The 144,179-nt window shown below is 43.7% G+C and overlaps 1 protein-coding gene across 1 annotated transcript; it reads left to right on the forward strand.

Moving 5' to 3' along the window:
* The first annotated feature begins 14,452 nt into the window (after positions 1-14,452).
* LOC132901259 (tripartite motif-containing protein 16-like) lies at positions 14,453-117,629 on the forward strand. Its single transcript, XM_060943579.1, has 6 exons — positions 14,453-14,943; positions 43,440-43,535; positions 59,179-59,412; positions 59,601-59,760; positions 73,988-74,047; positions 117,082-117,629. Exons 1-6 carry the CDS (start codon positions 14,755-14,757, stop codon positions 117,627-117,629), a joined length of 1,287 nt encoding a protein of 428 aa, XP_060799562.1. The 5' UTR covers positions 14,453-14,754.
* The last annotated feature ends 26,550 nt before the right edge of the window (positions 117,630-144,179 follow it).

Raw genomic sequence — 144,179 nt, forward strand, 5'->3', positions numbered from 1 at the left:
TGTAAACAATATGTCAACAGGAAAATGTTCCCTCCATATATCTATTAAGTCAAACCTTTGCATGAGAGATTTTAATACTGCACTGGAGTTGCTTTGGGAACCTGGTGGCCATCTGTCAACTGCGTTATCCAAAGTAATATTAAAGTCACCACCTATAAGCAGATGGAGCATTAGGAAATTTAGACAGCCAATGCAGGATTCTACTCTCCACATCAGTGAGAAGATTATTGTTATCATTTACTGTGTTGTAACCATATATGCAAGGCGTTGCGAGTTGATCCAAGAGCAGAGAATTGACCCTTCCGGGAGCTCCGCCCCCCCATAGCAACTGTTGCTATGTCAGTCAAGCCAGCTGTCTGCACTTGTCGTGTATGTAGCCAGTCAAATGAGGTCACCCCTTCGCAGTAAACGTCATTCATACGTAAGAGGAAATTGCGCGCGCAGCCTGGACTCAAAAAAGACTCAGCGACGGTCAGACTGACTTTTGGCGACGGTAGAGACGAGAAGAAAGATTTGGAAGAAATGCCTAGTTGTTGTGTTGTCGGGTGTCAGAATCGTAGCAGTGATGGGGTTAAAATGTACAGAATTCCAGCAGGATCTCACCCATTCCAAAAAAATCGCCGACGTCTATGACTACAAGCCATCAAACGTGTAGACTGGGATGAAAGCACCATCAAAAATGCGCGGGTTTGCAGCGCCCACTTCATCACAGGTAAGATCAGGCTATTTATTAAATCTTTCTTTTTTATTCTTTCTACTCTTCGTTTATTGATGTAGCAAAATACTTTGGTAACGTTTGTCTGATTAGCTGGTCATAGTTACACAATGTAATGAATATTGTTAGCAACTTAGGTCTCGCTTGACTCAAGCAGTCCAGATTTTGTGCCATCGTTATTTGTGTATGCCGAAAATCACAATTTTAAAGCAAGGATGGAAAGGTAAAATTGTGCGCCCTCACTCTAAATGCCAACTTACGTTGACTGAGCTCCCGCCCCGTTCAGTTTCATTTCTGCTCTCTGCCTCTCGCTTTTTACGCAGCTCTGATTTCTCTTAGCTGCACTCTTTACACTATCATTCCTTTCATGCCATCACCTCCTGCAAATTGCTGTTTAGTGTTGGTATTTGCTGTTGTAGCTAAAGCCATATTGCCATCACATCACTGGCATAATTTGATTAAAACAAAATGAATATGAATGGCCCATTGTTAATCAAGTTGTAGTCTCGCTGTAACCAGAATGCTGATGGCAGGCTACTTTTGTAAATAGTTTTTTTTTTTTGAGTTTGACATTTTTTGTAAATAGTATGACTGCCTTCAGGTATCAGAGGAAAACTTACTGACATCGTCCGTCCACTCTTTAATTAAATGCGGATCCGGTAGGCGATGTCCACTTGTTAGAGTTAACTTATTTATGTAGCATTCTCGATCTTGTAACGACAATTCTCATTCTCATCTCATTATCTCTAGCCGCTTTATCCTTCTACAGGGTCGCAGGCAAGCTGGATCCTATCCCAGCTGACTACGGGCGAAAGGCGGGGTACACCCTGGACAAGTCGCCAGGTCATCACAGGGCTGACACATAGACACAGACAACCATTCACACCTACGCTCAATTTAGAGTCACCAGTTAACCTAACCTGCATGTCTTTGGACTGTGGGGGAAACCGGAGCACCCGGAGGAAACCCACGCGGACACGGGGAGAACATGCAAACTCCGCACAGAAAGGCCCTCGCCGGCCCCAGGGCTCGAACCCAGGACCTTCTTGCTGTGAGGCGACAGCGCTAACCACTACACCACCGTGCCGCCCTGTAACTACAATTGTTTTGCATAATCTGACAGCTCATAATGCCGGTCTATGGGCAGCGCCATTGTTTCTGAGTCCAGGCTGCGTGCGCATCCAGCAACGGTCGGTTTGTTTACAAACATGCGAAGGGGTCTCTTGTTGCTAAGCAACAGTGCTTATTCAGTCATGACAGACCACGCGGCATTATCTAGCATTCAATCAAGCTTGCGAAATCATGAAACGAAAACAAACGACACTATTTCAGTGTTTTCAGAAGTGTCCTCAGCCATCACTCTGCAGCACAACCAAGGAGGCAATGCAGACCTCAAATGCCAGAACATAAAAACACCTGGAAAGTCCTGTAGACCTTTTTTGCAGGGCTTGTGGACTAACACACTGAAGGGCATTGCATATTTGTTAATTAAATTAATTTTTTCTTCTTTGAAGCAAACATTTATTTTAGCACATCTAGGATGTTTTCTTGTTCATTTAAGCTGATGTGCTGAATAGATAAGAAATAAGAAATGCATTTAATATGTTAAAAATATATTATTGTGTGATATGTGTTTAATTTACGTCAATATGTCAAATTTTCTTGATACATGAAAAATAAAAAAAAAACAATGATGGAAAAGCCCACTTATCTTAAGTTGAACGGTGAATCAAAATTTTATAAATTTTGTACATTTAAACCACATTTGACCACGATGAGAACGTTCGATTTCAATCTTAAGTGGGTCGAGCTTGAGTTTGTCCTTGAGGATTTCTCTGACTTTCTGTTCACGTTGGTTCCAGTTCTCGTTTGTTGTCAGGGACGCCATCGATCAGAATGTTATTACGACGAGACTGGTTCTCCGAGTAATCGGATTTATGAAGGATCGTGTTGATGTAAGCTCCTAGACGATCTATTTTCGTCTCAGCTTCCTTGATATTGTGGCTCTGGTCATGTTGTTTTGCTTTACCGTCTTGGATTTCCACCTGGGAGAATGGTAGACTGTCCTTTATTTCCTGCACCTCGCGCATGAGACTGTCCATTCTTTTGTTGTTTGTATCCATTACTGTTGCGATGAAAGACTGAAAGGTGGATTGTTGTCTCATCAACCGGTCCTCATATTTTGCCCTTTGTTGATCTAACATTTCTTTCAGGGTACCAAGAGTGACTACGTCCTCATCAGTTTGTTGTTTTTGTCCTCGAGTAGGCATGGTTCTGAAGAAGGTCTGGGTTCGAACCCAGCGGCCGGCGAGGGCCTTTCTGTGTGGAGTTTGTATGTTCTCCCCATGTCTGCGTGGGTTTCCTCCGGGTGCTCCGGTTTTCCCCACAGTCCAAAGACATGCAGGTTAGGTTAATATGGGACGGCCTTGGGCTGAGGTGCCCCTGAGCGAGGCACCGAACTCCCAACTGCTCCCCGGCTGCTGTTAGCATGGCTGCCCACTGCTCTGAGTATGTGTGTGCGCACGCATGTGTGTGTTCACTGCTTCAGATGGGTTAAATGCAGAGAGGAAATTTCACAAGTGTGTGATGAATAAAGTTGTGCTTTCTTTGCCAAATGCTTCTGTAAATTTGATTTGCATATAAAATAAGTACATCATGAATTAAAGCCCCTCCTTCACAGATGAGTGAAAATATTGAATAAATTTCCTCTTTGATTGCTTGGGTTAAAAATGCCAAGTTATGATGACGGAATTGATTATTCACTTAAATATGAATGATACATTTTGGGTATTTGATATGGCGAAATAGGACACAATGGAAAAATCAAGAACACACCGGAAAGATGAGGGTAACGGCGGTGGTAAAAGAACAGCGACTGTACCGGCTGAAGGTCGCGCGGGTCTCTGCTGCGGCACGCGAGCAACGGGACATCACTACCGCACCGGACAGAGCGCGAGGCGGGGGCGGGGCAAAATGACTGGCCGTAGATTCTATCAAAAGTCCGATCTAAATTGACCATGGTTGCAAAATGTTGGCCAAAAATACGCAAACACTACAAAATACAGTACCAGTTAAAAGTTTGGAAACACCTTCAAATTCGATTTTTTAATTTTTTTCCTACATTGTAAATTAATACTGAAGTCATCCAGACTATGCAGCAACATGTAAGGAATCATTTGGTAAACTTTAAAATGTTAATCAAACCAAAATATGTTTTAGATTTTAGATTCTTCAAAGTAGGCACCTTTTGCTTTGATTACAGCTTTGCACACTCTTGACATTCTCTCAATCGGCTTCATGAGGTAATCACTCGGAATGGTTTTCCAACAGTCTTGAAGGAGTTCCCAGAGGTGCTGAGCACTCGTTGGCTGCTTTGCCTTCACTCTGCGGTCCAACTCATCCCAAACTTTTTCAGACTGACTGACCTTCATTTCTTAAAGTAATGATGGACTGTTTTTTCTTTACTTAGTTGAGTAGTTCTTGGCATAATATGGATTAGAACAGTACTCAAATAGGGCCATTCACTGGATACCAACTCTACCTCTTCACAACACAACTGATGGTCTCAAACACATTAAGAGGTCAAGAAATTAACTCGTGACAAGGCACAGCTGTAAACTGAAAGCCATTTCAGGTGACTACCTCGTAAAGCTGAATGAGAAAATGCCAAGATGTGCAAACTAAGCTGTCATCTAAGCAAAAGGTGCCTACTTTGAAGAATCTAAAATATAAAACATATTCTGGTTTGAGTAACACTTTTTTGTTTACCAAATAATTCCATATATATTTCTTCATAATGTCAGTCATCGACTTTATTATTAATCTACAATTCAGAAAATTTTAAAATAAGGAAAAACCACTGAATTAGAGGTGTTTCCAAACTTTTGACTGGTATTGTATGAAAGTAAGATGAAAAAGAAACCATTCTATTGCCTTATTCTGCAAGACTAAAACAAAATAAAACTATCAAAACTCACCTTTTCAGTGATAACATCCAAACAGATCACCTGTGTAACAGAAAGACCGCAAAAGGAAGCATGATCAACTTCTAACTGTTGGAGTGGAAAATCCCATTCTACACATGCAAAATGTGTCCTTCACCGCACACAAATAACACGCTACGGTAAAAAATAGACCACAACTCACTTTATAGCTCAGAAATTCATACAAGACCAGCTACCATCGTAACATATTCTGTAAGAAACATATTCTATACCTAACTTTCAGCTTTCACTTTAAAAAATAAAATCACAGATTTATAACTAAATTTTTATATGGCGCAGTGATTTTAAGTTATTACTTTTGCTGAGGTCGTGACCTTGACCCTGAGGCTTTCCAGTTAGATCAAATACACATGATCATATTCGTTTTGAGTATGCGGAAAATGGAGTTACAACGGTGATGAAATATTTTGCATGATGTTTTATTACAGTTATGATTATTCTGTGAGCGCACCAATCCTTATGTGGATAAAGTTACAACTTAAAATACAATTAGTGATGACTGTAGACTTTGCAGTGGACGACAACCTTTTTAAGGGAATGCGATGTAGTCAACCATTTATCATGTCCCAGATCAAGCTGCCATTTTTCCACAAATTTGCAGAATTTTTGCCAAATTCTGAATATTCACATCCAAGATTTAATTTTATCTGTATTATTTCTTTCATCATTTTATTTCAAATTAAAACCAACATCACCATTCAAAACCGGATAGTTTATTGAGTGTGAGTATATTTAGTGGGGTACCCCCACAGTACCCAGTTTCTGAGACGGACCCAAATATCAATGGGGATACCAAGGTGGAATTTCAAAGAAGTCAACTGGGACAAATTTCAAATATTAAATAAGATGTGAAGAACTGGTTAGGGAGGATATTACTAGGGCCGTGCTCACAGCTCGCGATACTCGATCATGCACGATTTTCGGGGGTACGATATGATATCATTTACTCACTTGAAAATCGAAAATCCCATATGACATATTTCATGCATATCTCCTGGTTCTGTAGCAGGTTGTCATCAATTTTCACTTGATTTAAAGCATGTTTCATGCCAGAAATCGACGGAAATTCATGCTTGCAACCTGTTCCAACCAAAAACATTTTTATTTACAAATGGCGCTTCCAGTTACTCAGGGCATGCGCACTAGAAATTAGGCCAGGCCTGGATGCATTCCTAGTCGGTTCGTTTCACAGTATCATGATTTTGTATTTTAGTAGAATGCTTTTAAAGCATCCCAGTGTGTCCTTGACCCTTCTCTGGAATCTGGAATTGTATTTGGCATCTTTTAACATTCAAATAGTTAAAATAAATAGATTATAAATAGATTGGCTGGTGTATTATAAGCCAGCCAATCAGAATCAGTGTCTTAAGGCAGCAGCATGCTGTAATGGCTGTTTGTTGTCTAATTAGTATCCGATATCTGTCATTTGTGCCTTTTATTGTTCGACTTTTGTTATTGAAACAAAACAAATGATGAAGTAGATAACATCTTTAGACATTTTGGTGACCCAAATCTGAAGTTTGCTTGGACAATATCAACTGGAAGTGGCTCAATCGGTATGTTGTTATCAGTAGGTTGTTAAGTTTCAATGCGCTCTGCTACAGACATTGCAAGCCGCTAATTACATCCCCCATGTCTCCATGGCCTCGTCTCGAGACTCGTTGATTGAATTTGGTGCCAAACATATTCGCGCCCTCTGCTTACAATACATTAAAGACATCGTTTAACTCGATATATTGCGATATATATGGTACGATATCGTGAGCAACTGATGGCAAACGAGCACAGCCGTAGATATTACTGGTGTAGATGAGTTTAATAATAAGTTGGTGACAGCAATCATACAAACAGCAGAGGAAACAATTCCAAAGGCATTAGGAGGCAGAGAGAATGGGATGAAAATTGTAGAAAAGCTGTCAAAAGAAGAAATGGAGCTTTGACAATGAAAGAAACTTCATTAGAAACATTAATTCAGTATAAAAGGGCACAAGCAATAGTTCAAAGAACTATTAGAATAACAAAACGTACATATTGGAGACGCAGTAGCATAGGCAGGGAAACACAGCTGTCAGATGTCTGGGGAACAATCAGACAAATGAGTGGTATAAGAAGGAGGTATGAAATACAAATGTTAAACCAAAATAATAAAATAGCAGTTACAAACAGACAAAGCAGAGCTATTGGCACAAACATTTGTTAAAATTCATAGCTTAGAGAATCTGTCAAATACAGCTAGACAATCTAGGGATAATACACTGGCATTAAATCCAGGTGTTGAGGTGAGGAAAACTACATTAGGACGATGATGGTCTAGATTTACCCTTCAGTCTATTTGAGTTAAATAGAGCAATCATGAAGGTAAAGCAAACTTCCCCAGGGAAAGATGGTATTAGCTATAGCATGCTGGAACATCTGGATGATAATTCACGTGATGTAGTTTTGAGACTATTTAACATGGTTTGGGAAACAGGAATAATTCCAACACCCTGGAAGCAGTCTACTGTATCATTTAGTGATGTCATGCGCAAAAGCATCGGAGTGAATCAGAAGAGCCAACTCCCATCAAGTGAGAGCCGGCTCCCCACTTTTTTTTTTTTTTCCTTTCGCTGCCCAGCTCTCACTCTCAGTGGCTCAGCTCTGCTCACGGCAGAACTTTGTTTTGATTGGCAGCATGGCGGCCTTGTGGCCAATCACATGTGAGGATATAGGATCATACCATTATGTGAAAACAGAGAGGGGGACAGACGTGACAGTCAGGTGGAACGTCTGTCTGTCCCCATCAGTGAGTGAGACAGTAGACAGCAGTGAGGAGGACAGCGCGAGTGCGTCACAAAAACACGTAAATATAACTGACACCCGTAAACGAAGCAGCATCTGGCTGCAGTTTAAAGATATTGGGAATAGCAGAGCAGAGTGCCTTCACTGTAAAATGAAAATAACAGTAAGAGCAGGTTCCACCACAAACATGCACAGACACATCAGAACTGTCCATCCCACAGTGCAGTTGGAGAAGAGAGGACAAGCTGGCTCAACGTCTACTGACCCTGGTGTGTCTGGTCCCAAACCAACAACTGCTGCAGCAGCTACTAGTAGTGCAAGTATAATAATCCCTCCTACTGCAACTCAAAGCAAAATAAGTCAGTTTATACCAAAGCAGATGACCCCAGCCAAACAGCACAGTATTGATGAGGAGTTGGCTAAAATGATTGCCACTGATTTCCAGCCCTTTTCCATTGTGGAGAACAAAGGTTTGAAACGTTTTGTCAAAGCCTTAAATCCCATGTACACTCTACCCAGTAGAAAAACACTGTCCCTAACAATGATCCCAAAACTATGACACAGAACGTGCATTATGGCAAGACAGGGTGAAAAAAGCTCCATCAGTTTGCCTGACAACTGACTGCTGGACCTCTAGAACCACCTGCTCTTTCATGTCCGTCACTTGCCACTTATTGAAAATTACAAGATGACATCTTGCCTGCTGGACTGCTTTGAGTTCACTGACTGACACACACTGCAGAAAACTTGGTAGAGGAGCTATTAAGAGTGGTAAATGAGTGGCAAGTACAGGACAAAGTGGTGTGCTGTGTGAGTGATAATGTTGCAAACATCACCAAAGCCATAAAAAATCTGAAGTGGACCCACCACCCATGTCTGGCGCATACATTAAACCTGATGATAAGAGATTCCCTGAAGGTGGTGAAAACAACCGTGGGCAAGGTAAAGGCTATTGTGGAGTTTTTCCACAGAAGCACAGGAGCTGCAGAGAGGCTGAAGTCCACACAGCGCCAGATGGAGTTGCCCGATCTGAGGCCCAAACAAGAGTGTGCTACCAGGTGGAACTCAACATTTTATATGTTGAAACGCATTCTTGAAACAAAAGATGCCATCATCTCCAGATGCCAGGTTTTCTTCTGAGTTAGATGTCGGTCCTGGGATCAAGATGCTGACCTCTTCTGCTCCTTGGACCTGCCTGATCCATCCTGGTGCCCTGTGTCTGGTTGGAGTCTCATCGCATTGCTCCTGTGGAGGGCGGCCCCATGTGGACAGTTGGGGGTCGCGCCTGGAGGACGCTCTGGACTCTTGCAGTGGTGCTTTTGTGGCTGGGGACTGCAGTTGACTTGCTGACTTTGGGACTGCGGTTGTCGTGAACGGTTTTGCGCTCGGGTTTCCGTTGATGGGGGGGGTTTATAGCATCAACAAAGCTGACTTTATGGTAGGACTGTTAACATTATAGTCATGTTGTCTGTTGTTGCCCAAATGAGGATGGGTTCCCTTTTGAGTCTGGTTCCTCTCGAGGTTTCTTCATGTCATCTGAGGGAGTTTTTCCTTGCCACCGCAGCCACAAGCATGCTCATTGGGGATAGATTAGGGATAAAATTAGCTCATATTTTAAGTTGTTCAAATTCTGTAAAGCTGCTTTGTGGCAATGTTTATTGTTAAAAGTGCTATACAAATAAACTTGACTTGATCTCCACCCTTTTTTTGGAGATCACTCCAAAGATCACTTTCATTGGGCGCATGCGCACGCTGCGACCGGCAGGGAAAGTTTGGCTGAAAGCTTTGTGATGTTTTTTATCGTGTTTTATTGTTTGTCTGTGTCGGGATAACAACAGCCTAAGTGATAGTAACTGTTTTAGCGCTCCCCACTCAAGCGATATGGATCTTTTACGCGTCACGTCGCTTATTTTGTTATCCCTCCTGTTATACCTGGAGTTCAACTCTGCCTTCCCGGCCAGGTGGCAATACAGCAGGTGTGAGCTGCTGCAACTGAACTTGGTGAGACCAGCTGGCGTGTTGGACATCACGCTCCAGATCCCTGATCTCATACGAAGAACTCCAGAAAATGTTTATGAAAAATCAAGGGGGAACGGGAGAAGAAAAAGGGGGAAGCGCGGTGGAGTTCGGCTGCGCCTGAGGAAGGTGCAGTCCAATCGGCTCCCTCTACCCTCAATCATCATGGGGAACGTCCAATCTATAAGGAATAAACTGGATGAACTACAGGGAAATGCTCGCTTCCTAAAGGATTATAAAGATTGCTGCGTTCTGGCGTTTACGGAGACGTGGTTAACCGAGCGTGACCAGGACGCGGACTTGATGATTACCGGATTTGGAGCACCGCATCGCTTAGATAGGAACAGTGCGGTGACAAACAAAACTCAAGGTGGAGGGGTGTGTCTCTACTTCAACCAAAGGTACTGTACAGCTGTAACCGTGAGAGAGCGGATTTGCTTACCCGACGTGGAACTTTTATCAGTGTCATTGCGCCCGTTTTATCTGCCCCGTGAATTCACCCAGATTTTTATTACTGTTTTGTATATTCACCCTGCAGCACACGCCCCCTCCGCTTGTAAAACTGTGTATGACGTTGTTCAAAGGCTTCAATCAATATCCCCCGAATCCCCGTCCTTTATATTGGGCGATTTTAACCATGTCTCTCTTAAGAAGACTATTCCGAACTTTCATCAATATGTAACCTGTCCCACCAGAAGGGAAAAGACTCTTGACCAATGCTACGGGTCAGTGAAGGAGGCATACAAGTCCGTCCCACTTGCCTCTCTGGGTCGCGGAGACCACAAGCTTGTGTATCTCATGCCGACGTATAGAACTGTCCTTAAGAGGGAAAAGGTCCACACAAAGGAAATTAAAGACTGGAATGAACAGTCGGTGCAGCGCCTAAAAGCGTGCTATGACTGTACTGATTGGGATATGTTTATTGAAGCATGTGAAGATCTGGATGAACTTGCGGATGTAACGTGCTCTTATATATCTTTTTGCAGAGACATGATTATTCCCTGTAAAAAAGTGAAAATATATTCAAATAATAAGCCATGGGTGACAAAATCAGTGAAAGCCCGTATACAGGCTAAAAAATATGCTTTCAAATATGGGACTGCTTTGGAACTGCACACAGCCACCAAGGACTTGAAAATTGAAATCTTGAGAGCTAAAAGCAATTACAAAACAATGGTGGAAAATAAAATGGTTGCTAACAATTTGGGTTCAGCCTGGTCAAGCATGAAATCCATTGCAGGTATTAGCAACCCAAAGAATGTAAACACTGTTATTCTAGAAGATTTTGACTCTGAAGCTGATCTTGCCAATGGCCTTAATACATTTTTTTGTCGTTTTGATACTTATGATTTTAGTAAAGAACAACAGGAACTTTTCCATAATTTATCGGATCAGGATCATCATTATGAAATAAATAAGGGCTCAGTTGAAAAGGCCCTACGTTTTACCAACCCAAACAAAAGCTGTGGTCCTGACAATATCTGTGGTAGGGTGCTTAGGCTATGTTCTAACGAATTGTGTACAGTTTTTAATTACATTTTTAATAAGTCCTTAAAAAATCGACATGTCCCTAAATGTTGGAAAGATGCAATAATTGTTCCTGTTCCCAAGATTAGGTGTCCCAAAGCCCAAAACGATTTTAGGCCAATTGCTTTGACCTCACTGGTAATGAAAGCGTTTGAAAAATTGGTAAGAAATGTTATTTTAATGAATATCCAGTCTGATCTTGACCCATTTCAGTTTGCATATAGGCCCTACAGAGGCGTTGAGGATGCAACTGTATCCCTGATGAATTTGATTTTAAAGCATTTAGAAGGCAAGGGAGCACACGCCCAACTATTATTTATTGATTTCTCCTCTGCCTTCAATACTATTCAGCCCCATGTTTTAATCGAAAGACTTCTGGAGCAATTCCAACTGAGCAGGAACCTTTTGGGCTGGGTGCTGCACTTTTTAATTAACAGGACACAAAGAGTGCGGGTCAATGGAGTGCTATCTGACCAGATTTCTACCTCCACGGGCTCGCCTCAAGGCTGTGTTCTGTCCCCCCTATTGTTTATCCTGTACACTAATATGTGTCGCAGTAGTCGGGAGGACCGATATATTCTGAAATATGCAGACGACTCAGTTATTGTCAGTCTGTTAAAGGACAAGGACACGGGTCATGGTCCAATTGTTCAGGAGTTTGTAGATTGGTGCGATCAGTCTTTTCTACAACTGAACATCTCTAAAACAAAAAACATGTATGTGGACTTTAGGAGACACACCACTGATAAAGAACCAATTACCATAAAAGGTCAGGTAGTGGAATGTGTAGACAATTATAAATATCTTGGGACCACAATTGATAGTAAATTCACCTTTGTGGCACATTGTGAATCTGGTTATAAAAAGGCGAACCAGCGCCTACATTGCCTAAGAAAGTTGTCATCCTTTAACATAGATAAAAAGCTGCTATCCATGTTTTACAGATGTTTTATTGAGTCAATTCTGTCTTTTAGCCTTGTGTCATGGTTCAGTAACCTACCCCTCAAAAACAGAAATTCCCTGAATCAGATTGTGAAGTGGGCTGGTAAGTTAATTGGAGAACCACAGCTCAACATGGAGTCTCTCTACAGTAGGCAGTTGCAGAGACTAGCGGGGTCTATCTTAAACGATACATCCCACCCACTATATGGTGAATTTCAGCCTCTCCCCTCAGGTCGTAGGTTCCTAATGCCAGCCTGCAAAACTAAGAGGTATAGATGCAGTTTTATCCCCTCTGCTATTAACACATTGAATAGCACATGAGTCCAATATTTTAAGGTTTTCCCCCTGTGATTTTTATACATATTTATATATTTATTGTTTATTTGTCCTTCTTCATATCTTTGCTTGGAGCACTTGTCTGTTTGTCACGTTTGTGCTTTTGTTGTTCTTGTTTTGTTTTGTTATTGTCCGCTGTCACTGTCCAGTACTGGGCTGTTGGTATAAGTTTGCTGTGGGTCAGTATTTTGTTGTCTGTGTAAGCTTTTGCTACTTTTGCCTGCAACCAAATCTACCTTTGAGTACAAATAAAGTTACCTTACCTTACCCTGGCCCTCATCAACGCACCTGTTGATACGTTCAGTGAAGAGGAATGGGAGCTGGTGAAAGAGGTCTGCACCGTCCTGCAACCATTTGAGGAGGTGACTGTGGAGATAAGTGCAGACAGGTACCTTGGACAATTGTTTTTTCTCTACTACTATTCAGTCACTATTATACATTGCAGAAATAACGCATACGGTATGATTGACAAAACTAAACTGGAAAAAGCAATATGCCGCATAATTTTTCTCATCTCATTATCTCTAGCCGCTTTATCCTTCTACAGGGTCGCAGGCAAGCTGGAGCCTATCCCAGCTGACTACGGGCGAAAGGCGGGGTACACCCTGGACAAGTCGCCAGGTCATCACAGGGCTGACACATAGACACAGACAACCATTCACACTCACACCTACGGTCAATTTAGAGTCACCAGTTAACCTAACCTGCATGTCTTTGGACTGTGGGGGAAACCGGAGCACCCAGAGGAAACCCACGCGGACATGGGGAGAACATGCAAACTCCACACAGAAAGGACCTCGCCAGCCACGGGGCTCGAACCCGGACCTTCTTGCTGTGAGGCGACAGCGCTAACCACTACACCACCGTGCCACCCCGCATAATTTTTAAAAAGCCTAATTTTAAAAGTTGCTGTTTTCTCTCCTTCAGCTATGTCACAGCCTCCAAAATGCTCCTGCTTTGCAAAGGTCTTCAGCGGGTGACAGCCCAACACCAACTGACAGTAACCGTGCAGAAAGTAAAGGAATTGGTTGCAGCTCTTTGTTCAGCCATGGACCGAAAATTTCTGCGTATGGAGTTCAACACTGTCCTCTCAGAAACCACATTACTGGATCCTAGGTTTAAAAAGCTTGCATTCAGTGACAACAGAGCTGTTGACGAGGCACTTCAGAGAATAACTGCCGCAGCAGCAAAATGCACCCCCAGCAGCCAGCCAGCTCCACCATTAGAGGGTCAAGTGGAGGAGGAGCCACAAACTTCTGCTGTGTGGAAGCTCTTTGATGAAAGAGGTACAGGACATGCTGCAAGGAGAAATACTACAGCTGATGTTATAATGGAGATGTGCTGTTATCTTGAGGATGTTATCTTAAGTTAGGAAATGAGATGAGAGGAGAAATTTTTATTTTTTAATTTTGATCAAAAACACTTCCACTGTTGAGGTATTTATAGATTTATTTTTAGAATGTACTTACACACACACACACACACACACACTTTTCCCCTTCTGTTTTTTCAGTTTATCCTTGGGCATTTTTTTTAAAAAGATATTTTTGGGGCTTTTTTCACCTTGATTGGATAGGACAGTGTAGAGACAGGAAATGAGCGAGAGAGACGGGGCGGGATCAGGAAATGACCTCAGGTCGGAATTGAACCCAGGTCCCCAGATTTATAGCATGGCGCCTTAGCCACCTGAGCCACAACCCCCCCCATCCTTGGGCATTTTTTGACCATTTTATTTTTACTGCTTGCCCATTTTGTAGTTTATTAGATTATTATGGTTTCAGAATGGGATCAGAAATTTAAACATAATGTAAGTAAACTATGTGCAAATATTACAACAAATTCAATATAAAATATTTTTTAATTACAATTACAGAGAATGGATGGATGGATGGATGGATGGTCAGATCAATTAATCACTTCATAATCCTGTTCATGAGAGAGAGAGAAAGGTGTGTTCATTGTTCATTTAAACTATCACTGGTAAGATTGTTCAAGTCTATACGCCCTGTAGGAAATACACGCACAGTTTCAAATCTCTTCACACTGAATAGCAATTTGCTAACATAGCCAGGCCCCTACTGACACATTACAAAAAAGTAAAGTCACGCCCACTCTCTTTGCCTCACAGAACACACACAGAACCAGGAAGTTCATTTCAGAGAAAACGAAACTCAGCAGAAAGTTCAGAGTCTTTCTCTCTCTCAATACAGGAAAACGGCAGAGGCTGGTATTTCAGTCGATCATTTTTCTGTGGATCAGTTCAGCTGTCCAGTGTGTCTGGATCTCCTGAAGGATCCTGTAGCTATTCCCTGTGGACACAGTTTCTGTAAGGTGTGTATTAATGGCTGCTGGGATCAGGAGGCTGTGAAAGGCGTCTACAGCTGCCTCTAGTGCAGAGAGACTTTGACTCCAAGGCCTGTTCTATGCAGGAACAACATGCTGGCTGAAGTGGTGGAGAAACTTGAAGCCTGTGCAGAGCTCCAAGAGAAGATCTGCTCTGAACATGACAAACTGATTGAGATCTTCTGTCGTACTGATCAAAGCTTCATCTGTTATTTGTGTACGACGGATGAACATAAAGGTCATGATACAGTTTCAACTAAAACAGAAAGAAATGAAAAACAGGTGAGAACTGGACATCATTCTTCTTTTCCAAGTCATTTTATACAAATTCTATTTCTAATCTAATTTCTATTCAGTGGATTTAATTGGTTCTCTGACTGTCATTCTCTGTGAAGTAAATTATTTCCAAACAGTAATTTGTAAAGAAATGTTAAAGAGCTCAGACCATAGTTTGTTTTTATGTGTTTTTATGGTAAAAACAAGCCAAGCCAAGAAAAAACATGCTCACTCATTGAGAACAATTTTCCCCAAGGGGACAATAAAGCTTCTATTCAAATCTATTCAAACCAGTCAGTCTGCTTTAAACAGCCAACACCCAACAACCTTCTTCCAGCATTTTACAGCTAAAGTGCTCACGTGACTGTGTTAAAGCTCTGTAACTGGAGATCATATTTCATAACATTTAATGATCTGCAGGTAAAAAAAAATCTTTATCTTTCTGAATGTGAGTGGATTTGTGGTCCATTTCTGAAAACTTCTTTGGGATGAATGATCCCAATTCTGGAAAGTTCAAATCTCTGCAGAGATTTTGGTCAAAACTCAGCGTTAATGTCAACATTGACTAGATTGATGAAGTTCAATCCCGATGTTCACTGATGGTTCCTTTAATCCGGTGGAATTGGGTGTGGTTTTGAATGTACACACAGCACCTTAAAGAAGTAAACCTGACTATGACTCTGGATTTTAGTGCTGATCAAATAAAAAATTCCCATGAATCCAGATGTGCACTGTGCATGTCTCCCACCTCTAAACTCACTGAGAAATAAAAGAGAACAGTGATGACGTGCACTGCTCTCAGATCAGTCTTCTTCTTCTGTCAGGTTTTATGGCAGTTTACAAGCAAAGTGTATTACTGCCATCTACTGGACTGAGGTGCAATCAAATGGATGTCATTTCAAAGAAAAATTGAATAAAAAGGAAAAACAACACAAAACAACAAACTAAATCCTATTTGCTAATTTTGTTTCTTTGATAAATGTTATCATAGCACAAGTGATGTTTTCTGATCTTGGCTCACCTAATAAGGTGTCTAAAGAAAAGGCTTTCTTGACTGCATTCACTTCCCTCTTCAGTTTTTCTCTTTATCTGTAGAATTTTAAGCACCTTAAAAGAACATGATCTACATCCTCTCTCACTCCATAAAGTTCACATTTTCCAGATGGATGTTTGTTTACAACGTATAAGCTGTTATTTAATCCAGTATGGCCTATTCTCAGTCTTGTAAACCAAACCTCCTCCTGTCTGTTTCGGTAACTCGGTTTGCTACTTGAGAGATCTTTTTGTATATTATACAAGTGTCTACCTTTCTTCTCCTTATCCCATTCAGCTTGCCATATGTTAACTTTATGTTTAATGAGTACCTTAAAGTGCATATAACAGGTAAATTCAGGAGCAAGATCAATGTAATTCTCCTATTTTAAATTAAACTTTGGTCAAATATCTGTAACATTTCTGGAATTTTTTTTTTTTAACTTGCGCAATACCAGAAAAATTCATTTGAAATCAAGCCATTTGAGGTGAATTGGTCCGCCTCTGAAAAAACTTGGCATTTGAATTTCCCGGCAAACATTGATTTTCGTGACGTCATCTGTGGGACACCTCCCTCTGAATCCTACATCAGCGCTGGTTTGTTTATGAGCAAACGACCTGGTGGTTTTCTGCAAATTTCTTCAACGTTATCGCGTAATTATTAAAATGGTTAACAGATGTATCGTAGGAGGGTGTATCAACACCAATCATGATGGGATTAGTACTCATCATTTTCCAAAAGACCGGACAATGAGAGAGAAATGGGAACGCTTGGTCTACACAGGCTGTGCACTGAAACCGCACAAGCCCTCGCAGCCTGCCGGCGCTTCTGCAGGTGACGTCACAATTCTGGCTCCAGACTCCCTTGGGATTTTTCCAGACGTGTTTTGTTATTTTATTTTTTTCTGCTGTAGACAGATGGCCTTGTGCAAAATTACGCTTCTGGATGAGTGTGTAAAGGGACATACTTTCATATAAAAAAAAAAAACGAAATTGGTCCAGAATATGCACTTTAACTTCTGATCTACTGAGTGGAATACTTAACTGAACCTCCTCTTCTTTGGTTGCCTCTCTTGCCAGCTTGTCTGCTTCCTCATTGCCACTGACTCCTTTATGGGCTGGAACCCATACAAACTGGATTGATATTCCCTGTTGACTAATTGCAAATAAGATATTATTAATTTCATTCAATAAGTCCTGTCGGCATGACGATTCTCCAATTTGAACGGATGTGAGAGATGACCTAGAATCAGAGCAAATAACTGCTTTAGGGGACCTAGTTTCTTCTATCCACTGTAATGCAATAATAATGGCTATTATTTCAGCTGCAAATATAGACAGATGATCTGATGTTCTCTTTTTAATAGAGATTTTGTAATCAGGGATTTAAACTGCAATACCTGTTTTACCCTCTGAATCTTTAGATGCATTTATATAAACCTGTGTTGTATTATAGTACCTACTTCTTAAATATTGCTCTACGTTCTGATCCACTCCTCCAGATTTAGCTATCTCTTTGGTTTCCATGATCACCGTAGGGGAGCAAAACAACCAAGGTGGAGTTGTTACCAGGGGCACAGTCTTACTACAAATGATATCATCTATTCCCAACTGATTTGCTAATTTGTTACCATCCCATCCAAAGCTACAAATCTGGGATCTACCATACTCCCAACACTCATTGAGAACTTTTTTAGTAGGGTGTGATGCCTCATGTCCATTTAAATCAATCCAGTAAGCCATACTCAACTTAAGATGTCTGAGGCTTAAGGGCATTTCTCCTGATTCTACTTGCAACGCTGGTATGGAAGAAGTTCTAAATGCACCACAACATGTCCTGAGACTTTTAGCCTGCATTCTATTGAGTTCATTAAGCAATGTCTTAGATGCTGAAAGATACACAATCCAGCCATAATCTAAAACTGATCTTATCAATGCAATATAAATTCTTTTAAGGGACATCCCTGAGGCTCCCCAGATAACTTGCAACGCTGGTATAAAATGCCCTTTTTGCATTTCTCAATTATTTTCTGAATATGTTCCTTCAATGTTAACTCAACATCAAACCAAACTCCCAAGTACCTAACAATATTAACTTGCTCAAAGGACTGGTTACACAACTTTAGCTCTAGTGTGGGACTTACTCTTTTCTTTGAAAAACAAATAAATTGAGTCTTTTCTACAGACAAATGAAAACCCCACTCACATGCCCATTTTTCTACCTTGTTGATAGCTAATTGCATTTTAGTTCTAATATCAATATTTCGTCCTTTTATCCACAAAGCTTCATCATCAGCATATAATGCTCTATTGATTCTAATGTCATCTATTTTATTAAAAACATCATTAATCATAATGTTGAACAGTACTGGACTGCATACACTACCTTGAGATGTTCCATTTTCTATTGAATCGATGTTAGAGAAGTTAACCCCAACTCTTACTTCTATTGTTCTGTCCTTTAGGAAGTCTCTAATCCAGTTAAACATCTTACCACCAATAGCCATCCTATTCAGCTTAATTAACAACCCCTCCTTCCATAGCATATCATGCGCTTTCTCTCTATCAAAGAATGTTGCTAAAACTGATTCATTCTTGACTTGTGCTTTCCTTATTTCATTTTCTAAACATACAATAGGGTCCATTGTAGTACGTCCACTACGGAAGCCGCTCTGGTGTGGGGAGACAAGACCTCTTTTTTTTTTTTCAATTTCATATACTGGCCTTCTAATGATCATTCTTTCCATAATCTTACATAAATTAGATGTTAATGCTATTGGCCTATAACTTTTTAACTTCAGTTTTATCCTTCCCTGGTTTTACAATCAGAACCACTACAGAATGTTTCCAACACAGACAATCTACCTTGCTCCCAAATCTTATTAAAAAGACTTAAAATTACAGATTTAGCCACGTCATTGACTTCATTAATCATTTTATAACATATCTTTCCCTGGTGAAGTGTTCCTAACCCCATTTAACGCTCTCCTAAGCTCAAATAATGTAAAAACCTTATCAAGTACACTCTCACTTATTACCTGCTTTACCAGTAATCCTCTATTCTCATCTATTACTTTAACTCTGTTTTTTAGTTCTGTGAGCTATGAACCTTAACAAAACTTTTCGCAAGCATCTCTGCTTTCTCTTGATTATTACTGCCTCCACATAATTGTTTTTAATCACAGGTAAGGAAAACTCCCTTCTAATGCCTCCCATCTTTTTAATCACGCCCCAAATATCATCCACTTTGACTTCTGCCCTATTTTAGAACAGAAATCACGCCAATATTTCCTTTTAGCTTCTCTTATAATTCTTTTAACCTTTGAATGTGATTTTTTTTTTTTTTGTATTCCATTAAATTGGTATAGGAATGGTTTGATTGAACAATTTTGAAAGCTTTATTTCTAGCTTTAATTGCTTCCTTACAATCATCTGACCACCAAGGTACCATTCTCTTTTTCCTCATCCCAGAAGATTTGCCAAGAACCTCTTCTGCTGACTCACATAATATATTTGTAATAATTGAGTTAAACTCATCAACATCATTACTCATATCTGACATTATTCCCATCAGCCTACCGCTTGCCTTCATGCTATATAACCCCCAATTTGCTTCTCTCATTTTCCATCTCGGAAACCAGTTCTCTTCAAGGCACACATTTTGATTTCTAATACTTAACCAAATAATATAGCGATCACTACCAAGAGAATTTTCATTAACCTCCCACTCACTTACCCCTACTATCTGATCAGATACTATTGTAAGATCTATTGCTGATTCTGTTCCATGAGATGCATCAAAGCTAGTGTTCCTTCCATCATTTAAACAAACCAACTTGTAATCATCCATAAACTCCTCAATAGTGCTCCCATTTTCATCCACCTTAGTACCTCCCCACAGAGTGTTATATGCATTAAAATCTCCACACAATACTAACTTTCCATTTATCCCCTCACACATACCATCTAACATCTCTCTCAAGATTCTTTTACCAGGGTTATAAATGTTGATAATTAGGGCCCGAGCACCACTCGGTGTGAGACCCTGTTGTTTCTCGAAGGATTTTTTATTATTATTATTATTCTGCCGTGTTTCGCCTTATTTGAGGCATTTCCCATGCACGAAAACTCATGAAATTTGATACACACATCAGTCATTGTCCTCGCTCCTCAGCCACAGACTTTTGGCCCCGGGCATGGCCCAGGGACTTCATAGCGCCCCTTTTTCCATTTCCCATTGAAATGAATGGGTAGAACTTTGGAATGATGATGTAATCATCAAATACACATTGTTTTGTGTATATGCTTTTATCTGTGTTGTACTATGAAAGCTAAGTGGAACCGGAGTCAAATTCCTCGTGTGTGTTCACATACCTGGCAATAAAAGTGTTTCTGATTCTGATAAGGCCATTTGGAGTGAAATTACACATGGTCATTTCTAACGTACTCCTCCTAGACGGTTCATCAAATTCATGTCAAACTTGGCAAACATGATGACAATATATTGCTGAAGTTGAATTGCTAAGGGATTTTTGATATGTTGTAATATGTTGAAATATTATAACATATGCCAAGATATTGCTGAATGTTGAACTTGATATCTTGTGATTCTGATACTCTTTAGCCTTTATGGGCCTGTCTGGTATAGCGCCACCAACTGGCCAAGGAAAGAATAGGGTTTTGAATATGTGTGTTTTGACACATGATGAATTTTAACATGCTCCTCCGAGACGGTTCATGAGATTCATGTGAAATTTGTTATTCGTGATGCCAAGATGTCGCTTATATTAAATAGTGAGGGGATTTTTGATATCTTGTAATATGTTGAAATGGCCTTATGATTTTAATATCTTGCCACATAAACAGGAAACATGTCAGAAAGCCACAGTGCATTGACTGTATGGTCGGACACTTCTTACTTCAATAGCTATTATGATAACCTGACGCCCAATGGGCTTGCCTGTTATAGCGCCACCACCTGGCCAAGCAGGAAATGTGCCAGAAATTGGCAATGCCTTCACTGATTGATCTGACACTTTACAAAATCTTGTGTATTATGATTGTGATGATATTCACATGTGTAATTCAGATGTATAGCACAGTGCCACCATCTGGCCAAGCAGGAAATGGGGAAAAAATGTTCAATTCTGGATTGATCTGAAACTTTACAAAATTTTGGATATCATGAGTCTGATGATATAACATGTACAATTCTGTGCACATTCATATGCATACACTCATACACTCACAATTATGCACTCACATGCACACAACATCTATGAGCACACTCTCTCACACACACTCTCTCTCTCTCTCTCTCTCTCTCTCTCTCTCTCCCCCTCTGACACACACACACACACACACACACACACACACACACACACACACAATAATAGTGGAGCTCAAGCGGAGCACCATACCAAAGAAAAGATGGTAAACCCATCAAGTCGATTTTTTGTGGTTTGTACGTGTACCACCAGTCATACACACCGCCTAGTGGTCAGTGTTAGTAATTACCAGTCATACACACCACCTAGTGGCCAGTGTTAGTAATTACCAGTCATACACACCGCCTTGTGGCCAGTGCTAGCCAGTAAAGAAATAAAACAAAAGAGACTGGCTAGGATATAAGAAAATTCTTCAACCCAGAAACAGATGGGAGCCCAGCTTTTAGGCAGTACCTAAATCTATATATTAGTGACCTGCCATCATTGTGCATTTTGTTGCGGACATATGGAATCTCTGCATGTACACACACACACACACTGCAGACACAGGAAAGCTAAGATGACTTAAGATTACAGTGTGAGACAGAGATAAGGAGGCGACACATGTATAGTTTTGTACATTTAAATGTACATTTTCACACCACAGAAACACACACACACACACACACACACACACACACACACACACACAATTTATTTATTTATATATATAATATATATACACACACTTACAGTCTTTGTGTGACTATCTCTCATCCGTCAAGCAGTCATGGCATTTGCAAGATGCACATCACCTTTGAACATTTGATGAATATATGACATGTGACTGTTTTGTTGGGTGGCGGGATGTCCTGGGTTGTGGAAACACACGTGCAAGGGCCCTTCAAGGCCGCTAGCAGCTTTAATTTTAACCTTAGTTTTACTGACCCAAATCTCAACCAGAACTGCTTCAACCTCTTTATCTATTGTGGCAGCAGGGGTGTGGTCAAGCGCCGGTCTGTGACCGGAGGGTGGAGTCAGGGAAGGTACGTGGCAGAATCACTGCACCTGATGTCAATTAACCTGTGTTTGTGTGTCTTCCCCAGTGACTGCACCCTATATAAGGAGAGAGCAGAGGAAGGGAGCTCTCTCCCCAACCAGACAAATGATGTGCGTGTCTGTGGTACTGGGAGATTGTGAAGGCTGAAAAGCTGAAAATAGAGTTTTGAAAACTCAGTTCTGGCCTGCTGTACTTCTGTACTCCACCCACCCACTCAAAGTCTTACAAAGTAGTGGTGCTGAAACCTGGGACTGGAGCACAGAGGAGAACAGCCCCATGGAGTCCTCCCCCTTCGCAGACCTGATCCACGCCCTCGCCACAGCCCAACAGAGCCAGCACCAGGTGCTGGTCACCCTCCGAAAGGAGCAATCGCAAAGGTTTGAGGCCCTGATGCTGGCGTAACAAGAAGGTCGTCAGGCATTCCGGCACCTCCTCGCATCGGCGAGGTCCACCACCTCCACCGCCGCGGGCCCTCCCCACCTCACTCTAATGAAGATGGGCCCACACAACAACCCCGAGGCCTTCCTAGTGCTCTTCAAGCAAGCAGCAGAGGCCTGGGGCTGGTCGGTGGAACAGCGCATTGCACGCCTCCTCCCCCTGCTAACGGGCGAGGCGCAGCTGGCCGCGCTACAGCTCCCTGCTGACAGCAGGCTGGTCTATGCGGGCCTGCGCTGGGCCATCCTCCAGCATGTGGATAAGACACTAGCCTGAATAATGGCCTGGTTCTGTTGGCCAGGGATTCGTGGCGATGTCCGTAGGTGGTGTACGGCGTGCCGTGAATGCCAGTTAGTAAATCCAGTGGCCATTCCAAAAGCGCCTTTGCGCCCTCTACCATTAATCGAGACCCTGTTCGAAAGAATTGGGATGGATCTCGTTGGGCCATTAGATCGGTCAACACGAGGGTATCGCTTTATTTTAGTTCTGGTGGACTATGCAACACGATACCCGGAAGCAGTGCCTCTTTGCAATATCTCAGCACATAGTATTGCGGAAGCACTCTTCCACGTCATCTCCCGCGTCGGAATCCCCAAAGAGATTCTGACTGATCAAGGCACTTCATTTATGTCACGCACACTGCGCGAACTGTATGGGTTATTGGGAATTAAGCCGATCCGCACCAGCGTTTATCACCCACAAACGGACAGTTTAGTCGAACGATTCAATCGCACCCTAAAGAATATAATTAAAAAGTTTGTACGCGAGGAGGCACGCAATTGGGATAAATGGCTCGAACCCCTGTTATTTGCAGTGCGAGAGGTCCCACAAGCCTCCACAGGGTTCTCCCCATTTGAATTATTATATGGGTGTAAGCCATGCGGCATCCTAGATGTACTGTGGGAAAATTGGGAGGAGGGACCTTCACCGAGCAAAAATGAAATCCAATACGTAATTGACCTGCACGCAAAACTCCACATACACACCTAACCCAGGAGAATTTACGGCAGGCCCAAGAACGGCAAATCCGCCTGTATGACGGGTACGTGCCTTAGGGAGTTCACACCGGGAGATAAAGTACTCATACTGTTGCCCACGTCAAACTCCAAATTGATCGGCAAGTGGCAAGGACCCTTTGAGGTCACACGGCGAGTTGGGGACGTTGACTATGAGGTGAGGCAAATGGACAACGGTGGGGCGCTACAGATTTACCACCTCAATCTGCTCAAACTCTGGAACGAGGAGGTCCCCGTGGCGTTGGTGTCGTTGGTTCTGGGGGAGGCGGAGCTGGGGCCGGAGGTTCAAAAGGGAACATTGACATCACTTACCTCTCCGGTCCCCTGTGGAGACCACCTCTCCCTGACCCAACTCATGGAGGTTGCCCAGTTGCAGATCGAATTTTCGGATGTGTTCTCGCCCCTGCCCGGCCGCACCCGCCTCATAGAACACCACATTGAGACGCCCCTGGGGGTGGTAGTGCGCAGCCGCCCTTACAGGCTACCTGAACACAAGAAGAAGGTGGTTCGGGAAGAACTCAAGGCCATGCTCGAAATGGGCATCGTCGAGGAGTCCCACAGTGACTGGAGCAGCCCGGTGGCCTTGATTCCCAAGGCCGATGGGTCGGTCCGGTTCTGTATGGACTATAGGAAAGTCAACGCGGTGTCTAAATTCGATGCGTACCCAATGCCTTGTATTGACGAGTTGCTGGATCAACTAGGCACGGCTCGCTTTCATTCGACACTGGATTTGACAAAGGGTTATTGGCAGATCCCCTTGACTCCACTATCCCGAGAAAAAATGGCCTTTTCCACACCGTTTGGCTTACACCAATTTGTCACCCTTCCTTTTGGGCTGTTTGGGGCGCCCGCTATGTTCCAGCGGCTTATGGACAGGGTCCTCCACCCCCACGCCACCTATGCGGCTGCATACTTAGACGATATCATAATCTATAGTAATGACTGGCCGCAGCATCTGCAACACCTGATGGCCGTCCTTGGGTTGCTGAGGTGAGTGGGTCTCACAGCCAACCCGAAGAAGTGTGCGATTGGGCGGGTGGAAGTACGGTATCTGGGCTTCCACTTGGGCAATGGGCAGGTGTGTCCCCAAATTAATAAGACGGCAGCGATTGCTGCCTGCCTGAGGCCCAAGACCAAAAAGGGGTGAGACAGTTCCTGGGGCTGGCTGGCTACTATCGTAGGTTTATACCTAATTATTCGGACATCACCAGCCCGCTGACTGATCTCACTAAAAAGGGGGCACCAGATCCGGTCTAGTGGACGGAGCAATGCCAGCAGGCTTTCTCTGAGGTGAAGGCTGCACTGTGTGGGGGGCCACTGTTACACTCCCCTGACTTTTCTCTCCCCTTTGTTGCAGACGGATGTGTCGGGCTGGGGGCTGTTCTGTCCCAGGAGGTGGATGGGGAGGATCGCCCAGTGCTGTACATCAGCAGGAAGCTGTCGGTGAGTGAGGGGTGCGACAGCACGATAGAGAAGGAGTGCCTAGCCATCAAGTGGGCGGTCCTCGCCCTCTGCTACTACCTGCTGGGACACCCTTTCACCCTCTGTTCGGACCACGCGCCCCTTCATTGGCTCCACCACATGAAGGATGCCAATGCGCGGATCACCTGTTGGTATCTGGCACTCCAGCCCTTTAACTTCAAGGTGATCCACAGGCCAGGGGCGCAGATGGTCGTGGCGGACTTCCTCTCCCGTCAAAGGGGGGGGGGGGGAGTCGGCTGCAGGCCGAACAGCTCCCCTGCTTGAGCCGGGCGGTGGGGGTATGTGGCAGCGGGGGCGTGGTCAAGCGGCGGTCTGTGACCGGAGGGTGGAGTCAGGGAAGGTAAGTTGCAGAATCACTGCACCTTATGTCAATTAACCTGTGTTTGTGTGTCTTCCCCAGTGACCGCGCCCTACATAAGGAGAGAGAGAGCAGAGGAAGGGAGCTCTCTCCCCAACCAGACAAATGATGTGCGTGCGTGTCTGTGGTACTGGGAGATTGTGAAGGCTGAAAAGCTGAAAATAGAGTTTTGAAAACTCAGTTCTGGCCTGCTGTACTTCTGTGCTCCACCCACCCACTCAAAGTCTTCCATCTATATTTAAAGCTCTGTAATTAATCCCCTGCTGAATAAATGTGGCCACTCCACCTCCTGCAGTATCCCTGTCTTTACACACTGCTATTTATCCATATATTATTAAATCAAGTGATGGTTTTAACCAGGTTTCCTGGATACAGATAATGTTTGGTTTAACAACTTGTTCCTCAATAAAGTGTTTTAGTTCCTGACCATTAGCAATTAAGCTCCTGGCATTCCACTGTAGAATAAATAGTCATTATTAACTGCCACATGGTGCTTGACTATCAGATACCCCTAATATCATATTGTGAATGGAATCAACTGACAATTCATGAATCTCTGGATACTTTTCCGCTGCTTTTTAAATTATTTTAATTCTATCAATTCTACTTGCTACTTGGGCTGAGCAATTAACCACTTCCACCATAAAAGCAATTAAATTTTTCTTCTCCACAATTAAAGTCTCTTCAGTTACTTTACAGCATTTCAGAGTCGTTTGAGTTTGACTCAGCGGTAAAACTACAGGAGTCATACTTCCTTTAACCCTTGATTTTGCTTGGTTTTCTTGTCAACCTTTTTAATAGCTTCGGCATAAGTAACGCTCTCTTTCACCTTAACACTTTACACTTGAATTGCTCTTTTATACATCTCGCACCCTTTATAGGCCGCACTGTGTTCACCTCCACAGTTACAGCACTTGATTTTTGTTCCTTCCTCACATTTACCATATTCATGTTCGCCTCCACATCTAGCACACCTAGGTTTTGACTTGCACACAGAAGAAATGTGTCCATATCGCTGACATTTAAAGCATCTAATTGGTGGGGGGATGTAAGGCCTTGTCATATAACTTAAATATCCAATCATGATCCGCTCAGGCATCTTAACCTCATCCAACACTAACAAGACAAACTTGGTCCTTTAGTTCCATTCCTAATTACTGGCAAACGCTTGACTTTGTTGATTTTAACTCCTTTTAACATTGCTTTTAATATCGTCCTCTAACAAGTCAGTCGATACACCTGATATCACCGCCATTACTTTACCTCTTTCTTCCCAGTCTTGGGCTTTAACGTGTTTCCCCAGTAAAGTTTTAAGCTTCATTAATCCCATTCTCTGATCTCTATCTTGACAAACAACTAACAGGTTACCATCTCTTAACGTTGTGACGGAGTGAACTTCACCTACTTGCCTATAAATGGCTTCACTGACTTTCAAAGGGTTTAGTATACAAGGGGTTTGAAATCGGATCACAACTTTAACATCAGTCCTCGATCTTTTTGCTTCATCTTGTTTAGCTTTCACCTTTCTTTTCTTCGATGCTCTTTGAACCAAATTCCATTTACCTGACTTATCTTCACCTTCACTTTTATAGTACTCTCACTGTCATTCTCTTCTGAAAACTCCTCCAAATCATTAGTTTCACACTCATCTAGAACTCCTTTCAATTCATGATCACACCCCAGTCCACCAAACACCAGTTGCAATAAATCTGGCGGCTCTTTCACATTCCCGGAAGCACTCATCACTTTTTTCTCAGATCAGTCTGTCTGTGAATCCCATTGAAAGTTACAGCTGCCTTTTGAACAGTTTCACTCCAGAGAATTTTGCTGAACTACCTTGATATTTCTGTCACACAAATAACATTGAAATAACAATCAGTTGACATTTTCACAGAAAACTAAACTTATATCATAAGTGGTGCAAACATATGAAGATAGAAGTTACTTCATTTTGGGTGTAGGTGCAATTAGTTTTAAGTGATCAATCTAATTAAATCAGTCCCATTAATACTCTCATCAAATCAGTCTCATTAATTAATACCATCAAATCAGTCTCATTAATTAATACCATTAATTTTGGTGCTTAATAATAAATTACCAAACAGCTAAATTATGGTATATTCCAAATTATTATGATCACTTACCGTATTACATAACTCGTATGCACCTTGGAATTCTTTTGAGATTGGGCGACTTCAAAGAATATTAGGCACAACAAATAAGCACACAGGTTGATAGAATAATTGAATTTATTATAACAAAGATAAAAATGAATAATAGCAGTTGAAATCCTCAGCAAACAATGAGGTATATATGTGTGTGTGTGAGAGTGTTGTGGTGAGGACAACAGATTAGCTTTGTGTTGCTAGCTAAGACAAAGGAATGCTAGCTAAGATGTGTTTGTGTGTGTGAGGCCTTGTGACCACATGTTTCTAAGTAAAACAGGAGAGTTAGCTTTGGTTGCTAATTGAGATGTGTTTGTGTGTGTGAGGCCTTGTGACCACGTTTTTCTAAGTAAAACAAGAGAGTTAGCTTTGGTTGCTAATTAAGACAAAAGAATTAGCCGTGTGTGGCTAATTAAGGCCTAAGAATCCTACCTCGTGGGGTTAAGCACAAAAGAGGTGTGTGAGTGTGGAGGAGGGGCCGCCATGTGTTCCCTTGAGACAATACAACTAGCCCTGGATGCTAATGAGACAAAAAATTTAGCCGTAGGCTAATTTCACTAGCTTATAACATTATTAAATCCACTGAAATCTTGATGAGGTCAAGATATGTGTAATAATGAAATTAAAGTGTTAGACAGGAATAGGAGAAGCATGCAAAGCCTATCTATTAAACACAACTGAGAGATCAAACAAAATAGAACAATCATCAATTCAACACCCTAAGTGTTTACAGTGTACACAATTAAACCGTTCCTGAGTTTAAATTCACACTACTTCAAAAACTAATTCCCAAGACTAGTCTTTATGCCCAAAATGCCAAATCTGCTCCAGTACCTTGCCTCTGTGTAGGAATACAGAGGAGCTACGAAGATGCTGAATTTTACAGGAGCTCGTGAAGACTTCTGTAGAAGGCAGAGAATCCTTGATCCGATGCTTTGTAGTTTGTGGAAAGAAAGTCTCTAATCCAATAATGTGCACAGTGCTTTAATTAGAAGGAAAGCCGGTCGCTTCTAATTTCAAATTAACTGCTTTAGCTGCAGTCGTACGTACTTATAAGGAACAAATGAAACCGGTTATATCTCAGTCTGAGTCAAAATCGCGCGATTCTAGAGTTTACCGGGGCCCAAGGTAAGTAAAAGAAAAGTGCTAAATTCTGATTCGTGCCAGAAAGACGTCTCTATCTGGGTTTGCTCAGCGGAGCGGATCCCTTTTGTGTCTGCAGATGGCTGGTCCAGACGGAAAAGAGGAAGAGCGGAAGCGTGTTCAGTTACTTATGGCTTCCTAGAGGATGTGACGTAGGTGATCCTGCCCAGGCGTGACATAGTCAACGCAGAAGCTGGTGATGGGAGTTGTAGTCCTGAAAGACAAGACAGACGGTACCTACATTTCCCCCTTTTGGTCTCAGGGTTATGATGGAGCCGTAGCACTGAGAGCACAGTACCATACAGTTCAAGTGTCCATAGTCCTTGAGGTACCCTTGCTCTGTACAGTCCATGATGTCCTGTGAAAACTGTGTAAACTCATGAGTTCCAGTAAGACAGTTGGAGGCAGAGGCATTTTGGGCATATAATCAGGCTATAGGCATTTTGGGCATATAATCATACTATCTAACTAGGTCAAAACCACATCTATAAAGAAACATCAAACACTACACTACATATATACTTCATTTCTTATGCCAAAAAAAAGAAAAGAGAAGGAATGAGGGAAAGGAAAGAAGTATTAGTGCTTGGGTTAGTAAGCTTAATCTTCTGGAGAAGTAATAGCAGTGGGTGGTCTGGCCAGAAAGCGTGCGCTACTGCGGCTAAAGCTGTCAGGGACGCAGACTATCTTATCCAGCTTGGCGTGTAGTGTTGTTATGTATTTGTATAGCATGTATACGATGCCAGCGGTTAAGACCCAGCCACTGAGAAGAAGTCCCAAAGCAATCAGACTTATGGTAGATCCTAGATCAGATGACTCTCTGATCCGGTATCGGGAGACCATAGTCGAAATTCCAGTCTGATCTAAACTAAATTTTACCGTTTTGGTCCCTTCAACCAGCAGTTGCTGTTGGAGGGTGTTATTGATCTCAAGATCATAACCTTGAAATCAGGGACGTGCACAGAATTATAGAGAGGCAGGGGCTCAAAGTCAGAAAAAGGGCAGCAAGTGCATTATTTTTTTCCCGGTCCTTTCCAAAATATGGAAATGTAGAATTAAAATTAATGTACTAATAGGAAGGTATGTACTTAGCTATGTGCCCTGTGTTGGTGAAAGTGATATGCAATTGCCATTTCTTTTGTGTCAGCAAAATTGTCACTCACATTATCCTACATTACTTGTAGCTCCTTCGACTTCACTCTCATCTATGGCCTCATCAGTAGCAGTGTCATCTGCTTCCCTTCCTGTGGACTCTTCCTCCCCCCCACCCTCCTCCTCTCTGTTATTGCTTCTAAGGTCTCTTCCCCTCGTTCAGATGTAACACTGTCTGAAGCCTGTGTCCTCTCATGACTTCTGGTGCCAACACTTGGTTTTAGCCATACATTAAGAGGTCTGCTACCCTTTGCTGCTTCCTGGCGCTCCTTCTCTTTCCTTTTCTGTATCCTTTCTTTTTTCGGCATTGCGCTGCAGGCCTTTTATTCACAGAGAAAGCTGAAATTACTATGTAGTAGTAGTAATAATAATAATAATAATAATAATAACGTCATGTTGTTGTTGTTATTATTATTATTATTATTATTATAAGCATGCACAGTAGTAGCAGAGACAATAAACTTTAGATCTGTATCTCGGACTTGTAGCCTAAATCAGACCTGTAGTGAGGTAAATATGATCTGCCATGAACAAGGTGAATTTTATTTTGAAATTTAACGTGGCATTTTATTTTGTATTTTATACTCGATTTCCTGTACCATGAAAACTTCTCTGTGCTGCTTGATGCGCCGTACTCCGACGTCCAGCAAAAATAGAAACTGACACATAACATTGTTTTTTTTCTGAAACATAACCCACATTTGATTTGAGCACATTGTGGAAGAGGTCGACGACTAGTTATATATACAAGAGGAGAATGTAAGCTTCCCGACGATACTTGCATGTCCACCGAAGCACGGCCGATGCAATCGATTGTGAACAGTAACAGGTCAGGTCACGTCAGTTTACAAGCAGATTATTAAACTACAGAGACTTAAATTACTCGCACAAATGTCAGTAGCCCTACAAACGCCCAAATGTCATGTCCATACAGTTTGAAAGGGCTAACTGTTAGACCATAACTCACATGTTCAAGCTGCCTTACTGTCGCGTCTCCTCTGTTATCACTGTGGCAGCACGCGCAGCGGCTTCTTCCCTCTCACTCCCATCCGCGCGCCACCTCTCTCAGTCCTCGCGCCCCCTCTCTCTGGCCGCACCCCCTCTCTCTGGCTGCGCACGCCCTCTCTCTGGCCGCACTCAAGCGGAGCAGCAATGGGCAGAGAAGCGGCAGCTCAGCGCACACAATGACCCCGTATTACAAGAAAATTGGTAGATTGCCGTGGAGTTTTTGTACCGCTGTTGTTTTAAACTTCTAACAGGACTGTATTATTATTATTATTATTATTATTATTATTATTATTATTTTAAAAGGGCAACATTTAATTCGAGGCAAAAAGGGCAGGGGCTGAAGCACCCCTAAAGCCCTATGTGTGCACGTGCCTGCTTGAAATGCATCTATCATCTCAATCTCGGAATCGTACCTGTCGGTACTAAGATGGTGTAGGGTGATATCACCTACGTGAATGGTGGCTCCCTGTGGTACACTAAGGAACACTGTTTGGTTTGGGATTTTCATTCTGGTGGCTGTGTCGTGCTGGTCGTATGACATCAAGACTTCAGTTTTTGAAGTGTTAACAAACCACCGATTACCAGCTCTCTCTACTCTAGTTTCCATGTTCTCGTCCTTTACGGACATTTGACCTACACACTTTTGTTCAGGCGCTTGTGCCCTCACACCACACAGGCGATCTGTAGTGTCTCTAATGAATGGGTTGCTTGGGCAGACCCAGTGGATGTCTTTAGTGGCGGTGCACATCTCTAGGTTGGGAACAAAGTAGACAGAGGGGTTGTCGTCATGGAATGCTACCATGTGTGGTGTATGTATGTGTATACGGACATTGTTTTTCCAGAAACCCACGTTGAGGACAGACTTGAGTCTATATATGTTGTTTTTCTCTATGATGGGTAGATTTAGCATGAAACCTATCTCTAAGTATTGCGGACTCACAAAAATGGGGATAGCACTGCCAAGACTATAGGCCAGGTGTATTTGCGATGAATACACGTTAGTAGTACAACCCCGATTCCAAAAAAGTTGGGACAAAGTACAAATTGTAAATAAAAATGGAATTCAATGATGTGGAAGTTTCAAAATTCCATATTTTATTCAGAATAGAACATAGATGACATATCAAATGTTTAAACTGAGAAAATGTATCATTTAGAGAGAAAAATTAGGTGATTTTAAATTTCATGAAAACAACACATCTCAAAAAAGTTGGGACAAAGCCATGTTTACCATTGTGAGACATCCCCTTTTCTCTTTACAACAGTCTGTAAACGTCTGGGGACTGAGGAGACAAGTTGCTCAAGTTTAGGGATAAGAAAGTTAACCCATTCTTGTCTAATGTAGGATTCTAGTTGCTCAACTGTCTTAGGTCTTTTTTGTCGTATCTTCTGTTTTATGATGCGCCAAATGTTTTCTATGGGTGAAAGATCTAGACTGCAGGCTGGCCAGTTCAGTACCCGGACCCTTCTTCTACGCAGCCATGATGCTGTAATTGATGGAGTATGTGGTTTGGCATTGTCATGTTGGAAAATGCAAGGTCTTCCCTGAAAGAGACGTCGTCTGGATGGGAGCATATGTTGCTCTAGAACCTGGATATACCTTTCAGCATTGATGGTGTCTTTCCAGATGTGTAAGCTGCCCATGCCACACGCACTAATGCAACCCCATACCATCAGAGATGCAGGCTTTTGAACTGAGCACTGATAACAACTTGGGTCGTCCTTCTCCTCTTTAGTCCAAATGACACGGTGTCCCTGATTTCCATAAAGAACTTCAAATTTTGATTCATCTGACCACAGAACAGTTTTCCACTTTGCCACAGTCCATTTTAAATGAGCCTTGGCCCAGAGAAGACGTCTGCACTTCTGGATCATGTTTAGATACGGCTTCTTCTTTGAACTATAAAGTTTTAGCTGGCAACGGCGGATGGCATGGTGAATTGTGTTCACAGATAATGTTCTCTGGAAATATTCCTGAGCCCATTTAGTGATTTCCAATACAGAAGCATGCCTGTATGTGATGCAGTGCCGTCTAAGGGCCCAAAAATCACGGGCACCCAGTAGAGTTTTCCGGCCTTGACCCTTACGCACAGAGATTCTTCCAGATTCTCTGAATCTTTTGATGATATTTTGCACTGTACATGATATATTCAAACTCTTTGCAGTTTTACACTGTCGAACTCCTTTCTGATATTGCTCCACTATTTGTCAGCGCAGAATTAGGGGGATTGGTGATCCTCTTCCCATCTTTACTTCTGAGAGCCGCTGCCACTCCAAGATGCTCTTTTTATAACCAGTCATGTTAATGACCTATTGCCAATTGACCTAATGTGTTGCAATTTGGTCCTCCAGCTGTTCCATTTTTGTACCTTTAACTTTTCCAGCCTCTTATTGCCCCGTCCCAACTTTTTTGAGATGTGTTGCTGTCATGAAATTTCAAATGAGCCAATATTTGGCATGAAATTTCAAAATGTCTCACTTTCGACATTTGATATATTGTCTATGTTCTATTGTGAATACAATATATCAGTTTTTGAGATTTGTAAATTATTGCATTCCATTTTTATTTACAATTTGTACTTTGTCCCAACTTTTTTGGAATCGGGGTTGGAGTAGCGGATTTTAGTATTTTATCTACCATGTTAAGGGGTATCAGATATGGTGGGATCTTACCACTACTCAGGGTACTGATTGAGTTGCTAATTTCTCTAAGCAGGTCTTGCATTAAATCCCTTACTATTTGGCATATTTGATCTCGCTCTTGATTATTTCGGCCAATTTGTCTACGGCATGCACAGTGTTATGGATTAGAGCAGAATGCATGTTAACGGTTAGTATAATTCCCTGCAGGGTTTTGCCTAAGCCCTGCAGCTCCTCTTGTTGAGAAAGCAGTTTCTCTCGGATCTCTGGCATTTCCTCTTTCAGAATGCTAACTTCTCTTTTCACCGTACTCAGACTGACTGAGTTGGCTGCAGAGAGACCAACAGAGAACAAGGACCCAATGACAGATGCAGCAGTAAGTAAACCCCCGAGGAACCTTTTCTGATGTGTTTTGCCGCTCAGCTCTTCCTCGGTGACTAAGAATTTTTGTAACTGCTCTAGCATGTGGATAGTGGTGCGTTTAGCGTGTTCAACTGTACTCCAGATCTTGCCATTTGGTCCGTTATCATCGATCGATTGTGGTAGTGACTTGAGGTGTTTACGGTATACGTCCCATGGGTCTAATCGGGCGTATACTCTTTGAGTGTGAATGCAACAGTTCGTAAGAAGGAGCCCAGGAGTCTCCTGCAGGATGATGCCAGCTGGGGGGCCAGGCTCCACCACCTCACTTGACTGACTCAGTTGTAGGGTGAGGAGGATGCACAGGATCCCGGGTGAGTCCATTCTGTAACATACAGAAGGGTTTTTATTTTATTGGTTGGTAAATGTGACTGGGAGTGTTAGTGTACGCTTATGGGTGAGTGAGGCGTACAAGCTGGGTGGACCGGATGGGCCTAACTATCGTCCACTCCCTTTTGGAGGTAGGACTGTTCAAAAGGTTTGATTTGGTTGCTATGGACCCATCGATAGGAGGGCGTTTGATTAGGCCTGGATGTCCTAATGTGATACACGATGGGGGACAGTTTTCCCACGATCTCGAAAGGTCCTGACCAGTGTGGTAGGAACGTCTTTGGTGAAGGAACTACCGGCTTGGCAAAGTTGAAGTAGAGGACTTTGTCGCCTATTTGATATTCGTGATAGGAAGCTTTTCGGTCGTAGTAGGCCTTTTGTCCCTTCATGCTCATTTCAAGATTCTTTTGGGCCCATGCAAAGGTTGATTGTAGGTGGCGTTGTAGGTCAGCGACATATTGATGTGCGGTGTACGCAGTTGCGAGGCTCATGTCCTCTGGTCTGTACAGGAGATGCAGTGGGAGGACCATTTCCCGCCCAGTCATCATCTCAAAGGGTGTGACTCCAGTGGTGCGATGAGGGGTGGACCTAACGGCCATTAACACCAAGGGAAGTTTCACATCCCAATCTTTACCATGGTGGGTGACATACTTTCGCAGCATGCTCACAATGGTTTGATTGGCTCGTTCAACCTGACCAGAGGATTGAGGGTGGTACGCGATATGGAATTTCGCCTCAATGCCTAACATGTTCCACAGCGCAGCCATTACACCAGCAGTGAAATGGGTGCCTTTGTCTGAGTCGATGGATAGAGGAAGGCCCCAGCGGCTGAACACATGGTTCATGAGAAGGAGAGCAGTAGTCTCTGCAGTTTCATTAGGGGCTGGTAGACATTCTATCCATTTTGTGAAAGTGCATGTGATGGTAAGGAGGTATTTGTTACCCCGGGAAGATTTTGGGACCGGACCGATCCAGTCCATTTGGAGGTTGGACCAGGGAAAGGTAATTCTGCGACTTTGCAGGGGAGCTCTATTTAGTGGTTTGGATGGGCTAAATTGACAACAGGCCAGGCATCCCTTGACATACTCAGTTATGTCTTTGATCATAAAAGGCCAATAAACTATTGGCTGAAGGGTCTTGTAGGTGGCCCTAGCGCTTCTATGGCCTCCACATGGGCTGTCATGAGCATATTGCAAGACAACCCCCCTGTGGTCCATAGGAACGATGCAGCGGGGTGGTCCTTGGCCACGAGGCACGTACACCAGGAGCCCTTTCTCGAGCTTCAGGCAGTACTGGAGGTTATAGAGGTGTTTTAGGTCTTTTAACTGTTGTAGCGCCACTTCTGATATGGGGAATGCCCTTGGGTCTGTAACAAAGTTGCGAATCTGGCTGATAGTTGGGTCCTTATCCTGCATAGTTACCAGATCTGCGTTGCCTGGTTGTCTACCTAAATGGACGGTCAACGACTGGGGTTGAGGGTCTTCGCACCTTTCTCTAGCCTGTTGGCGAGTAATGGCATTCACGACGTGACATGGTCTCTCAGGGAGCCATCCCTCCTGGAACTCCCGGGGGGGGGCCGTCCACAGCTCCTGCTTTGGTGAGGCGATCGGCCTCATCGTTACCAATTTTATCAGGTCCAGGGACTTGAGAGTGCCCTTTCACCTTTTTCCAGTACACGGTCATTCCCTGGCCTGCCACCAGTTTGTCACATGCCAGGAAAAGTTCAGAGTGTTTCACTACTTTTCCTCTAGCATTTTTCATGTCATTCATTTTCTAAGTGGGGAAGTGAGAAATGAAGCTGTGACGGGCATAGTTGGAGTCAGAGCAGATAACTAGTTGCTCAATGCCCACTCCGCTAGCTTGTTGCAAAGCAATGAGCACTGCTGCTATCTCTGCATATTGGCTTGTCCTGGCTCCGATTTGGTACTGGTATTGTCCTTTCAGAGGGCCTACTGTCCAAACAATACCAATGCCGGCTTGCAGTTCATTCTCTTGGCGAGCGGAACAACCATCTATATAGACCATGGGAAGGTCTTTACACGAGTTATCGTCATAGTAGTGGTGGTCTGATGGAAGGGAAGGTGTAGTTACGAGGACAGGATTCTCTCCTGCCTCTTGCTCGCAATCACAGTGCTGCCAGTCGACTAAGCCTTGGCCCAATGCCATTTTATGGTTCTGGGCATACTTCACCTCAATGTCGTAGCCCTGTAAGGCCATCATCCATGCCGCGATGCGGCTATTGGACACCCTTCTGTCTCTTAGCCTCTGACTGTTTAAGAAAGAGACAGGTTGGTGAGATGTCTCCATCACCACCTTCTGACCACCAATGTAGCTGCGAAAATGTTCAACGGTCCAAACAGTAGTTAACAGGGCTTTCTCGCAGTTTGAGAATTTAAGCTCCACACTACTAAGTGAACGGCTAGCGTATGCAATGACTCGCCTGTCCTTATCATACTGCTGTGATAAGGCGGCACTTAAGCAGTGAGTGGAGAAACTGGCTTCAAGGTAAAATGCTTTGTCCTTGTCTGGATAAGCGAGGCAGGGGGCGGAGCACAATTTCTGCTTCATTTCTCTGAAAGCATGTTCTTGAGGACTGCCCCACTGAAATTCCTTATCCTTTCGGAGAAGTTCTGTGAGTGGTCTCACAATTTCTGCGTAGTCCTCAATAAACTGCCTGGAGTAATTGCAGATACCTAGGAAGCTCCTAAGTTCTGACACATTAGTGGGGGCTTTAATGTCTTGGATGGCTTGGATTCTCCCTGACTGGGGTTCGATACCATCAGGCCCCACGAGCAGGCCAACGTATTCAACTTTTGTGCGACACCACTGGCCCTTAGTGATGGAGAGCTTGGCTCCAGCGTTAGCAAGCTGAGTAAGGACATGTCAAATTTTGATTAAATGAGCTTCGAACGTTTGCGATCTGATCAGGATGTCGTTAACGTAAATCAAGTTTCCACGAGCAGCAGCATCACTCATGGCCTTGTGTAGGAATATGTTGAATTCCGCCGGTGAGTTGGAGTACCCAAAAGGGCACCGGTTCCAGGTGAACTGCCGATTTGCGAAGGAGAACGCCAGTTTATACTGGTCTTTAGGATCGACTTTCATTATCCAGAATCCACTGGCCACGTCGGCGGTGGAGAAAAACTTGGCGCCTCTCACCTTGGTGAGTTCCTGGTCGAGATGGATCATTGACCACCTTGACAAGGGGACTTGCTTATTCAACTGCCTATAGTCAATGGTGAGGCGCCATTTGCCGTTAGGCTTCAGCACGGGCCACAAGGGAGAATTGTATGTGGAATTACATTCTCAAATGATCTGCTTCTCTAGCAAAGTGTTTATGATCCCTTGGATAGAGTCATAAGCTGCTAAAGGGATTTTGTACTGGCGCACAAACGTTGGTTGTGCATCCGGGTCAGTGGGGATTCGTACGGTGTGGAGGTCGGTGACTCCGCAGTCATTAGAGTCCTGTGACCAAATGTCTTTGAAGTCATAAAACAACTGGTGGAGTTGTTGTTTCTGAGCGTCCAAGGTTAGGCTATCAGCCGTAGTAAGCTGTTGTTGGACCTCCAGGTCGAACCCTGGGTATGGCTCACCTAATGAGGAATCTATAGCGTCTGACGCAGGGGTGCTTTCACCCAGCTGAGAGGAGAGGGCATATACCATCATGCCCCCTGCTGTGTCAATTTTGGCCATGAAAACCCTGTCATCGCACAGCATGTCGTGTGGCTCGATATGAATCATGTTATTGGGGACGGTAAAGAAAGTGTTTGTACTGTCTTCTAGTCCGACCAAAGAAAGAGGCAGTTCACCTATGACTGGAATTGTTAGTTCAAAGTCGTGGAATGATCTGTCTATCAGCAGACCTAGGGGGCGGCGAGCAGGCACGGTGAGGGGGGTGTTTGTCAAGTTTTGCACCAGGAGGTAAGACGAACGATGGTTCAGTTCAAGCAGAGGAGTGCCACAAACTGTTAGGTTATGTTCCAAAAATAGGGGCAGAGGTTGGAAGAAAGCCTCTGAAGTTGGAAGCTCTTGACCTCTCGGGATGACCAACTTAAGGGAAAAACTGGCCGTCCTAGCAGGAATAACAATGTCAAACTCACTAGCTACCTGGCATGCCTGAGGGATGGTCTGTCCCGAGTGCATGCGCTCAAGGTCAGTGAGGAGTGGGTGGTTGTTGATGTTGGCTTGAGTCAAGATTACCTGGTTTACCATGTCTATCTGGGCTCCTAGCCTAACCAGAATGTCTGCTCCAATGAAAAGTGGATTGGGGAGTTGAGGGACCACGCTCAAGAAATGGAGGAACTCTCTTGTTCCGATTGTCATGGTTACAGCACAGACGCCAACAGCCTTAAGAGTGGTTTGGGGTTGTTCAGCAGAGAGAAGTCGGTGGCTCTTCTGCCCGAATACGGGGCAAGAATGGCTTTGACACAGCGTGTCAAACAAAGTCTGGCTGATGGCTGATTTCTCAGACCAAAGCGTCATAGCTGCGTTGAGGACTGTGGTCCCATTGACTCGCACTTCACCTGATAGGGTAGGGCAGTACATAGCTGAGGTTGAGTTACTCAAGGAGCAAAGGAAAGCGGCGTGGTTTTCCAAAGAATTGTGGCCACTAGGGGGGATTCACAATGTCGGGTGTTTCAACACTAGACTCGGTGTACAAAAACATGAACTGAAGTTCATCGGAAATTTGGTCCCCCATGGCGCTTGGTTGGTCGGGGTCTGCACTAATCTCATCGCAGCTGGCTTGTGCCTGTTTTGGGGGATCCAACGATGGTGGGGTCGTGATTTGGGCCCATAATTGACTGCGACGACAATCAATGAGTGGCGCCAACCTGTCGAGTAGGTCTTGGCCAATCAGTAGTTCTTCCATACCCACAGAGCTGATATATATGGGATGTATGATTGACATGCCTTGGAATGTGAGTTTCAACCATGCCATTCGTGTTACTGGGGTTTTGTTCTGTGTGAAGCTAACTAAGTTTATGTTGCAGGGCTTGGTTGGGATTGGGTCACCTTGTGAGAGCCGTGTCCGAGAGATGGTGGCAAAGACTTTAGTGCACATGAGCGTGATCTCCGATCCAGTATCCAAGAGGGCGTGGAAGGTGATCATACCCTCGACCACCACGGTGGTGTAAATGCTTTTAGCATTGCCCCTTCTAACTAGATCGCCTAAGAACTGCATAAGAGGTGCGTTTTGTGGGTTTGCCTTCACCACTGGGGGGGCTCTACATCCTGACCATTGCCTGCGGTGTCACAGAGATCTCCTCCCCATTTCACGAGATATACCCACGGTTCCTGGCCTAGTCATGCCAGCGGGTGGTCTTCGTCACCCTTCTTGGGCTCTTTTGTATTATCTGTTGAGAGGTTTGACCTCTTCTGTAACAGTCCTTTAACCTCAGCCAACTCCAGCTCTGAGCGGAACTCATTCAGGTTGGTCTGAGTCGCTGTGTCGGTCACTTCTACCCCTACGTTTGGAGTTACGATCGGAGCGCTCCTGCCATTTCTGACCAGAGCGGGGATGGTGATCTTGCTGCCAACCGCCTTGTTCCTTATGAGCCTTTTCATATGAGGGGCGGTTGCCATGGTCACTATGGCCTTGCCCTCGGTCCCTCCTGGCCTTACCTTGCCGATTCTTCTGCTTACCCTGGTGATGGCCCGGCAAGGGGCGGTTCGGACCGGGATTTCTCCGGGTGGGTCCCCCTTTTGGAGCTTCACCTCCTAGGGTTAGCAGGGGCCCATCTGCACCCTGGAGACTAAGGACTCTGGGGTCATCATTGTTTCTGTCTGTGGGTTTGACGATGGTCTCCCAGGTCATTTGGGCTAGTTGCCTAATTTCCTTCATGGAGTAGCAACCTTGTCGACACATCAGTGTGACTTGAGTCTGCACACATGGATGGAGGTTGTGTAAGAAGAGGGATTTGAAGCCTCTATCTTCTTCCAGGCCTGGTGCGTTACTACCCTGGAAATAGGCAGTATGTAGCTGTCTATAATACTCACGAGGTGCCTCAGACTGTTTTTGTCTGATTTGTATGGCACACAATGTCGCGGAGGTTTCATCCGTGTATGGCACATATTCTTCCCTCATGTAATTACGAAGTTTTGAATAACTATCACAAACGTTTGGGGGTAGCATCTCTAGAAAGGCACGAACGCTGCTACTGGAGGTCTTCCAGATCAGTTTAAGTTTCTCCCGCGTTGTGGCCTTCGGCAGGTCCATCAGACATCGGTCTATTTCTCGTAAATAATCATTTACGTTGGTTCTTTTATTGTCAAGGTTGAATCGCTCAATATCTTTGGCAAGTAGGTCAATTTGCCGTATGCGGAGGGCTTGGTGCACGTCCTTGTGCGGCCTCCTTCGTTCTCCTGAGTACTCACTATCTGAGCTACTCTGGAATTGTTCCCGTTCCGCAGGAGAGTCGTATTCTGATTCATCCAAAGACGGATCAGGGATACTGTAGTGCACCGACCTGGGTGTGCTATGGTTCTGGGCACAGTATGGCTCCACCCTGGCTAAACAATGAAGGAGTCGTGTAGCAAGTTGATGGAGTTTGGCGGGATGTCTGGTTCTTGACCAGGTAATCCACGGTGTCTGGTTCGGACGCCTCTTCCCGCTCTGAGCTTTGGCATGTTGCTGGGGGTCTTTCACGCCCCTCGCACCCTTCTTGGGGGGTCTGCTCCTTGGCAGCCCTTTTAGCAGCCTTTTCGGCTTTATCTAGCCTTTCGGCGCAATCATCAAGGGAGTTTTTCAAAAGCTCACACTCCCTGTATAAATCATTGACATCGGCTGCCAGCTCAGCGTTGCTGGTGGTCAGCCTTTTAACCTCTCCGTGGAGGCGTCTGATCTCTTGATCAGTATCCTGGAAGTGCAACAGGAATAGCTTACCTCTTGCCTCTTGGACACTAATAGTTGTTTTCTTTGGATCTCTCATATGTTTTATGGAGCTATCTATGTTAATCTGGCATTCACCCTGGCTCATGCTCCTAATGTTTGCTTTTTCGGAGGCAGAGCAGTGAATGAGGTCTGCGATGACGTCAAAGAGAGACACGTCTTGAACGTTGTCTTCAGCTTCTGAGACACGAGGGGATGCCATTTTACTTAGGTTGGATATCACGTAACTAATTAATCAGTGAGTCAATTTATTAATTAATTCTTATTAATTAATATTAACTATGTAATTAATCAGTTGATGAAGTTTGTTTTGTTTGAAAATGCTCTCTTATCCTAAGTTATGAATAGGTAATTAGTATTTGTGATATGGTTATCACGCTACTGTTAACCGTTTAACACACCTGGGGATATACCTTGACAACTGCTAAATCAAACTGATAGTTTATCTGTTGTTGCAACAATATTCAAGAAGTCAATAAACCAATCTCCTCACACGGGGCACCAATTTATGTAGGTGCAATTAGTTTTAAGTGATCAATCTAATTAAATCAGTCATTAATACTCTCATCAAATCAGTCTCATTAATTAATACCATTAATTTTGGTGCTTAATAATAAATTACCAAACAGCTAAATTATGGTATATTCCAAATTATTATGATCACTTACCGTATTGCATAACTCACATGCACCTTGGAATTCTTTTGAGATTGGGCGACTTCAAAGAATATTAGGCACAACAAATAAGCACACAGGTTGATAGAATAATTGAATTTATTATAACAAAGATAAAAATGAATAATAGCAGTTGAAATCTTCAGCAAACAATGAGGTATATGTGCGTGTGTGTGTGTGTGAGTGTGTTGTGGTGAGGACAACAGATTAGCTTTGTGTTGCTAGCTAAGACAAAGGAATGCTAGCTAAGATGTGTTTGTGTGTGTGAGGCCTTGTGACCACATGTTTCTAAGTAAAACAGGAGAGTTAGCTTTGGTTGCTAATTAAGACAAAAGAATTAGCCGTGTGTGGCTAACTAAGGCCTAAGGATCCTACCTCGTGGGGTTAAGCACAAAAGAGGTGTGTGTGTGTGAGTGTGGAGGAGGGGCCACCACATGTTCCCTTGAGACAATACAACTAGCCCTGGATGCTAATGAGACAAAAAAAATTAGCCGTAGGCTAATTTCACTAGCTTATAACATTACTAAATCCACTGAAATCTTGATGAGGTCAAAATATGTGTAATAATGAAATTAAAGTGTTAGACAGGAATAGGAGAAGCATGCAAAGCCTATCTATTAAACACAACTGAGAGATCAAACAAAATAGAACAATCATCAATTCAACACCCTAAGTGTTTACAGTGTACACAATTAAACCGTTCCTGAGTTTAAATTCACACTACTTCAAAAACTAATTCCTAAGACTAGTCTTTATGCCCCAAATGCCAAATCTGCTCCAGTACTTTGCTTCTGTGTAGGAATACAGAGGAGCTACGAAGATGCTGAATTTTACAGGAGCTCGTGAAGACTTCTGTAGAAGGCAGAGAATCCTTGATCCGACGCTTTGTAGTTCGTGGAAAGAAAGTCTCTGATCCAATAATGTGCACAGCGCTTTAATTAGAAGGAAAGCCGGTTGCTTCTAATTTCAAATTAACTGCTTTAGCTGCAGTCATACGTACTTATAAGGAACAAATGAAACCGGTTATATCTCAGTCTGAGTCAAAATCGCGCGATTCTAGAGTTTACCGGGGCCCAAGGTAAGTAAAAGAAAAGCGCTAAATTCTGATTCGTGCCAGAAAGACGTCTCTATCTGGGTTTGCTCGGCGGAGCGGATCCCTTTTGTGTTTGCAGACGGCTGGTCCAGACAGAAAAGAGGAAGAGCGGAAGCGTTTTCAGTTACTTATGGTTTCCTAGAGGATGTGACGTAGGTGATCCCGCCTAGGCATGACATAGTCAACGCGGAAGCTGGTGATGGGAGTTGTAGTTCTGAAAGACGAGACAGGCGGTACCTACATGGGTGTCTTTTAATTTTAGTTAGTTCTAGAGGCGATATTTCTAGTTTTCATTGAAATGTTTTTATTGACTTTTTTTAGTTTAGTTTTTTTTCTTTTTTGCTATAATTGTGTAGAAGATGATGAAATGTATTTAAATGTATTTTATTTGTTCTCAGAATGAGTTAAAGGAGGAGCAGATGAAATCCCAGCAGAGGATCCAGGAGAAGCAGAAGGAGGTGCAGGAGCTGAAACAGACTGTGGACACTATTAAGGTGAGGAGTGAAGAGTAGCTGTGTTTCAATTAACCTGCTTGAAGGAGATACGCAGAACCATGGCCTCATTTTTTGTTTATAAATGCCTTGAGACCAGTGGCGGCTGGCCCATAGGGGGCATTCGGGTGCCGCCCTCTCAGATGTGGAGGGGGGAAAATATATACAGTATACAGTGGGTATGGAAAGTATTCAGACCCCTTTAAATTTTTCACTCTTTGTTTCATTGCAGCCATTTGCTAAAATCAAAAAAGTTCATTTTATTTCTCATTAAAGGTCCCATGGCATGGTGGTTTGTTGATGCTTTAAACGGGCTCGTGGAGGCTTCCGGATGTTATATCCGCAGCCTTTCTCGAAATGAACCCTCGGCACGTAAATATAGCCTCCTGGGAGAAAGCCCCATTTCAGCGCTTTTCCCATTGCGTCGTTTTGCTAATGAGAAGCAGGAGGCGGGGAAGGGTAGAGGGTGGGCCATGGGGGGAGGGGGAGGGGCTTGACCAAGCTGCGCACACACATACTCGCTGCTATCAGCGCCTGTAGCCACGCTGCTAAGACAAAACCCCGTTCTCCCTCGGACTCCTTTCATAAACTCAACGTGAGACAGAGAACAGAGATTGAGAGTGTTCGGAGTGGTAGTTTACGAACGTATAATACCCAAGGCTTGAACACGCACTCCATAACCAAAGAGGATAGAAGCAGTAACTACAGCAACATATCGCTTATCCAACAGAAGACATGCATTGCGGAGCAATAGTCAAACATTAGCTCATAAGTTACAGTCAATTTCCAGACTAAACTCAGTTTAACAGAGCATGCTGCATGCTCTTTAGTTTTGTAGCGCAGATTACCTGGCTAACTGCAGGAAGCGGTTAGCTGCACAGCTAATGTAGCCATTGCTAGGCTAATGCACCGATTTTAAAACACGGCAAAACGACCAGTTATACACTTACTTGTTCAGTGTTTGTTGCTGATGCGGCAGGGATGCTTGGTACGGACCCAGGCTTCAGTGACAGTTGATGTGCAAAACCTGCCCTGTACTGTCCCAAGTTGTGGAAACATTCCTCAGGAAAATGCTTCAGACAAACATGCACCGTCTTAGGTAGACTCGACGGCGTATTATTGAAGTAAATAAAATTAAGCCACTGCGTCTTCAGGGGCTCTCCCGTCAGCAGTAAAAACACTCTTTTCTGTGTTGTCACATCCATGTACAGCGCAATTTCCATGTTTCGCTCGCTTAGGTGATGCCATGTTGTTGTGTCCTCTATGGTCTCCTCACTACAACTGGGCGGGGCAATCCATACAGTGGGTGGGAATCCAGAGGGGGGGCATGGGGATCATCTCCCTTGCTGACGTAGTAAAGGGAAGAGCTTATCAACGCGCCGTTTTGACGCGCCATTCTCAAATGTTGCGCATAGTTTGGTTTACACATTATGAAATTTCTAGCCACTGGGGTGACTTAAGAAGGTCAGAGGAACTCATTTTAACGTTAAAAAACCTCAGAAAGTGAAAATTTCATGCCATGGGACCTTTAATGTACACTCAGCACCCTATCTTGACAGAAAAAAACAGAAATGTAGAAATTTTTGCAAATTTATTAAAAAAGATTAATAAACTTAAATATCACATGGTCATAAGTATTCAGACCCTTTGCTGTGACACTCATATTTAACTCACATGCTGTCCATTTCTTCTGATCCTCCTTGAGATGGTTCTACTCCTTCATTGGAGTCCAGCTGTGTTTAATTAAACTGATTGGACTTGATTAGGAAAGGCACACACCTGTCTATATAAGACCTTACAGCTCACAGTGCATGTCAGAGCAAATGAGAATCATAAGGTCGAAGGAACTGCCCAAGGAGCTCAGAGACAGAATTGTGGCAAGGCACAGATCTGGCCAAGGTTACAAAATAATTTCTGCAGCACTCAAGGTTCCTAAGAGCACAGTGGCCTCCCTAATCCTTAAATGGAAGAAGTTCGGGATGACCAGAACTCTTCCTAGACCTGGCCGTCCAGCCAAACTGAGCAATCGTGGGAGAAGAGCCTTGGTGAGAGAGGTAAAGAAGAACCCAAAGATCACTGTGGCTGAGCTCCAGAGATGCAGTAGGGAGATGGGAGAAAGTTCCACAAAGTCAACTATCACTGCAGCCCTCCACCATTTGGGGCTTTATGGCAGAGTGGCCCGACGGAAGCGTCTCCTCAGTGCAAGACATGTGAAAGCCTGCATAGAGTTTGCCAAAAAAACACATGAAGGACTCCCAGACTATGAGAAATAAGATTCTCTGGTCTGATGAGACGAAGATTGAACTTTTTGGCGTTAATTCTAAGTGGTATGTGTGGAGAAAACCAGGCACTGCTCATCACCTGCCCAATACAATCCCAACAGTGAAACATGGTGGTGGCAGCATCATGCTATGGGGGTGTTTTTCAGCTGCAGGGACAGGATGACTGGTTGCAATTGAAGGAAAGATAAATGCGGCCAAGTACAAAGATATCCTGGAAGAAAACCTCTTCCAGAGTGTGCAGGACCTCAGACTGGGCCGAAGGTTCACCTTCCCACAAGACAATGACCCTAAGCACACAGCTAAAATAACAAAGGAGTGGCTTTGGAACAACTCTGTGACCATTCTTGACTGGCCCAGCCAGAGCCCTGACCTAAACCCAATTGAGCATCTCTGGAGAGACCTGAAAATGGCTGTCCACCAACGGTCACCATCCAACCTGACGGAACTGAAGAGGATCTGCAAGGAAGAATGACAGAGGATCCCCAAATCCAGGTGTGAAAAACTTGTTGCATCATTCCCAAGAAGACTCATTGCTGTACTAGCTCAAAAGGGTGCTTCTACTCAATACTGAGCAAAGGGTCTGAATACTTATGACCATGTGATATTTCAGTTTTTCTTTTTTAATAAATTTGCAAAAATTTCTACATTTCTGTTTTTTTTCTGTCAAGATGGGATGCTGAGTGTACATTAATGAGAAATAAAAAGAACTTTTTTGATTTTAGCAAATGGCTGCAATGAAACAGAGTGAAAAATTTAAAGGGGTCTGAATACTTTCCGTACCCACTGTGTGTGTGTGTGTGTGTGTATATATATATATATATATATATATATATATATATATATATATATATGAGTCAACATTTGCTAATGGGTAATAATGGTGAGACACGTATAAAAAATCATCTCCATCCACTATTTTAAACATAAATTGGATATTTTTTTGTTTAAATAAAATAATATTGCTCTAAGAAATAATGTTGACAACTTCAGATATCACAAGCTATATTTTCCCAATAAAATCATGAATTAATTTTTTGAAGTTGGCGAATTTTAGACACCCGACCGTAACAGTTCTGACTAACCAACTTCGACAAGGTTTGATTGCTATACAACTTATTGTCGGAATTAAATCAACTACACTCCATAAAACAGGTTTACTGAAGTGTTTAAAAAACCACATACAATGGGCCTGCACATTTTCTAAACAACGAAAAAATAATTAAAAAAAAAGACCCTTATGCACGCTACTGTGTCCGTCAGAAGTCAACATCAACTTGTGAATAAGAATATTCCAACTAAAAACATTAATATAGAACAATATATGTAATCAATCACTTTAATATAAAAGCACCAATTGATTTATAATTAATTCTCGCCTTGGAATCTGCCTGTTTTCAAAATACATCGATGGTAAAATCAAAGGATCGCTGTCTGTCAGAAAATAACGTACACAAGACTGTATTGTATATCTCCGACCGGCATAGCACCGCATGATACACAAACCTCCAGGAAATCCACACTACCACAAGTTTTGATGACATCATCGCTTTCCGAGAAGATGGAGAAAATGGCCGCCTGAGCAGCGTGTGTTTGCAGTCTGTCAGGAAAGCTAACGTGCATAATACATAACGCACGTAAGTATAGATTTGTTCTTCACTCACTAAAAATGAACCGTAGCGATCGGGGAACTGGCTGAAATACTTCATAATGGATGTAAACAAAAATTGAATATGAATTTTACTATATAATTTTAGTCTTAGATTTCTCCTGTTACTTAAATATTCATATTCCCCTTTCCCTAGTCAGATCTTATAGTGCAATTAGAGTACATTTCAATGAATTCATCTTTGAATTCATAATTTATGTCCGTCAAAAGTAACATGCATAAGTATACTAACCCACATGTGTTTAATATTGTATTGTTCCACAGAGTCCTGTTTCCAATCCTTAATGTTAATAGTAAGTTACTACTGTTATGTTATGAGGATTTCTTCACAATGAATTCTTGTTATGTCGGTTCATAAGTGATAACAGAAAAGTTATCACCTTGGCTCTTGGTCGTGAATCTTTTCACCTGTTTCTTGAATAATTATATTCTCATTTTCTGGAAAGATCTTTGATATTTTCCATTAAGTATTGTAAAAACCTGATTATTTCATTCTTATATGCATGGAGTTTTGTAAAATAAGGAGAAAAAAACTAAAAATACTTCATTTTTTTCCGTCAAAAAATAACATGCATAAGCGTAGATTTGATAACTTCGCAGATGATTTTTTTGAAAATCCAGTGTGATTACTATCTTTTCAATTGTTAATATGTTTAATAAAATAATAAAAGTTTAATATGATGTAGTTTAATTTTTCAATAAAAGAATATGAATTTTGACATGATTTGTTACATATTATTACCCATTAGCAGATTTTCATCCATATATATATATATATATATATATATCTACTTAACAGTGTGTGCCTACATGCAATCTGAATTGTTTAAACAACATTTCCACCAACTGACTCTCATTCAACAGTGAATTTCCACCGACAGACTCGTATCATTTCTCTTCTTGGGTGCTCATCAAAGCGCCCCAGAAGTGCAGTGAAATAGCCAATCGTGTATGGTTGCTAGGGAAAAATAAATATTTGGCTGTTACGACCCTGGTGCCAGGGGTCGTGTGTGTGGTTATGTGTGGGTGCGTGTTTTTTTTTTTTTCTCTCTCTCTCTCAGGTGGACGCCGCTTCCTCTTATACGCAGCTGTTCCCACTCACCTCATTGAGGAGCCATGTTTAAAAGTGAGAGGGAGACGCCTTTTGAGAGGTGTGTGAGCCGGTGGGCTGTGGTGGTGACAGTTAAGAGAGAGAGAGTTGTGAGCTGCATCTAGCGAGAGTGCGCTGCTCCTTTAAGGGGAAAGGAGCGTGCGTAATCCCGGATCTGTTTGGTTGTGGTTTGTTTATGGTGGTTTTGGTGAGAAAACCTGGCTCTTGTGTTTGTTTTTCCTTTGTTTGGAGACCAGTGACTTTAGTTGTTTTTCTTTCTATTTTGCGAATAAAAACAGTTTCCATTTTTGGCCCTGAGTCCGCCTCCTTGTCCTCTTTTTCCTCCTGGGTCTTTTTGGTTTATCTCTGTTGCTCCCCCCATCCCCTATTTGCCGCGGGGAACGTAACAAGTGGGGGCTTGTCCGGGAGTTGAACCCAGGACCTCTCGCAAGTGGGGGCTTGTCCAGGAGATCTCCATCGAAGGAGAGGGTTTTGGTTGTGGATCACCGGCGTGTGTGTGGTTTTTGACAGTCTCCCTGGTTGAGATAGGTGAGTGTCCAGCTAGGCTGATTTCAGTCTTTCCATCAGGCAGTCGTTTATTATTTTGCCTTTTTTGTTTTTGGAGTAATCCTGGGTGGGGATATATTTCCCTGGCGGGGGTAGGCGTTCGGGGCTCCGGCCACCAAGGGATAGCCTTTAAAGTCGCCTCGAGCCCGGCACGCTCCGAGAAGATTGAGGTAGGTGAAGTTTTGGTTAGGTAGGAACCGAGGGGGTGAACTGTTAGCCGGTGGGTCTGTGTTGTGTAGTGGGTTAGTTGTGTTCTCGTTTTGTGACTGTAGCGCTACTGTTAGCCATGGCAACATTTGATGTAGCAGCGTTTGCGGCCGGTCTTACGTGGGGTCAGTTGGAGGAGTGTAGGAAATGGGACTTATTCGAAATTGCCAGGCACTATGGTGTCTCTGTCCCATTTTCTCTCCATAAGTGTGACCTGAAGGCTGCGGTTGCGGAGGCTCTAGTGGCTAAGGGGGTGCTTAGCCTGGCGCCCGGGGATTTCCCAAGTGGTATCGGGGAGACGAATGTTGCGGTGAGCCACCCCTCTTCTCCTTTGGAGGAGCCGGCTGAGGCCCAGCCGGCTGGGTTGACCCCTCGCTCCAGTGTGCTGGAGGAAAAGAAACCGGTCACTCTGCTGCAATTTGACCCCTTTTCAGTCGAGTCCTCCCCTGGTTCGAAGATTGACGCTCGGCTAAAGATTCGCCTCACTTGCCTCCAGCTGGAGAAGGAGGAGCGTTAGAGGGAATTCCAACTTTGGAGGGAGTTGGAATTGAGGAAACTGGAGGCAGATACGGCGATTAAAATGAGGCAGTTGGAACTGCAGACAGGGTCGGGGGTGGTGACTAAGTCGCCGCTGTCTCTGACTGGAGGGGGCTTCGATGTGAGTAAAAACATTCTCTTGGTCCCGGTGTTCCGCGAGGCTGAGGTTGAGACCTATTTTAGTGCATTCGAGCGAATCGCTGTAGCATTAAGCTGGCCACAGGAGCCACATATGAGCTGGTGCCAGAGGCGTACCGCCAACGCTTCAGGGGGCTCAGGAAAAACCATAGCCAAACTTATGCCGACTTCGCCCGGGAAAAGGGCGTGTTGTTTGACAGGTGGTGTGCCGCATGTAAGGTTGGGGATGTAGCCTCCTTGCGGGAACTGGTGCTGGTGGAAGAGTTCAAGAACTGTGTTTCTGACTGTATTGTTACGTACTTAAATGAGCGAAAGGTGTCAACACTGCAGCAGGCTGCGGTGCTAGCAGATGAGTTTTCGCTGACGCACAAAACCAACTTCGACCGGCATGACCCCTTTTCCACCCACACCTTTTCCCGCAAGGCTGTTGACTCGCCGGTGGGTCCAGCTCCCCGTCCCAGTCCACCTGCTCAGGGCCCAAGAGGGGGAAAGCCCTGCTTTTATTGCCTCAAGCTGGGCCACCTGGTCGCTGACTGTGAGGCGCTGAAGCGGAGGCAGCAGGGGGCTGCGCCGAAACCACCAAAAGGAGTGGGTCTGATTAAAATGATGGCCTCGTCACCGATCAGTCAGTGTCCTGCCATACCTGAGTCAGATGAATGTTTTAAACCGTTCATTTCTCATGGGTTTGTGTCACTAACGGGTAGAGTGGAGGATCAGCGCCCGGTTACCATTCTCCGTGACACTGGTGGTTCCCAGTCGTTTATACTATCTAGTGTTTTACCTTTGAATAAAGAGTCTGCCTGTGATGTGAGTGCTGTGGTTAGGGGGATTGGGATGAGTTTTGTGCCTGCGCCCCTCCACCGCGTCTATGTGCAATCACAGTTAGTGACTGGTTTCTTTTCGGTGGCTGCTCGTGCCTCTTTCCCTATAGAAGGTGTTGAATTCATTATGGGAAATGACTTGGTGGGTGGGAAAGTTTACCCTCCTCCAGAAGTCGTGAGTGTCCCTATCTCTGTTCATGAGCCTGATGTCTTAGCTGAAAAACACCCAGATGTGTTTGGCATCAGTGTTTTGACCAGGGCTCAGGCCCGTAAGCAAGGTAAAGAAGTGAATCTGTCTGACTCTCTGTTCGGTACCACCCTGTTTGAGGACAAGCTGCCCCCTTCTGTTGAGTTGCCAGAGGTAGTGGAGACGGTTACCACTCCTGATGTCACCCTGCCACTAAATCGGGACGCCCTTATAAAAGCTCAGAAGGATGACCCCTCTCTGAAAAAGTGTTTTGCTGCTGTTGGTGATGGTAGTCATGGAAATAAAAGAAAATCATTGTACTTACTGGATGATGGCTTGTTGGTGCGGAGGTGGGTTCCTCGACTGGGAGGGGTGGATGAGGACTGGGGGTCGGTCCATCAGATAGTGATTCCAGAGGGTTGTAGGCAGCATGTGTTGTCATTGGCCCATGAACATCTATGGTCTGGTTACCTGGGGGTGACTAAAACGTATGATCGGGTCCTAAAACATTTCTTTTGGCCCGGAATGAAAGCGGACATAGCCCGTTTTTGCCGAACGTGTCACACATGCCAGATAACTGGTAAACCAAATCAAAAGGTTCCTCCAGCCCCGCTGTGTCCCATTCCCACTGTTGGCGCACCGTTCGAGCATGTTATCGTAGACTGTGTGGGTCCCCTACCAAAAACTAAATCCGGTAACCAGTTCCTATTGACGGTGATGTGTTGCGACTCGTTTTCCTGAAGCTATTCCTCTTAGGAAAATTACTGCATCGGTGGTGAGTAAAGCCCTCCTAAAGTTCTTCACCACTTTTGGCCTTCCACGTATCGTGCAGACAGATCAGGGCACGAATTTTATGTCAAAAGCATTCCGACAGGCCCTGCAGTCCTTGGGGATTTCCCATTCCGTAGGTAGCGCTTACCACCCAGAGTCACAGGGTGCGTTGGAGCGATGGCACCAAACTTTAAAATCAATGTTGCAGAAATATTGCTACGAGTCCAGGAAAGATTGGGATGAGGGGCTGCCATTTATGCTCTTTGCTATCCATGATGCTAAGCAGGAATCACTTGGGTTTAGTCCGTCGGAGCTGGTGTTTGGCCACAATATACGTGGCCCCTTAAAAGTGTTGCAAGACCAGTTCCCCTCCTAAAACCAATGTTTTAGATTTTGTGTCACAGTGTAGAGCCCGATTTCATAGCGCCACTTCGCTGGCGAGGGAGGCCCTTTCCGCTTCCCAGGAGGATATGAAGAAGCGGTATGACCGTAAGGCGGTGGTGCGCCAATTCCACCCTGGTGATCAAGTGCTTGTGTTGCTACCAGTGCCTGGTTCTGCTCTCACGGCCTGGTTTCTGGGTCCATATGTGATAGACAAAAGGGCATCGGACACGGATTATCATCCGCACCCCTGAACGTAGACGTAAAACACGACTGTGTCATGTAAACATGTTAAAACCTTATTTTCCCAGAGACCCGTCTCAGGTGTGGGGCAGCGCTGGGCAGCCGGCTTCCCTGGTGTGTGCTGAGGTACTAGCGGATGACAGACTCAATGTGCCCTCTGGTGGCCAACAGAGTGGTAAATTAACGAATTCTGACTTTCTGTCAGATGCTGACTCCCGTCTTTCTTAACTCCCGGCTGAACAGTGATATGAAATTCTGAGCTTGTTTCAGTCCTTTCCCACCTTGCTTGGGGATGTGCCGTCTCGTACCAAGGTATTGCAGCATTATATTGACGTGGGGGATGCTGCTCCTATTAAGCAACATGCCTATCGATGCTCAGTAGATAAGCGTCAGCTAATGAAGGCTGAGGTGGAGTACCTGGTGGAAAATGGTTTAGCTAAGCCTAGTCACAGCCCCTGGAGTTCCCCGTGTTTGTTACTGCCCAAAGCTGATGGAATGCCCTGTTTTTGTACTGATTTTAGGAGGGTAAATGCGGTCACGGTGTCCAATAGTTTCCTTTTGCCCTGTATTGATGACTGCGTGCACAGTATTGGTCCGGCCACTTACATCACAAAATTAGATCTCTTAAAAGGGTACTGGCAGGTCCCGTTAACACCCCGAGCATCTGACATCTCGGCTTTTGTGACCCCCGACCACTTCATGCAGTACACAGTCATGGCATTTGGATTAAAGAATGCGCCCGCTACTTTCCAGTGCTTAATGCACCAAGTATTGGGTGATGTTCCACAGTGTAATGTGTATCTCGATGATGTGGTGGTGTACTGTAGTAAGTGGTCGAGCCACCTGTCCACCTTGAGGACAGTATTTCATCGGCTGGCGGATGCGAATCTAACTCTTAATCTTGCCAAGTGTGAATTTTGCAAGGCTACCGTCACCTATCTGGGTAAACAGGTGGGGCAGGGGCAGGTCCGACCGGTGGAGGCTAAAATCACGGCTGTGGTAGCCTACCCAGTTCCCACCACTAGGCATGAGCTGCGCCATTTTTTTGGGCATGACAGGCTATTACCAGTGCTTTTGTAAAAATTTCTCTGTTGTAGTCGCCCCTCTTACTACTCTGTGTAGCCCGAACGTCCCTTTTGTGTGGACCACTGAGTGTCAGCATGCTTTCGAAGCAGCTAAATCTCTCTTGTGTAGTGCCCCTGTACTTGTTGCACCTAACTTCTCTCTTCCCTTCCAGCTAGAAGTCGATGCTAGTGCGTCCGGGGCTGGCGCGGTATTGCTCCAGAGTGATGGTAGCGGGGTTCCTCACCCAGTGTGTTTCTTCTCTGCAAAATTCAAACCCTATCAGCTGAACTACTCCACCATTGAGAAGGAAACCCTAGCCATGTTACTCGCCTTACAGCACTTGGAGGTCTATGTAGGCTCAAGTACACTCCCAGTGACCGTGTACACTGACCATAATCCCCTTGTGTTTCTGGCCCAGATGTACAACCATAACCAACGGCTGATGCGGTGGTCTTTGTTGGTGCAGGGGTACAACATTGAGATCAAACACAAAAAAGGGGTTGATAATGTGGTAGCTGACGCTCTCTCCCGTGGGTGAGGTAACAAATTGAAAATTGTAAACCGGTATTCCCTACCACTTTCCTAAACAAACTGGGGGTTTGTTTTTTATGGGTGGGGGTGTTACGACCCTGGTGCCAGGGGTCGTGTGTGTGGTTATGTGTGGGTGCGTGTTTTTTTTTCTCTCTCTCTTTCTCTCTCAGGTGGACGCCCCTTCCTCTTATACGCAGCTGTTCCCACTCACCTCATTGAGGGGCCATGTTTAAAAGTGAGAGGGAGATGCCTTTCGAGAGGTGTGTGAGCCGGTGGGCTGTGGCGGTGACAGTTAAGAGAGAGAGAGAGTTGTGAGCAGGGGCGATTTCTCAGAGATAACAAGGGAGGCCGAACTTCCCCTAAAATTCTCTCCCCAAACTGCGGCGTCTATGACATTGAATTCTCATTAAAACTATAACTTGCATAACATAATATATGGCCAAGATTGTATTTACGTTCATAACTATCCCTGTGTCATCCTGTAACTTATTTGAGTGATGTCTGACGAACTTGCAGTTCGCTACGAGAATCATTTTTGCTGCCAGGTTGTAACCTTTCTTATTTCAATGGGCTCTATGGCTGGCAGCCGGGTATCCGTTGCAGTCTACGAGACGGCTCTGAACAGTCAATTTCAGCTAGTTGTTATTGGTTAAAATCGACAAAATCGTCACTTCCAGGGAAGCCGGGTATCTCTGGAGGTAAACGAGACATGGGAGGGCCAAGAAGCCGGGCTGATAAAGGATTATTGGAGGTGGTGTTTGAAAGACATGAGAAGGGGGCGGTCGCTGTACTTCGGCGAGGAACACGGAAGCATGATCAGTCAGTCCCTAGCGGATGTCGAAAGTGTAGTCGTGTGCCAAAGTGCTGTCCGAATTTCTTTTCATATAAACGTTTCTTCTCATTGATGTCACTGTACATTACTCTGTAAATAAATGTAAATATTACTTGTTGTGCTCCGTTAACTTTCATCCATTCTATCAGTTTGATCATTCGTGAATTCACTCATTTCATTTGTAGTTCAATCAACATGGTTGTAGGCTAGCTTGAGCCTTATTGGGATCTGCAGTGCTAGCTGCTAACAGCTGGTATCTATCTGCTATAATGGCAAAGTATGGCCAGTCATTTTGCTCCGCCTCGCGCTCCGTCCGGTGCGGTAGTGATGTCCCGTTGCTCGCGCGCCACGGCAGAGACCCGCGCGACCTTCAGCCGGTACAGTCGCTGTTCTTTTACCACCGCCGTTATTCTCATCTTCCTGGTGCATTCTTGATTTTTCCATTGTGTCCTATTTTGCCATATCAAGACCCAAAATGGTATCGTATTATTCATATTTAAGTGAATAATCAATTCAGTCATCATAACTTGGCATTTTTAACCCAAGCAATCAAAAAGAGGAAATTTATTCAATATTTTCAAAAAAATTTACAAAAACATTTGAATTGTAATAAAAAAAAAATTCCACAGCAGAGGCCAGATAAAGCAAGACGCTATCTTTATTTTTATTAAACATGATAAAAGAAACATTGAGTGTTAGGTAAATGCAAAAAAAAAAAAGAGTAAAATTAGAAAATTTATTTTTTGACCATAATGTTCCAAATGAGAGACCAGTTTCTGAGACAGACCCACATAACAAATTGACTCATGACAAATAAATAATTGAAAAATTGTATTACGTAGACCTAAAACTGAGCTTCCCCTATTTCAATGCCCACCAGCCGCCACTGGTTGTGAGCTGCATCTAGCGAGAGTGCACTGCTCCTTTAAGGGGAAAGGAGCGTGCGTAATCCCGGATCTGTTTGGTTGTGGTTTGTTTATGGTGGTTTTGGTGAGAAAACCTGGCTCTTGTGTTTGTTTTTCCTTTGTTTGGAGACCAGTGACTTTAGTTGTTTTTCTTTCTATTTTGCGAATAAAAACAGTTTCCATTTTTGGCCCTGAGTCCGCCTCCTTGTCCTCTTTTTCCTCCCGGGTCTTTTTGGTTTATCTCTGTTGCTTCCCCCTATCCCCTATTTGCCGCAGGGAACGTAACAAGTGGGGGCTTGTCCGGGAGTTGAACCCAGGACCTCTCGCAAGTGGGGGCTTGTCCAGGAGATCTCCATCGAAGGAGAGGGTTTTGGTTGTGGATCACCGGCGTGTGTGTGGTTTTTGACAGTCTCCCTGGTTGAGATAGGCGAGTGTCCAGCTAGGCTGATTCCACTCCATGACCTTAATGTGCTTCTTCTTGAGCCACTCCTTTGTTGCCTTGGCTGTATGTTTTGGGCCATTGTCATGCTGGAAGACCCATCCACAACCCATTTTCAGTGTCCTGGCAGAGGGAAGGAGGTTGTCACTCAGGATTTTACGGTACATGGCCGCGTCCATTCTTCTGTTGATGCGGTGAAGTAGTCCTGTACCCTTAGCAGAGAAACACCCCCAAAGCATAATGCTTCCACCTCTATGCTTGACAGTGGGGATGGTGTTCTTCGGGTCATAGTCAGCATTTTTCTTCCTCCAAACACGGCGAGTTGAATTAATGCCAAAAGCTCGATTTTGGTCTCATCTGACCACAGCACCTTCTCCCAATCACTCTCAGAATCATTCAGGTGTTCATTGGCAAACTTCAGACGGGCCTGCACATGTGCCTACCTGAGCAGGGGGACCTTGCGGGCACTGCAGGATTTTAATCCATTACGGCATAATGTGTTACCAATGGTTTTCTTGGTGACTGTGGTCCCAGCTGCCTTAAGATCATTCACAAGCTCCTCTCGTGTAGTTCTAGGCTGATCTCTCACCTTTCTCGTGATCCTTGATACCCCACGAGGTGAGATCTTGCGTGGGGCCCCAGACCGGGGTCTATTGATGGTCATTTTATACGTATTTCTTCCATTTTCGAACTATTGCACCAACAGTTGTCTCCTTCTCACCCAGCTTCTTACTTATGGTTTTGTAGCCCAGTCCAGCCTTGTGTAGCTCTACAATCGTGTCCCTGACATCCTTAGACAGCTCTTTGGTCTTGCCCATGTTGGAGAGGTTGGAGTCTGATTGATTGATTGATTGATTGATTGATTGATTCTGTGGACAGGTGTCTTTTATACAGGTGTCAATTTAAGACAGCTGTCTTTAATACAGGTAACGAGTTGATTAGGAGTGTCTAACTGGTCTGTGGGAGCCAGAACTCTTAATGGTTGGTAGGGGATCAAATACTTATTTCACTCAACGAAATGTAAATCAATTTATATATTTTATAAAATGTGATTTTTCTGGATTTTCTTTTTGATATTCTATCTCACTGTTAAAATAAACCTACCCTTAAAATTATAGACTGTTCATATCTTTGCCAGTGGGCAAACTTACAAAATCAGCAAGTGATCAAATAATTATTTCCTCCACTGTAACTGTAAATTGTTAATTTACTTTATCTGTGAAACTGCTGATTTTGAGAAGGAAATTAAATTATAATTGTGGAATTGTCATTTTCTGACTGTTTATTTGAATGCTTATACTGGACTAGGCAGGGAAATCTACTGGCACACCAGCCCCACCAATAATTTTTTTCACAAGTCACCACTGCTTGAGACTCCAAGAATGGCACAGGAATAATTTTAAGCGTGAACAATAAATCTAATATCGTAATATTTATGATTTAAATGATTCGTATAGGTAGCGGCCTGAGTGAATGACCTTGACGTCTGTAATTTCACAGCAGGAAGGCTATCGGCCTCATCGCCATTTCCGCTATACTAAAACACAGAGCTAACTGCAACTTCCAGCTTCCATTTTGAGCTAATTTATCGCCATGTCACGTAGATGTGTTGCTGGCCGGTGCAGCAACATGACAGAAGGTGGATTTAGGTTGCATTCATGGCCCAAGAAAGTTCAAACTGCAAAGATTTGGATGCATTTTGCAAGAAGTTCACAGGCACATTGGGCACCTACGAAGTGGTCTCTCCTCTGCTCTGCACATTTTACTGAAGACTCATACGAAACCTCTGATCTGTTTAGGAGCGTTGGTTATAAGCCCATTTTGAAAGAGGGTGCATTACCAACAATTAAATAAAACGACAAGAAAAGGAAAAACATTTTATTTATTTATTTATTTTTTTTAAAAAGGAAAGCAAGTTCAGTGGCACCAGCTCTCCCACAGTTTGAGCCGAGGGTTGTTGGTAAAACCCAGGAGGGAACAGGACATGACATATTATCGCGCAGGCAGTGACCTCCCTGTGGTTGTTGCTAAAACCGGCGATGTCCCATCCCGGGTTTTAGTAATTGCCTGAGCCGAGCAGTAATGGTGGAGTACTCAGTATGGAGAAAATGGAGAATGAGTGGAGCAGCCATCTGATTTCTAAACTGGATATTGTTGCCATCTCGCCCTTACGTGGAAGAAGCGAATGAACGGAGAACTGAATGAACAACTGAACGTCAGATTGTTTCAAAACAATCAGCCACAAGATCGGCCTTCAAGAAGCGAGAACGCAGACGGGTAAGCTCCGACTCTCATTTGGATACAAAGCAACAAAAACAACATGATGTTTACCTGCATTTAGATTAATACATGTAACTTGTACTGTGTATTTAAGTTACCAGTCTAAGATTTATTTAATTTGCTTCAGAATGTGATTGTCTCAGTTTATCTGATTATTTAATGAGCCTTTTACGTTTTATCAGTGAAAATGCATGCATGTACATGTATGTTGCATAAGTTATAACACCTATCCTGTTTTAATGAGAGTCAACCCACAATCAATGAAGTCAAATCAGTCTTAGTTGAGCAAGTCGGTAACGCTATTTCTTACTTTCACCATAAATTTTTATTTTTATGACTTTGGTCTATAGCTGTCAAAAGCTTCAGCCTTAAAACCGGTTCCCGCAGTGACGTCACGTGCTCAGGGCTGGCTGGCTCAGTGGGGCAGCTCCAATGCCAAATTTGCGGTCGAGTTTACCTCTCAATTTTTTTTTGATTCCCATTTATGCAGCATACAAGAGTCAAGGATGGAGATACTACCCACTCAGAAATGTATTTAAAAATAAAGGTTCTGTGTATCTCCTTAAAATAGTGAACTAAAAAAACAAGGACTGAAAACCCGGGGTTTAACAAAAACAACTCAAATATCTCGAGAAAGGGTTTATTTTTACAGAGTATCCCATTAGACCTCCATTTTGTGTGTGTGTGTGTGTGTGTACTAACAGAAGCGGTATCAGTCAGCAGTAGACGACAGTGGGAGGATCTTTACTGAGATGATCAGCTCCATGGAGAAAAAGCGCTCGGAGATGACGGAGCTGATCAGAGCTTGGGAGAAAGCTGAACTGAATCAAGCTGAACGACTCCTGAAGCAACTGGAGCAGGAGATTGCTGATCTTCAGAGGAGAGTCACTGAGCTGGAGCAGCTTTCACACACACACGATCACATCCACTACCTCCAGGTAACACTCACTGTCTGATCTACAGAGGGCGCTGTTCCTCACAAAGTTTCCTCCTAAAAGCTCATTACAGCAACAATAAATGTTCCTGTCTGAGATCCCAAGTGTGTCTTTGGTCTGATTCAGTCTGAGATTCATTCGTTCCTCTCCTACACTTTTCTCCTTCTCTATTCTGTGTTTCCTCTCTGTAGAGTTTCCCGTCTCTCTGTGTTTCTCCTGGATGTGACGACTCACCCAGCTTCACTGTCAATCAACATCTCTCATTTGATGGAGTGAGGAAATCTCTCTCAGATCTGAAAAAACGAGTCGAGGAAATGTGTGAGGAGGAATTCAGCGTAATCCATCCACAAGGTAAACAAACAAACATTTGTTCTGTATCACAGTAAAGAGATATTAATGTAACGGAAATAAAATGTAAGCAGGAACAAAACTGCATCAAATCACAAAGCATTAGTATTAGCCTCAGAAATTACAAATAAATTTCCCAGATAAACAGGACCTTAATCACAAATCCACAAACTAATCTTATTGAACTTTACACATAACAAATATGATGAACATTAGATCAGAACCGAGGCCTTAATTCCTCCATAAAATCCATCAGAAAGTAAAAACACACACATTGTCAGAGCTTCAGCTGGGAAAAGTTTTTTGCTTCTTCTCATGATTCTTACATTCAAATGCTGCACAATGTAGGTATCATGCCGCCCTCTTGTGTCTAAGAACTACACTTCCGCGTTGACTACGTCACGCCTGGGCGGGATCACATACATCATTCCTCAGGTTTCACATAAGAGACTTGGAAACTCCGTTTTCTTTGTCTCTGGTGTCTGAACTCAGCGGAGGACAGACCATAGAGGGACGCTCACCATCGGACCGTCCGAAACCACGACTCTTTCCGGCAAGAGACACATTTTAGAACGTTCTCCTCCTTCTATCCACCCTTGATCACAGTGAACTCCGGAAACACGCATGCTTTTAACTCAAGTGAGTTATAAACAGGTTTTGTCAGTCATTCTTTTAGGACGTACTAGACTGCAACCAAAAGGCAGTTTTATTGGTGTTGGGAGCAGCTGGACCATCCTAACCTGTCTGATCAGAACTTTATTCTCACGAGCTACGAAGATCTTCAAAGAAAACTTCAGAGCAACTGCTCGCTCTCTCTCCCTCTCTCTTCGAAGCGCAATCTTCAGCCTGCCTGCCATTTCCACGGAAGAGACTCTGCTTTCTACAGAAGACGAAAGTTTGCAGTAAGGAAAGGCACTGGGCGAAATAATATTAGTCTAGTCAGTAATTAATTCACTAAGTGTGAAATTAGATTCAGGAATAAGTGTGCACACTGTATTATTGTTGATTTTCTATTATTTGGTACTATTGATTTTAATTTGGTTAATCAATAAGTTCTTGCATGTTATCTCTCTCCTAACATTCTAATTTCATTTAACTCACTCATATTTTGACCTTATTAAGATTTCAGTGAGTTTGATAATGTTATGAGTGTGGAATTTCTTTGTTACTGAGAAAACGCGTGCTCACTAAATCCTGAGGGGTCCCCTCCTCCAAGATTGCAGATAAGACACTCTGGCTCGTCCTGGCACGGACACACGCACACACGCGGACACACACGCACATACCAAGATTGCAGATAACAAATTCCTTGTGCCTCACATAGCTCACAAGCTAAAACTGCTTATACACTCCCCCCCCACACACACACACTGTTCACAGAAGATTTCAATTCTGCTGCTATTAAATTGTTCAATTTTTCCTTTTCTTTTTATTAAAGTTTTATTATCTTTTTATAATAAACTCCATTATTATTGGAATTGTGTGTGTATTCATCTGCTGTTTCGATATTCTGAAGTGGCCCAGTCAAAAGAATTCAAGGAAGGTGTAGACAATTTGTAATATGGTAAGTGATCAATGATAATTTAATATACCATAATCTAGCTGTTTGGTAATTTATCCAGTATTAATGGTATGATTCACTAAATGATTCATTGAACGATTCACCAAATGATTCATTGAACGATTCACTAAATGATTCACGGATTCATCAATTGATTCCTTGATTTGATTCATTGAATGATTCACTTCAACGATCCAAATGAGACTGATTTTATGTAATTATTAAAGATTGATCACTTATCCAACTCTTAAATACACAAATCATTAATTACACCTACATTATTGGAGGCACCGCTGGGATAATTGGTTTGTCGACTTCTTGAGTATTGTTACAGCAGATTCAGTACTGCTAAGTATATCCCCAGGTGTGTTAAACAGGAGTGTGATAACCATATCACAAATTCTAACAACCTATTGATAACTTGGGATAAGAGAACATCTCCAACCAATTAAACCTTGTTAATTAATTAATTATAGTTAATATTAATTAATCCTAATTGATTAATAATTAACTCATTGATTGGGTATTGGGTAATTAACCAATCTAAATAAAATGGCATCCCCTCGTGTCTCAGAGACTGAAGACAACGAGCAAGACGTGTCCCTTTTTGAGGTCATCGCAGACCTCATTCACTGCTCTGACTCCGATAGGGCAACCATTAGGGGCATGAGTAGGCATGAGTGCCAAGCTAGCATAATCAACTCAATAACACAAATGAGAGATCCAAAGAGAACAACAATCAGTGTCCAAGATGCACTAGGTAAACTATTCTTGTTACACTTCCAGGATGCTGATCAAGAGATCAGATCCCTGCGCAGAGAGGTTGACAGGTTGACCATCAGCAACGCCGAGCTGACAGCCGAGGTCAATGATTTATCTAGGGAGTGTAGCCTCTTGAAGGACTCCCTCGATGAGTGCGCCGAAAGGCTAGAGAAAGCCGAGAAAGGTGCCGGAAGGGCTGCCAAGGAGCAGAACCCCAAAGAAGGGCGCAAGGGGCGTGAGAGACCCCCAACCATGCGTCAAAGTTTAAAGCAGGAAGAGGCGTCTGAACTGGACACTGAGGATTACCTGGTCGAGCACCAGGCGCCCCGCCAACCTCCATCAACTCGCTACATAACTCCGTCGTCGTCGTCTAGCCAAGATGGAGCCGCCCTGCGCTCATCCCGAGCCCAGGCCTGTAGCACACCTAGGTCAGTGCGCTACAGCTTCCCTGATCCACCTTCGGGTGAATCAGACTACGACTCTTGTGCGGAATGGGAGCAATTCCAGAGTAGCTCAGATAGTGAGCACTCAGGAAAGCGAAGGGGGTCACGTAAAGACGCACACCAAGCCCTCCGCATACGGCAAATTGACCTACTTGCCAAAGATATTGAGCGATTCGATCCCGATAATAAAAGAACCAACGTAAATGATTATTTACGAGAAATCAACCGATGCCTGATGGACCTACCAAGAGCCGCAACACGAGAGAAGCTTAAACTGGTCTGGAAGACCTCCAGTAGTAGCGTCTGTGCCTTTTTAGAGACACTACCGCCAAACATTCGCGATAGTTATTCGAAACTTCGCAATTACATGAGGGAAGAATATGCACCGTACACGGATGAAACCTCCGCGACGTTGTGTGCAATACAAATTAGGCAGAAACGGTCTGAGGCGCCACGTGAATATTATAGACGGCTACGTACCGCCTACTTCCAGGGTAGCAACGCACCAGGTTTAGAAGAAGATAGGGGCTTCAAATCCCTTTTCTTACATAACCTCCACCCAAGTGTGCGGACTCAAGTCACACTGATGTGTCGGCAAAATTGCTACTCGATGAAGGAAACTAGGCAGCTAGCCCAAATGACCTGGGAGACCATCGTCAAAACCGCAAATGGAAACAATGATGAACCCAGAGTCCTTAGCCTCCAAGGTGAGGACAAGCCCCTGCTAACCTTAGAAGGAGATGAAGCACCGAAAGGGAGACCCACCTGGAAAAATTCCGGTCCAGCCCGATCTGTTAGGGTTTTGCTGGGATTCGAACCTGGTTCGTTGGTGTGATAATCCAGCAAACCCCCACTAGGCCACCAGGGGGATGACTCAAATGCAGAGGCGTGAGGCGGAAGTAGAAAAAGAATCAGAAGGTTTATTTAAACTATATACACTATATACAGGGCAAAACAAAAGACAAAAAAAAAACCAAAGAGTATAATCCAAAAGAAAAGCAAAGTGCAAAAATTCAAAAGCTAAGAAGATCAAAAAACACAGTACAAAGGAAACTGGAGATAAACATAACAGCACAAAGACTCCGTGACAAGAGGACTGAACTCAGGGGTATAAATAGACAAACTAATTAAGGACACAGGTGAAGATAATTAGGCAATTAACACAAACACAAAACACAGGAACAGTGGCGGCCTCTAGAGGCCAAAATAAACACGACATGAAAAGGAAATAACAGCGGCCTCTAGAGGCCAAAACAGTCCTAGTCCTAACAGGACCCCCCCCTAGGAGCGTCTCCTGACGTTCCCAGGGCGATCCGGATGGGCCGAATGGAAGTCCCGACATAGTTCTTTATCAAGGACATCCCGAGCAGGAACCCAGCAGCGCTCCTCAGGACCATAGCCCTCCCAGTCCACCAGATATTGCAACCCGCCGCGGACCCGGCGGGAGTCAAGCAGGCGATTCACAGTGAACACAGTCTGCCCCTGGAAGATGCGGGGGGGTGGGGGGTTCCTAGGGGCAGGGGCATACGTAGACGTCAGTACGGGCCGTAACAGGGAAACATGGAAAGTGGGGTTGATCCTCAGAGTCCGGGGCAACTGGAGCCGGTAGGAGACAGGGTTCACCCTGCGCACCACCTTGAAGGGGCCAATGTAGCGAGGAGCAAGCTTGCGGTTCTCCACCCGCAGTGGAAGGTCCTTAGTGGACAGCCAAACACGCTGCCCAGGGCGGAAAGCGTGTGCAGGTCTTCTATGGCGGTTGGCCTGAGTCTGGTTGGTTCTGGAGGTCTGTATGAGGGTCTTCCTGACCTTGCTCCAGGTCTTGCGACACCGTCTCACATATTGGTTGACCGAGGGCACCCCCGCGTCCTCCTCCTGGTCCGGGAACAGAGGTGGCTGGAACCCGAATTGGCACTGGAATGGCGACAGCTTGGTGGCCGATGACTGCAGGGTGCTGTGGGCGTACTCCGCCCATGGCAGCCAGGTGCTCCACGATGTCGGGTTATCCATAGCCAGGCCTCGCAGGGTGGTTTCCAGGTCCTGGTTGAGCCTCTCCGTCTGACCATTGGACTGTGGGTGAAACCCAGAGGAGAGGCTGGCAGTGGCTCCGATGACCTTGCAGAACCCGTGCCACACTCGGGAGGAGAACTGGGGCCCTCGGTCTGAGACGATGTCCTGTGGAAGACCAAAGACTCGGAAGACATGATTAAACAAAAGTTTCGCAGTTTCAAGAGCAGAGGGGAGTTTGCACAGTGGTATGAAGCGGCAGGCCTTGGAGAATCTGTCAACTAAGACCAAAATGACCGTGTTACCTTGTGACTCAGGGAGACCCGTGATAAAGTCGACTGCCACGTGGGACCAGGGACGCCGGGGAATGGTCAGAGGATGCAGGAGACCCTGGGGACGCTGTCGTGGGTTCTTGGTTCTGGTGCAAACCTCACAGGACAGGACAAATGACCTTACTTCCTTCTCCATGTTAGGCCACCAGAAGCGTCTTTTCAGGAAGTCCAGGGTCCTCCGAGCTCCCGGGTGGGCGGTGAGAGGGGAAGAGTGACCCCACTGGAGAACCTTGGCCCGGGCTTGATGTGGGACGTACAAGAGGCCTGGTGGCCCCGTCCCAGGACCGGGGTCCTGGCGTTGGGCTCGTCGGACAGCCTCCTCAATACCCCAGCGGACAGGGGCCACAATCCGGGACACAGGGATAATAGGCCCGACTTCATTCTCCCTGTTAGTGGCAGAGAACAGTCTGGACAGTGCGTCAGGTTTGGTGTTCTTGGAGCCGGGGCGGTATGAGAGGGTGAAGTCAAACCGACTGAAAAACAGGGCCCACCTAGCCTGTCGAGGGTTCAGTCTCTTGGCTTGCTGGAGGTACTCCAGGTTCTTGTGGTCAGTCCAAACCAGGAATGGATGTTGTGCTCCCTCCAGCCAGTGCCTCCACTCCTCAAGGGCCAGTTTGACCGCTAGCAGTTCTCGATCCCCCACATCGTACCAGGACTCAGCAGGACTCAGGCGGTGGGAGAAGTAAGCGCAGGGGTGCAGCTTTCCTTCCGAACGTTGAGAGAGCACCGCGCCGACACCACTGTCCGAGGCGTCCACCTCCACGATGAATGGTTGGGAGGTGTCCGGGAGAACCAGAATGGGTGCCGTGCAGAAGCGGTCCTTGAGGTCTTTGAACGCCTTTTCTGCCTGAGGAGACCAGCCATAAGATCCACCTGTCCCTTTAGTGAGGTCTGACATGGGTGCTGCCACAGAACTGAAGTTCCTGATGAACTTGCGGTAGAAGTTAGCGAATCCTAAGAACCGCTGAACCTCCTTAACGGACTTGGGAGTAGGCCAATCCCGGACGGCCAGGGTCTTGGCAGGGTCCATTTGGAGTTGGCCTGTCCGTACAATAAATCCCAGAAAGGAGACCTCGGGAACATGAAATTCGCATTTCTGGGCCTTGGCGAACAGATTGTTCTGTAGCAGCCTCTGGAGAACCTGGCGGACATGGTGGCGGTGCTCCTGCACGGTCTTGGAAAAGATAAGGATGTCGTCGAGGTAGACAAAAACGTATAGGTTAATCATGTCCCTTAAGACGTCGTTGATTAGGGCCTGAAAAACAGCTGGTGCGTTGGTGAGTCCGAAGGGCATCACCTGGTATTCGTAGTGCCCAGACGGGGTGTTAAAGGCAGTCTTCCACTCGTCTCCCTGTCGGATACGGATGAGGTGGTATGCGTTCCGTAGGTCCAACTTGGTGAAGACGGTGGCGCCTTGGAGCAGGTCGAAAGCTGTGGACATCAGCGGAAGGGGATATCGGTTGCGCACAGTGATCTTATTCAGGCCCCTGTAATCAATACATGGTCGGAGCCCCCCATCCTTCTTGCCGACAAAGAAGAAGCCGGCTCCAGCAGGTGAAGTGGAGGGTCGAATAAACCCAGAGACCAGGGCATCTTTGAGGTATTCCTCCATGGCCTTGCGTTCTGGCTGAGAGAGTGAAAACAGTCTGCCACGAGGAGGGGTAGTCCCAGGGAGCAAGTCGATGGCACAGTCGTAGGCCCGGTGCGGAGGAAGAACGGCGGCCCTGCTCTTGCTGAATACCTCCTTGAGATCCCAGTACTCTGTGGGAACTTGAGATAACTCGGTGAGATCAGGGGGCTCGGCAGGAGACACAGGAGAGCTAGAGAGCAGACAAGAGGCATGGCATGCAGGGCCCCATTCCACAACCTGGCTTGTTACCCAGTCTATGCGAGGGTTGTGGCGAGTAAGCCAAGGAAGGCCTAGAATAACTGGGAACTCAGGTGAAGGAATCAGGTGCAGGGATATTTCTTCCTTGTGACCTTGAGACTGGAGGAAGACTGGAGAAGTAACTTGGGTGACTCTTCCATCACCTAACGCTTGGCCATCGAGGGCAGACACAGACAGTGGGACTTCAAGAGGTGCAGTAGGTATATTGATGCTTTGGGCGAAGTGAATATCCATAAAGTTCCCAGCCGCCCCTGAGTCTATCAAAGCTTGACAAGAGTGGACAGACTCACCCCAGGAGATGGAGACCGGGATGTAGATTCCTTGGCCAGGGAGTCCGGGAGAGAGGGTAGGCCCCGTCACAACCCTCCCTCGGCTGGACGGGGCGGTCCTTTTCCCAAGAGTTCGGGACATGATGCTCGGAAGTGACCAGGCTTGCCACAGTAGATGCAGCACTTGTCCCTCCTTCTGCGCTCCCTCTCAGATGCGGAGAGGCGAGTACGACCCACTTGCATGGGTTCTGGACAGTCACTGAAGGAGGTAGACGGTCTCCAGGTAGAGGTAGGGAGGCTGGGGGGGCTCAAGGCTTGGTGGCGTTCTCTCATCCTGTTGTCCAGACGAATAGCATGTGAGATGAGGGTTTCGAGGTCACTTGGGCATCCAATAGAGGCCAGACCGTCCTTGATGGGGTCAGACAGACCATGGTGGAAGGCTGACACCAGGGCAGTCTCGTTCCATCCACTTACTGCTGCGAGTGTTCGGAACGAGATGGCGTAATCTGCGACGCTTCCTCCTTGCCGGATGGACATGAGCTTTCGGGCTGCGTCGGTACTGATGTCTGCCTGATCGAAGACCCGAAGCATCTCTTCAGAAAACAGCTGGAAGTCAAAGCACTCAGGTCCCTGTCTTTGCCAGATAGCAGTAGCCCAGGCTCGCGCCTTACCAGCTAATAAGGTGATCACAAAGGCAATCTTGCGGCGATCCGTAGTGTAGGTGGTAGGCTGAAGCTCAAAGGTGAGTTGACACTGGGTAAGGAACTCTCGGCACTCACTGTGCTTGCCGTCATACCTCTGTGGTGCAGGAAGGCTGGGTTCGCTAGGTGAAGAAGGCAGCATTGCAGGAGGCACTGGAGCAGGAGTGGGAGCTGGATCAGGAGCAGGAACTGGAGCAGGAGATGCAGGCAGAGATGTCAGCTGTGCCAGGGTTTTCCCAATTTGCTGAAGCAGTTCCTCGTGGCGAGCGAGGGCCTCACGTTGGCTGGTGAGCGTACGTCCATGAGCGTCCATGGTCGCTCCGAAGCGTGTCAAAGCTGCCATAATTCCCTGAAGGTTGGCCGGGTAGACAGTTGAAGCAGCCTCTGCTGAGTCGGTCATGACGGAGTCTTTCTGTTAGGGTTTTGCTGGGATTCGAACCTGGTTCGTTGGTGTGATAATCCAGCAAACCCCCACTAGGCCACCAGGGGGATGACTCAAATGCAGAGGCGTGAGGCGGAAGTAGAAAAAGAATCAAAAGGTTTATTTAAACTATATACACTATATACAGGGCAAAACAAAAGACAAAAAAAAAACCAAAGAGTATAATCCAAAAGAAAAGCAAAGTGCAAAAATTCAAAAGCTAAGAAGATCAAAAAACACAGTACAAAGGAAACTGGAGATAAACATAACAGCACAAAGACTCCGTGACAAGAGGACTGAACTCAGGGGTATAAATAGACAAACTAATTAAGGACACAGGTGAAGATAATTAGGCAATTAACACAAACACAAAACACAGGAACAGTGGCGGCCTCTAGAGGCCAAAATAAACACGACATGAAAAGGAAATAACAGCGGCCTCTAGAGGCCAAAACAGTCCTAGTCCTAACACGATCCTTGCCGAGCCATCACCAAGGTGAGTGGGAGAATCGGCAAAGTAAGGCCAGGAGAGACCGATGGCAAAGTCATAGTGACTATGGCAACCGCCCATCATGTAAAAAGGGTCACAAGGAACAAAGCGGTTGGCAGCAAGACAGTCATCCCCGCTCTGGCCAGAGATGGCAGGAGCGTTCTGACCGTAACACTAAACGTAGAGGTAGAAATGAACAACACAGTGACTCGGACCAACCTGATGAGTCCCACTCAGAACTGGACTCTTTGAAGGCCTGTTTGGCTGAATTTAGGAAACTGTTACAGGAACAGTCAAATTCCTCAACCGATAAAACCAAAGAGCCCGAGAAAAATGACAGAAGCTACCCACTGGCATAACTAGGCCAGGAACCACGAGTAGATCTCGTGAAAGGGGGAGGAGATCCCTTTGAAACAGCAGGCGAGGGTCAGGATGTAGGGCCCCCCCCCCCCGGTGGCAAAGGCAAACCCACAAAACGCACCTCTCGCGTGCGCTAAAGTCTTCACCACCATCTCTGACACATGGCTCTCACAAGGTGACCCAATCCCAACCAAGCCCTGCAATATAAACTTAGTCAGCTTTACACAGATCAAAATCCCACAGTCGTTGGATCCCACAAAACATGCACAAACTTGTTGCAATGAGATTAGTGTGAACACTGATCAACCAAGTGCCACGCGAGATCAAATTTCTGATGAACTTCAGTTCATGTCTTTGCACACTGAGTCCGGTGTCGAAACATCCGACATCGCGACTCCCCCTAGTGGCCACAATTCTTTGAAAAACCTTCCTCTATCCATCGACTCAGACACAGACACCCATTTCACTGTTGGTGTAATGGCTGCGCTGTGGAACATGTTAGGCGTTGAAGCGAAATTCAATATCGCGTACCACCCTCAATCCTCTGGTCAGGTTGAGCGAGCCAATCAAACCACTGTGAGCATGCTGCAAAAGTATGTCACCCACCATGGTAAAGATTGGGATGTGAAACTTCCCTTGGTGCTAAGGGCCATTCGGTCCACCCCTCATCACACCACTGGAGTCACACCTTTTGAGATGATGACTGGGCGAGAAACGGTTCTTCCCCCACATCTCCTATACAAACCAGAGGCCATGAGCATCGCCACTGCATACACCACGCATCAACATGTCGCCGACCTACAATGCCACCTACAGTCAACCTTTACAGGTGCCCAAAAGAATCTCGATTCGAGTGTAGGACACAAAGCCTACTACGCCTGAATCTCAGAGAAGTTCCTACCATCCTGGTTGAGACCTTTCGATCGTGGGAAAACCGTTCCCCGTCGTGTATCACATTAGGACACCCCGACCTAATCAAACGCTCTCATATCGATGGGTCCATAATAATCGAAGCAAACTTTTTGAACAGTCCTCACTCCAAAAGGGGTGGACGATAGCTAGGCCCATCCTGTCTACTTTGCTTGTAGGCATCACTTATCTTTAAGCGTATGCTAACACTCCCGATCATATTTATCAACCCAATAAAATAAAAGAATCCTTCTGTATGTTACAGAATGGACTTCCTCGGAATCCTGTGCATCCTCCTCACCCTACAACTGAGTCAGTCAAGTGAGGTGGTGGAGCCTGGCCCCCCAGCTGGCATCATCCTGCAGGAGGCTCCTGGGCTCCTTCTTACAAACTGTCGCATCCACACTCAACGGGTATACGCCCGACTAGACCCATGGGTTGTATACCGTAAACACTTCAGGTCACTGATACCTTCGAGCGACGATAACGGACCAAATGGCAAGATATCTAATGTAGTTGTACACGCTAAACGCACCACTACCCACATGCTAGAACAGTTACAGAAATTCATAGTCACCGAGGAAGAACTGAGTGGTAAAACACGTCAGAAAAGGTTCCTCGGGGGTTTAATTATCGGTGCATCTGCCATTGGATCCTTGTTTTCTATTGGTCTCTCTGCAGCCAACACAGTCAGTTTGAATACGCTGAAAAAAGAAGTTAGCATTCTGCAAAAGGAAATGCCAGAGATCCGAGAGAAACTGCTTATCCAACAACACGAGCTGCAGGGCTTAGGCAAGTCCCTGCAGGGAACTATACTAACCGTTAACCTGCATACTGATCTAATCTATAACACTATGCAGACTGTAGACAAATTGGCTGGAAGAATCAAGAACAAGATCAAATATGTCAGAGAAATAAGGGATTTAATGCAAGACCTGCTTAGAGAAGTAGGTGACTCAATCAGTTCCCTGAGTAGTGGCAAGGTCCCATCGTATCTCACACCCCTTAGCTTGGTGGAGAATATACTACAATCCACCACTACTACTAATGTGCATTCCTTGCAAATACACCTGGCATATAGTCTCAGCAGTGCTATCCCCATTTTTGTGAGTCCACAAGATTTTGAGATAGGTTTCATACTAAATCTACCCATCATTGAGAGAAACAACATATATAGACTCAAGTCTGTCCTCAACGTAGGTTTCTGGAAGGACAATGTCCCCGTATACGCATACAAACACCACCCATGGTAGCATACCATGATGACAACCCCTCTGTCTATTTTATTCCCAACCTAGAGATGTGCACTTCCACTAAAGACATCCACTGGGTCTGCCCAAGCAACCCATTTATTAGAGACACTACGGATTGCCTGTGCGGTCTGAGGGCAAAAGCGCCCAAACAAAAGTGTGTAGGTCAAATGTCTGCAAAGGACGAGGATATGGAAACTAGAGTAGAAAGAGCTGGTAGTCGGTGGGTTGTTAACACCCCGAAAACTGAAATCTTGATGTCATACAACCAGCACCACACCGCCACAAGAATGAAGATCCCAAACCAAACGGTGTTCCTTAGTGTACCACAGGGAGCCACCATTCACATAGGTGACATCACCCTACACCATCTTAGTACTGACAGGTACGATTCGGAGATTGAGATGATAGACGCCTTCGAAGGTTATGATCTTGAGATCAGTAACACCTTCCAACAGCAATTGCTGGTTGAAGGGACCAAAACGGTGAAATTTAGTGTAGATCAGAATGGAATTTCGACCATAGTCTCCCAAAACCGGGTCAGAGGGTCACTTGACCTCGAATCTGCCCTAAGTCTGATTGTGTTGGGACTTCTTCTCTGTGGCTGGGTCTTTTCTGCTGGTATCGCATGCATGCTACACAAACGAATAGCGACGCTATACGCCAAGCTGGATAAAGGGGTCTGCGTTCCTGACAGCTTCGGCCATAGTAGCGCACGCTTTCTGGCCAAACCAACTGCCGCTGTTACCGTGCCAGAAGATTAGGTTAACCCCTAACCACTAACACTTCTTTTCTCTACTCCACTTCCTCTCTTTCCTTGTTTTATTATTTTCTTTGAGTGGGAAATGAAGTATATATATTATATATATATATGTAGTGTTCACTGAAATGAAGTATATATGTAGCCTGCACTGAAATGAAGTATATATATAGTCTTCACTGGAAAAATATGTAACGCTCACTGTTTGAACTCTGAGGTAACCCTAGTCTAGTTAGATAGTGTTTATCTGCCCAAAGTGCCTATGGTGATTGTATGCTCAAATGCCTCTACCTCCAACTGTCTCACTGGAACTCACAAGTTTACACAGTCTTCACAGGACACCGTGAACTGTGCAGAACAAGTCTACCTCAAGGACTATTGACACGGCGATGATATGGTACGGTGCTCTCAGTGCTACGACTCCGTCATACCCCTGAGACCAAAAGGGGGAATGTAGGTATCATGCCGCCATCTTGTGTCTAAGAACTACACTTCCGCGTTGACTACGTCACGCCTGGGCGGGATCACATACATCATTCCTCAGGTTTCACATAAGAGACTTGGAAACTCCATTTTCTTTGTCTCTGGTGTCTGAACTCAGCGGAGGACAGACCATAGAGGGACGCTCACCATCGGACCGTCCGAAACCACGACTCTTTCCAGCAAGAGACACGTTTTAGAACGTTCTCCTCCTTCTATCCACCCTTGATCACGGTGGACTCCGGAAACACGCGCGCTTTTAACTCAAGTGAGTTATAAACAGGTTTTGTCAGTCATTCTTTTAGTACGTACTAGACTGCAACCAAAAGGCAGTTTTATTGGTGTTGGGAGCGGCTGGACCATCCTAACCTGTCTGATCAGAACTTTCTTCTCACGAGCTACGAAGATCTTCAAAGAAAACTTCAGAGCAACCGCTCGCTCTCTCTCCCTCTCTCTTCGAAGCGCAATCTTCAGCCTGCCTGCCATTTCCACGGAAGAGACTCTGCTTTCTACAGAAGACGAAAGTTTGCAGTAAGGAAAGGCACTGGGCAAAATAATATTAGTCAGTAATTAATTCACTAAGTGTGAAATTAGATTCAGGAATAAGTGTGCACACTGTGTATTATTGTTGATTTTCTATTATTTGGTACTATTGATTTTAATTTGGTTAATCAATAAGTTCTTGCATGTTATCTCTCTCCTAACATTCTAATTTCATTTAACTCACTCATATTTTGACCTTATTAAGATTTCAGTGAGTTTGATAATGTTATGAGTGTGGAATTTCTTTGTTACTGAGAAAAAGCGTGCTCACTAAATCCTGAGGGGTCCCCTCCTCCAAGATTGCAGATAAGACACTCTGGCTCATCCTGGCACGGACACACGCACACACGCGGACACACACGCACATACCAAGATTGCAGATAACAAATTCCTTGTTACAAATTCACATAGCTCACAAGCTAAAACTGCTTATACACCCCCCCACACACACACTGTTCACAGAAGATTTCAATTCTGCTGCTATTAAATTGTTCAATTTTTCCTTTTCTTTTTATTAAAGTTTTATTATCTTTTTATAATAAACTCCATTATTATTGGAATTGTGTGTGTATTCATCTGCTGTTTCGATATTCTGAAGTGGCCCAGTCAAAATAATTCAAGGAAGGTGTAGACAATTTGTAATATGGTAATTGATTAATGATAATTTAATATACCATAATCTAGCTGTTTGGTAATTTATCCAGGATTAATGGTATGATTCATTAAATGATTCATTGAACGATTCACCAAATGATTCATTGAACGATTCACTAAATGATTCACAGATTCATCAAATGATTCCTTGATTTGATTCATTGAATGATTCACTTCAATGATCCAAATGAGATTGATTTTATGTAATTATTAAAGATTGATCACTTATCCAACTCTTAAATACACAAATCATTAATTACACCTACAACAGTGTGATGACATTTTGGCCGATCTCTAAATTGTGTCTGACTGAGAGCAGCGAGGAATCTAATTTTTCATTTTCATGCTTTAAACTGTTTTCGTGTCATTTTTCAGTCTCCATTTTGTCTCTGTGTCTCTACAGCTGCAACAGTTCACATGATTTTACCCTCAAAACCAAAGAGCAGAGAAGATTTCCTGCAGTGTAGGTGTAAAACACACACACACACACACACACACACTCCAAGTCTGAGGAGGACCACCCACATGATGGCCTTTCTTTCTTTTGACCTACAACATACAGAATGTGTATCAATAATAGTTTATTTATATCACACACAGAAATCAAGTTACACACACAGAAATCTAATACAAACGAAGGATAAAATTCTGCCTAGAAATAACTAGTAATCTAATCTCACTCGGCAGAAAAAAAATAATGGATTACTGTTATAAAGAAGAAAGCTAGTCGCACAGTGGCACAATGATAAAATACAATATTTCAACAAATACAAAAACCAATTAAAGCCGCTAGCGGCCTTGACAGGCCCTCGCACGTGTGGTTCCGCAACCCAGGACATCCCGCCACCCAACAAAACAGTCGCATGTCATATATCAAATGTTCAAAGGTGATGTGCATGTTGCAAATGCCATGCCTGCTTGACAGATGAGAGTTACAGTAGTCAGACAAAGACTGTAAGTGTGTGTGTGTGTGTGTGTGTGTGTGTGTGTGTTTGTGGTGTGAAAATGTACATTTATATATGTACAAAACTATACATGTGTCTCCTCCTTATCTCTATCTCATGCTGTAATCTTAAGTCATCTTTGCTTTCCTGTGTCTGCAGTGCACGTGTGTGTGTGTGTGTGTACATCCAGAGTTTTCATATGTCTGCAACAAAATGCACAATGATGGCAGGTCACTAATATATGGACCTTGTGCGCATGACGTCACGGTCACGTGATTATCTGTTTCCACCGCCATATTGGGGATCACGCTTTTGCAAGTTTGATAGTGATACCCGCTGTCGCGATGTCTTCTTCTCAAGTCTGCCTCTCGACTTATGCTGAATCCCTGGATATCACAGCAAAAAATCACTATAGAGATAAGATTGCTATCTTAGGGGTCGACCCATATATCATTAGTAAGAGTGAAACCAAATCTGCGCTTGATTATTCAAGTAATGAGCTGCCAGACGTAAGTTACCCCGATGTATATCACTATCTAATCAACACGCCAGGGGGTTACAGTGGTCAGTCACTAAAAGCCTACAAGTCACTAGAAGCTTACAGATACGGTATTTCTCCTCAGGATGGGTACAGAACGTGCTAGTTCATATGCGTGAAAAGCGTTTTGTTGTTTCTTCACAGATGCGTACCATACATTGACTTTTCAGAATAGATCTTATTTGCATATCGCTATTATCGATGTTGAAACGAAACATAATCCTGTTTGAACAAAAATAAGAATTTATAGTAATGCAAATAGTACCAGGGTCTAGGAATACTGTAATAGCAATATAAATAATTAATGACATTCAGTTTTATATACTCGTGTCCCAGTCTAATCTCCATGTTTATAATCATAAAGGTGTTACACTCTCAGCGGCTCAACAACAAACCACTCTGCTTGACTTTTCTGGCCGCGAGTGGGCATGATTGAAAATGGAAAGTATACTTGTATTGACTAAATTGGAACGGACTCACCATTTTATCTTCCTGGGACCTTCTGTTGAAGAGTTATAGCTATAACAGCTTCAGGGTTGAGGTGCAGAAGGTTGATGTTGCAGCATCTCAGCCTGCTCTCGCGCAGCCTCTCAGCCCGCTCTCGCACACATGTGTGGATCATATGCGAGCAGGATGGTGTTATTGTGAGTGGCCACTGCACATGTATGGCAGGTCTGGGAGAAGTCTGCTCACACGTAGCAGCAACACTTCTTCCTCCGCTCTTGATCAGTGGGGAACCAGTAAAATGATAAACCCTTCATGCTTTTTCTGTTTGAGCACCCTACTGCCACACAACAAGCCAGGGACGATTTCTCAGAGACAGCAAGGGAAGCTGAACTTCCCCTAAAATTCTCTCCCCAAACTGCGGCGTCTACGACGTGGAATTCTCATTAAAACAATAACTTGCATCACATAACATATGCCCAAGATTGTATTTACGTTCATAACTATCCCTATGTCATCCTGTAACTTATTTGAGTGATGTCTGACGAACTTGCAGTTCGCTACGAGAATCACCTTTGCTGCCAGGCTGTAACCTTTCTTATTTCAATGGACTCTATGGACTGGCAACCGGGTATCCATTGCAGTCTACGAGACGGCTCTGAACAGCCAATTTCGGCTAGTTGTTATTGGTTAAAATCGACAAAATCGTCACTTCCAGGGAAGCCGGGTATCTCTGGGGGTAAACGGGACATTGGGAGGGCCAAGAAGCCAGGCTGATAAAGGATTAATTGAGGTGGTGTTTGAAAGACATGAGGAGGGCGGTACTTCAGCAAGGAACACGGAAGCATGATCAGTCAGTCCCTAGCGGATGTCGAGAAAGTGTAGTCGTGTGCCAAAGTGCTGTCCGAATTTCTTTTCATATAAACGTTTCTTCTCATTGATGTCTCTGTACATTGTAAATAAATGTAAATATTACTCGTTGTGCTCCGTTAACTTTCATCCATTCTATCAGTTTGATCATTCGTGAATTCACTCGTTTATTTCATTTGTAGTTCAATCAACGTGGTTGTAGGCTAGCTTGAGCCTTATTGGGATCTGCAGTGCTAGCTGCTAACAGCTGGTATCTATCTGCTATAATGGCAAACGTCGTGGACATGCTTTTGTCAAAACTTTTTGACACTCTGCCATATGAGGAGAAAAAGTGAGAATTAAAGAGCAAGGCAGACCAAAGCCCAAGTTTAATCTCATTCAAAAATCAGCAGGTCATAACAGGTCTTTTCAGGTGTCTTGGTATGAAAATGTGAACTGGTTGACTGGGTCTCCTGTGACTAATAAAATGTACTGTTGGCCATGTCTTTTGATGAAGCCCTCTCAGGGAAATTTAGTTTGGTCAAAAGATGGGTTTGGGGACCTGGTGAATTTCAAAAGGGCTTGCATGAAATGAGCAATGAGCAAAACACTGACTTGCAGGGCACTCTGGGCAAGCTGAGTGAGTCTCTGTTGTTTTTCAAAGACATGGAGCTGGACAGTTCAATGCCCCAGCTATACAAACTGCTGTCTTTAGTTGCAACTATTGGCGCCACATCAGCTGGAGTAGAGCGTAGCTTTTCTTGTTTAAAAAGAGTGAAGTCTTTCACTCGAAATACAATGGGCCAACACCGTTTAAGTAGTCTTGCTCTGCTGGCCACTGAGAAGAAATTGGTGAAGTCTCTGGAAAGCACAACCAGCTGGTATGACAGGGTCACAGACCATTTTCTGGAAAAGGAGCGAAGGGCAGAATTTGTGTATAAATAGTGTGCATCATATAATGTTCATGAATCTGAAGTGTGTATATTGTTCAGTAATGTTAAGAGAATGGTGGGCTCTGTGTTATAGGTTATACCTGGGTATAATATTCAAGGATCTGTGTGTTGCATAGCCTACCTGGTTATGAATTTCCAGACTGTGTTGCAGATGTTCAAGGATGTGTTGCACAGCTGGGTGTTGTGTTAAAGACTCTGTGTTGCATATCAGGGTATGATGTTCAAGGCTCTTCGTTGAATAGCCAGTGATTTTTGGATGTTTGATATTTTTGATTAAGGATATGAGGCACTAGCCTGGCAAGCCAGACTATAACATGAAATGTACAAGCAAAAATACTTTCTGCCACTAGGTGGGGTTGTCTAGTTCACTATGCTAATGGGGCACACCTTTCTATGCTTTGATATCCGGCCTACAGGTTTTACGATGAATGCGTAAAATGGGCTTCCCCTGTTTTAAAAACCAGCAGCCGCCACTGCAACAAGTCATTCTGACTGAAAATTTTAATCAAGCGCCAAAAATTTCCGTGTGTGAAGTGAGCTGCAGCTTGATACCCAATATGGCAGATAAACAAACTTGACCCAGAGGTTGACCTATGACGTTGGTGCACAAGGTCCATAGATTTAGGCACTGCCTAAATGCGGAGCTCCCATCTGTTTCTGGGTTGTAGAATTTTCTTATATCCTAGCCAGTCTCTTTTGTTTTATTTCTTTACTGGCAAGCACTGGCCACTAGGCGGTGTGTATGACTGATAATTACTAGCACTGGCCACTAGGCGGTGTGTATGACTGGTAATTACTAGCACTGGCCACTAGACGGTGTGTCTCATTTCATCTCATTATCTCTAGCCGCTTTATCCTGTTCTACAGGGTCGCAGGCAAGTTAGAGCTTATCCCAGCTGACTACGGGCGAGAGGCGGGGTACACCCTGGACAAGTCGCCAGGTCATCACAGGGCTGACACAGACACAGACAACCATTCACACTCACATTCACACCTACGGTCAATTTAGAGTCACCAGTTAACCTAACCTGCATGTCTTTGGACTGTGGGGGAAACCGGAGCACCCGGAGGAAACCCACGTGGACACGGGGAGAACATGCAAACTCCGCACAGAAAGGCCCTCGCCCCCGGACCTTCTTGCTGTGAGGCGACAGCGCTAACCACTACACCACCGTGCCGCCTAGACGGTGTGTATGACTGGTAATTACTAACACTGGTCACTAGGCGGTGTGTATGACTGGTAATTACTAACACTGGCCACTAGGTGGTGTGTATGACTGGTGGTACACGTACACGGACAAACCACAAAAAATCGACTCGATGGGTTTACCATTTTTTCTTAGGTATGGTGCTCCGCTGGAGCTCCACTATTATTGTGTGTGTGTGTGTTTATCAGAGGGAGGGAGAGAGAGAGAGAAAGTGTGTGTGTGAAAGGGTGTGCTCATAGATGTTGCGTGTGCATGTGAGTGCATACTTGAGTGTATGTGTGTATGCATAAATATGCATATGACTGTGTGTGTATGAGCGTGCACAGAATTGTACATGGTATATCATCAGACTCATGATATCCAATGTTTTGTAAAGTTTCAGATCAATCCATCAATGAATTGAACATTTTTCCCCATTTCCTGCTTGGCCAGATGGTGGCGCTGTGCTAGGCATCTGAATTACACATGTGAATATCATCTCAATCATAATACACAAGATTTTGTAACGTGTCAAACCAATCAGTTAAGGCATTGCCAATTTCTGGCACATTTCCTGCTTGGCCAGGTGGTGGCACTATAACAGGCAGGCCCATTGGGCATCAGGTTATCATAATAATCATAATAGCTATTGAAGTAAGAAGTGTCTGACCATACAGTCAATGCACTGTGGCTTTCTGACGTTTCCTGTTTATGTGGCAAGATATTAAAATCATAAGGCCATTTCAACATATTACAAGATATCAAAAATCCCTTTGCAATTTAATATCAGCGACATCTTGGCATCACGTATAACAAATTTCACATGAATCTCATGAACCGTCTCGGAGGAGCATGTTGAAATTCATCATGTGTCAAAACACACATATTCAAAACCCTATTCTTTCTTTGGCCAGTTGGTGGCGCTATACCAGACAGGCCCATAATGGCTAAAGAGTATCCAAATCAGAATCATATTACAAGATATCAAGTTCAACATTTAGCAATATCTTGACATATTATATGTTAAACTATTTCAACATATTACAACATATCAAAAATCCCTTAGCAATTCAACGTCAGCAATATCTTGGCATCATGTTTGCCAAGTTTGACATGAATTTGATGAACCGTCTAGGAGGAGTACGTTAAAATGACCATGTGTAATTTCACTCCAAATGGCCTTATGACATCATTCCAAAGTTCTACCCATTCATTTCAATGGGAAATAGAAAAAGGGGCGCTATGAAGTCCCTGGGCCATGCCCGGGGCCAAAAGTCTGTGGCTGAGTAGCGATGACTGATGTGTGTATCAAATTTCATGAGTTTTCGTGCATGGGAAATGCTTCAAATAAGGCCAAACGTAGCAGAATAATAATTAAAGCCGCAAGCGGCCTCGACGGGCCCTCGCGCCAGCGGCCAAGGGGGGCGGGGGCATGCGTCCCCGCGAAATAACTTCCACAGCTTCTTTGGCAAGAGACATTACTCCCACAATGGCGACAAAGCACAGAATTGGACACATGGTAACAATAGGGTCTCGCACTGTACGGTGCTCGGGGGGCGCTATAGAGGCCCTGAGGCCCGCCTGGATCTGGGCTTCTGGTTCTCAGTAGCGGTGGCAGTCTAAGAAAAAGGAGCCAAATTTCGTGCGTTGTCGACCATGGCAAGCGCCCCAATAAGGGTCTTGTAAAGAGTTTGCCTGCCAAGTTTGACAAATCAGAAGCTGCAATATCATTTTTGCCATAACCAGCACCCCCAGGGGCGAAAGTGCACAAAATTTTGCATATATGTCAGGTGAGCTATGAAGAGTTTGTGTATGAAGTTTGATGACAATTGAGTAAATAGAAGATGAGATATAGATTTTTGAAGAATAAATTTTTTGGTTTTTCCCATGTCAGTAGGTGGCGCTATGCTGTACATGAGCGATCATGAGTTGGAAAAATAAGTGTCTACAACAGCAATGTACTATCACAAGGTAGTGGTGTGAAGGAAAAGCATTATGGAATTATTTACCAAAAACCCGTTATGGAGCAATTGCGTCGGCCAAAAACAGCGCCCCCCATGGACAAAAATTCCCAAAATGTGGTATACATGACATGGGAGGTAGTAAGAGGGTGGGCGTGAAGTTTGACCAAATTTGAGGAAAGATTGGATTTTTTGCCCAAAAATAGCGCCCCCAGTGGCGAAAGTGCACAAAATTTGGCATATATGTCAGGTGAGCTATGAAGAGTTTGCATATGAAGTTTGATGACAATTGAGTAAATAGAAGATGAGATATAGATTTTTGAAGAATAAATTTTTTGGTTTTTCCCATGTCAGTAGGTGGCGCTATGCTGTACATGAGCGATTATGAGTTGGAAAAATAAGTGTCTACAACAGCAACGTATTATCACAAGGTAGTGGTGTGAAGGAAAAGCATTATGGAATTATTAACCAAAAACCCGTTTTGGAGCAATTGCGTCGGCCAAAAACAGCGCCCCCCATGGACGAAAATTTCCAAAATGTGGTATACATGACATGGGAGGTAGAAAGAGGGTGGCCGTGAAGTTTGACCAAATTTGAGGAAAGATTGGAATTTTTGCCCAAAAATAGCGCCCCCAGTGGCGAAGTATCACAGAAATTGGGTAACATGTCAGAAGCCCAATGAGTGATTTGCGTGTGAAGTATGAGCAGTTTTGAGCAATCAGAAGATTTGTTATGAATTTTTAAGCACGTAAAATTTTGCATCGAAAATTGATTGACGTATAACTTCTGAAGGGTTAACCCTACGTGAAATGTATTTAGTAACTTTTGTCAGCCATGTCTGTAGATGATGTGTATCAATTTTGGTGACATTTCTATGAACGGTCTAGGAGGAGTTGCGCCGTCTTCGTGGCCATGCATTTCGCACAAAAGTGAAATTACCTCACTTCCTTTTGGGCGTGGCTAATGCATTGGCATTACATTTTTGTCCGGCTTAGTGAGATACATATGCGTACCAAACGGCATGCCACTACTACAAACTACATGGCACCCAGGCACCTTAATGCAGGAGGCCAAAATCACAACGACTTAGGGGGCGCTATAGAGGCCCTGAGCCCCGGCCAAGTTTGGGCTTCTGGTACTGAGGAGCGGTGGCAATTCTCGGAAATGGTGCCAAATTTCGTGCGTTTTCGCCCATGGCAAGTGCCCCGAAAATGGCCCAACAGCGGAGAAAAATAAAGAAGAAGAAGAAGACGGAAGAAGAAGAAGAAGAAGACGGAAGAATAATTAAAGCCGCAAGCGGCCTCGACGGGCCCTCGCGCCAGCGGCCAAGGGGGGCGGGGGCATGCGTCCCTGCGAAAAACCTTCCACACCTTCTGCGGCAAGAGACATTACTCCCACAATGGCGACAAAGCACAGAATTGGACACATGGCAACAATAGGGTCTCGCACTTCGTGCGTTGTCGACCATGGCAAGCGCCTCAATAAGGGTCTTGTAAAGAGTTTGCTTGCCAAGTTTGACAAATCAGAAGCTGCAATAGCATTTCTGCCAGAACCAGCACCCCCAGGGGCGAAAGTGCACAAAATTTGGCCTATATGTCAGGTGAGCTATGAAGAGTTTGCGTATGAAGTTTGATGACAATTGAGTAAAGAGAAGATGAGATATAGATTTTTGAAGAATAAATTTTTTGGTTTTTCCCATGTCAGTAGGTGGCGCTATGCTGTACATGAGCGATAATGAGTTGGAAAAATAAGTGTCTACAACAGCAACGTACTATCACAAGGTAGTGGTGTGAAGGAAAAGCATTATGGAATTATTTACCAAAAACCCGTTTTGGAGCAATTGCGTGGGCCAAAAACAGCGCCCCCCATGGACGAAAATTCCCAAAATGTGGTATACATGACATGGGAGGTAGTAAGAGGGTGGCCGTGAAGTTTGACCAAATTTGAGGAAAGATTGGATTTTTTGCCCAAAAATAGCGCCCCCAGTGGCGAAACATCACAGAAATTGGGTCACATGTCAGAAGCCCAATGAGTGATTTGCGTGTGAAGTATGAGCAGTGTTGAGCAATTAGAAGATTTGTTATGAATTTTTAAGCATGTAAAATTCTGCATTGAAAAATGATTGACGTATAACTTCTGAACGGTTGAGGCTACGTGAAATGTATTTAGCCCCTTTTCTCAGCCATGTCTGAAGATGATGTGTATCAATTTTGGTGACGTTCCTATGAACGGTCTAGGAGGAGTTGCGCCGTCTTCGTGGCCATGCATTTCGCACAAAAGTGAAATTACCTCACTTCCTCTTGGGCGTGGCTAATGCATTGGCATTACATTTTTGTCCGGCTTGGGGAGATACATATGCGTACCAAAGGGCATGCCACTACTACAAACTACATGGCAACCAGGCGCCTTAATGCGAGAGGCAAAAATCACAACATGTCAGGGGGCGCTATAGAGGCCCTGAGGCCCGCCTGGATCTGGGCTTCTGGTTCTCAGGAGCGGTGGCAGTCTAAGAAAAAGGAGCCAAATTTCGAGAGTTGTCGACCATGGCAAGTGCCCCAATAAGGGTCTTGTAAAGAGTTTGCTTGCCAAGTTTGACAAATCAGAAGCTGCAATATCATTTCTGCCATAACCAGCACCCCCAGGGGCGAAAGTGCACAAAATTTGGCGTATATGTCAGGTGAGCTATGAAGAGTTTGCGTATGAAGTGTGATGAAAATTGAGTAAATAGAAGATGAGATATAGATTTTTGAAGAATAAATTTTATGGTTTTTCCCATGTCAGTAGGTGGCGCTATGCTGTACATGAGCGATTATGAGTTGGAAAAATAAGTGTCTACAACAGCAACGTACTATCACAAGGTAGTGGTGTGAAGGAAAAGCATTATGGAATAATTAACCAAAAACCCATTTTGGAGAAATTGCGTCGGCCAAAAACAGCGCCCCCCATGGACGAAAATTCCCAAAACGTGGTATACATGACATGGGAGGTAGTAAGAGGGTGGCCGTGAAGTTTGACCAAATTTGAGGAAAGATTGGATTTTTCGCCCAAAAATAGCGCCCCCAGTGGCGAAATATCACAGAAATTGGGTAACATGTCAGAAGCCCAATGAGTGATTAGCGTGTGAAGTATGAGCAGTTTTGAGCAATCAGAAGATTTGTTATGAATTTTTTAGCATGTAAAATTTTGAAGTGAAAATTGATTGACGTATAACTTCTGAACGGTTTATCCTACGTGAAACGTATTTAGTAACTTTTGTCAGCCATGTCTGTAGATGATGTGTATCAATTTTGGTGACATTCCTATGAACGGTCTAGGAGGAGTTGCGCCGTCTTCGTGGCCATGCATTTCGCACAAAAGTGAAATTACCTCACTTCCTGTTGGGCGTGGCTAATGCATTGGCATTACATTTTTGTCCGGCTTAGTGAGATACATAAGCGTACCAAATGGCATGCCAGTACTACAAACTACATGGCAACCAGGCACCGTAATGCGGGAGGCCAAAATCACAACGACTTAGGGGGCGCTATAGAGGCCCTGAGCCCCGGCCAAGTTTGGGCTTTTGGTTCTGAGTAGCGGTGGCAATTCTCGGAAGTGGTGCCAAATTTCGTGCGTTTTCGCCCATGGCAAGCGCCCCGAAAATGGCCCAACAGCGGAGAAAAATAAAGAAGAAGAAGAAGAAGACGGAAGAATAATAATAGTGAACTCTTACAAGAACAATAGGGCCTTCGCCCATAGGGCTCGGGCCCTAATAATAATAATAATCATCCTTCGAAAAACAATAGGGTCTTCGCACCGAACGGTGCTCGGGCCCTAATAAAAAGAGGGAAAAAAATGAAATGACAGTATGAGGAAAAGAGAAAGGAATGCTGATCTGAAGCAATAATAGTACTTTTGAAAGAACACTTGAAATTGCTGAAGCTAAGACTCTGGAAACATTCATCAATACTGTTCCAGAGAGCAGCAGCTTTGAAGCGAATATTAAACTTGCCATCGTTAGTTCTAGCTGAAGGAACACAAAATGAAGATCTCGAAGCCAGTCAAGTTTTATACTTGTGCCTTGATGCTAAAAGTGTCAAAAAGTTATCAAAGGCAGGCAGCAAATAAGCTAGAATGAAATTTAAACATAAAAATACTGTTTAAGTAATCTATAAAATCAGAGAATTTCATCATCTCCAGCTTTTTAAAAATAGGTGTGTGTTCATTAAAAGAAGCTAAATTAATAATTCTGACAGCTTTCTTCTGGAGTCCAGTTAGCGGTCGAAGGGTAGTCTCATAAGTATTACCCCAAACTGTAACACTGTATATTAAAAAAGAATAAATAAGAGAGTAGTACAGCTGAGTTAGAATACTTTGAGAAACATAGTGATGAAGCTCAGCAATAATTCCAAAGCCTCTGGAGATTTTCTTGCTCTACTGGTGGATGTGTTTCCTCCTGATGAGGTGAGAGTCGAAAACTACTCCAAGATACCTGATGTGGTTCTTGTGTTTAATCGGCTTATAATTAATTTTTAGGAAATGGTTCTGCTCAAGGCGGCACGGTGGTGTAGTGGTTAGCGCTGTCGCCTCACAGCAAGAAGATCCGGGTTTGAGCCCCGTGGCCGGCGAGGGCCTTTCTGTGCGGAGTTTGCATGTTCTCCCCGTGTCTGCGTGGGTTTCCTCCGGGTGCTCCGGTTTCCCCCACAGTCCAAAGACATGCAGGTTAGGTTAACTGGTGACTCTGAATTGAGCGTAGGTGTGAATGTGAGTGTGAATGGTTGTCTGTGTCTATGTGTCAGCCCTGTGATGACCTGGCGACTTGTCCAGGGTGTACCCCGCCTTTCGCCCGTAGTCAGCTGGGATAGGCTCCAGATAATGAGAGGAGGTTCTGCTCAATTTCTTTTGGGGTGGATTATAAAAGAACAAAACATGTTTTGTCGACATTCAGAGAGAATTTATTTGCACAAAGCCACGCGATGATATCAGAATCAGAATTACTTTATTAATCCCTGGAGGGAAATTTGTGACCAAGCTCCCGAATATTGAATAATTCAGAATTTACTCTGGCTTCTAGAGAATCTAAAGATGAATCTGCCAGGAATAAATTTGAGTCCCCTGCAAAAAGATGAAAATCAAATATATTGGAGCAGTTCATAAAATCATTTATGTATAAGAGAAATAGAAGGGGGCCACGAAGCGAACCCTGTGGTACTCCACATGAAATTGGTAAAGAGCTGGATGATATATTACCTATTGAAACAATAGGTTCAAGCTGGAGCCTATCCCAGCTGACTACGGGCGAAAGGTGGGGTACACCCTGGACAAGTCGCCAGGTCATCACAGGGCTGACACAGACAACCATTCACACTATTTATACAGCTGACTTCACACACTACACTGCAAACTGTCACTTACAAAAATTCTCAGACGACTCAGCCGTGGTTGGTCTCATTAACAACGGAGACGAGAGGGAGTATAGGGAATTAAATCAGAATTTTGTGTCATGGTGCCAACAGAACCACCTCAGATTAATGCTGGAAAGACAAAAGAACTGGTGGTGGACTTTCGCCGGCGCAGAGCCCCTCCCCTTGTACCCATGAATATTCAGGGTGTAGAAATTGAGATTGTGGACTCTTACAAATACCTGGGTTTCCACCTCAACAAGAAACTTGACTGGACTGCTAACACACAGGCACTTTACAAGAAGGGTCAGAGCAGACTCCACCTGCTACAGAGGCTGAGGTCTTTTGGGGTGCAGGACACCCTTCTGAGGACCTTCTATGACTCTGTTGTCGCATCTGTTGTCATGTATGGTGTGGTGTGTTGGTGCAGTAGCATCACAGTGGCAGAGGCAAAGAAATTAAACAAACTGGTCTAGAGAGCTGGCTCTGTCCTGGGCTGTGGCCTTGACCCTGTGGAAGTGGTGGGGGACAGGAGGATGATGAGAAAATTGTCATCAATCCTGGGTAATGTCCACCACCCCTTGCATGGAGCAATGGCAGCCCTGGAGAGCCCACTGAGCAGCAGCAGGCTTATCCACCCACATTGTAAGACTGAGAGGTACCGCAGGTCTTTTCTTCCCTCTGCGGTTAGACTGTTTAACAACTCTTTGCGGTAGTCATGGTGATGAGGGTGATGAAGACGATGATGATCTTGTGCTGCTAGGATTTTTTTTATCCCCTCTTATGCTGCTATACTGCACTGTCTGTGTACTTTTAACTTTTTATTTATGTACTTATTTATTTAGTCGATTAGTAACAACACTTACTTTCATAACATCCCCCCTTTTGTATCTATCTTGTATATATCCTTTTAGTTTTAACTTTGGTCCTGTGTTTGTACGTATGTTGTCTATCTTTGGATACATGTTGCTTGTGTGATGTACTGCTGCGACACATGAATTTCCCCATTGTGGGATAATAAAGGGCATACTTACTTAAACTGATGTCTATTTGATAGATATGAGGCAAACCAATCATGTACAATCCCACGGATGCCATAAGAATATAACTTTGCTTACAAAATACCATGATCTATGGCATCAACGGCTTTACTCAGACAAAGAATGATACCACAGGAAAATTTGCCATCTTGAATTGCTCTTTGGATTTTATCAGTGTTTTACACTTGTTTTTCTAATATTTTTTATAAAAATTGACAAAAGAGAAATTGGTCTATGATTAGAAGTTAACAGTTGAGTTCCTGCTTTAAACACGGGTCTGACACGAGCAAGTTTAAAAGAATCAGGAACAGTACTAGAAGTAAAGGAGAAGTGATGTAGGATCTCCACAGGCTTTGAGATTGAGTTTAATATCTTGAACAGTGCTACAGAAATACTAAAGGGGCCACAAGCCTTTCCAGACTTGAGCCGGATAAAAATGTCTTGAATTTCTTGTGTCCATGTAGGACTAAGAAGAAAGCTGTTGCTTGCCAGAGAAGCAAGAAAATCTGAAAATATTTTGTTGACCTTTGGTATTGCTTGGCTGATACTTTTACCAATGTCTGTAAAATAAACATTGAACTCATTTGCTAGATCCTTTTACCTCAAGGAGTCAAATGGTTTAGCTTATTTCTCTACACTTTGTACTTAGCATACAGGCACTGATTTCTCATCTTGATAGATTTTTCTATACAACTTGATTTTATAATTGTTCCAAGCCCAGCACTACAAGGGGGCGTTTGGGGGCGACGCCCCCTCAAGTCAACCACCCCGCCCCCTCAGTTGCGAGAGTTGGAAAAAAAATTATAATAACAATGAAATACTGCAAAATAGTAGCCTAAATTATTCAATAATATCAATTATTTAACAAATAAACTAAATTAATTACTTTTAAAACAAACTGAAATGGCAATTATTCAAAGCAATTTGATAGGTTGAGGGTTGCGCGGGATGTGTGGTTGCTAGGCTACATTATATTGTATATCGAATCGATTGCATGGTGTCAATGCCATTCAAGACAGCTAGGGAAGTGCTTGGTTTAAAGATGGATATACGAAAGTGGATTAAATCTAGTAAGCCTCCTCCAGAGGATCCGAGACATTGTTCACCAGCAACACCACCAGACACAGCCTTGCAGACTTCTTCAGCAGAGCCATCTGAACCGTCTCTTCAGTCTACTAGCAGCACGACTCGTGGTAGTAAGTTGTATCAGCCAGGGGACCTTGGCTACGATTACCCAGCCCAACCAAAGCTCACTTCATATCCCAAGAAAAAACTGCACAAAAATGACTGCAACAGGTCGTTCTTATGTAGTTGGTACACAGGACGAGATTGGTTGGAATATTCAGTCGAAGCTGATGCTGCTTTCTGTTTTGCATGTTGAAAATTTGGAGGCAGTGACTGTACTTTCACTACAGCGGGCTACAATAATTGGAGACATGCCATTGATAAGGCCAAGGGATTTAGCAGGCATGCTAACAGTAAAGAACACTTAGCTTGTGTTACTGCGTGGAAAGAAAAGGAGTTGTGATGTTCGTCAGGCAAAGAGATATCGACTCTTGTTAACACTGATCAGCTCTCCTGAAATAGACTGTACATTTGTGGTATTATGGACACTATCGTCTTCTTAGTTTTAAACGAGCTTCCTTTACGAGGCACACTTGATGCTGCTGATGACCGAGATAAAAAGGGATGTGGACTGTTCCTGGCTTTGTTTGACTACACATTAACACAGAGTAAAGAACTGGCCAAAATTCACAGCACAATCCCCCAAAACGCTACATACATGTCGCATGACCTTCAGAATGAAGTCATTGAACTCATGGCTAGGATTGTGACAGAGGAAATTGTGCAGGATGTCGGGGATGCATGGTTTACACTCAAGGTGGATGGAACGAAGGATCCAACAGGGCGCGAGAACATCTACATCATTATCTGGTACGTGAATAGTGAATGTCGGGTCCACAGGAGCTCATGGGCCTAGACGTTCAAATAAAAAATAAAAAAAAAATAAAAAAAAAACCCACTCTTATTACTTGCTCTGTATACTCTTACTCTCTTACAGAGGTGTAGCCTAAATATATTGAAAATACACAAGCATATGAAATAATACGAGCGCACCCATTATGCATGCTCAAAGGCACGTCCCATCCGGAACGTTTTTTTTTTTTTTTTTTAACACCGCCCCCTCTGATAAACTGATCGCCCCCTGAATATTTCAATTCTGGTGCCGGGCCTGAATTGTTCTAAGACTGAAGGGAAATCCAAGGTTCAGATCTGAGTTTGATTTCCTTCCTTGACATGGTTTTTCAGAGGAGCATGAGCAGTAATAATTTCATCAGAGTTTTCAAGAAAGCTGGAGAACGTCATGAATATCAGGCTCATCATCGGACTGGCTAGAGCAGTCAATTTGTTGAAAATCATAAATGAATGCATCTTAATTGAACCATATGAAATCCATCCATTATCCATAACCGCTTATTCTGTGCAGGGTCGCAGGCAAGCTGGAGCCTATCCCAGCTGACTATGGGCGAGAGGCGGGGTACACCCTGGACAAATCACCAGGTCATCGCAGGGCTGACACAGAGACAAACAACCATTCACACTCCACATTCTCACCTATGGTCAATTTAGAACCAACAATTAGCCTAACCTGCATGTCTTTGGACGGTGAAGGAAACCCACACAGACACAGGGAGAACATGCAAACTCCACACAGAAAGGCCCCCATTGGCCATTGGGCTTGAACCCAGAACCTTCTTGCTGTGAGGTCATAGTGCTAACCACTACACCACTGTACCACCTGTCATAGGAACTCTTCTCTAAACTTGCTTATTCAATGGGGAGGGTGAATTGAGTCAATGGACAAAAAGTTGGGGAAATGGTTCGTTAGATCATTATAAAATATTCCCATTATATGCAGCATATTTAAGTCATCCGACCATCCATTATCCTTAACCGCTTATCCTGTGCAGAGTCAGCTGGGATAGACTCCAGCTTGCCTGTGACCCTGCACAGGATATTTAAGTGAATTAAAATATATATTGTCAGTAAACATGGTTGAAACGAATAGGAACATAAAGTGCTGATAAATTCACCTGTAGGTATCCGAGTGTCTGAATTCATCAGATTTAAGTTTAGGTTGCCCACAAAAATACAAAGCTTTGAATCCTCATGGATTTTATCAATTATTATGGAAAGATTATCCAGAAATGGCTGAAAAGAACGGTTTCAGTGTCTGTATCTCACACCACAAACTATGTTCTTACTGCCTTCATTATGGAGCTCAACACAGACTGATTCGTCTTGATCAGAAGAAGTATTAAGTTCATCTCTTAGATTATAGCTTCAGGAATTTGTTATGAAGAGTCCAATTTAGAGTGTTGGGAAATGTAATTAAAGTCAGGTAAGTAAAAGTTGACAAAACTGTCATTGAGTTGAATGCCAGGTTTCTGAAAGGCAAAGGATCTTCAATAGATGATCTAAAATACTGAGTATGTCTTGAAATTCATCAAATTTAGCTGAGAGGCTCCTGATAATAGAGTGAACGAAAGAGAGCAACTTGTCAGATAAACAAGAAGCTCATCTATATCCCCCGCCCTATATACCGTACCAACTACAGTGGGGCAAAAAAGTATTTAGTCAGCCATCAATTGTGCAAGTTCTCCCACTTAAAATGATGAGAGAGGCCTGTAATTTTCATCATAGGTACACTTCAACTATGAGAGACAGAATGGGGGGAAAGAATCCAGGAAATCACATTGTAGGATTTTTAATAAATTAATTGGTAAATTCCTCGGTAAAATAAGTATTTGGTCACCTACAAACAAGCAAGATTTCTGGCTCTCACAGACCTGTAACAACTTCTTTAAGAGGCTCCTCTGTCCTCCACTCGTTACCTGTATTAATGGCACCTGTTTGAACTCGTTATCAGTATAAAAGACACCTGTCCACAACCTCAAACAGTCACACTCCAAACTCCACTATGGCCAAGACCAAAGAGCTGTCAAAGGACACCAGAAACAAAATTGTAGACCTGCACCAGGCTGGGAAGACTGAATCTGCAATAGGTAAGCAGCTTGGTGTGAAGAAATCAACTGTGGGAGCAATTATTAGAAAAGGGAAGACATACAAGACCACTGATAATCTCCCTCGATCTGGGGCTCCATGCAAGATCTCACCCCGTGGGGTCAAAATGATCACAAGAACGGTGAGCAAAAATCCCAGAACCACACGGGGGGACCTAGAGAATGACCTGCAGAGAGCTGGGACCAAAGTAACAAAGGCTACCATCAGTAACACACTACGCCGCCAGGGACTCAAATCCTGCAGTGCCAGACATGTCCCACTGCTTAAGCCAGTACATGTCCAGGCCCGTCTGAAGTTTGCTAGAGAGCATTTGGATGATCCAGAAGAGGATTGGGAGAATGTCATATGGTCAGATGAAACCAAAATAGATCTTTTTGGTAAAAACTCAACTTGTGTTTGGAGGAGAAAGAGTGCTGAGTTGCATCCAAAGAACACCATACCTACAGTGAAGCATGGGGGTGGAAACCTCATGCTTTGGGGCTGTTTTCTGCAAAGGGACCAGGACGACTGATCCATGTAAAGGAAAGAATGAATGGGGCCATGTATCGTGAGATTTTGAGTGAAAACCTCCTTCCATCAGCAAGGGCATTGAAGATGAAACGTGGCTGGGTCTTTCAGCGTGACAATGATCCCAAACACACCACCTGGGCAACGAAGGAGTGGCTTTGTAAGAAGCATTTCAAGGTCCTGGAGTGGCCTAGCCAGTCTCCAGATCTCAACCCCATAGAAAATCTTTGGAGGGAGTTGAAAGTCCATGTTGCCCAGCGACAGCCCCAAAACATCACTGCTCTAGAGAAGATCTGCATGGAGGAATGGGCCAAAATACCAGCAACAGTGTGTGAAAACCTTGTGAAGACTTACAGAAAACGTTTGACCTCTGGCACTGCCAACAAAGGGTATATAACAAAGTATTGAGATGAACGTTTGTTATTGACCAAATACTTATTTTCCACCATAATTTGCAAATAGGGCGGCACGGTGGTGTAGTGGTTAGCACTGTCGCCTCACAGCAAGAAGGTCCTGGGTTCGAGCCCCGGGGCCGGCGAGGGCCTTTCTGTGTGGAGTTTGCATGTTCTCCCCGTGTCCGCGTGGGTTTCCTCCGGGTGCTCCGGTTTCCCCCACAGTCCAAAGACATGCAGGTTAGGTTAACTGGTGACTCTAAATTGAGCGTAGGTGTGAATGTGAGTGTGAATGGTTGTCTGTGTCTATGTGTCAGCCCTGTGATGACCTGGCGACTTGTCCAGGGTGTACCCCGCCTTTCGCCCGTAGTCAGCTGGGATAGGCTCCAGCTTGCCTGCGACCCTGGAGAAGGATAAAGCGGCTAGAGATAATGAGATGAGATGAATGAATTTGCAAATAAATTCTTTAAAAATCAGACAATGTGATTTCCTGGATTTTTTTTTCTCATTGTCTCTCATAGTTGAGGTATACCTATGATGAAAATTACAGGCCTCTCTCATCTTTAAGTGGGAGAACTTGCACAATTGGTGACTGACTAAATACTTTTTTGCCCCACTGTATATACCAAGTTTCAAGATATTTGTCACGTTTTTCAAGTTCTGCTGCAGGAAACCAAATACGTATCATGAATAGTTTTGGATATATGCTCCAGAAACAAACTTTGCTCAAAGTCAATCTATTACTATGTAAAAATTTGAAAAATACTTTTTTCCAAAAATTGAAAATAGCAAAAGGCCCCAGTTCACATGTTGCTTGATATGTATGCAAAGGTTCATGAAGATATCTTCAGTAGTTTTAAAGATATGGCACAGAAACTAAAACGTGACCAGACGGACGGCTGGATTGACAGAACCTGTTTCTATATCCTTCTCCAACCTTCGTTTGGGTGGGAAATAATTACAAAGTTCTTGAGAAGAATGAAATTCGTGTGGGGAATAGTACCTAGAATTAATATGATGAGTATTCACGTCAGGATTGAAATCATTTAGGTTTGGTGATCATTAGAATTATCATAATTAATCTAATAATAATTCTAAGCAATGTCAGCTTGATTCACGCACAATTATACTGACAAAGTTAAGGTCAAAACAGAAAAAGACGCCACGATACAACACTAAAGATTGAAGTATTTTGTGTCAGAATGCTGAGGGAAAAGGGAGGAAAAGGAAAAAATGGCTGAATGTGAAAGCTGTTTGTGGTTCCATCAGGAATGTGAAGCGACCCCAGGGCCTGTTTTTCACGATGGGGGGCAGCAACTGCAGAATCTAAAGGGGATGAGTTGCAGTGGGTGAAGACGGACCACCAAAAGCAAGATTTTGTTCATTAACTTGGTTATTAATGCATAAACACCATTTGATTTTTTTTCTTTCTTTCGCCTCGACTGTCGTGACATGCGTGGATTAAATGTACATTATCCTCGATGCGTCAAGTTGGAGCTTAATCTTATTTTTATGTAATAAAAAAGGGCTTCATATTTAACAACAAATGCACTGGACTTGGAAAACTGATCTACATTCCTCACCACAGTTTAACAACACATCAGCGCCATCTTTTAAACTTAAATTGTCTTCAAAAGTAACAAATCTAAGCTTGAAGGTTGATTTTATAGACATGGTATCTACATTTTAAGCTGGGATTTTATAAAGCTCATGAACTGACATCATTACTGCTGAGAATTATGGCGATGACACGATCAATCTCAGAATTCCAGACATGATAAACAAAAGTACAACACTTATTCAGAAGGTCATTAAAGGAACCACCTCGATCCAAACTCAGTGAGGAGAAATCCTGTTCCTCAATAAAAATCAATAAAGGTTCTCTGAAATGTTACTACGGCTACAGAAGGACTCCGAGTCCAACACACACACACACACACACACACACACACACACACACACACACACACACACACATTATCCTCTTCATGTTTATCTAAACCTTTTCCTGTGCAGACACAATTATACTGAGCATAAATTCATACAGAGACTGTGTGTGTGTGTGTGTGAGAGAGAGAGAGATAAATAAGAGTACACACCGAATAATAAAAAGGTATGTAAAAAAAAACCCTGATGACATGTTATTTTAAAATGGAAAACTGTGTGAATAATAATGCAAAGTGTCAGAACACTTGTGATGTAGGAATTAAAACATGCTGTACATTTCTCTGAACAGTAGGTGTCGCTAGTGAACTGTTGAATGAGACTCCGAGTCATTAATCTTTTCGTGAATCACAACCACTGAGCTCTATATTGAGGTATTTCACCTGACGTCACAGGGTCACGTGACGCCCCGGTGTTCGCCATTTTGAAGGTCAAGCTAGCTAATGTCAACAGCATAGTAGCTAGTATGTTACTGTAGCAATGTTTACGTTCAGTCATTTGGATGACTGTTAAAACCCTTCAGTCTCAAGCTTTTCCTTTACTGTATTTACTAGTTTACTGTAATTATGATACGGCAGCTATTTACACTGGATCCGGTGTAAATAGCTGCCGTATCATAATTACAGTAAACTAGTAAATACAGTAAAGGAAAAGCTTGAGACTGAAGGGTTTTAACAGTCATCCAAATGACTGAATGTAAACATTGCTACAGTAACATACTAGTTACTATGTTGTTGACATTAGCTAGTGCTAACAGCTAGCTGCTAGTACACTGCTACAACACAGACACCGACCCTAATAATACAGTTCTTTGTCATTGCCTGGTAACAGCAAATTTATAACAGGCCATGTCTCAGACTAAGAAGTTATTTCAATAACATTTAGTAACAATTTGTTTATCCTGAGGACCAAAAGTAAATGAAAATGTGAACAAAACTTAGCTGTAATAAGATGGCAACCACCGGCTCCAGGGACGACCCACTGATGTAGGCATGTTACCCAGCCTGACAAAATATTTGTAGGCATCCAAACTCTTATACGCTTTCAGATCAATACCTGTGTATGGCGATGGGTTTTTAACGACATAGGTATACAGATCATGTGGGCTGAAGTCAGGTAAAGACGAGGGCTTCGTGTACTTCCGTATGTCAGTGAACAATCCTGGTGGAAGCAGGTAAACGTCGTTCTCTAAGCCTGCTAACCTCAATTTTTGCAAATACCTCTCCCTCTGCTTGCCCTGTAAATGCCCTACGTCGCTGGATAGTGAAGGTGTTTTCTGCATCTCGCTCCTTTTTCTTTTATGTTTTTCGTTTGTCGCCTTCCTCGCATTCAAACTGATTCAAGCCGTGACGTCCAAAATGGCAGCCTAACGATGCATCACATGACTTGGTCACGTGGGTGAAAAACCTTTGCCCCAACAAAAGTATCTCCTGAGTTTTTTCCTTTCATTCCCTCCTCTTATTTTCTCAACTTTACCCCCCATTCCTTACATATCTTTATAGTGCTTCCCTTCACTGCTTGTGGTTTATTTTTTTCCTTTTCCAATCCAGTCTCTGATTATTTTTCTTTTTTGAACGGCTCTTTTACTGCTATAATTATTTTTACGGAGATTTCAATTTTTTTCCTTATACAGTCTCTCTTGTATATTTCTTCTTTCTATCTATTTAAATAATAATAATAATAATAATAATAATAATACAACCCCAATTCCAAAAAAGTTGGGACAAAGTACAAATTGTAAATAAAAACAGAATGCAATGATGTGGAAGTTTCAAAATTCCATATTTTATTCAGAATAGAACATAGATGACATATCAAATGTTTAAACTGAGAAAATTTATCAGTTAAAGAGAAAAATTAGGTGATTTTAAATTTCATTACAACGACACCTCAAAAAAGTTGGGACAAGGCCATGTTTACCACTGTGAGACATCCCCTTTTCTCTTTACAACAGTCTGTAAACATCTGGGGACTGAGGAGACAAGTTGCTCAAGTTTAGGGATAGGAATGTTAACCCATTCTTGTCTAATGTAGGATTCTAGTTGCTCAACTCTATTAGGTCTTTGTCATATCTTCTGTTTTATGATGCGCCAAATGTTTTCTATGGGTGAAAGATCTGGACTGCAGGCTGGACAGTTCAGTACCCGGACCCTTCTTCTCTGCAGCCATGATGCTGTAATTGATGCAGTATGTGGTTTGGCATTGTCATGTTGGAAAATGCAAGGTCTTCCCTGAAAGAGACGTCGTCTGGATGGGAGCATATGTTGCTCTAGAACCTGGATATACCTTTCAGCATTGATGGTGTCTTTCCAGATGTGTAAGCTGCCCATGCCACACGCACTAATGCAACCCCATACCATCAGAGATGCAGGCTTCTGAACTGAACGCTGATAACTTGGGTCGTCCTTCTCCTCTTTAGTCTGAATGACACGGCGTCCATGATTTCCATAAAGAACTTCAAATTTTGATTCGTCTGACCACAGAACAGTTTTCCACTTTGCCACAGTCCATTTTAAATGAGCCTTGGCCCAGAGAAGACGTCTGCGCTTTTGGATCATGTTTAGATACGGCTTCTTCTTTGAACTATAGAGTTTTAGCTGGCAACGGCGGATGGCACGGTGAATTGTGTTCACAGATAATGTTCTCTGGAAATATTCCTGAGCCCATTTTGTGATTTCCAATACAGAAGCATGCCTGTATGTGATGCAGTGCCGTCTAAGGACCCGAAGATCACGGGCACCCAGTATGGTTTTCCGGCCTTGACCCTTATGCACAGAGATTCTTCCAGATTCTCTGAATCTTTTGATGATCTTATGCACTGTAGATGATGATATGTTCAAACTCTTTGCAATTTTACACTGTCGAACTCCTTTCTGATATTTCTCCACTATTTGTCGGCACAGAATTGGGGGGATTGGTGATCCTCTTCCCATCTTTACTTCTGAGAGCCGCTGCCACTCCAAGATGCTCTTTTTATACCCAGTCATGTTAATGACCTATTGCCAATTGACCTAATGAGTTGCAATTTGGTCCTCCAGCTGTTCCTTTTGTGTACCTTTAACTTTTCCAGCCTCTTATTGCCCTGTCCCAACTTTGAGATGTGTTGCTGTCATGAAATTTCAAATGAGCCAGTATTTGGCATGAAATTTCAAAATGTCTTACTTTCGACATTTGATATGTTGTCTATGTTCTATTGTGAATACAATATCAGTTTGAGATTTGTAAATTATTCCATTCCGTTTTTATTTACAATTTGTACATTGTCCCAACTTTTTTGGAGTCAGGGTTATAATAATAATAATAATAATAATAATAATAATAATAATAATAAAAGCCGCTAGAGGCCTTGACGGGCCCCTCACACGTGTGGTTCCGCAACCCAGGACATTCCGCCAACCAAGAAAACAGTCACATCATATATTCATCTCATCTCATTATCTCTAGCCACCTTTATCCGTTCTACAGGGTTGCAAGCAAGCTGGAGCCTATCCCAGCTGACTATGGGTGAAAGGCGGGGTACACCCTGGACAAGTCACCAGGTCATCACAGGGCTGACACAGACAACCATTCACACTCACACCTACAGTCAATTTAGAGTCACCAGTTAACTTAACCTGCATGTCTTTGGACTGTGGGGGAAACCGGAGCACCCGGACGAAACCCACGCGGACACGGGGAGAACATGCAAACTCCGCACAGAAAGGCCCTCACTGGCCACAGGGCTCGAACCCGGACCTTCTTGCTGTGAGGCGACAGCGCCAACCACTACACCACTGTGCCGCCGTCATATATTCATCAATTGTTCAAAGGTGATGTGCATGTTTTATTTCTTTACTGGCTAACACTTGCCACTAGGTGGTGTGTATGACTGGTATTTACTAACACTGGCCACTAGGCGGTGTGTCTCTCTCTCGCTCCGCTTTATCCTGTTCTACAGGGTTGCAGGCAAGCTGGAGCCTATCCCAGCTGACTACGGGCGAGAGGCGGGGTACACCCTGGACAAGTCGCCAGGTCATCACAGGGTAGGCGGTGTGTATGACTGGTAATTACTAACACTGACCACTAGGCGGTGTGTATAACTGGTAGTTACAAACTGGCCACGAGGCGGTGTGTATGACTGGTAATTACTAACACTGGCCACGAGGCGGTGTGTATAACTGGTAATTATGAACTGGCCACTAGGTGTGTGTATGACTGGTAATTACCAACACTGGCCACTAGGCGGTGTGTCTGACTGGTAATTACTAACTCTGACCACTAAGCAGAAGGAGAAATGGGACTATTTCTAGGCAATACGCAAAGAGAAGCATCTAAAATCAAAAACCTTGACGCAAAAGGTGCTTTGAAGAAGTTAGGCAGTGTCTGTTTGCACAACCATGATGTCAGTGCACAGGAGGCAGTCTACAGATTGACAAATATGCACTTAAAAGAATGTTCCTGTAAAGTGGGATTTATAACAGGAGACAATGTTGTGAAAATGATCCTGCCATTAACTGTTCTTAGAGGCTGTGCAGAAGGTCAAGGTTTGTCATGGATGACCAGCATTGTTGATAGGTACAAGAACAGACCAGATGAAGATGCATTTGATCAGATGTGTTTAGCAACTTTTGCATCAGAGTTCTGCATTCTGTCAGCTAATGAGAAGTCAGCAAATAAGGTTAAATGGAAGAATGATTTAGGATATATCTTGCGCAGAATATGTACAGCACCAGCTGCTATATGCTATGCTCACTCTTCTGCAACAAAAGACCCAGAAAAATTTCATCAAACAATGTTGAAGTTATTTCTTCCATATAAATAGGACATGCAATTAAAACCACCAGGCTATGAAAGATTTGAGGACTTTTATAATAATGGACATGTTTGCTATGCAGGTGGTAAGCTGCAGTCTGTTAAAGAAATTGTTGACCACAATAGGATGAGATTTGAGGTAGATGCAGATTTACTGCAGTTAGCTGAAGAACAACTCAATAATGTCTTACTGGAAGATGCATGGGGTCAATTATGTCCTGAACAAGAGATGGAGCGCTTAGAATGTCAGCAATTACAAATTGAATAAAGAGTATCAGAATCAGATTACAAGATATCAAGAATCCCTTTGCAAAAATCCCTACAATTCATAATATTGCCATTTCAGCATATTACAATATATCAAAAATCCCTTAGAAATTCAACTTCAGGAATATCTTGGCATCACGTTTGCCAAGTTTGACATGAATTTGATGAACCGTCTAGGAGGAGTACGTTAAAAATGACCATGTGTAATTTCACTCCAGATGGCCTTATGACATCATTCCAAAGTTCAAACCATTCATTTCAATGGGAAATGGAAAAAGGGCGCTATGAAGTCCCTGGGCCATGCCCGGGGCCAAAAGTCTGCGGCTGAGTAGCAAGGACTGATGTGTGTATCAAATTTCATGAGTTTTTGTACATGGGAAATGCCTCAAATTAGGACAAATATGACATCTCATCTCATTATCTCTAGCCGCTCCATCCTGTTTCACAGGGTTGCAGACAAGCTGGAACCTATCCCAGCTGACTACTGAGAGGCGGGGTACACCCTGGACAAGTCGCCAGGTTATCACAGGGCTGACACAGACAACCATTCACACTCATTCACACCTACGGTCAATTTAGAGTCACCAGTTAACCTAACCTGCATGTCTTTGGACTGTGGGGGAAACCGGAGCACCCGGAGGAAACCCACGCGGACACGGGGAGAACATGCAAACTCCACACAGAAAGGCCCTCGCCGGCCACGGGGCTCGAACCCGGACCTTCTTGCTGTGAGGCGACAGCGCTAACCACGACACCACCGTGCCGCCCCACAAACATGACATAATAATTTAAGCCACCAGCGGCCTTGACGGGCCCTCGCACATGTTGTTCTGCAACCGGGGACATTCTGCCACTCAACAACACAGTCACATGTCATATATTCATCAAATGTTCAAAGGTGATGTGCCTGTTGCAAATGCCATGACTGCTTGATGGATGAGAGATACAGACAAAGACTAAGTGTGTGTGTTTGTGGTGTGAAAATGTACATTTATATATGTACAAAACCATACGTGTCTCCTCCTTATCTCTATCTCACACTGTAATCTTAAGTCATCTTAGCTTTCCTGTGTATGCAGTGTGCGCGTGTGTGTGTGTGTGTGTGTGTGTCCATGCAGTTTTCATATGTCTGCAACAAAATGCACAATGATGGCAGGTCACTAATCTATAGCTTTAGGCACAGAGCTCCCATCTGTTTCTGGGTTGTAGAATTCTTATATCCTAGCCAGTCTCTTGTTTTATTTCTTTACTGGCGAGCACTGGCCACAAGGTGGTGTGTGTAACCGGTAATGACTAACACTGACCACTAGGCGGTGTGTGTAACCGGTAATGACTAACACTGACCACTAGGCGGTGTGTGTGACTGGTAATGACTAACACTGACCACTAGGCGGTGTGTGTGACTGGTAATGACTAACACTGACCACTAGGCGGTGTGTGTGACTGGTAATGACTAACACTGACCACTAGGCGGTGTGTGTGACTGGTAATGACTAACACTGACCACTAGGCGGTGTGTGTGACTGGTAATGACTAACACTGACCACTAGGCGGTGTGTGTGACTGGTAATGACTAACACTGACCACTAGGCGGTGTGTGTGACTGGTAATGACTAACACTGACCACTAGGCGGTGTGTGTGACTGGTAATGACTAACACTGACCACTAGGCGGTGTGTGTGACTGGTAATGACTAACACTGACCACTAGGCGGTGTGTGTGACTGGTAATGACTAACACTGTCCACTAGGCGGTGTGTGTGACTGGTAATGACTAACACTGACCACTAGGCGGTGTGTGTGACTGGTAATGACTAACACTGACCACTAGGCGGTGTGTGTGACTGGTAATGACTAACACTGACCACTAGGCGGTGTGTGTGACTGGTAATGACTAACACTGACCACTAGGCGGTGTGTGTGACTGGTAATGACTAACACTGACCACTAGGCGGTGTGTGTGACTGGTAATGACTAACACTGACCACTAGGCGGTGTGTGTGACTGGTAATGACTAACACTGACCACTAGGTGGTGTGTGTGACTGGTAATGACTAACACTGACCACTAGGTGGTGTGTGTGACTGGTAATGACTAACACTGACCACTAGGTGGTGTATGAATGGTAATGACTAACACTGACCACTAGGCAGTGTGTGTGACTGGTAATGACTAAGACTGACCACTAGGCGGTGTGTGTAACCGGTAATGACTAACACTGACCACTAGGCAGTGCGTATGACTGGTAATTACTAACACTGGCTACTCGGCGGTGTGTATGACTAATGACTAACACTGGCCACTAGGTGGTGTGTGTAACCGGTAATGACTAACACTGGCCACTAGGCGGTGCGTATGACTGGTAATGACTAACACTGGCCACTAGGCGGTGTGTGTGTAACCGGTAATTACTAACACTGACCACTAGGCGGTGTGTGTGTAACCGGTAATTACTAACACTGGCCACTAGGCGGTGCATATGACTGGTAATTACTAACACTGGCCACTAGGCAGTGTGTGTGTAACCGGTAATTACTAACACTGACCACTAGGCAGTGTGTGTGACTGGTAATTACTAACACTGGCCACTAGGCGGTGTGTGTGTAACTGGTAATTACTAACACTGACCACTAGGCGGTGTGTGTGTAACCGGTAATTACTAACACTGACCACTAGGCGGTGCATATGACTGGTAATTACTAACACTGGCCACTAGGCAGTGTGTGTGTAACCGGTAATTACTAACACTGACCACTAGGCAGTGTGTGTGACTGGTAATTACTAACACTGGCCACTAGGCGGTGTGTGTGTAACTGGTAATTACTAACACTGACCACTAGGCGGTGTGTGTGTAACCGGTAATTACTAACACTGACCACTAGGCGGTGCGTATGACTGGTAATTACTAACACTGGCCACTAGGCAGTGTGTGTGTAACCGGTAATTACTAACACTGACCACTAGGCGGTGTGTGTGACTGGTAATTACTAACACTGGCCACTAGGCGGTGTGTGTGTAACTGGTAATGACTAACACTGGCCACTAGGCGGAGTGTATGTGACTGGTAATTACTAACACTGGCCACTAGGCAGTGCGTATGACTGGTAATTACTAACACTGACCACTAGGCGGTGTGTGTAACCGGTAATGACTAACACTGGCCACTAGGCGGAGTGTATGTGACTGGTAATGACTAACACTGACCACTAGGCGGTGTGTGACTGGTAATGACTAACACTGACCACTAGGCAGTGTGTGTGACTGGTAATGACTAACACTGACCACTAGGCGGTGTGTGTGACTGGTAATTACTAACACTGGCCACTAGGCGGTGTGTGTAACCGGTAATTACTAACACTTACCACTAGGCAGTGTGTGTGTAACCGGTAATTACTAACACTGACCACTAGGCGGTGCGTATGACTGGTAATTACTAACACTGGCCACTAGGCAGTGTGTGTGTAACCGGTAATTACTAACACTGACCACTAGGCGGTGTGTGTGACTGGTAATTACTAACACTGGCCACTAGGCGGTGTGTGTGTAACTGGTAATGACTAAGACTGACCACTAGGCGGTGTGTGTGACTGGTAATGACTAACACTGGCCACTAGGTGGAGTGTATGTGACTGGTAATTACTAACACTGACCACTAGGCGGTGTGTGTGTAACCGGTAATTACTAACACTGACCACTAGGCGGTGTGTGTGTAACCGGTAATTACTAACACTGACCACTAGGTGGTATATGAATGGTAATGACTAACACTGGCCACTAGGCGGTGCGTATGACTGGTAATTACTAACACTGGCCACTAGGCAGTGTGTGTGTAATCGGTAATTACTAACACTGACCACTAGGCGGTGTGTGTGACTGGTAATTACTAACACTGGCCACTAGGCGGTGTGTGTGTAACTGGTAATGACTAAGACTGACCACTAGGCGGTGTGTGTGACTGGTAATGACTAACACTGGCCACTAGGTGGAGTGTATGTGACTGGTAATTACTAACACTGGCCACTAGGCGGTGTGTGTGTAACCGGTAATTACTAACACTGACCACTAGGCGGTGTGTGTGTAACCGGTAATTACTAACACTGACCACTAGGCAGTGTGTGTGACTGGTAATTACTAACACTGACCACTAGGCGGTGTGTGTGTAACCGGTAATTACTAACACTGGCCACTAGGCGGTGTGTGTGTAACCGGTAATTACTAACACTGGCCACTAGGCAGTGTGTGTGTAACCGGTAATTACTAACACTGACCACTAGGCGGTGTGTGTGACTGGTAATTACTAACACTGGCCACTAGGCGGTGTGTGTGTAACTGGTAATGACTAACACTGGCCACTAGGCAGAGTGTATGTGACTGGTAATTACTAACACTGGCCACTAGGCAGTGTGTATGACTGGTAATGACTAACACTGGCCACTAGGCAGAGTGTATGTGACTGGTAATTACTAACACTGGCCACTAGGCGGTGTGTGTAACTGGTAATGACTAACACTGGCCACTAGGTGGAGTGTATGTGACTGGTAATTACTAACACTGGCCACTAGGCAGTGCGTATGACTGGTAATTACTAACACTGACCACTAGGCGGTGTGTGTAACCGGTAATGACTAACACTGGCCACTAGGCGGAGTGTATGTGACTGGTAATGACTAACACTGACCACTAGGCGGTGTGTGACTGGTAATGACTAACACTGACCACTAGGCAGTGTGTGTGACTGGTAATGACTAACACTGACCACTAGGCGGTGTGTGTGACTGGTAATTACTAACACTGGCCACTAGGCGGTGTGTGTAACCGGTAATTACTAACACTTACCACTAGGCAGTGTGTGTGTAACCGGTAATTACTAACACTGACCACTAGGCGGTGCGTATGACTGGTAATTACTAACACTGGCCACTAGGCAGTGTGTGTGTAACCGGTAATTACTAACACTGACCACTAGGCGGTGTGTGTGACTGGTAATTACTAACACTGGCCACTAGGCGGTGTGTGTGTAACTGGTAATGACTAAGACTGACCACTAGGCGGTGTGTGTGACTGGTAATGACTAACACTGGCCACTAGGTGGAGTGTATGTGACTGGTAATTACTAACACTGGCCACTAGGCGGTGTGTGTGTAACCGGTAATTACTAACACTGACCACTAGGCGGTGTGTGTGTAACCGGTAATTACTAACACTGACCACTAGGTGGTATATGAATGGTAATGACTAACACTGGCCACTAGGCGGTGCGTATGACTGGTAATTACTAACACTGGCCACTAGGCAGTGTGTGTGTAATCGGTAATTACTAACACTGACCACTAGGCGGTGTGTGTGACTGGTAATTACTAACACTGGCCACTAGGCGGTGTGTGTGTAACTGGTAATGACTAAGACTGACCACTAGGCGGTGTGTGTGACTGGTAATGACTAACACTGGCCACTAGGTGGAGTGTATGTGACTGGTAATTACTAACACTGGCCACTAGGCGGTGTGTGTGTAACCGGTAATTACTAACACTGACCACTAGGCGGTGTGTGTGTAACCGGTAATTACTAACACTGACCACTAGGCAGTGTGTGTGACTGGTAATTACTAACACTGACCACTAGGCGGTGTGTGTGTAACCGGTAATTACTAACACTGGCCACTAGGCGGTGTGTGTGTAACCGGTAATTACTAACACTGGCCACTAGGCAGTGTGTGTGTAACCGGTAATTACTAACACTGACCACTAGGCGGTGTGTGTGACTGGTAATTACTAACACTGGCCACTAGGCGGTGTGTGTGTAACTGGTAATGACTAACACTGGCCACTAGGCAGAGTGTATGTGACTGGTAATTACTAACACTGGCCACTAGGCAGTGTGTATGACTGGTAATGACTAACACTGGCCACTAGGCAGAGTGTATGTGACTGGTAATTACTAACACTGGCCACTAGGCGGTGTGTGTAACTGGTAATGACTAACACTGGCCACTAGGTGGAGTGTATGTGACTGGTAATTACTAACACTGGCCACTAGGCAGTGCGTATGACTGGTAATTACTAACACTGACCACTAGGCGGTGTGTGTAACCGGTAATGACTAACACTGACCACTAGGTGGTATATGAATGGTAATGACTAACACTGGCCACTAGGCGGTGCGTATGACTGGTAATTACTAACACTGGCCACTAGGCAGTGTGTGTGTAATCGGTAATTACTAACACTGACCACTAGGCGGTGTGTATGACTGGTAATGACTAAAAGCCTCTGCATCCTCTTGCGACAAGGCTTTCGCAGATAGCTTTTCGCAGACAGTTGTAATTTATCCTTGAGCGGGGAGTAATAAAAAAGTTTCACTGCAAAGGAATTTAATGCTCTTTTCTGGGGTGCATTCTGTCTTTCCTCCAGTTTTCTCTGCTTTTGTTTCTCTGATCTTTCCTTCTGCTTTTCTGATGTTCCTGCAGTGCTCTGAATTAAGTTCAACACATTAGAATTAAATTAAGTTCAACGCATTAGAAACAAAAGCACGAACGGAGTTAAAACATGTTTTCTAGCAAATGGGCGCAGCCATATTGTTTTCTCGTTCTATCGCGTACAGTCTCGCGGTCAGTGTTGCCAGATACTCCTGACGTTTTCCAGCCCAAAATATGTTCAAAACCCGCCAAAATGCACTTGAAAACCCCCAACTGGGCGGGGGACCGCCCAATCTGGCAACACTGCTCGCGGTATTTACATCAATTTAACTTCCGAGTGTTCCCGAATGTCAACGAGAACAAACGAAGCCAATAAAAACATCGCTAAACAAGCAAACCAAATCAGAACGTATTCTGCTGGTCATTTTACTTAAACATTTTTAATGGATATACAAGAGATTTAAAAAAAAAAAAAAAAAAAAAAAACACACTAGAAAATAGCGGAATTCCGCTAAATAGCGGACGTCTGGGATCCCTGTGTAGCAGTGTAACATCTATGACAAGCGTCACAGGGCTCGTTTAAGTCTAGGAGTATTTTATTGTAAAATAACAGAACAAACCAAGGAAGAACCAACAAAGAATTAAGGTATATACCAAGGGGAAACCAACCACAAAGGAGAAACAAGCAGGCATCAGATAGGCGTGGAGCCAGCCCCCGAGGAGAGAGAACGTGTTCAGGCTCCCACCCTAGTATTTATAGGGGAGACATCATTGGCTCTACACCAGCCACCTGTAACAATTAGGTGCAGCAACTATACAAAAATGTACTGGGGGCCCCTAGTGGTAGGAGGACGTAACACCTCCCCACTAAGTTGGTGACATAGTTCCCAAATTACTAACTCAAAAAAAAACATCATACACCACTAAGGCACTCTGGACAAAGCATCCGCTATAATGTTGTCCGTACCCCGAATGTGTTTAACCTGCAAGTTGAAAGGTTGCAAGATCAAACACCACCGCATGAGCCATTGATTTGAATTACGCATGCGCCAGATGAACTTGAATGGGTCATGGTCGGTATAGACAACGATGTTCTTTGAGGCACCCAAGTAAACCTCAAAGTGTTGTACAGCCAGGACCAGGGCTAGTGCCTCCTTCTCTATGGTCGAATACGACCGCTGCGGAAGGCTAAATTTCTTAGAGAAATAAGAGACAGGATGTTCAACATCAGCACCGAGCTGGAGGAGGACAGCTTCAGCACCATAGTCACATGCATCGACAGCAAGGGAGAAGGGCTTTGAAAAAGCAGGCGCGCTCAAAACTGGAGCCGCAACCAAAAGCGACTTCAGATTTTCAAGCCATACTGCATTGCTCTGACCAGGCATACGGGACCTTCGGACTTAACAAATCAGTTAACGGGGCTACTACTGCAGAGAAGTTCTTGCAAAACGCATGATAGTAGCCCGCCATGCCAAGAAATCTGCGGAGCTCGCGGTGATCAGCAGGGGCAGGAAAATTGCAGATGGCAGAGATTTTTGCATCCAACGGACACACCTTACCCCCTCCCACCAAGCGGCCGAGATACGTAACAGTAGCCCTTCCAAATTCGCATTTTGCCAAATTGATGGTCAAACTTGTAGACGAGAGACGCCGAAACAGTTCTCGAATTTGGACAAGGTGACTGGACCAATCAGGACTGTGCAATACAACATCGTCAAAATAGGCCTCACAATTAGACATACCCGACAACACTGTATTGATCAGTCTCTGAAAACTCGCGGGAGCGTTACACATGCCAAACGCCATTATGCGATAAGACAGAAAATCGTCCAGTGTTACAAAGGCAGAAATTTCCTTGGCTCTGGCTGTCAACGGAATTTGCCAGTAACCTTTGAGCAGATCAAATTTGCTCACAAACACAGCTGACCCCACCCTGTCAATGCAGTCATCAAGCCTCGGAAGAGGATAATAGTCAGGTACCGTGACTGCATTGACACGGCGGTAATCAGTACAAAAACGGAACGTGTGATCAGGTTTAGCTACAAGACAAGGAGAACTCCAGGGACTCGAACTAGGCTCAGCAATGCCACTCGCCAACATGTACTCCACCTCCTTCCTCAAAATCACCCTCTTTGCAGGATTAACGCGGTATGGATGCTGCTTGATGGGAACTGCAGCGCCAACATCAATATCATGCTCAAGAACTCACGTTTGTTTTGGCACATCGCCAAAGAGCTCAGGGAACTGGTTGACTATTTCCACTATGTCAGCCCTCTGCGACAGAGATAGGTGAGGAAGGTGAGAGTCAAGCACCGAAATCATAGCAGAATTGTTCAAGCACCCCTCTACCACTGCACGACACAGGCTACTCCCAACGTCATCGTCTCCCTCTTCCACCGCAGAGATCAGCACCGCACCACTGGACAGCGCCGGATCAGCAGTTGGTTGCGGGTCAGGTGGCACAAGAGGAAGAGCAGAGGAGTCACACTCATGAAACGACTTCAACATATTCACGTGACATAAGCGCTTCTGACGCCTACGATCTGGAGTCGCAATCACATAGTCCCGATCAGACACTCTTTCCAAAACTTCATATGGGCCGCTAAATCGAGCCTGCAAAGCAGACCCAGGAACAGGTAGCAACATCAGCACTTTGTCGCCCACTACAAAGTGACGATCGACAGCCTTACGGTCATACCACTGTTTCATTTTACATTGAGTTTGTTTTAGATGTTCACGAGCAAACTCACATGCCCGATGTAAACGATCGCGAAAGTCAGATACATGAGAAAGTATGTTCTTAGTGGGGTCATCACTAAAACACTGGTGTTTCAGGACAGCCAATGGACCTCGTGGTGAGTGCGCAAAAACGAGATCAGCCGGACTAAATCCCAAAGACTCCTGGACAACTTCCCTACATGCAAACAACCAGGGAATAGCATCAGCCCAATCCCCACCAGTCTCTAAACAATACTTCCGTAACATACTCTTCAAAGTCTGGTGGAAACGTTCCAGTGCCCCCTGACTCTCAGGGTGAAAAGCACTGGAAATGTTGTGCTGGATGCGCAACTGTTGTAACACGCGGGCAAAGAGACGAGAGGTAAAATTAGACCCACGGTCGGTCTGCACAACCTTGGGTAGACCGAACAGCGAGAAAAATTAACAGCTCCTTAAGTACAGCCTTGGTGGTGATAGTATGCAGAGGGTTCGCCTCTGGGAAGCGAGTCGCTGCGCACATCATTGTCAACAGACACTGGTACCCACCTTTTGCACGGTCAAGTGGACCAACAATATTAGGGATGACTGTATCGAATGGCTGGCCTAACACAGGGATAGGATACAACGGCGCAGGTGGAATGGTTTGATTTGGTTTGCCAGCTAACTGGCAAACGTGGCACGTCTTGCAAAAACGAACAACATCTCTCCTAACACTAGGCCAGAAAAAATGTTGAGTAATACGATTTAATGTCTTTGCTATCCCCAAGTGTCCAGCCAAACAATCATGAGCTACAGTGGTGCTTGAAAGTTTGTGAACCCTTTAGAATTTTCTATATTTTTGCATAAATATGACCTAAAACATCAGATTTTCACACAAGTGCTAAAAGTAGATAGAGAACCCAGTTAAACAAATTAGACAAAAATATTATACTTGGTCATTTATTTATGGAGGGAAATGATCCAATATTACATATCTGTGAGTGGCAAAAGTATGTGAACCTCTAGGATTAGCAGTTAATTTGAAGGTGAATTTAGAGTCAGGTGTTTTCAATCAATGGGATGACAATCAGGCATGAGTGGGCACTCTTATTTAAAGAACAGGGATCTATCAAAGTTTGATCTTCATAACATGTTTGTGGAAGTGTATCATGGCACAAACAAAGGAGATGTCTGGGGACCTCAGAAAAAGTGTTGTTGATGCTCATCAGGCTGGAAAAGGTTACAAAACTCTCTAAAGAGTTTGGACTCCACCAGTCCACAGTTAGAGAGATTGTGTAGAAGTAGAGGAAATTTAAGACCATTGTTACCCTCCCCAGGAGTGGTTGACCAACAAAGGTCACTCCAAGAGCAAGGGGTGTAATAGTTGGCAAGGTTACAAAGGACCTCAGGGTAACTTCTAAGCAACTGAAGGCCTCTCTCACATTGGCTAATGTTAATGTTCATGATTTCACCATCAGGAGAATACTGAACAACAATGGTGTGCATGGCAGGGTTGCAAGGAGAAAGCCACTGCTCTCCAAAAAGAACATTCCTGCTCATCTGCAGTTTTTAAAGATCACATGGACAAGCCAGAAGGCTACTGGAAAAATGTTTTGTGGATGGATGAGACCAAAATAGAACTTTTTGGTTTAAATGAGAAGTGTTATGTTTGGAGAAAGGAAAACACTGCATTCCAGTATAAGAACCTTATCCCATCTGTGAAACATGGTGGTGGTAGTATCATGGTTTGGGCCTGTTTTGCTGCATTTGGGCCAGGACGGCTTGCCATCATTGATGGAACAATGAATTCTGAATCATCCCAGCAAATTCTAAAGGAAAATGTCAGGACATCTGTCCATGAACTGAATCTCAAATGAAGGTGGGTCATGCAGCAAGACAGCGACCCTAAGCACACAAGTTGTTCTACCAAAGAATGGTTAAAGAAGAATAAAGTTAATGTTTTGGAATGGCCAAGTCAAAGTCCTGACCTTAATCCAATTGAAATGTTGTGGAAGGACCTGAAGCGAGCAGTTCATGTGAGGAAACCCACCAACGTCCCAGAGTTGAAGCTGTTCTTTATGGAGGAATGGGCTAAAATTCCTCCAAGCCGTTGTGCAGGACTGATCAACAGTTACCGGAAATGTTTAGCTGCAGTTATTGCTGCACAAGGGGGTCACACCAGATACTGAAAGCAAAGGTTCACATACTTTTGCCACTCACAGATATGTAATATTGGATCATTTTCCTCAATAAATAAATGACCAAGTATAATATTTTTGTCTCATTTGTTTAATTGGGTTTTCTTTATCTACTTTTAGGACTTGTGTGAAAATCTAATGATGTTTTAGGTCATATTTATGCAGAAATATAGAAAATTCTAAAGGGTTCACAAACTTTCAAGCACCACTGTATACTTAAAACCTTACCTTTATACATCTCAGGTAACAATTTGGACACACTCCTTCCCCAGGTTTGGAGCATGAGGAGGTCTCCACTTCCTCATCAACACTCCGTCTCTGAAAAATAAACACTGCGGTTCTTTTTCTATGTCAACATCTGACAAGCTGCAACAATGGAGCAAGCGTTGAGTCAGATTTCTGAGCAGAAATCAAATTTTCACAAGACAAGTTCAGTGTGCTTTCAACTTTCGCCAACGGCACAGAAGTAGTAGACGAAGGAACAATACTACCTAAAATCATCAAGATTAGCAAAGAACGAATCAGACAAATCGGGCGCATCAACAGCGGAGGAGGACAGTGAGCGCTTACGCTCCTCAGAAGCTGCGCGCTTCGTCATAGCATGAGTGACGGCACAGGTGGGGAACACTTCGGGATGCTCCCGCACACACTCGTGAACAACAGGTGGATCAGGGACAGAAACCTTGGGCAGCACATTTGAATTCGGTTCGGCCCACACATTACCAAATGCGACATCATTCCTAAGAATAAAAGTTACTCCCGGAATAGGCAGTGAGCCACGAACCCCCACAGCAACAGTACCAGTGACCAAATCAGATTGCAACTCAATTTGGTGAAGTGGAACGGTCACCAACCCCATTTCACAGCCATGCACAAGGACACTAGTCCCCGTCTTCGTATTTTCAGACAAAGGCAAGATTCTCCCTAAGATAAACGACAGTGCAGCTCCAGGATCACGCAAGATACGCACTGGCACACGATTTTGATTGCCAGCCAGACACACATAGCAATCACTTAGAAAGGGTTCATAGCCAGTTTTCAACCAAGACACAGCTTGTAAAGCAAAGGAGGAAGGACAAGCTTTAATTAACCCCGCACTCTTGGTGTCCAACTTTCCATGCTTCTTTAACACTACACAGTCAGCCACCAAATGACCGGGCCTCTTACAATAATGACAGGTTTGTTCACCACCAGGCAAAGTTTTAGGCGAGTCAGAACGATGTTTGTTTTTAAAAGTCACACGATGTGTCAGCGCATACTCATCAGCCAGAACCGCAGCTTGATGTAATGTAACCTATTTACCTGACGCTCATGGAGAAAGGTGGCAACAGAAGGAGGGAGGCAATTCTTAAACTCCTCGATCAGCACCAGTTCACGCAGTTGCGCTTTACTGTGCACCTCACTAGCTGTACACCAACGATCGAACAGTATCTCTTTCTCACGAGCGAATTCCATATAGGTCTGACTGTCTACCTTTTTTGAGCACCGGAAGCGCTGCCTGTAAGCTTCAGGTACTAACTGGTAACCCCGCAGAATTGCGGCTTTAACCACATCATAATCTGCACTTTCCTGGTGAGACAATGAAACGAATATTTGTTGGGCATGTCCTGTCAATACAGATTGAACTAACAGAGGCCACACATCCTTCGGCCAATTCAAGGTGTGAGCAACCTTCTCAAAGTGCAGAAAAAAATTATTCATGTCCTTTTCTGCAAAGGGAGGTACCAATTTGATGTGTTTCGTGACATCAAACGGCGCTGACGCCAAATCAACACCTCCCTGAGCAGCCTCGTTTTCTAGTGCTTTTAGCTGCAACTGATTTTCAGTTTGTCTTAATTTTAACTCCTTCCACCGATTATCTAATTCCTTCTCTCTAATGGAGAGCTCTTTCAACCGGATTGTCTCCGTTAGATCAACGTTAGGCAAGATTCCTTTCTCAATCAAAAAGGGATGGACTACACTCTTGATTGAGGTCTTCAACCGCTTCTCAGAAGCACTGACTTGAATGTCAAATAACCCAGCTACTTCAATCAATTGATCTTTCGTGAGACTATGAAAAGCCTCCAACATCGGATTATCGGCAAAACCTTGTGCCGCAGATGTCATGGTGTCAACTCCAAAAGGTGTACACAAAAAAAAAAAATAAATAAAAAATAATAATAATAATCGCACCTGCTGCAATGTCTCATCTCATCTCATTATCTCTAGCCGCTTTATCCTTCTACAGGGTCGCAGGCAAGCTGGAGCCTATCCCAACTGACTATGGGCAAAAGGCAGGGTACACCCTGGACAAGTCGCCAGGTCATCACAGGGCTGACACATAGACACAGACAACCATTCACACTCACACCTACGGTCAATTTAGAGTCACCAGTTAACCTAACCTGCATGTCTTTGGACTGTGGGGGAAACCGGAGCACCCGGAGGAAACCCACGCGGACACGGGGAGAACATGCAAACTCCACACAGAAACTGCTGCAATGTGCGACCAAAAAAACTGCAAACAAAGTAGTCACTAAAATTCCCCACAAAAGTGACTACAGCTCTCTCCCCACCCACAAAAGGGTGGTCCACCACCCAACCACTAGGAGGACACAAGGCTATACAGACCAAAAGGGCAAAACACCCACTAAAGCAGCACCGAAGTCTAACCAGAACCCCTAACCACCAGTAGCATGGGAGAGAAAAAAAACCCACGCAAAACACCAAAGAGACAGAGCACACGACCGGAATAATTTGCACTGTACTGCAACCTGAACACTTACCTGTCAAAAAAAAAAAAAAACCTGAACTAAACCTTACCACTAGTCTTCAGTGGTTCCCCTAAAAGGCATAGTTTAACCGCAAACTCAAGGGGTGAATGATGCCACGCCCCTGAAGCAGGCCGACTAAGGGCTACCACCAAAAACAAATAACTAAAATAAAAAAGGTGGTGGACTCTGTGTCCACCCGGCAGCTTCCTATTCACAGTACAGCAGAAACCACTCACAGCCGAACAAAAGTGCTCACCAAAAGTCGCAAACTTACAACCCACTTCTCTCAGTACAAAACTATCAAAAAGGTCAAAAGGGTGCAAAACGGACGAGCCCCCAAATGTTACAAACTGATGTAGCAGTGTAACATCTATGACAAAAGTCACAGGGCTCATTTAAGTCTAGGAGTATTTTATTGTAAAATAATAACAGAACAAACCAAGGAAGAACCAACAAAGAATTAAAGTATATACCAAGGGGAAACCAACCACAAAGGAGACACAAGCAGGCATCAGACAGGCGTGGAACCAGCCCCCGAGGAGAGAGAGAGTGTTCAGGCTCCCACCCTAGTATTTATAGGGGAGACATCATTGGCTCTACACCAGCCACCTGTAACAATTAGGTGCAGCAACCATGCAAAAATGTACTGGGGGCCCCTAGTGGTAGGGGGACATAACACTTCCTCACTTCCTCGATCAACCGCTCTTCGTGCTGCTCCATCTTCGCTCGTGGTTTTCAAAATGGCGGTCGTGAAAACAAAACAAACTGGGGAAGTAGGGAAGTGGAAGTGCGTGTACAGCGGATGTAGAGTGGACCAATCAGAGCCCTCTTGTCTGCGACGCTGTCTGCGAGGCTGTCTGCGGTGGTCACAATTTTTGGGAGGTGCACGCAGAGCGTCTGCAAAGGGGGGGGCTTCGCAGACGCCATCTGCAACACCATCTGCGAGGACTGGGTTGTCAGCATAAATTGGCCTTAACACTGACCACTAGGTGGTGTGTATGACTGGTAATTACTAACACTGGCCACTAGGCGGTGTGTATGACTGGTAATGACTAACACTGACCACTAGGCGGTGTGTATGACTGGTAATGACTAACACTGACCACTAGGTGGTGTGTGTGACTGGTAATTACTAACACTGGTAATTACTAACACTGACCACTAGGCAGTGTGTATGACTGGTAATGACTAACACTGACCACTAGGTGGTGTGTATGACTGGTAATGACTAACACTGACCACAAGGCGGTGTGTATGACTGGTAATTACTAACACTGGCCACTAGGCGGTGTGTATGACTGGTAATGACTAACACTGACCACTAGGTGGTGTGTATGACTGGTAATTACTAACACTGGCCACTAGGCGGTGTGTATGACTGGTAATTACTAACACTGACCACTAGGCGGTGTGTATGACTGGTAATGACTAACACTGACCACAAGGCGGTGTGTCTCATCTCATTATCTCTAGCCGCTTTATCCTGTTCTACAGGGTTGCAGGCAAGCTGGAGCCTATCCCAGCTGACTACGGGCGAAAGGCGGGGTACACCCTGGACAAGTCGCTAGGTCATCACAGGGCTGACACATAGACACAGACAACCATTCACACTCACATTCACACCTATGGTCAATTTAGAGTCACCAGTTAACCTAACCTGCATGTCTTTGGACTGTGGGGGAAACCGGAGCACCCGGAGGAAACCCACGCGGACACGGGGAGAACATGCAAACTCCACACAGAAAGGCCCTCGCCGGCCCCGGGGCTCGAACCCAGGACCTTCTTGCTGTGAGGCGACAGCGCTAACCACTACACCACCGTGCCGACAAGGCGGTGTGTATGACTGGTAATTACTAACACTGGCCACTAGGCGGTGTGTATGACTGGTAATGACTAACACTGACCACTACGTGGTGTGTATGACTGGTAATTACTAACACTGGCCACTAGGCGGTGTGTTTGACTGGTAATTACTAACACTGGCCACTAGGCGGTGTGTATGACAGGTGGTATATGTACACGAACAAGCCACAAAAAATTGACTCGATGGGTTTACCATTTTTTCTTAGGTATGGTGCTCCGTTGGAGCTCCGCTATTATTGTGTGTGTGTGTGTGTCTGTCAGAGGGAGAGAGAGAGAGAAACTGTGTGTGTGAAACAGAGTGTGCTTGTAGATGTTGTGTGTGCATGTGAGTGCATACTTGTATGTGTGTATGCATAAATATGCATATGACTGTATGTGTGTGTATGAGTGTGCACAGAATTGTATATATCATCAGACTCATGATATCCAATATTTTGTAAAGTTTCAGATCAATCCATCAATGAACTGAACATTTTTCCACATTTCCTGCTTGGCCAGATGGTGGCGCTGTGCTAGGCATCTGAATTACACATGTGAATATCATCACAATCATAATACACAATATTTTGTAAAGTGTCAGATCAATCAGTGAAGGCATTGCCAATTTCTGGCACATTTCCTGCTTGGCCAGGTGGTGGCACTATAACAGGCAGGCCCTTTGGGAGTCAGGTTATCATAATAATCATAATATCTATTGAAGTAAGAAGTGTCCGACCATACAGTCAATGCACTGTGGCTTTCTGACACGTTTCCTGTTTATGTGGCAAGATATTAAAATCATAAGGCCATTTCAACATATTACAAGATATCAAAAATCCCCTCGCAATTTAATATCAGCGACATCTTGGCATCACGTATAACAAATTTCACATGAACCTCATGAACCGTCTCGGAGGAGCATGTTAAAATTCATCATGTGTCAAAACACACATATTCAAAACCCTATTCTTTCCTTGGCCAGTTGGTGGCGCTATACCAGACAGGCCCATAACAGCTAAAGAGTATCAGAATCATATTACAAGATATCAATTTCAACATTCAGCAATATCTTGGCATATTATATGTTATAATATTTCAACATATTACAACATGTCAAAAATCCCTTGGCAATTCAACTTCAGCAATATCTTGGCATCATGTTTGCCAAGTTTGACATGAATTTGATGAACCGTCTAGGAGGAGTACGTTAAAAATGACCATGTGTAATTTCACTCCAAATGGCCTTATGACATCATCATTCCAAAGTTCTACCCATTCATTTCAATGGGAAATGGAAAAAGGGGCGCTATGAAGTCCCTGGGCCATGCCCGGGGCCAAAAGTCTGTGGCTGAGGAGTGAGGACAATGACTGATGTGTGTATCAAATTTCATGAGTTTTCGTGCATGGGAAATGCCTCAAATAAGGCCAAACACGGCAGAATAATAATAATAATAATAATAATAATAATCCTTTGAAAACAATAGGGTCTCACACCAAACGGTGCTCGGGCCATAATAATAATAATAATAATAATAATAATAACACAAAAGGCTGTACAATATTTCCTTTCTATTTAGGACAGCTGTTGAAACAGGATTATTTTCTCATGTTATTTGCCATTTTCACTTCATTCTCACAGTCATGTCTTAACAGTATTTATTCATCACATAATTCACTGTCATTTTAGACACAAACGATTCAATTTTGATGCTTTTTCTTTTTAAGACGACACAGTGTTTAGTAAATGGGGTAACTTTTAACCTGGTAAACAAATGTAATAAGAAATACAGCGTCTGACAGTATGGATGCCGGATGCACCGTCTGGCCAAATGCTTCAGTGAGATGACGACTGGACTGAACCCACACTCCACAAGCAGTTAACAAAATTCATCTTGCGTAGGCGTGAATTATTTTATTTTCCAATACATACATCATTCATAATTCTGATTAAAGTTGCATTTGTTTACCACATTAAAAGTTACCCCATTTGCTGAACAGTGCGTGGACTTAAAAAGAAAAAGCTTCATTCTCACATGTTTTAACAGTATTTATTGGTCTCAATTTTGCTAATTGAATCTTTTGTGTCTAAAATGTGACCAATAAATACTGTTAAAACAGAGCGGAATGGGTTCGGAGCCCTCCGGATTTTATATACAGCCGAGGCCTCTTTCGTCATCGGTCACGTGGTTTCGTCTGTCACGCCCCTTCTACGCCATTCGTGCTTCAGAGCCTCACGACAGACAGGTGTCTCACACACACTTCTTATAAATCCTGTGATTAACATCTAACCTGTGGATATTTTATTGTTTTAGATTTCTGTTATCTGACTCTGGATCCAAACACAGTAAATTCTGACCTAATTCTGTCTGAGAAGAACAGAGCAGTGACACGCAGTAAGACAAAACAGAGATACTCTGATCATCTAGAGAGATTTGACTCCTCGCCTCAGGTGTTGTGTAAGGAGAGTGTGTGTAAGGAGAGTGTGCGTGAACGCTGTTACTGGGAGGTGGAGCGGAGAGGTGATGTGGAAATATCAGTCTCATATAAAGAGATCAGCAGGAAAGGAGCGGGTAATGAGTGTGGGTTTGGATTCAACAGTCAGTCCTGGAGTCTGGAGTGTTCTTCTTCCTCTGTCTCTTTCTGGCACAACGACATTAAGACTGATCTCCAAGGTCCATCATCCTCCAGAATAGGAGTGTATGTGGATCACAGTGCAGGAACTCTGTCCTTCTACAGCGTCTCTGACCCGATGAGGCTCCTCCACAGATTCCACACCACATTCACTCAGCCTCTATACGCTGGGGTCTGGATGTGGGGTTTTGTCTCATCTGTGAGGTTTTGTGATCCGATGAAAAAATGAAATGTTGGTAAAAGAAATGTTGAGTAAAATTATTACTGAGGTGTCAGATTGAATTTCTCCCTAAAATACAAAGACACTTTTGTGTGCAGAAACTGTGGCACTAATGAATTATTATTTTCAGAGTGCATCTGTTTTATAGATTAATAAGAAAATAAGTTACATAAATGCCTTAATGCAGAATATAAGATGTTTCTAGAAAAAAAAATTATCAGACTATTTTAAATGTCTGCACTATTATGAGATTTATTACACTGATATGAAAGTTTAGAATGTCTCAAATTCTGTTTTTTCTTTGGCAAAATCTGTTTCTTCAGAAATAAAACTTCCTCAAACTACTGCGTCTTTCTGTCCTGCTGCTGGTGGAAACACACCCTACTGTGTGTAAGAACATTTTTAACAATTTTGTGTCTTGAACCATTTTCTGTTCAAAAAAAATAATTACACTCACTGTATTCAGACCCCTTTAAAATATTTTAAATCTAAAATATGGAATAAACACAGACTCATTTTGCAGGTTTTGGTATCTATCCATATAAAAATTATTTACAAATCATTGTTTTCAGTTTTAATTTCAATTTCCACATACAATATAACCTTTTTCTGATTTGGGGCTGTTTTTCCTCTCAGATGCCTGATTTAATGTCAGTGATGTGTCTCTCCCCCCATAATCTAAACTCATTTGTACTAGTTTATTGTACTTTAAAACTAACAGATGATGTAATCAATTAAAACAATAAGTGTTAATTTTAATTACCAGGGCATAAAAACTCCCTTTGTGTTTCTACTTTTCTCTTTCTATTTCCATTTAAAGGCCAAATGACGACTATTAATCAAACTCAGGTTTATAAAAGACGCTTCATAAACTCAAGATCCAAACACTGTGTTAAAACAAAACTTTATTAAACAGAGATCAGTTTAAATCCCAGAGGGAGCGCTCGTGTCTCTCTCCATCACTACACACTGGGAACTGCACACACTTCAGGCCTCACACACCACACACTGGTTTCCTGTGAGGCCTTCACTAATGTGCAGCTCCACACGTGCGCTAGCGTACGGGGAAAAACCACAAACACCACCGATCCAGTATCGTCAGGATTCTCTGTTCAGACACAAATATACAGTACAAAAAAACAAAAAGCAAAATAAAACTACAGTTTCAGATGGAACAGCTGGAAAACGGCTGATGATCAGGAGAAGGACGCCTGGGATCCAGTCCTGTTCTAAAGGAATGCCATAATTAGGTGTAAATCATGATACAATGATGAGACTTAAGATCGGCCCACGCCTAGTCGAAACCTGAAGAGGTGAATTAAACAACAAGGTGGAAAAAGATGAAGTGATTTCATTATGAACTTTGTATAGATGACTAGAACATTAATTCTTCTTATAAGTCTTCTGTAACTGTTCAGGTATTTATAGATTTTATTTTTAGAATGTAGTTCTCACACACGCACACACACACACACACACACACACACACACACACACACACACACGCTCTCTCTCTCTCTCTCTCTCTCTCTCTCTCTCTTCCCCTTCTGCTGTTTCATTTTATCCTTGGGCATTTTTCTGATCTTTTTATTTTTACTGCTTGAGCATTTTGTAGTTTATTAGATTATTATGGTTTCAGAATGGGATCAGAAATTTAAACATCGTTTAATTACATTATGTGCAAACATTATAACAAATTCAATACAAGAGATGTTTTTAATTGTCCAGTCATATGTGACACAACAAATAAAATAAATGACAAAAATACACATGGGGGAAAAGTGTAAAGGAATAGCAGTGTTTGGTCAGATCAATCCCACAGTCCAAAGACATGCAGGTTAGGTTAACTGGTGGCTCTAAATTGACTGGAGGTGTGAATGTGAGTGTGAACGGTTGTGTGTCTCTGTGTGTCGCCCTGTGATGATCTGGTGACTTGTCCAGGGTGAACCCCGCCTCTCACCCATAGTCAGCTGGGATAGGATCCAGCTTACCCACGACCCTGCACAGGATAAGCGGCTACAGAGAATGGATGGATGGATGGTCAGATCAATTAAATCACTTCAGAATCCTGTTCCTAAGAGAGAGAGAGAGAGAGAGATGCGTTCATTGCTCACTGAAAGGAATAGAAAATGTAAAGTAAATACATGCATCGGTTGGTAGCTTATATTGAGAGCCTGTAAGAGAAGTTTCAGGCATGTTTGACCATTTATAAGAAAGTTGTGAGGATTTTTTCCATCGCTGCTCTAATGCCACCAGGAGGCCGCCATGTTGCCTGTTGGAAGGGCGATGTGTGACGTCATTTGGGCGCAAGGCTGAGTGCAGCTCTTCAGTACTGAAGGAGCAACGCAAAAGGTCTGCTAAGGTGAGAATGTCGATTTTTTCACTATACATCTGAAATAGTGTATTAATGAGCTGCAACCCTGACTTTTGGACAAACCTGAACTCTTTACCTGTAAAACGAGGCTGAAACTGCGTTATACTACTCGTTAGCATGCTTAGCATGCTCTCGACTCATTCATGAAAAACTTCATCAAGACGTCCCCAGGCTAGCCGACCGTAATTACCGTGGTAGACAGTCCAACTCCCGCAGCAACGCAGAAAGAGGGTAAACAAGCACTGCGTTACTATACAGGATTTATCTGAACATTACAGCAGGATGCACTTGTACGAGAAAAGGCAGAAATATTGCCAGAAACCCCCGAGCTGCTGGTATGGGATGGATTTATCTGGTAAAATTCATCCATGTAAAGGATACAGTATAAATAGCACCGAGGACAATACAAAGTATAAAATACACTTATTTCCAATGTGGTCCTCTTGATGACAGCAGGAAACAATAAAATATAACAGACAATAATAAACTGACAAAATTCTATAAACAATGATGAGTCGTAAACAAAAATATGCTAACTGTAATTATCACAGAGTACAACTAGATTACAGAAATAGCACCAAAATGATTAGAAATTAGTTACACACACAAAACGGGGTTTGGAATTTACTCCATAAAATTTAAGAAACAGGTGAAACAGTTATCACGTGTTTGACATCACTTACAATCCACGGCCGCATTCGATAAAATGGACCACAGCGCCAGCGACATTTCTTCACTGATTTCCTCGAGTATTTCGGACAATGACACGAATAACGATGAGGATAATGATAAACAAGCATTACCGTATCAATTAGTTACACACAAGTGAACAATATTTATAGAGTTGTTTTAGTCAGTCATTACTGAGGCTTTTCTGAGAACACTGAATCAAAGCAAGACACCCAACAAACATCGAGCTGCTTAGCTGCATCAGCAATTATTACGTTTATGCCCAAAGGAACTCAAAATAACATCACGCTTAATAAAAACTTAGGGAAGCCATAAAGTGTTTTCTTACCCTTTGAATTTCTCTTTTGCGGACTACTGACTGTGTTGTCTCGTTTGTAAGCTTCAAGTCTTACTCGCTATGCGGAGCTTCCGTGTCTTGCACCCAAATGACGTCAGAATTGCCGGAAACGATCGGGGGGAATTTTCTGATTGGTTAAAATATTTTCAATGGCGGTATCCATGAACTCATCCATTCTGCATAGAAACTGACTTTCGGAGATCGAGATCTTTGTTGTGTGAGCTCCTAATTTTCAATTATTCACATGAATCGTTAGATTATGATATAAACTATCTTCATAATTGTATTTTAAAAATGGATTTTCTTTTCTTTTAAACTACCACTGGCAAGATTGTTCAAGTTTATATGCCCTGCAGGAAACACACCCACACTGTTTCAAATCTCTTCACACTGAATAGCAATTTGCTAACATAGCCAGGCCACGCCTTACACATTACAAAAAAGGAGTGCTCTCTCTCTTTAAAGCCACGCCCACTCTCTCTGCCACACAGAACCAGGAAGTCAATTTCCGGAAATCGGAGGGAAGAGATCTGAAGGGGGCGGGGTCATGGCATGCGGCTGGATTGTGAATGGACAGAGGATGGCAGGAGGAAGTGACGGATCAGGAAGTGAGCTGGGAGGAATGGATGAGGGCCGCGGGAAAGACGAAGGTTGGTGGACTGCAACTTTTAAAAATAGTCGTAAACGAAGGAAGCGGAAGCAACGAGGGAAAAATGTGAGTGTTGAAGACACGGACAGTGATGAAAGCATGGGAGCTGCAGGGAAACAAGTTGAAGAGTATAAAGTGATAATTAAACTAACTCAAGAAGGAGCGGCATTCAGTGAGTGGAACCCGATTCAACTAACCAAAGCGATAAACAAACTGGTAGGTGATGTGAAGAGCCAAGATACTACGAAGTGGAGCACTTTTAGTTGTGTGCAGAGATAGTACTCAGCAAGGGAGGGCCATCAAACTGAACAAGAATTCCTCTTTATAATATCAATACAATCAGCATTTGTTACCGGATCAGAGATATTTTGAGCTAATCTTGGTCCAACATTAACAAAAAAAAAAAAATTAAAACTATTAGCAACTACATCCATGTTATAATTTTCGATATCTTTGTCATTAAAGTATTTAGGGTAATGTATTTGTCCAGAGCCATCTTTTAATAATACTATTTAATATATTCCATATTCCTTTAATATTATTTTTGCTATTATCTATTAATTTGCCATATTGATCCTTCCTACATCTCCTTATGATACTCATTAACTTGTTTTTATATTTTTTATATTTATTTTCTGCCTCTTTGGTTCTTAATTTAATAAATTCTCTATATAGAGTTTTTTTTCTTCTCACAGGCATTTTGTAATCCCTTAGTAATCCAAGGTTGGTCATTATAGTTTTGTTTTGTATTCTATTGCTTCAGTGGGCAATTCTTATCATATAATAATTTGAATATACTTAAAACGTTATCATATGCTCTATCAATGCTATTCTCTGTATAAACTGATTCCCAGTCTTGCAGTAATAAATCATTATTTAATGCAAACATGGCTTCCTCTGTCCTAACTCTTCTGTACTTAAGTTTATGGTCTGTCACATCTCTCTTGCAATTACAGTCATAAATTGTAAAAACTGGTAGATGATCACTGATATCATTGATTAATATTCCACTTATAATGTTATCTATGTCATTGGTAAATATATTATCTATTAAAGTAGCACTATGGTCAGTAATTCGGGTGGGTCTGGTAATTTTTGGGTGGAGACTCATACTGTACATGGTATTAATAAATTCCTCAGTCATACTGTGCTTATTAGGGTTCAACAGATCAATATTAGTATCCCCACAAATGAAAACTTTTTATTATCTACTGTAAATGTCTTTTTTTTTTCTACCAGTCCTTAAACGCCTCTATACTAGTTTCTGGCACTCTATTCTGTATATACAGCTAATTAATACATTTCTACTTTTTTCAATATTAATTTCAATTGTTAAAAATTCTAATAAATTATTAATCACCATTGTCATGCCCTCTATTAACTTATAATTCAAATTACAGTCCGCATACACCGCCACTCCTCCTCCACCTTTATTTTTCCTGTTCATAGAATTAAATTCATATCCAGCCAGTTCGAAATCCACTCCTTTCTCCAGGTCAATCCAGGTCTCCGATATGGCAATTATGTTGAATGGATGAGTAAACTGACTTCAGTATTTCTTGATGTGTTTGAAGTTAGTGTCCATGCTTCTGCTTGTAGCTCCCCCAGTAACACGAGGAAACAGTTTTTTCGTTTAAACCACAGGGCGCTCTTTATTCTGCTTGGTCCCGTGAAAACTGACAATAACAAACAACAATTAAACTAATGCAGATCATGCTATACAAACATAGGTAATATTAACAACTATTTAGAGACATAAGCTTACCTCGCTGGCAGCTTGTTACCAAAAGGAGCTAGGTTCCTTGCACAAAAAGCTTCGTCATTCTTCAGAACATTTCTTCTCGAACAATATTCCAAACCTGGGTTCCATACAAACTTTAAATGTCCGTGTTACATTCTTCACGCAATGTTCATCAAATGCATCTCACAAACAATGCATAAAGTGTCCTTTAGTCCTGATATGCAAAAGACTGGATTACCGCCGTTTCTGAAGATATTCCCTTTGTTTTACGGTCATAAATTATGTCCCCCAGAGCGTAGCTCCAATAATAGGTTCCGCCCCAATACAACACAAAAAATATGGCGCACCATAAAAATCATGCCCCCAATAAAGAAATAAAATTACAAAACTAATTTATATATTAGAAATATTATTCATGCCATTTATGTAACTGATGACAGTTATACTCCCACCAAAATCTTCTGTGATTTTTACTTTCTTTATTCCTAATGTGAAGCTATATGAACTTATTTATAACCTTTTCTTCACTATTTTTAGATTTAACTACGGCTTGTAAGCTTATAATGACAGGATGAAAGTGTAACATCAAGCCTTTAATCTGCTTCCAGGAGTGTAACAGTCTTCTGGATAGGGCGTTCAAGGTAGGTAGGTTTGGAGGTACGTTTACCCCTGGAATCAAGAGTAGGATCACTGATCAAGAGCTTTAGCTTTCTCACTCTTCCATCCTTTCCTGGTAGCACTTCAGTGACTTTAGCCAACTTCCATTGACTGCGTGGGGCCATGTCATCCAGCATAAGAACAATGTCATTAACCTTTGCGTTTCTTTGTTCCTTGGTCCACTTCTGTCGATGCTGAAGATTCAAGAGATATTCCCTCTTCCATCGCAACCAGAAACTGTTGGCCAGGAACTGAACACGACGCCATCGCTTACGAAGATACAGATCTTCTCTGACAAATCGTCCAGGAGGTGGAGCGATTACTGTGGATTTCATGGTCAAAATGTGATTAGGTGTCAGGGGCTCAGGGCAAGAAGCATCACAGAGGTAATCAGTGGTTAAAGGCCTGCTGTTGATGACAGCCATAACTTCATACAAAAATGTCCTAAGAGAAGAACAGTCAAGTTGTCTGGATGACTGCTCCAAGATTGACGTTAAGACACTTCTGATGGTGCGGATTTGCCTTTCCCAAACTCCGCCCATATGACTTGAAGCTGGTGTATTCATGATAAACTCGCATCCTTCTCCTCTGAACTTCTCTTCTTTCATTTCAGTTAATGCCTCAGCAAACTCTCTCCTTGCACCAACAAAGTTCGTACCTTGATCGCATCTTAACTGACGGATTGGCCCGCGAATGGAAATGGCAGCTCGAAGTGCATTAATGAAGGAGTCAGTGGAAAGATCATCAAGCATTTCAATGTGCACTGCTCTAGAAGCCATACAGGTAAGTAGAAGTCCATAGCGCTTGAGCTCTTTCCTTCCTTCTCTGACATAAAATGGCCCGAAACAATCCATCCCACAATAGGTGAAGGGAGGGGCCTCTTCTGTGCGCTCAACAGGAAGATCTGCCATCTTTTGTTGTTCTGGGGATCTTCTTAATTTCCTGCATTTGGTGCACTTGTAAATGTATGATGACACAGACTTGCTGCACCCAAGGATCCATATCCCATTAGCGCGGAGCTCGTTCATAGTCAAAGCACGTCCTTGATGGTGCACTCTCTCGTGATAATGCTTTATGAGGAGTGATGACAAGTAGCTGTCTCGAGGAAGAATCGCGGGATGCTTCACATGTGGATGGAGGGCTGCATGAGTCAAGCGCCCACCTACTCTGAGGACACCTTCCTCATCAAGAAATGGACTCAGTTTCTGCAGTTTGTTCATTACTTCGGTGCGCTCCCCGTTGCAATGTCTCAAGTACTGTATTTCTTGAGCAAAGCTATCCCTTTGTACCATCCTTATAAGCATTAACTCTGCTGCTCTTCTTTCCTCCAAAGTTGTGGCTTCACTTGACCTTTGCGGGAGTCCCTTGGCCTGTTTTACTCTGCGCGTCAGTCTAGCTACAGCTCTGACAAGTCTTGACCAGTCTGAGAACTTGTGTATACGATCCAGAAGTGAAACATCTTCGTTGGCTTGAGTGTTATGAGCATAAGCCTCTTTGACTTCAGGATCAGCACTTGAGATTTCTCCCACCATGGCATCTTCAGGAGGCAGCTCCTTTTGCCACAAAAATGCTGGGCCTGTGAACCAGTTGGAGACCTTGAGTTGCTGTGCTGCAAGACCCCTAGACGCATAGTCTGCAGGGTTGTCTTCAGAAGCCACATATCGCCATTGAGCAGGTTCTGTGCTTTGCTTGATGCGCTGCACTCGGTTAGCCACAAAGACATGAAACCTTCTGGCATCATTGTTGATATATCCAATGACTACTTTAGAATCAGTCCAAAAAAACTCATGCAAGAAGTCAATTTCAAGTTCCTTTTTCAGCAAGTCACTGATGCGAACAGCTGTGACTGCTGCTGAGAGCTCCAGTCTTGGTATAGTAGTGACCTTGGTAGGTGCAACTCTTGCCTTAGCCATGACCAAGGAACAGTGAACCTTTCCTGTTGTGCTCACTGCTCTAAGATATGAGCACACTCCATAGCCTGATGTACTGGCGTCAGAGAAATGGTGGAGCTCATAATGTTTGACAATGAAGCCTTTGGGAGTATAGCACCTTGAGATTGATATGTCAGCCAAGTGTATCAAGTCCATAAGCCAGGATTCCCACAATGGCTTGAGGTCTTCGGGTAAGACATCATCCCAGTCAAGCTTGCCTCGACACATTTGCTGCAGGATTTGTTTTCCTATCAAGATGTACGGGGCCACAAAGCCAAGTGGGTCATACAGTGAGGCAACTGTGGACAAGACCCCTCTTCTGGTAAGTGGATTGTCTTTTACTGCAACTTTGAACTGGAACTGATCGGAAGCCACGCACCACTGAACCCCAAGGGCTCGCTCTACTTGAGACCCTCCAAATGCCAGATCCAGGTCTTTGGTGCCTTCTGCACGTTCCTTTTCAGGGATTGTGTCCAGTACTTCCTTGCAATTTGAGACAAACTTGTGCAGATGGAGTTTTCCCATATTGCAGAGGTCTCTTGCTTCCTTGACTAATTGGATTGCCTGGTCTTTCGTTTCTGTGCTCGTTAGACCATCATCGACATAAAAGTTCCTCTGAATGAACCTGACTGTGTCCTGACTGACCGAACTGCGTCCTGTGGCAGCAATGTGCTTAAGTCCAAAGTTGGCGCAGCCTGGTGAAGATGCTGCGCCAAACAGATGAACTTTCATGCGGTAGACGGAAGGCTGTGCCTCCAGGTTGCCACTATCCCACCAGAGGAATCTCAAATAGTCTTGGTCTTCTTTTTTGACATGAAACTGGTGGAACATGCGTTCAATGTCACACATGAGTGCCACCGGTCCTTTGCGGAAACGGCACAATACTCCCACTAATGTGTTTGTCAAGTCAGGACCAGTTAAAAGATGGTCGTTCAGGGAAGTCTGTTGAAACTTCGCAGCACAGTCAAAAACAACACGGATCTTGCCCGGCTTCTGTGGATGGTACACCCCATGGTGTGGGATGTACCAAACTGGGGTTTTGCACAGGTCTTGCTCCATGACCTTTTCTGCATCTCCACTCGTGATTGTTTCATTCATAAAGGCTGTGTAATCCTTGTAGTATTGCTGATTCCTTTTCAACTTTCTTTCCAGACACCTCAGACGATGCATGGCAGAGGACTTATTGTCAGGTAGGTTAGGCCTTTCTATCTTGAATGGTAATGGCATTTCATAATGCCCATCAGTCTTTAATCTGATGCCGTCCGCCATCTTGGCCAGAAATCTCAGATCTTCTTGAGATATTTGCCCATCATCTGTGCTTCTTTCAATGAAGTCAGATTCAAGAATGTTCATTATCTCCGAAGGTGACACAACTTCTTTGATTTGCGTTCTGTGGACAAAATGAACTTCACATGCAAGATCCGACAAGGGTTGGCATGGTGTCACCTGCTTCACAATGACATGATGACTGGCTCCAATCAAATCTCCACAGTCAACATGAGGGTTACCATAGCCAATCACACTCCAACCTAAGTCTGTCCTTATTGCAAAGGGTTGGTTTTCTCTTCCTGGCACTACCTGCCTTGGGACAAGAGCCTGCGGACAATTATATCCAATAAGCAGGCCAATATCGCAACCTTGCAGGGGGGCAATTTCATCTGATAAGTGTTCAAGGTGAGGCCATGCTTTTGCAGTGTTTGGTGTAGGGATATGATCTCGGTTTCCTGGGATGAATTCTCTGGAGTACGTTGCTGGTAGGGGAATTATTTTGTTTGAGTGGAACCCCCTCACTTGTAGACCTGTTAGTTTTTGACATGATATTCTAGTTTCCTTTGAAGCCATTGTTGACAGCTTTAGATGGACTGGCTCACTCTTAGCATGTAGAGCTTCAGCAGTTTCTTTAAGAATGAACGTCGTATCACTTTGAGTGTCAAGAAGTGCGTATATAAGAACCTCGTGATCTGGCTCATGAGCTGTTGACACCCACACTGGTATCACTGTGGAGGTATGAGTGCCACGGGCACTTTGTATGATTCTGTTAGACGTTGCTCTGCTTGACGCACTGTCTGCTATATCCTGGATGCCATCTTCTCTCTCTACCATTACAGTGTCGCCTCTTGGTGGGGGCCGTGCATCACTGCTACGGTTTTCATGGAGGCACGTAGGATGTTTTTTGTTACATTTTTCACAGGTCTTTCTCCTTTCACATTCCTTTGAGCGATGCCCTAGTTTCAAGCAACCAAAGCACAATCTATTTTCTTGAATATACTTGTGTCTTTCAGAAACCTCTCTTTCCATGAATTTTCGACAGTTGTCTAAACTGTGATTGGCCTTTTCACAGAGGACACAGCTGGCTGGCACAGCTTTGTCATCCGAATTGGTGGCTAGTGTCTTTCCTTGGTGGGTGTCTCTACGGTTTGTTTTACACTTTCTCTGTCATTCTCAATTACACTACCTGACACAGACATTTTAGTGAACCTATCTTAATCTTTATGAATTCAGAATGACATTTAAGTTAGAGAAAAAGAAGTAATATGTTCCTGTTTTTATGTCTCACTTTCTGCTTAAATCTCAGAGAACTGCAATAATTATTAAAGGTAAAACCCTTTTAACTTAAAGTTAGGTTGTCAAAAGATTGAAATAACTAAATATATTAGCCTAAATTCAGCTTACTTAACATCAGGTCTTAATAATTAGTTTAATATCAATAAGAGCGAACTTTACATTAAGTTTATCCAACCTTAAAGATATCTATTTAAATAAGCATTTGCAATAACTGTTAGGTTACTCATACACATTTCTGTGATCATACATAATGCTACAACCTGCCATTGTGGTATTGAAATGGTCTAAACCAAGGGACTATCATCAAACCAAAAGTTATTAACCAACAAAGAAAACATAGATTGACATAGATATGAACACTGTCCCTTTTAAATGTGAATTCAAACCCAAGAGTCTCTTGTTGTAGTCAAACACCATTCAAATGAATTCCTACAGAGCTCAAACCGAAGTCTCTGCAAAAGTCTGTTCAAAATGTTGAGCATACGCTAGCAAAACAATGGCACCTGCACCGTACTGCGGACGGCAAAGTAGCTCTCGTGCGTCGTCTCTCCGAAGAGGCGCTGACGAATACGAAGCGATGACGATGGCTTGCCGCTCGCTTCTCCACACGCCTTGGGTGTTGACATCCGAGTTTTCACTGTAGCTCCCCCAGTAACACGAGGAAACAGAGTTTTCGTTTAAACCACAGGGCGCTCTTTATTCTGCTTGGTCCCGTGAAAACTGACAATAACAAACAACAATTAAACTAATGCAGATCATGCTATACAAACATAGGTAATATTAACAACTATTTAGAGACATAAGCTTACCTCGCTGGCAGCTTGTTACCAAAAGGAGCTAGGTTCCTTGCACAAAAAGCTTCGTCATTCTTCAGAACATTTCTTCTCGAACAATATTCCAAACCAGGGTTCCATACAAACTTTAAATGTCCGTGTTACATTCTTCACGCAATGTTCATCAAATGCATCTCACAAACAATGCATAAAGTGTCCTTTAGTCCTGATATGCAAAAGACTGGATTACCGCCGTTTCTGAAGATATTCCCTTTGTTTTACGGTCATAAATTATGTCCCCCAGAGCGTAGCTCCAATAATAGGTTCCGCCCCAATACAACACAAAAAATATGGCGCACCATAAAAATCATGCCCCCAATAAAGAAATAAAATTACAAAACTAATTTATATATTAGAAATATTATTCATGCCATTTATGTAACTGATGACAGTTATACTGCTGTTGAAGTGTATTATTGATCATTTCCCCACAGCCTGAGTGGACTGATTGTACTGTTCCTCTGTGTAATGGTGGTAATTGTTATTAATGGTTGAGAGAAAGTTATTGTCCGGGTCGATGTCATTTTCTATATCCAATAGTTTATGGTCAGTGACTTCATGTGGTTTCGGTTCCAGGTTTTCATAATCCACAAGCATTTGCTTTAGCCGAGTAGTGTTCCGAGTAATGAATGAAGAGTTATTTCAGTGTGTGTCATGGTTGAGTTTGGTGTAGTGTCACGTCGGTATCGGTTACCTTACAGTCCTGATAGCCATCACTGGTATTTGTCCAAGTCCTCGATATGACCAGAACTCTCGCCTTCTCCGGTGTACCGTTCAGCTTAATGAATACTTTGCAGTTGGTGATCCATGTAGATTTTTATTTTCTTTCTTCAGATGTCATGCTTTTCTGGCGATGTCAGCATTGCGATTTGTCAGGTGCTCGTTGATTGTAGACGTTTGTACCTTTTCAGTTTCCTTTCTTGTTTCAGCAATGCAGCTTTATGTTTCCGATTGATGAATCTCATGATGATGGCAGTGTTTTCCTTGTCTCTCCTGGGTAGAATGTGGCAGGCCTCAATGTTGCTGCAATTAGTGATGGGATGTTCGGTTCTTTTCAGAGAGCCGGCTCTTGTGGCACGGCTCCCAAAGCAGAGCCGGCTCTTTCGGCTCCCAAACGGCTCTTAATTTATTTTCATCTGTAGCCTCGTATTTTAGCCTAACTTGGCAAATATGAATGCTTTGTGTTAGGGTTCGACCGATAATCGGCCTGACCGATATATCGGGCGGATATTCTGCATTTTTAGGGTTATCGGTATCGGCCATAATTTCCACCGATATGCTGATAACATGCCTTTTTGCAGCCATTTCGTTCCTAACGCAACTGTCACTGCACGTCCTTTCCTGCACTCGCCTCTGAGTTCAAGAACACGGTCCCGCCCACCACAACATCTGATTTGTTTGGCACAAGAGATATAGCCAATCGACACGTGTAGCTAAACACTGTGAACTGTTTCAAGGCGGCCGTACGGGCACTCGGGCAGAAGCGGCACAAGGGATACAGCCAATCAACACGCGTAGCTAAACGCTGTGAACTGTTTCAAGGCGGCCGTATGGGCACTCGGGCAGAAGCAGATCCCACTTCAAGGTAAGGACACGCTGCTTTTGCCGCAATAAGTCACAAACACACAAGTTGCAAAAGCACAACATCATTATATGTTTACGTTCTTCATCTACTACTCATTAAAATTGTCCATTTGCATCTGTGTAGCCAGGCAAACTTAGCTTACGGAAGGAAGCACTTGAATTAGCCTACAACCAACTAGTCTCGCTGAAACTACATGTAATGTTGTCCATAGTAAGCAGTCCCCAGCATAACGTAGGCTGCAGTCATTTTTAAATCCCTGTCTGGAAACGTTGTGAATGTGTCAGTAGTTCTACTCGAACAGTAGAATGACAGCCATACAGAGAGGTGGTCAAGTGAAGACAAAATAAAACGTAGTTTTTGTGTTCTGTAGGCTAGCGCAAGCCTACTGGCTATTTGTTATGGTGATGAGTAAACTTCATGACGCGACTCGTGCTCAAAAAGCGCATTGCACTTGTATATGTTAGGTAACTTTATAAAGCGCTATTTGAACATTCAAACAAGCCAGGTGTGATATGGTGCTAGTAGGCTATGTAATACTGTAGGGAGGGCATTAAAAGCATTAGAATGTCGATGGTTACTTGTTAAGTTGTTACATAATAGGGAGTGATGGCCTACTTTGTGTTTGATTTTACTTTTTTAAAAATGCTGCAGGCAGCTCCCTACACTTGATTTGTTATTTAAAAGCTACTTGAAGTTGGTAAGTCTTACTTGGTGTAAAAGAATCCAGAGTGTATTTTCATTTATTTTCCACTGAAAATGGTGAGCTGTAATATAGTAGGGAGTGATTTTATTTTTTAATTGGTGAATATTTTATTTTATTTCTCATTTTATTCTAACTAATGTTTGACTTTATTGTACAAATGCTGCTGGCATCTCCCTGCACAAAATTTAATGTTCAATTTTACAATTAAACATGCATTTCATGGATATGAAGGTCTGTGTCAGTGTGTGCTATGTTTAATTTCATGTGAATTATAATGTTTACATTTATCGGTGGCGGCACGGTGGTGTAGTGGTTAGCACTGTCGCCTCACAGCAAGAAGGTCCGGGTTCGAGCCCCGTGGCCAGCGAGGGCCTTTCTGTGCGGAGTCTGCATGTTCTCCCCGTGTCCGCGTGGGTTTCCTCCGGGTGCTCCGGTTTCCCCCACAGTCCAAAGACATGCAGGTTAGGTTAACTGGTGACTCTAAATTGACCGTAGGTGTGAATGTGAGTGTGAATGGTTGTCTGTGTGTCAGCCCTGTGATGACCTGGTGACTTGTCCAGGGTGTACCCCGCCTTTCGCCCGTAGTCAGGTGGGATAGGCTCCAGCTTGCCTGCGACCCTGTAGAACAGGATAAAGCGGCTAGAGATAATGAGATGAGACATTTATCAGTTGCACATATCGGTTATCGGCATCCCAATTCCATAATAATCAGTATCTGTATCGGCCCTGAAAAAAACACATCGGTCGATCCCTACTTTGTGTGTTGATAAACCCTTTTGCATTTAGTGTTTTTATGAGAGGCCTTATAATTGCCTAATTTTGTGTATTTGTTCCATTACAAAAGCAGGCATTCTTACTTTTGTTTAATATTTTAATCAACATTTTAATTTAAATTTAACACAAAAACAAATGAACATAACACTGCCAACAGAACCAAAACCAAACTCAGTAACCCAACAGTATGTCCTCAGTGCAGGTTGGCATTCAAAAAACTCAAATGCCTCAGCTTGGATGGGCTGATGCAGTTTCTCCTCTCAGTTAGTATCTGCCCTGATTTTGAGAAGACTCTCTCTGAAGGAACAGATGTTGCCACAATGCACAGTCTCCCCTCCATCACCTTCACCAGGTGTGGGAAGACTGAGGCCTTGGCCTGCCACCAGCTCAGTGGGTCTTCTGCTCACTGGATGAGGGGCTCCTCAAGATAACATCGCATCTCCATTATAACATCAGCTGTAGTATTTCTCCTTGCAGCATCTCCTGTAGCTCTTTCATCAAAGAGCCTCCACACAGCAGAAGTTTGTGGCTCCTCCTCCACTTGGCCCTCTAATGGTGGAGCTGGCTGGCTGCTGGGGGTGCATTTTGCTGCTGCGGCAGTTATTCTCTGAAGTGCCTCGTCAACAGCTCTGTTGTCACTGAATGCAAGCTTTTTAAGCCTAGGATCCAGTAATGTGGTTTCTGAGAGGACAGTGTTGAACTCCATACGCAGAAATTTTCGGTCCATGGCTGAACAAAGAGCTGCAACCAATTCCTTTACTTTCTGCACGGTTGCGGTCAGTTGGTTTTGGGCTGTCACAGGCTGAAGACCTTTGCAAAGCAGGAGCATTTTAGAGGCTGTGACATAGCTGAAGGAGAGAAAACAGCAACTTTTAAAATTAGGCTTTTTAAAGATTATGCAGCATATTGCTTTTTACAATTTAGTTTTGTCAATCATATGTGTTGTTTCTGCAATGTATAATAGTGACTGAATAGTAGTAGAGAAAAAAAACAATTGTCCAAGGTACCTGTCTGCACTGATCTCCACAGTCACCTCCTCAAATGGTTGCAGGACGGTGCAGACCTCTTTCACCAGCTACCATTCCTCTTGACTGAACGTATCAACAGGTGCGTTGATGAGGGCCAGGGTGGAGATCAAGTCAAGTCAAGCTTATTTGTATAGCGCTTTTAACAATAAACATTGTCGCAAAGCAGCTTTACAGAATTTGAACGACTTAAAATATGAGCTAATTTTATCCCTAATCTATCCCCAATGAGTACGCCTGTGGCGACGGTGGCAAGGAAAAACTCCCTCAGATGACATGAGGAAGAAACCTCGAGAGGAACCAGACTCAAAAGGAAACCCATCCTCATTTGGGCAACAACAGACAGCATGACTATAACATTAACAGTCCTAACATAAAGTCAGCTTCGTTGATGCTATAAACCCCCCACCGACGGAAATACGAGCACAAAACCGTTCACGACAACCGCAGTCCCCAGCCACAAAAGCACCACTAAGAGTCCAGAGCGTCCTCCAGGCGCGACCCCCAACTGTCCACATGGGGCCGCCCTCCACAGGAGCGATGCGATGAGACTCCAACCAGACACAGGACACCAGGATGGATCAGGCAGGTCCGAGGAGTAGAAGAGGTCAGCATCTCGAGCCCAGGACCGACATGTAACTCAAAGGGACAGATTTTTTTTTTTGGGGGGGGAAACCTGGCATCTGCAGATGATGGCATCTTTTGTTTCAAGAATGCGTTTCAACATATAAAATGTTGAGTTCCACCTGGTACCACACTCTTGTTTGGGCCTCAGTTCGGGCAACTCCATCTGGCGCTGTGTGGACTTCAGCCTCTCTGCAGCTACTGTGCTTCTGTGGAAAAACTCCACAATAGCCTTTACCTTGTCCACGGTTGTTTTCACCACCTTCAGGGAATCTCTTATCAGATTTAATGTATGTGCTAGACATGGGTGGTGGGTCCACTTCAGATTTTTTTATGGCTTTGGTGATGTTTGCAGCATTACCACTCACACAGCACACCACTTTGTCCTGTACTTGCCCCTCCTTTACCACTCTTAATAGCTCCTCTACCAAGTTTTCTTCAGTGTGTCTGTCAATGAACTCGAAGCAGTCCAGCAGGCAAGATGTCATCTTGTAATTTTCAATGAAGTGGCAAGTGACGGACATGAAAGAGCAGGTGGTTCTAGAGGTCCAGCAGTCAGTTGTCAGGCAAACTGATGGAGCTTTTTTTCACCCTGTCTTGCCATAATGCACGTTCTGTGTCCTATAGTTTTGGGATCATTGTTAGGGACAGTGTTTTTCTACTGGGTAGAGTGTACGTGGGATTTAAGGCTTTGACAAAACTTCTTTTAAAACCTTTGTCCTCCACAATGGAAAAGGGCTGGAAATCAGTGGCAATCATTTTAGCCAACTCCTCATCAATACTGTGCTGTTTGGCTGGGGTCATCTGCTTTGGTATAAACTGACTTATTTTGCTTTGAGTTGCAGTAGGAGGGGTTATTATACTTGCACTACTAGTAGGGCCATTATTAAAAAATGTTCTGTTTCCGGTCCACCGGCCGGGTGAGTGCCGTTTGTGCGGTTGAATTTTTTTTTTTAACGCCGGTTTTTCGACGTTTTTTGGGGGGGGGGTTTTCATAAATCTAAAATCGAACTTGACATTTACACATTCCCAGGGCTTTCCACTAAGGCTCGTACTAGCCAGCCATCAGGGGCGTATCAAGCTTTCCAAAAGTGGGGGTGTTCTGGAATGGGGAAGCCATATCATTAGAAATCGGTTTATGGCTATATACACGCCTGGCGTGTACACTGTGATGTACTGTCAATGACCGATATGGAACTTTTTCATACCCATGGTCCATGGATGCAAATGAAAGGGAGGACAGCAGAAAGCCTATAAGTCCAGTTGACTCCAGCCAAGTTCTGCATTTCATGCAGAGATCTATCATGTTGGGTTTTGGTGTTGTTACTGCCAGGGCTATGTAATTATTCAGTAAGTGAAGGCAAAAAGTATTGAGTGATAATTCTAGGTAACAGGATACTGTTCTATAACAGAGATGTCAGTATTGCTGCCTACACTGGTATACACTGATATAAACAAAACCAAAAACTTCACATAGCCCAAGAAGTCATACACAGTGTATAGATCATACACCATCATGCATAACAGTTTGGACTGGGATCGCTTTGTGTGAGCAGGAGGCATGGCTAATCAGTTCATGTTGGAGAAGCGCAGCATCCTGGAAGGTCCTCTTTAGTATAGCATTCAAATAAGACGGGGCAGTTCCTGCTTTTAATGTCTTTAATTATTCAAACTCGTGTACAAAACTTGTTTGCATCATGCATTACATCAGGTTTAATGCATAAAATTTGAAAATGATGCAATAGACTACACATACAACAAACACTTAATGGCCAAATAACATTACTGTACAACAATTATTGAACATTCATTCGATTTGAAATGCCTTTAAATCTCAATTGAAAAACTCTTCTAAAAAGTGATAAGCAGTTATAATGCATGAAAAGTAGACTTGGTACAAACACACACACTCGTAATAAAAAACTTGCCTCAACTGACTTTACAACTAGTAACTACTATTAACACAATCTTTTAGGGCATGGCACCTGGGACAACTGTTTAAACGACGGCATTGCAAGCGCTTTGAGAAAGGTCTGTCTGCAGAGCCAGGCACAGTAAGCACCGCATGCGACGTCAAACCTGGAACGGTGAATCAGGAGCGGTAAAACTGGTGTTGGCGCTGCAGACAGATACTGTATTATTGAGCGCTTTCGGCACGCTACGCAAACTGGCTATTATATTCACGCAACTGCTGATTGGTCGGGTGAGAAAAACTGTTTTGAGTCTGTTGCGTGGCTGTTTTTTGTCTAATGTTATGGCAATAGTTTACTTCCTTGTTACACATTTTATAGTAGCTGTATAATTTTCATAATGATGTCATTTTAATCTGACAAAAGTGCGGGGGATGAAAAATGTGTTTCAACAAAAGTGGGGGGATGAAACGTACGCATCCCCTGCGGGTGATACGCCCCTGCCAGCCATGACAAATAAGTAGCCAGCCGGGGGGGGGGGGGGAGTAAACACAAAACTAGAGACAATTCCCGGGCTGTGTGAAATGGTGAGAGTGCTGCAGGGCGCGTATCGCAGGCTATGAGGCTCTGATGCTCTGAGCCTGTGTGTGTGTGTGTGTGTGAGAGAGAGAGAGCAGCCCCGCCCCTCTCTGCTCCCTGAGTGCAGCTCGTCGCCTTGGTAACGGTGCTCAGGTGCAGGGAAGAGACACAATATGACAAAGAGCGCTTTTCTCAGAGTTCCCTCTCCTCCAACAACGCAGATTTACACGGAAACGAAAGGAGCTATTCACAAAATTCTTTCACATTTAGCGCTACAAGGCTCCCATGAACACATTGATGTAATTTTTTGTCTCTAGTGTAAAAAAAAAATGTGGACAATAGAGCGAGTTGAAAACAAGTGACATTTCTGATTTTGCAGTCAGAGTGCAGCCACGTTTATAATGGGAGTCTATGGGGCAGCGCGGCTGTCCTCTCCTTACTTTCAGGCTTCTCATTCAAAAACTGTAGATCCCATCGGTTAGGTAGACACATTGTGTGAATCAGGACAAGTGTGACTCCCACTTTTGAGAAAATTGTGTGTGTAGAGTGAAATTTGTGGCTGAAAACACAGTTTAAATGAGAAAGTTTGAGCTACTTTTTCAAGCTCTCTACACTCTAACTTAACGAGCTCCACTGAAGTGTAACGCCATAGACACCCATTATAAAGTCTGAATTTCTCCAGAATGGATCGGGAGTAAACACAAAATAAACTCCTGTGCACGCAGTTCCCAGGATTAAATGTATTTTCCACAGACCATTTATTTATTCATTCACTTTACTCAAGTACAAAGTAAAATGGCAGTAAATCATCTTTCTTTTCTTGCGTATTGCATCATGAGGCGTTCCTGGCTTGTAAATCTCTTATTTTCGGTGCATGACACATTGACGCAGCTGAGCATGCTATGAATTAACAACGACAACAGTCTGCAGTGGGGCTACATAATTACACACTCAGCGAACATTTCTCCATTTGTGTATGAAAATACACTCCAACCACTCAGTTTGGTTTCATTTACAACCAACGGTGTCTTTTGATGCCAGCACGTAATTGAACGAGAGAAGACTGGTTTACCGGAGACAAAATAAGCGTCATCTCTGCTTCTGTTCCCTCCGACACACTACTGCCTCCGCCGAGTGCGCGTGCACACCGTATGTCAGGGCCGCGGATGAGTTACTCTCCCTTGATCAACGAAGTCGGCGGGGAATTTGTGGTTATTATCGGTACAAACAGCGCGAATCACAACTTAAATGAGTGCGGTTCAGTTTGACATTATTGTCAGTCCGTTAGATAAACAGTGAATTTTATTAAAATCGAAAGTTAATATTTGGAGCCTGTGGGCTACAAAAATAAGTCATTAAAGTAGCCGGCTGGACTTAATTGTGTAGTCGGCTGTATGACCGGCAGCCGGCGCTTGTGGAAAGCCCTGCATTCCGCGCAGAATATAGAATTGAATCAGCTCTGCGCATGCGCCGTGCGGCACAAAAAATGGCAGCCACCATGAAGGAAGGAGATCCGGAGTTTTCAAACATTTGCTTAAGTGTGAAATCGCAAAATGGTATTCTAGCGAACAACAAAATAGTAAAGATTCAGAAAAACAAATCATTCAGTGATCATTTTAATAGTGTAATTTCGTCCAAACTAGGCCTAACGGTTGATTTAGAACTACAAAAAGTCCGTGTGTCTGACATTTTAAGTACCTTTGTAAAAGTTTTGCAAATGTTGCAGTCAGCATTTAAAATGCTAGCTTAAAGTTTTTGTACAAGTTTCAGTTGATTAAACTGTCATTTTATTAAATGTGTCTGCTTTTGTAATAAAGTACTGAAAGAAAAAGCAAGCACAGCATTGCGATTTCTTATCCATCCATATATTAAAAAAAAAAAAAAAATCCCTCCCTCCCGACTGAATTTTTTTGCTCACCCGGAGGACAGGAAACGGATTTTTTTTTTAAGGATGGCCTCAGCTGGGATAGGCTCCAGCTTGTCTCCGACCCTGTAGAACAGGATAAAGCGGCTAGAGATAATGAGATGAGATTCAGCTCTCCTTAGAATATAAACTAGTCCCTTGCACCTTCAGACCTTTAATTTAAACTTTCAAGTAGAACGGTCTACGCGGTTAAAAATTGTTCAAATCATGTACAATTCATTAATGCAGATACAGTGGGGGAAAATAAATTTAACAAAAGCTATTAATCATTCAGTATGCCTTAAAATATTAAAGTGCAGCACACTGTCACTCTGTACACATCTGTAAGAACACAGAAATGCTGGACTGCCATATACAATAAGCCATGAAGCAGCACATCCCTTCCTCAGGAGCTTACCTGTACCAGACTTGGCATTAGCAACAGTCATTATTTCTAGACCTTCGGTCGAGTCACAGCTTAAACAAAACTTGTGGGAGTCTTCAGAATGAGATCAGCACACTTAGAGGACTGGAAGGAAACAAAACCTCTACATGAGCAAAGGTTACAGAAGTGAACATTATTGTTACAGTAAGGTAAAGCATAATTGTTTACTACAGGCCTACACTTGGCATCATAAGAAAAAACTAAGAAATAAGCCTAAGAAATCATAATTACACTTTTATTACTTGTACAAGGAATTTGTCTTAGTGTTGGAGTCAACAACATAGAATTTGTTCAATCAATATACTATAATTTACAAAACACGCAATCATTTACAGCAGTGTTTCTCAACCACTGGGCTGCAGCCCATTAGCGGGCCGCGAAGCGCTATCTAGTGGCCCGCAAATTCCCCCCCCCCCCCCCCCCCCCCCCGAGTTGAAGCTAATTTTTACAACCCCGATTCCAAAAAAGTTGGGACAAAGTACAAATTGTAAATAAAAACGGAATGCAATGATGTGGAAGTTTCAAAATTCAATTTTTTATTCAGAATAGAACATAGATGACACATCAAATATTTAAACTGAGAAAATGTCTCATCTCATTATCTGTAGCCGCTTTATCCTGTTCTACAGGGTTGCAGGCAAGCTGGAGCCTATCCCAGCTGACTATGGGCGAAAGGCGGGGTAAACCCTGGACAAGTCGCCAGGTCATCACAGGGCTGACACATAGACACAGACAACCATTCACACTCACATTCACACCTACGCTCAATTTAGAGTCACCAGTTAACCTAACCTGCATGTCTTTGGACTGTGGGGGAAACCGGAGCACCCGGAGGAAACCCACGCGGACACGGGGAGAACATGCAAACTCCGCACAGAAAGGCCCTCGCCGGCCACGGGGCATGAACCCGGACCTTCTTGCTGTGAGGCGACAGCACTAACCACTACACCACCGTGCCGCCCAAAATGTATCATTTAAAGAGAAAAATTAGGTGATTTTAAATTTCATGACAACACGTCTCAAAAAAGTTGGGACAAGGCCATGTTTACCACTGTGAGACATCCCCTTTTCTCTTTACAACACTCTGTAAACGTCTGGGGACTGAGGAGACAAGTTGCTCAAGTTCAGGGATAGGAATGTTAACCCATTCTTGTCTAATGTAGGATTCTAGTTGCTCAACTGTCTTAGGTCTTTTTTTGTCGTATCTTCCATTTTATGATGCACCAAATGTTTTCTATGGGTGAAAGATCTGGACTACAGGCTGGCCAGTTCAGTACCCGGACCCTTCTTCTACGCAGCCATGATGCTGTAATTGATGCAGTATGTGGTTTGGCATTGTCATGTTGGAAAATGCAAGGTCTTCCCTGAAAGAGACGTCGTCTGGATGGGAGCATATGTTGCTCTAGAACCTGGATATACCTTTCAGCATTGATGGTGTCTTTCCAGATGTGTAAGCTGCCCATGCCACACGCACTAATGCAACCCCATACCATCAGAGATGCAGGCTTCTGAACCGAGCGCTGATAACTTGGGTCGTCCTTCTCCTCTTTAGTCCGAATGACACGGCGTCCCTGATTTCCATAAAGAACTTCAAATTTTGATTTGTCTGACCACAGAACAGTTTTCCACTTTGCCACAGTCCATTTTAAATGAGCCTTGGCCCAGAGAAGACGTCTGCGCTTCTGGATCGTGTTTAGATACGGCTTCTTCTTTGAACTATAGAGTTTTAGCTGGCAACGGTGGATGGCACGGTGAATTGTGTTCACAGATAATGTTCTCTGGAAATATTCCTGAGCCCATTTTGTGATTTCCAATACAGAAGCATGCCTGTATGTGATGCAGTGCTGTCTAAGGGCCCGAAGATCACGGGCACCCAGTATGGTTTTCCGGCCTTGACCCTTACGCACAGAGATTCTTCCAGATTCTCTGAATCTTTTGATGATATTATGCACTGTAGATGATGATAATGATATGTTCAAACTCTTTGCAATTTTACACTGTCGAACTCCTTTCTGATATTGCGCCACTATTTGTCGGCGCAGAATAAGGGGGATTGGTGATCCTCTTCCCATCTTTACTTCTGAGAGCCACTGCCACTCCAAGATGCTCTTTTTATACCCAGTCATGTTAATGACCTATTGAGGTATTTCACCTGACGTCACAGGGTCACGTGACGCCCCGGTGTCCGCCATTTTGGACGGCAAGCTAGCTAATGTCAACAACAGTAGCTGGTATGTTACTGTAGCAATGTTTACGTTCAGTCATTTGGATGACTGTTAAAACCTTTCAGTCTCAAGTTTTTCCTTTACTGGATTTACTAGTTTACTGAGCTAGCGCGCGCTGGCTCCCGGCTTGCCGGCTAGCGCGCGCTGGCTCCCGGCTTGCCGGCTAGCGCGCGCTGGCTCCCGGCTTGCCGGCTAGCGCGCGCTGGCTCCCGGCTTGCCGGCTAGCGCGCGCTGGCTCCCGGCTTGCCGGCTAGCGCGCGCTGGCTCCCGGCTTGCCGGCTAGCGCGCGCTGGCTCCCGGCTTGCCGGCTAGCGCGCGCTGGCTCAGTAAACTAGTAAATCCAGTAAAGGAAAAACTTGAGACTGAAAGGTTTTAACAGTCATCCAAATGACTGAACGTAAACATTGCTACAGTAACATACTAGCTACTGTTGTTGACATTAGCTAGTGCTAACAGCTAGCTGCTAGTACACTGCTACAACACAGACACCGACCCTAATAATACAGTTCTTAGTCATTGCCTGGTAACAGCAAATTTATAATGGGCCATGTCTCAACAGACTAAGAAGTTATTTCAATGACATTTAATAACATTTTGTTTATCCTGAGGACCGAAAGTAAATGAAAATGTGAACAAACCTTAGCTGTAAACAGATGGCGACCACTGGCTCCAGGGACGACCCGCTGATGTAGGCATGTTACCCAGCCTGACACAAAATATTTGTAGGTATCCAAACTCGTATACGCTTTCAGATCAATACCTGTGTATGGCGATGGGTTTTTAACGACATAGGTATACAGATCATGTGGGCCGAAGTCAGGTAAAGACGAGGGCTTCGTGTACTTCCGTACGTCAGTGAACAATCCTGGTGGAAGCAGGTAAACGTCATTCTCTAAGCCTACTAACCTCAATTTTTGCAAATACCTCTCCCTCTGCTCGCCCTGTAAATGCCCTACGTCGCTGGATAGTGAAGGTGTTTTCTGCATCTCGCTCCTTTTTCTTTTATGTTTTTCGTTTGTCGCCTTCCTCGCATTCAAACCGATTCGAGCCTTGCCGTCCAAAATGGCAGCATCACATGACTTGGTCACGTGAGTGAAATACCTCAATTGCCAATTGACCTAATGAGTTGCAATTTGGTCCTCCAGCTGTTCCTTTTTTGTACCTTTAACTTTTCCAGCCTCTTATTGCCCCTGTCCCAACTTTTTTGGAGATGTGTTGCTGGCATGAAATTTCAAATGAGCCAATATTTGGCATGAAATTTCAAAATTTCTCACTTTTGACATTTGATATGTTGTCTATGTTCTATTGTGAATACAATATCAGTTTTTGAGATTTGTAAATTATTGCATTCCGTTTTTATTTACAATTTGTACTTTGTCCCAACTTTTTTGGAATCGGGGTTGTAGACCAGACTCCACTTTTGGATCATTAATTCTTTTTGATGGAGAATGCCCTGCATGCACGGTTTGGCTTCTTGCACATCCATACAGTTTTAAATACAATATCTACAATTGAAAAGTGTTTTTATTGCACTTATTTAATTCCTGGGCTCCCATCTGTAACAGGAAGTGATGTCACATCCCATTCATACACTTTACAATAAGTTATTAGATTCTAATGGAACAGATGAGCCAAAATAATTGGGGATCTTTTTTAATGGGCCCCGACTCGTTACAAGTATGAATAGGTGGACCTTAAAGCAGAAAAGGTTAAGAACCACTGCACTAGACTAAGGCTACATTCACATTACTAGGCTGAAGTGACTCAAATCTGATTTTCTGCCTTAATGTGACTGGTCTGTGTGGACACAGAAATCCAATCTTTTCAAATCTGATTTGAGTCACTTTCATACGTGGTCCTAAATCGGATACATATCTGGTACCATGCCCATGGGAAATGAATGAGAACAGTCAAAGCGGAATTTGTAACTTTTTGCCTATATGCATGCGCTAAATGCTGTCTTCATCAGCCAGCACCGGCAAAACAGAAATGGAGGAGAGCTACAGTAGCTGCAAAAAACAGCAGAAATTAGCTGCCTGGCTTTTTTTCTGTCTTCTCAACCTGATCACGTACAGCTGATGAACTGTTTGTCACCCTCCAGAGCAAAATGTAATGCATACATGAGCCACTGGTGCATCCATTCAGTCAGTTTTAATACCATGAGTTGTCTCACAAACATGTTGGTGACACATATGACTCAAGGAAAAACGTATTAATGTGTGAATGCATGCTGTTCTGGAGGACTGATACATTCACATTACAATTAGATACAGGTCACTTGTAATTATGAATGTGAACCGTCAAGATAGGCAAATCCAATCTGAGCAGAAAAATGGAATTGAACAATGAGGCTTGTAATGTGAATGTAGCCTAAGAGTCTCGTGAAATGACATACAGCAGAGTCACGAATAATATTCTATTTTCCAATTTTATTTCAGTTCCCAAAGCAATACTGTGAGGTTGACTGGCTAAGCTAAATTACTCCTAGTTGTGACCCTGACCAGGATAAAGCAGATGCTGAAAATGAATAAGTAATAAATATTTCCATGTATTCTGTCCAAAACCAAATTACAAACACAAACATCTAAAATTAGGGCTGAGTGATATGAAATATGAAAATGGTGATACTTTTATAACACTGACTGACTCCACTGTTCCTGATTTAGCAGCCTGACTATCAGGACATGGCAGGACAAACTTCACATACCAAACGGTATAGGGACTCACTTTGATGGCGTCGTGCAACTAATATTATTTGATTGTTTTAAAAGACAGCATTTTTACATGAATCCCAGCATGTCTAATCTTCTAGCTTCCTACAAAGCTCACTGGTTAACTCTATTATTGACAACAGTGCAAACAGTCATTTTAGCAAACAAATCACGGCCTCACCCTATTCAAATAAAAGCGTATCCAAGCCAATCTCTGCTTGCTCACAGGTTTTCAGCAAATACTTTGTACGTAATGGTGTTTTGGGGGAAAAGCAACAAGAACATCAAAACATCCTGT

The sequence above is a fragment of the Neoarius graeffei genome, chromosome 17 (genome assembly GCF_027579695.1).
Source record: "Neoarius graeffei isolate fNeoGra1 chromosome 17, fNeoGra1.pri, whole genome shotgun sequence".
Lineage (NCBI taxonomy): Eukaryota > Metazoa > Chordata > Actinopteri > Siluriformes > Ariidae > Neoarius > Neoarius graeffei.

What these genes read in the sequence shown, in the direction of transcription:
- LOC132901259 (XM_060943579.1), top strand. Translation starts at nt 14,755, where the DNA reads ATGCTGGCTGAAGTGGTGGAGAAACTTGAAGCCTGTGCAGAGCTCCAA. An exon ending in AGACTGTGGACACTATTAAG is followed by an intron (nt 43,536 to 59,178) that starts GTGAGGAGTGAA and finishes GTGTACTAACAG; the next exon opens with AAGCGGTATCAGTCAGCAGT. An exon ending in CAGAGAAGATTTCCTGCAGT is followed by an intron (nt 74,048 to 117,081) that starts GTAGGTGTAAAA and finishes TTATTGTTTTAG; the next exon opens with ATTTCTGTTATCTGACTCTG.